The following is a 144,179-nucleotide window of genomic DNA, read 5'->3' as shown; positions in this document are numbered from 1 at the left end:
ATAATTTAGTTGATGGTATCTTGGAGCCAAAAGTGCCTTGTGATTTCAATGCATATCAGAGTGTTGAAGTAGGGCCAACAAAAGATTCAGATACTAAGCAGTTCTGAAAGATCAAGTTATATTTGTTCATTTTGGATACCCAGATAGACATTTGTTAAAAGTACAATGACTACTTTCTGAAGTTGACCTTACATGACTAGAAATAGCATGTATCTACCTCAATATCAGGCCCATGCAAACAGTCTCTGTCACCATTTAAAATTATACTGAAAAGCTTAAAAATTGAGATCTTACAAAGAAGTCAAAATAAAAACTTGACATGAGTATATAGCGATTTCGCTATTCAGCTGATTTGGTTATGGATGCTAGGACAAGAATATGAATCTGAGTAACTAGAAAGACATAGATTTCTTCTTATTAAAATATATTCACAGAGATAGTTCTGCAAGGAGCTCAACCTGCCTGGATACAATCTTGCCTTGGGCACACGTCCAATAATAATTGGGCAAGAAAAGGATCTGCACAAACACTTAACCTTCACAAAACAACCTCTGAAAGCAGAACTTCCACAGCTTCATACTGTAGCACATAAATCCAGAGACCGCTCCTCAGTTATACCTGTATTAACAGTTCTGCTCTACCTTTATCATTAGCAATGACTTCTCTTCTGCAAAGGGCTTTGTTAAGTTTTCTGAGTGGTTGCTTCTGGCAGAGTTCACTGCATAATTAGCAGTATTATCTTCCATAAGAGGGATGGTGTGTATCAGACTGTACGTTATTAACTAATCATTGCCCTCAGAGGACCTGCTCGAACTGTTCAGATTGATGTTACAGCATTGTCTGATTTCTACTAATTACAATGGAATAATTTGCTTTACTGACACTGCAAGAAGTAATTCAGTAAATTCTAGCAAATTGTATCTTCTGAACAAAGTACTTTGGGAGTCATTAAGTATTAAGATATTTTATTACTTTTAATATGTAAATAAAACAGGTTGAGGTTACCATCCTGAGTAGAAATCAAAATTAAGCTTATTTTTGAAGGGAGAAATATTGCATATTCAAACACATGCATGAGAATGTTCTATTTCACATATCACTAACAAATGTACCAAAGGAATATATGTTAATTATGTTTTGAAGATGCTTGAATTATAATCTCATAGCAAATACCTACCAGAAAATTAGTGAACAGCAACATCAACAATACAACAAGAATTGTAAAGAAAAGAGATTTTTCAGGATTGTTTTCTCCTAAGTTAGCATGACAAAAATAGAACCCTGTTTTAAAAAACAAGCCAGGAAAAATGGAGCGTACTGTGTTTTTCGAGATCCAGGGTTCCTCAGAACAATGGCCAGCCAACGAAGGTGTTACAGCACCCTGAGATGCCAGGAAGGTCTGTATTGACCCTTGTTCTCTTTCTGAACGGAAATTTCACACTGGATATGAGTTGCCCTCTTAGCAAATATTTTTCTCAACAAAAATGCATTTTATGGAAATTTTTCTATATTGATAAATTAGTATTTTCCAGTATAAAAGCATTCTACTTACCCCTCAGTAGTTCAGCAAGGTTTTTAACAAGCCATTCCACCACAATGGCAGAAAGCCAGCCAACAGGTGGCCACCACGTCAACATGGCACCAGACGGACATTCCTCAGGCCAAACTTCAGCCGGCAGCTTAGCTGAAATCACCGTGACATCTCATCTTTCTTCTGAAAAATCACCTTTGCTTGGAAAAATAGACAAGGTAATATTCTACCCAATTCTCAACAACTTGACAATGACATTGCTCTTCAATTTTTAATTCTCAAGTTTTTGAATAAGCATCTTCATATCACCAATGCTTTGGGAAACTTTATTTACACGTACTCTATACATTTTCTTATATCACGTGTATTTCTTCCAGAGGTGATGCTGACATAGAGCTACTGCATGTGTGTGAATTGGTCCTGTTTTCTTTGAGCCATTTCTGAAGGCTGAGTTTATTTAGTTGATAGCAGACTGGGCATGTGCAGATGTTCCTGTCTTGTATGAGTAGCAGCTTTGGAGTGTTAAGTCTAAATCCAGTTGTGTGAACGATACAGAGGAGACAAAAGAAAATTTTTTTAATTCACTGCAGGAAAATTGCTATTGACCTTGAGAAACCCATAAGGAAAATTACTTCATGGGAAGTCATTTTTACTTATGCACCATGTATGCTTCTGCTTACACTACTGCAGAACCCTGTGAGGAAGTCAACTTGCACCAACATTTAATACACAATCTGTGAACTATTAACATTTAATTTAGGATTATTCAGTATAAATTCATTTTAAATCAACAGTAATGAGTGCTTTTTTTCAGATTGTGACAGTATTTGTTCTTCACTGTACACTGACTGTAGGCTGATTGACAATTTCAAACTAAATACCAGTAGCCCAAAATAATGTACTCCCACTCTCAGCTTGTGCTTGAATATTCAAATCTGCAGATGTAGGAGTAAAATAGAAGACAGAGAAGTGTGACGGGGGGGAATAAATCTTACTGAGATTCCAGGTGTTGGATATTTGACATTGGCTCACCTCAATGAACGTTCCTTCCTTAGATAATTGGACTCTGCTATCATCCCAGCAGAAAAGTTTCAAATTCAAGACTCTAGTCTGGCAAATTCTTGTTTAATAATAATTCCCATAGAGCAGACCAATGAACTACTGAGATTTTCTTACCCATTTCAGCATTGCTGGATTAAATCCTGAACATGCATTTTGAAAAGAATCTTGTAAAAATAAAAGTTCTGATTCTTAAAATCGGACAGCCCGGTGAGGCTGGTTTCTTCAGTGTGAGCTCTTGAACCAGAACGGTATCAGCAAGCTACTTTGTGCATATGCCTCCACATGTCCAAATGCCTGCAACCACAGAGTTTAGGCCATGTTAGTATGTTAATATTAGGCACTGTATATATGTGCAAAATTAGTTTAAGGGCCTATTATCTCACTTGCATAAACAATTTGCTTGTGAAACAATGAAGCATCTAGCTTTACAGTGAGAATTAATTATTCATGTTCATTACCACATTAGTGCTATGGATAAAAAAAGGAAAACCCACTTCAAAATGAAGACATTTCTTAGTTACATCTTAACCGCCCTACACTGTTTCCTTAGCACAGAAGAATCTGTGATACTTACCACTTCTGTTGTGTAAAAGAGAGGCTACTCAGAATGCAAAAGAAATGTTCCCCCACCCTCTATGTCCAATCAAGGCTGATATCTGGAGAAAAGGCTTAACAGGCTTAAATTTAGTCATTCATGCATGTGGGGCATCAGTCAAAAGCTACAGCCTCCCTCACTGAAAATTAACTAAACCAGATCTTTTTTCGCATATTCAGGCTTTTAGGCTTTGCAGAAGATATTGCCAAAATAGTATCAAGTGGCTTTAGAGATTCTGCAGAGTCCATGGTCATGCAGCAAGTATGGAATATTTGGGTCTTTCCAGTCCTTAGTTAATCTCCTCTTCAGGCAATAAATGCCACTCTGTAAAGAAAGGATAGGATTCAGGAAGTATAGTGAGGTTGCCATGGTTTGCTTCTCTGATTTGTTTTAATTGTGTTACAGAGACAAATAAGGCAATGTGAGCCCCATAAAAATAATTTCCATCAATATATTGTTTCACTGCCATAAAGTATTGCACCTTTAAGATTAATCCCTTCATCACAAAGAAAAAAGATTAAAATGCTGACCTGAAACATGCTCTTAAGATTTACTGGTTTCTTTGACATATCAATATGTGAGTAGAATAAGAATTGTTTTGCACAGTAAGAAAAATGACAGACTCTTTTAATTTCCTTCCCACTTCCTTCCTTCATTCTAGGTGTAGGATGAGTGAACGTTCAGTGTATAGAGAACAAGCAAATTGCAGGTCAGATTATCAATATATGTAGGCTGGCGTTGCCCAGCAGAGTCGAGTTACTCCAGTTTACACTAACTAAAAAAGCTGTCCTACAAGTAGGACTATCGAAACGATTGATATCTCTAGGTCAGTGGCAGAGCAGAAAATAAATAACACATGCAAAATGGATTAAGTGTTTTTCAGACTTTTTCTGACACCTAAAAATTTAGTGAATTAAAAAGAAAAATGTTTCAGGGTAGGGATTTTTTTTTAATTATATTTTGGGGCATCTTTAAGGTAGAACTAAATGTAATTTGGAAACCAGGCTAGAATTACAACAGAATAAAACAGAAACTCAGAACAGGGAGGTGGCAGAACTGTTGATGTTGTGATAACTCCTCTTCTGCAGCCATGATGAAAGCCTAAAAACTGATCAAGCAGGCAGGGGCTAGCGTTCAATGCCCTAGACAGCCCTGTGTAAACCTTACGTAAACCGAGGACTTCTTCTCTTTATAATAAACAGCACTATAGTGTTTCCTTGCTTCACAGGTATGCCATGATTTGGGTGATAGAAGTATGAGTAGTCTGGTTAGAAAAATGAGAGAACAGTCAGGTTGATTTTTCCCAGGAAGAAGCTGTGGGAAACAAGAAGATCTAATAAAAAAGTAATAGTGTTGCCATAGAAAACGCTAAACTGACAGAAAGTTAGGCATGAGTCACAACATGGCACAGAGCGTTTTATGTTTATAGTCAAAGGGATGCATTCCACCCCTTGCAGACACGCCTAGTGTAATTTTAAACTTTATTTCAGGTCCTGATCTCAGTGGTAGAAGAGGCAGCCACAAGCTCAAAGGAGACTGCAAAATCTGCCCCAGAAGTAGATAAATACAAGGGCAGTTAGCTCGAGCTGCCAGGACGATGATGCCAGCAGGTCCTAAATTAGCCAGCTTATAGCAAGATCAGTTGTTTGACCACAACGTAAATTATCTACAGCATGTGAAAAGGCCAACGTAGCTGTCACTCAAAAGACACCAGGCTACAAAACAGTCCCTCTCTTGTGTAAGTAGTTTTATATTTCACTCAGGTGTAGGTTTTTCATAATGATATGTTGGAAGAAGCTTCCAAAAGGGCAAAAAAAGATCAACTCGGGGAACTAATCAATGAGGAAGGATTAAAGACTTGATACTGCAAATTCTTACCAGGGCATACAAGGAGAAGTTCAACAGGTTTACATCTTTGGGTTTCTATGAGTAGCAGTTCCTAGGCACATGAGTTAGCATGTATCTTTGCTTTGTGCATTCCTGTATATCAGTGTCCCCAGGAGAAATGGTAGAACAATAGCGAGACAAATGCTATACAAGTAGTCCATGGATTGTAGCAGGCATGAGAATCAAAAGGAGAATTTGGATGCAATAGGGTATGGCAATGCGAGAACTTCTGCATCTTCCAAGCCCCACACCAGGTCTGGGCCAGTGTGATTTGCAAGGAAAAACAGCTGGAAAATGTGTGCTCTCCTACACTGTTAAATTTAATTCTTAATTCTTTTTTTCCCCAAGACGAACAAATCAAAAAAATCTCCAAAGTGATGAGCTATAGGAAGAGAGCATGCATGTCTTGGGAATGACCAGTTTACAAATAGGAAGAACAAAGAACCATGGAGGCACGCATATATAACTTTAATGAGCAGACTCCTCTTCAATCCTCAACATCAATCTAGCCTTGTCAGTGTACTTTAAATTCTTCATTAGGACTGTGTATCGTCTCTCTTGGAACACACGACTTGACTTAGTGGGTTTGAAAATTAACACTAAAGCACTCAGCTAATTTTTTTTCCTGTTCCTAAGAAATTTTCGGTCGTACATCTCCAGGAAATATGACCAGATGTCTTGAAATAAACATCATTCATCATTATTACAGTGACAGGTTGACTTTTTAAATGAGTTTGTTAATTCATTTCCATGAGTCTGATGTGCCGAGAGAGGATATGTCTCGTCTCTATTTCATAGAACAGGGGTCATCATCCAATCACCGATACGTCCCACACATGGTTAAATAAGACCACCACAGATCTTTCTTCTATAATTATAATGCAAGGTAACTATGGTAACGATAGTTGGCAAATCTTGTCTTTTAAATGGCTTCTGTTGCACAGGTTTTTATATCTTCTCCCCCTCCCCCTTCCCACACATATTTTCTTATTATTATAACAAGAAGATACGGGTAACTGTTACAAGATGTATGGATTCCTGTCCTCAGCACTACTGAAGATTATTGCTTCATCGAGACTGGCAATTGCATTTAGCCCAAAGTCAGCTTGGCATACCTTTGCATATTACATTCTCAAGACTCATACAGTCCAAGACTCCTGCTCCCTCATACCTTTACTATATCAGTTCATATTCCCCTTTTTCATCAAATTCAGCAACTTTCCAGAAGCGTTGCTGAGCTGAATCAGCTTCAAACAAGGTTAAAATCATGACGCTTCATGCATGTTTGGCACCTCCATCTTAGAATTAAAATGCATAGAAATTTCCTTCTTTATGCTGTATATAGTTATTGGTAATCACACTCTATCTGAGCTAAGAATAATGTAAAGAAAAGCTACTCAATTTCTGTAGAGAGTGTTGTCATTTACTACTATTTTGACCTAAAAGGAAGGCTGTGGTAGAAAACTGCTTGATTCAAAGGTTTATGTTGCCTCTGAGCTGACTGACTGGCTGCGTCTCCTCTCTTAACGTCTTTTTTCCATTGACTCACCTTTGATTTTTGGCAGATTCTGAACAACCTGTTCATTATAACACTGGTGATGTGATCATAGTATGTCTGGCACTACTTGTTTTATAGAACAAAACAGTACTGTGTTCCTCTGACTAGTTTAAGATGCATTGTGTTTCTTCTATCCATCAAATCGCTTCATTTTAATCATGAACCAGATGTCAAACTATGTTTAAAAACTTGGGCTGCACGTTATTTGCAGCCAAAAGTACAAAAATTCAAGGGCAGAGTTAAAGGGCTTTCTCTAAGAAAAGAAGCATTGATCTTCTAATTATAATATGTAATGTAATGTTATCTTATCAGTTATCAGTACAATGTTATCAGTTCCTTGACTATTGGAAGAGTAAGGTTTAAAAACAGATAAAAATGAAGCTAGAGTGGCAGTATGCAAAGAGACATGGAAAAAATTAGGTACTCAACTTGATCTGCTAAACCATCTCTATATTTAGGTTTTAAAAATGGCTTAAATCACAGTGATAAAATTCCAGTGGGTTAAAAAACTGAAATCTATGGGCTAAATTCAGCTCTGATATAAATCTAGAGTAATTCAACTGTAAGCAGTGGTGGCATTCCAGATTTACACCAGCGTAATTGAGACCAGAATCAGCATCATTTATTAAACTGTAGAGGCCGTGTTCGTCTCTCAGTATGTTTATTTAAGTCTCATTAGCTACTGAGAAGGAACTGTATACCTAATGGCCTGCAATGGATAGCAAGCATAGGAGCAGAGAAGGCAAAGGGATTTTCAGAGCTCAAGAAATGCAGTCTGTTCCCCAGGAGAGGGACTGTTGTCCCTCTCTTATTCAATTATCTTATTTACAGAGCCATAGAAAAATAGCAATGACCATATACAGGGGGATTATGAAGTTACAATGATTATATCTGTATATCCAGTCCAACCATCACATTAAAGTGTAGCTAAAAAAATTCTAGCTTGTTTTGATAGGACAATGCCAGAGAATGGTGTAGCCTTTTGAGAAGAGGTTGGTCTCTTCTCCTACCTGTTTTGTTCAGGCCTGTAGACACCTGTGGTCAGGTGTGTAAGAGCAAGGCCCTTTGGGAATGGGACAAGAAATGTAATTTAGCAACCGCTTGACAGGCCCCATACTCTTGGGTCATGCCACTGTAATCGTGGCTCTTAATAAAACAAATAGAAACCATTTGAGATCTGTACTAGATACAAATGCAGGTACAATAAAAAGCAGCCTTCCTTCTATTTGGAGAGAACCCAGGAAAATGTAAAATTAACGAACCTGTGTGGCTAAAGAAAGACTTCAATTTGTCATGAAAAACAGTGCATAGCAAGTCCAGAGTTTCTTATTTTACGTAGGACACACACACAGAGACCTGAATTCCTGTATTTGTGACGTAGCTCTCTGTATGCTGAAAATCATTATCTCCAGACTTGGTATATATGCACACATTTTATAACACAAACTTAGCAGTAAATCATGGAGATAGGGAAGCCTTATATACCCATTCTCTTCTTGACCCTGAGATCATCTAGATGTCAGTCAAAGATGAGTTAACCAAAAGATTCCCCAGATGCTGTTACAGAAGATACTTCAGCCCTACTCTTTCTATTACAGAAACCAAAAGATCACCCTGTGCTGAACACCTGGAAATCTCTGGGGAGTAAATTTTTCTTTATCCAAAATTCTTAACTATAACAAAAATAACAAGTTCATTCTCTGTGTGTTTCTCACAAGCAATAGATGTGTCTAAGGAATGCACTTTTCCTTCCTTGGCTCAGATTACTTTCTCCTTCCTGGAGAATGGTACTGCCATTCAAGAAGATTCATAGTTAATTTTATTCCAGGTAATAACTTGCATGACCATACTGAGGATTTAAGTATATATTACTCGTGCACATATAATTCCTTATGCATGAAAGTTACATGTAGTCACAGAAGCCGAAACAAAGTCTTGTGTTGTAAATTCTTTAAGGAGGGCATTTTACTTTGCTTTTTATACAAACACCAAAAAGCAAAGCCCCAGCTCTCCTTTAAACCACTCATACTGGTAAAAATTCTCAAAACAAAGAAACCTGCACATACATAAAAGTGTTTTAAATCCTGTCTTCCCTCCTACTCCCTTTATAAATGATGTTTCTGAGCAGCTAAGGCCTCTCGACGAGAAGTGGTGGAAGAGCTACCTTTTGGATTGTCTTCTAGAAAGACCCAGTGAGCAGAGGAGTCCTGGAAAGACCGTCTTAATTGGCCTAACTCAGGACAGCCTTTGGTCCATTCTAAATCTTGAGTTAGCTGGAAAAAAAGGATAACTTTTTCCTTCTAATTTCGAATTCTAGAAGAAGAACAATTCAGCTAATATGGGAGTCTGGCCAAACAAGAAAAATAAAGGCTTTTTAAAATACAATTCCTCTGCCAAATGGTTTGTCAGAGAAAAATATTTTTGAAAAAAGGCTTTCCTATATTCATAATCAGCATCATGCTTAATCCAAGCTTCTTTTTACACTTTTAAAAGCTGAAATGATATATAATAATGAGAAAGACTATGGATCTCTGTTCGACATATAAAAATGTCAAAGCTGGTATTTTGGTTTTGAAATAACAGCATGGTATCTTAGCATAAAGCTGGTGAGTCATCTACATGCTAAACATTTGGAAAGTCCAGATGCTCTTGGGAAATTTGTTTTTAATAACAAGAAAGATCTGTTTTTCTTTAAATTTTTTAGAAGTGGAGATAAGAATGAGTCCCTTTCCTCCAGGCCTCCAGGTTCCAAACCTCATTCACTGAGTTGCTAAATATTTCCTGAGATATCCTAAACACCTTCCACCATCACTTGAGCAGGAGCTGAAGTCATGCTGAAGTCTGCCTCCTAATTGGATTTTTTCACATTCATTTTGACAAGAATGACATCAGCATCCAAGCTGAACTAAAAAAAAAAAAAAAACCCTCAAATTATTTTGCTGTCCTTCAGACAGTATTTCTGCTTAATAATAGGGGTCATAAAGATACCATCATTCCCAAGGAATGGATCTTCTGGTGTTACCTGCAACACTCTCACTTCAGTAATCAGATTGATGATTTACCACACACCTTTCACATTGCCAAAAATATAATTGGAATATTGCAGGACTCGTAGGTTTTAGATTAAACTTACCCAATTCTTGATTTGGCGGTTTACTCAATTAATGTCAGAGATGCACAGATAATGGATGGCAAGAAATAAGATAAACTTGTTAACCTCAGTACCTACACCGTGCTTCTGTTACATTCATCATTAATTATTTCAGCCCTCATTAATTAGTTACTCGAAACATAACGTACAGTATTTCGGTGCGCAGACTCAATACAAGCAGGTAGGGGCGGCCCCACAGGGCTGCGCTCAAGGCGTTACACAACCAGTGTGCGGCTTCCTCAAGCGACTCCTGTTCTGTTGCTGCTCCGCATGCCGTTATATTATGTTACATGGATGGTCTGTGCCTGGCACCGCCAGGGAAAAAAAAAAATATTTGGAACCTTAACATGTTTTTATTGCATTTATCATGGAAATTGTATTGCCTCTATGGTAAACTATTTCTTAGATTACAAGAAATTAGAAAGTAATCCAGGACAAGATATATTTTTTAATCGAATAGACGCGGGGGACAAGCCACCTAGCTTAAGGAGTTATACTGAGTAGTTATTCAAGCACATTTTTCCCTCACTCATAGCTAAGCCTTGATTAACATTAACTTTTAAAACAGATGCTTTGTAATCATAGCCCCGATAAGTGCTTCAAACAGTATTTCAGGATTTACAGACATTTTATACTATTTGGAGGAATAACATACAGCACAGGAAGAGTTTGTTCCAATCCATTTAAAAAAAAATAATACACAAGTCTTTCAAACAACCTTTAGACTTTCTCAGATTACTAACAACTATTTTGGTTAAGACTCCAGGAGTTAACTCAGCCACCTATTTATTAAGAAGCCAAGCCAACATGTTTTAAACTAACAGTAGACAAAATATACCACGTTCAGAAGCTTACCACCACTCACCTTTTGCATTACTGAATTAACATTCTGGAAATTAACGGAGAAGAGATCACTATTTTTGTACAGTGTCATTACACTTAACATCTTCAAATGCCAAAGATGAAAATGAAACCTTATCTGCCAGAATACACTGTAAGTGATATCAGTATCTCTCCAGCACCCTTAGGATACAGTTAGAGGGAATTGTTTTCCCTGTGAAGTATGAAACACAGTAAAGGTTAAATTGGTTAGTGGCTCAAGGTGACACATTTTTCAGACGTTCTGGATGAGATCGCCCCTGAAATTCTATTCTAGAGGTCAAAGTCCTTCTTTCCTTTTCCTTATGGTAAATAGGCAGTGACTAACTGAAGCACAAGGAGAACACACAAGTTTAAGTGTTTCACAACTATTTGGAAAATGTTTACAGCTTTCCTTCAAGTGAATTTGATGGCGGCTGAAGCCAATGATCAAGCAGAGGGTTTGGTAATGCAGAGTGCGCTGTGAATGAATGCACTGAAGGAAGAACAGCACCGGCTGGAACACAAGTGATCGCTTGTGATTCTAGCAGAGGAACTGCAGTCATCACTTAGTCAATGATGTTTATTATTAACTGTGAAGAATGATCTTTAGGCAGCAGAGTGGGAAATCACTGGGGGTGCAGTGGAAGTAAATGAAGATTTTTGTCCACTCAAGATGATAGGTTCTTACCCATTTGAGATAGATATTGATTTTTGTCCTGAATAGAATAAATTATATTAACTCCACTCTGATTTCCTATAAATAACATAGCTGCTGTGAAGTTCTATTCCTTTCTTCCATCAGCCCATTATTGCTCACAAACTAATATGCAAAAAAGGATTGATACAGGAAGTACAGCAATTATGAAAGAGTGAAAAAAAGATTTTCCTGACTCTTACTGTTAGCATAAGAAAACACAAGATGGTATCTGCTTTTGTGACACTGTCAGCAATTTAATACAATAGAAATAAGTTTGGGGAAGGTATCTTTGTGTTTTTTATCTTTCCTACGCCATATGCTATTTACAACCAGTCCACTCAAGTGCAATTCGTGAGTCTTGGACTGCCCAAACAACTCTGCAGAGTAAAAGCAAACCAACAAAGATGATGTTCCACCCTTTCCTTGAGCCTCTGTCCTTAGGAAGCATGAAAGTCAACTTGTGCCTGTGCCTTGCTCAGAATCATTTTTCTTTTATGCTCCATTGTACTCTGAACAATTTCAGTTATAATATGATGCATTTGCTCAAAGTCAAGGTGACATAAAACAGTAAGCTTGTTTCATAACAGATAAATCCTGTCCACTATAATGTCATATTAAAAGTTTGGTCATCTACCTGAAGTTCAGGGACGTATTTAAATTGAAATGAACCACCTAACAAGATATTAATCAGCAGAGAACAGATATCAGGATCTAATACCATTCCAAAGATTTTATGTTATAGCAGCTTTATTACAGGAGGTATTTTAACTGTAAAGGTGATGCTCTCAGCTAAAGTCTTGTATAAAAGATTTTCTGTTTATGTTTCAAACAAGGAGTGTAAATTTATTTTACAACAAAGGTGATACCATTATAGCTTCACAATAACTAAGCTGCCATAGTGGCAGATATCCTAAAGCCATACAAAAGCCACAGAAATGCAAAAAATTTAAGGATCAGCCTTAATACTTCTCAATTATTCATCAGAAATCCAAAATGACCTGCCACTTTAGGTTTGAGTAAACAAATACTGCACTGACAGGAGGCACAGGGTTGCCACAGGGTGCTATAAGTGTACCTTAAAGCAGATGGCTTCTCTAATTTGCACCCAAAATCATATGAGCTCTCGTGCTGGCATGTGGTTCTCTCATAAAAGAACAAAGCTGGATATTTATACAAAACTTGGGAATTTCTTGTGGTCTACAGTCTCAGGACTTACAAGCCTTAGCAAGTCTCAATCTTTACACCAAACACATGATCAAAATAAAAATATATCAGATGTTTCTTCAGCACGTGGTTGACAGGCACCATATGGGAAGTGGGCTCACCCATGTTTTCATTAGCTTCAATGGGCGTTTTGTCCCTTGGTTTCAAGTGCAGGAGGAGGAGAGCCTGCCCTAACAAGCGTGAGGACCACAGGCACAGCACATGTCCTTGGGACGCTTGTTGGTGCAGTCTGGAAACAGTGACCTGAAAGTGATGTCAAAAGCCTGAGATTTCTTAGTCACTGCAACTGCTGATGAAGAACCATGGAGCAGGTACTGACAATAAGCAGCGTTAGCATTTGGCGCACACATCATGTCTCACACACTGTACAAAATTCTAACTCCTGCCTAGCGATATGAACTGTTCTGCCCCATTGATGGGCCAAAGGTCTCCATTCCACTCCAACACTCTGTGTTACTGCTGATCAGCCTGGTTTGTGGCTTGTTGACCAGCTGCTGGTCTTACGGAGCAGGCGGCCACAGCACTGTGCAATAGCCCAAGGATGTATTAACCAGAAAGGTGCCCATACACATGGTACAGACCCTGAAGTCATATGCCATGCCATGTAGCCTAAAGAAGCCAGGTACACTACATATCACACAACCCAGTCCCATGTTACCTCATGCCTCATTTGATAAGAAATTCAAGAAGTACAGTTCTCTCCTGAAAGAGAAGTATGAAGGCTTGAGAAACTAAAGTCCATGTGTTTCTTGCCTACAAGACCTGTGGGCAAGGACTTCAGTGCAAAAAAGGACAGAGAGTAAAAGGGATCCCTTTTAACTCTAATGGAAACCATGGAAAATCAAAATCTAAATAAAGACACTAGAGAGATCTCCAAAAGTCTATTGGGAGGTATCCTTTCATCTTTAGAATAACAGACCTGCTTCTCCGCCTAGCAAGTACAGCCTCCCTCAGGCATAGGCAGATGCCTTGTACTGTAAAGGGGACACGCTGCCCAGTTTAGTACACACTTGGACATCTGGACAGAGTGTCTGGCAGGTAGCTGTGTGGATGCCACCTTATCTGTGGCCACCCATTAAATACAGCTGAGGTTTTCCATATTATTGAGGCAGAACCATTTTTTTCGCAAGATGCACCAGTGTGCCAAGAACCCTGGATGCAAACATTTGAAATGTGCCTTGAAATGCCAGCTTTCATTCCATCCATCAAAACATTACATATAAACAACTCCATGTTTGTTCAAGATGTATAGCTGCAGTAAGCAGAACTCGTTTGGTTTGCCAGAAACAGCTCAAAGCAATGAGAGCAAATGTGACAAAATATGTTTGGCATGAATAGCAAAGTCAAAGATTAGAGACCCTAACACATCTACTCCTTTTTCTTAAAGTGATGGTAGAACACTTTGCCTTGTTTTATAAATTCATTCAAGTATCGGAAATGTTCTTCCTTTCCAGGAATAATGCTGTTGAGCATGTTTTTACCTTCACTTTAGTTTCTGAGAATTATTGCTCCAAATATGTGGGCTAGACTAGAAAGACTGCCATTCGTATAGGAAACTATTGCTTCCCTCCAAACTTTAAATAGCCTGTTGAAAATATATTGGGCTTTCTTTTGCCTTCATCTTCAGTGCTTAATCATAGAAGAAGGTCAGTTTTTATTGGCCAGCTTCACATAGGAGATATGTTGGTACGACAGAGGCAGAAGGGTTAGTAGAAAATGGACACAGATTTTACAGCATTTTAAGATAACTGAGATAGCCACAGTGATTCTCAGACACTTCCACTGGCAGGTTCATTTCCAGTTTCACCAGCTCAGGTTGCAAAAATTCCTGCTTCTGCAGCTGAACTACCCTCAGTTTTCTGACCTGCCCTTCTAGTACACCCTTATCTCAGTCTTATATGATCCTGATACCTGGTGAGGGAACTTCTGGCCAACAGAGCTAACTTCTGGCTAAGTTCTACTATATCTAACCGGGGTGAGCCAAGGCACATGGGCCAGGCAGGAACCACACCACTCTTCAGCCTGGTCTGTATTATGAGCAGTCTTGGAGTAGCTTACTGAAGGCAAGGCACAGCATACACAGCTTTTGCACATCTACAGTTGTCTGCATGTCGTGTGGCTTCAAGCCTGCAGCAGCAGCAAAGAAACTTAAAGAAATCTTTCTAGTTTTGGATCCCTTCTTAAAGATGCCGATGTAGGCCACTGCATTCCACAGGAGCTGATCTCTTCAGCATAGGGAGATTCCTAGGGAGGCTGACTGCAGCGCGTCTTGCCAACAGGTCTATTTTTCATTCACGTAAGCACTAGCATTTTATCACATACATGCACATGTCATATTTCACTGGCTCAAATGATTTCTATCTTTTTCACCGTTTGGCATTAATATGGAATGGATACCCTCTGAAGTCCTCATAGGGCTGGAAGAAAATCTTTAGCCGGATGGCAAACTCCGTGGGTAGCAGACAAGCAGTTACAGTGCAAAGGAGGTTTCTGAAAGGCTGCCAGCAAAATAACACTGAGGCTTCTTCCTGTGCATGTGCTTAGATTTGCTTCCCACAAGGCAGTACAAGCAGTGGTGGAGTGGGCTGGATTAAGAATGAGCAACAGTGAGTCACTAATCATTGTCAATTCACTGATAATCACCAGAGCACCACTCCACAATGACAACCTGGCACTGCCATTGATGTCTTGCTGCTGATGAGGAGATCCTTCACAGGACTGCAGGCAGCTTTACTGCAAAAATCAGGTAGCTGCATAGTAAGATTAAAAAAAAAAAAAAAAAAAAAAGGTCGGCTGTTTTTCTAGCCAAATACAATTCAATTATAATGGGTTCACTTTGTGTGCCATTGCTAAAGGAAGGAACAGTCTGTAATGTGACACATGCTGTATCCACTACTTAACAGCTCAAGATTTCTGGTTAGACAGTCTTCGTTCTGATATTTTTTTTTTTTTTTTGGTTGTTTACTTTGGCTTGAAAGTATACGCATGATGAAGGTACCCCAATTAAGCACTTTTTAACTGCCCCACAAAAAATTAACCTTTCTTTTCAAACCAGTTTCCTGGGATACTAGCCTTTATCCCCTCTGAATTTAGCACAAACTCTAGTCTCTCTGATGTCATCTACTAAACAGTGTCAGGCTGGGTCAATGCTTTAGTGAGAAACTTCCAAGAAAAATCTAAGAGCTGCAGTGACTCACTCTCTTCCCTCTGACTCAGTACTAAATTGCTCTCCCAAGATGCTCTCCTGGAGGTGTTATCTTTTAGATGAGATATAAAACTCAGGTCCTGACCACATACAGGAATTTTTTAAACAAGGGGAGGAGATGTATGCTGGTTTTTGCTATATAACCCCCAGACCCTGAATGGATATTCACTCAGAAAGTGGCTGGAGCAGATAAGACACTATCACTCCTACCTCAGATGTTTGTTCCCACCCCCTGTCAGAGGGTCAGCAGGGAGAGGGATAGCACAAATGGTCCTTAATCTGCTTCGGCCAGAGCCGGTTTTAAAAAACAGGAGTAGATGGATATTAGCTATCCCAGCTGACTTTGGCTGAGTTAGATATGGAGAGCACTCAAATTCCTCCCACCCAGGGAGCCGAGGGCAGGATGACCCCCAATGCTCCTGAGCACTGATAACGGTGCAGAACAGTGATGTGAGAGAGATCCAGAGAGGAATGTCGCTCTGGAGTCTCCTGGCTACACCCCTGAGAAGAGTTTCTACTATTTTTTATTTGTTTGTGATAGTATGTCACACCGTTCATGTAATTTCTTTCCTCAGGCAATCCGTGAGTGAGGAGTTGCCCCATCAGCTAAATCACAGCAACTAAATAGATCTCATTTTTGCCTTCTTAGCCCATCTGTCTTTCTTCCCTACCATTTCTATTTCTTTTTTCACCTTTTCATCTACTAAGCCCTCATAAAGTGTTTTGCTACAAGCCTAAGGCTTCCAGCCCAGACCTAATGAGCTAGATCACAGAACATCAATGAGCTGGAGTTCAGTGAAGCTTCTACTTCATGTTCCCAGATCTTTTCCTTAAAAAAACCCAAACAACCTTTTCTCCTCCACCATCCCAGAGAAACTCTGGTAAACCTCTGGCCCTCAGAGTTATGGGGAAAAAAAAAAAACCACATCATGGTCATTTCAGAAGTCAACTGATACATTTAATTGCTGCTAATCAGCTGAAAAAACCCCACCCCGAAAACGGAATGAGCTACTGAAGCCATGAAAATAGGTAGTGATGATAATGTTGACTTTTCAACTTTTGTTAGCTAATCATTGTACACCACTGCATGTGGGAAGAAAAAACAAAACAAAACAAAACAAAACAAAACCAAATAGGTGTGCGCAATCTGTAGCACATCCCAGAACTTCTTCTACTTGGGCAAGCATTACCATTCCTTTACCTCCTTAAAATTTCACCCAGAGCAGCAATGCAATGGGAGAGTCCAGTTCACAGAGGCTGCAGCACTCTAGAGGAGACAACAATACCAATGAGTCCCCTTCCTCATCAGTACCTCAGGGGTCAGTCTCTACCCCACTAGAAGAAGTCAGAATACCCATTCACCCTGTCGTGTGAAGCAGAGTTTGGCAGGGTAACCTTACCGTTTGCACCTCACCCGGTTCAAGCTCCGTACCTACGGATGCTGCGTTTCTGCAGTGAGTGATGACGACTGTGTACTGTACACGATGATTCATTCCTTAAGGCTGCCCGCAGCTTTGAAATCTTTCATTAACTAGGTGATATGCATTCAACAGATTAGCTAAATGATCTAAAGATTATGTAATTAATCAGCAGAGTGCAGGATACCCCATCTGACATTTAGCTGGGAACATTTAGGTGCTTGCACTTTATCGTCTTTTACAGGCAACCCAAAGCAAATATTCGCTACGTGAATAAAATATCTTGCCTAATTAAAACAGCTCTGATAAAACTCTTAATGTATCACATTGTATCAGTTTGATGTCAAACACAAGGCTAATGTGATGTAATGGTATGCCACAGAACACTGTAGGTGCAAAATAATTAATTGTATCCAATGCAAAGTAATAGGAACACATTCAGATAAATACAGATATACTGTGTGGGTAGGCAGAGCCTTTTTCCAGCTCTGCATTAAAGCAAGCTACTACCAGCTTCACTGGTCTCCAAGGAGCCTGGGGAAAAAAGTGTTTCTCTCATCTGTCTCCAGTTTTTCTAAATACAATTTTATGAATAATGGCCTTTTCAGTTTGGTGAAAAAGATTGGTTCAGACTTGGTTCAGACTAGTTCAGAAATCAAATATGTTGTTTTCATTTTTGTTTGGGGAATCTCTTTTCTTTCAAAAATATATTTAAAATAAATTAATTGCAAAACAAAAAACCTCTTCAGACTAGAAAGATAGTGTGTGTATATATATATATATAATTCTTTAAATATTGAAACAAATATTTTGGGCCTTTCCATCTCCTCTGAGACTATTCTGTAAATTTGAGCCATCATTTAATTCCCATCAAAATTACCATAGTGTTTTTTGTGTCACAGACACACAAAATAATAATAATAATAATTCCTCTCCTGCATTGGTTTTGTGTGGCCTATGACTACCTACCTAAAAAAAAGAAAGGTATAATACTGAATGTTCATCATTACATTAGGTTCAGTTATCTTTGAGAGAGAGAGAACCATGAAGGATTTACTCTTCACAAGGACCAAGTGGCAGTCAGGAATTAACTGTTCCCATAACCCCCAAGCCACGTCCCACCTCCTGAGATTAGTTATTTAAATGACAGGAAGGCCTGTAAATAGAATTAAGTTTCTGAAGGGAAGCAAATTCCTTCATAATATTTCATCCCTTTCGTTACTAAGGGAGGCAGATGCCTGCCCGTACTATCTTGTACCAATTACCACTTATCACAGTCTTTCAAATGAGTGGCAAATAAAAAATGCAGCTGGACAGATGAATGAGGAGAGGACTTATCCCTGAGAACACCTGGTCTGGAAGCATACTGCTTTTTCTTCTCAGACCAAAGCTAGCTCATGTCAGAGACACCAGAAGCAGCAATCAGCAGAGGTGTCAGAAAGGCCGCGGGCTCAGAGCATCGCTTCCCTGTTCCAGAGGGCTGTAGACCAGGCTGCCTGCTGCAGCCAAGGGAGGTGTCAGAGCATGTGGTGTGGAAACCACAGCTGAGAGGAGTGAGGTGGTGGGACCATTAAGCACAGTCCTCTAGATTTTCCATCCTTGCCCTGTTCCTTCTTGTGCCGGAGACCCTGGTCTGACTATCCTTCCCATTCACAGCAATTTTCAATTTTGCCTCAAATTCAGAAGCCATGACCCAGCTCTGGTCCAAACCTGGGATGCACAGAAGGAGCAACGGGTGCGTGTTGAGTGAAGCATTTCAGAAGATGCATTTTCTCACTCCTTACAGACCCAGCACCAAGAAAAGGACATAGCTGACCAAATGCAAATATCCATGTTGTAAACATCCCCATCTGTGCTTGTTACTAAATGGCCTTTAGAGTCAAGAGGGAGAAACAGGCACTTGCAGGGTGTAATCTATCTCATCTGAAAGGAAATGGCTAAAATAGGGCAGTCCTTTCCAGTGACTGTAAAAGGAGTAGCATGACTTGCTCGAAGGACATATCTTCAGTGTGGGTGCTTAGTTAGGTGAGGTGTCTCATATCTTCATCTAATAAAGGAAGATAGCAGAGTTACATTGATTGCAGTTGTAAAAATCATCCACTCTTACATGTCCTTTCCATGTAAGTGACTACACTAGCATTTCTAAAAGTTTTTTTTTTATTATATTGCCCAAGCTAAAGCTTTCCACAAACAATTTGCAGTCTGGAGAACAGCAGTGCAACTGTTGGTGTAAAGAAGTAGCTTTGCCATCAAGCAATCAAAATCTTCTCTGACATCTTACCACCATATAAAACCCCAACAGAAGTTGATGTTAATGTATGGAAGTAGTGTCCCGTATAAAGACAGAAAACTGGATGCTAACAAGAAAGAAATAAAACAAAACAAAACACAGAAAAAATGAACTGCCTTGTCTCCAGAAAGTTACGTTGTAAGTTTGCAGGATTAAGTTTTTAAACTATTCCTTAATTTGATATGTTATTTTAAACGTTAATCTAATTGCTTGATATTTCTTTTACCATTTGTGTCATCAGTCCTGGAAGGGTACAACTTGCCACATTAAAATAACTTTTTTTGCTCAGTTCATGATAATATTTTAGCCGTTGTCAAACAGGTACATTGTATAAGGAAAAGAAGTGGCTGCTATACTGAAGAAGGCAATGAAATAGCAGGATTTTGCTGAAGTATTATTCTTAATGAGTATTCTGGTCTCTATTTGCTTTTCTTCTATTGGTAGGAGCTAGCAAAGACAATCTCTCATTAAGAACAGGCACAACTTTACAATACTGCACTAAATTGAAATGTCTTTCTTATTATTGTAATGCCTAAGGGCAAACCAAGATTTGGTCTCCATTTTTTGCATAGCACTTAGCTAAAAACAGTGCTCAAAGTTTACAGTCCAAGTAGACAATACAAAAGAGAGGAAAAGCGTGCAGCATGTAAGCAGATTTAGCAGCAGTAGCAAACATTAGGTGGCTTTGTTAGTTTTTTGTGGTGTGGTTTGTTTTTTTTGGTTTTTTTTGGTTTTTGGGGGGGTTTTTTGTGGTAATGATAAACAGAAAGAGAATATGTTCAAGAAGTGAAGGAAAGAGACCAAGGAGATATGGCGGGTCAAGAAGGGAAAAGTGAGGTAAGGACTGCAAAGGCAATAGCAGAAGTTTGGACCATGCCATCATTCCACACAGGGCACAGCCGGACAAGGTCTCAGAAAGTCTTTAGCTTCCTTCTTCAATTGCTTCTAGAGCGTGTTGTTGGTATCTATAGCCCTCTGTCTTCATATTTCCATCAGAGGCTTTAGTGGGAGGGGGACGTTGGGAAGGCACTCCCTGGGACCCTGATGCCCTTGATGCTGAAGTGAGAGATGGACCTGAACTGGGTGACACTTTAACCCTTCCACATTTAATGGAGTGGTTGCTGCTTTAATTGCTTCTGAGCAACTCCAGCAGGTTAAACATACGTATTTAACCAGGTGCCTGTTGGCAGGTTTGAGTACTTTAGCAAGCATAAATTAGCATAGCCTTACTGACATTAACAAGATGGGACTGATTTACAGTCACTAAGGAGCCTCAGCTTTGTATCCAAGTAGCCAGTAGCACTCCTGAACCTTTCACTAGAAAAAGAAAGCTTCTCTGCAGGAACTCCTTCGGACAACATTTGACAGGAAAGAATTGCTTTGAATGTTAACAGGTCTATTTTGCGTTCAGAGCTGCAGGAAGGAGTGATTAAGCAAGTAGATGTATAGCATTTTTTCCATCCTTGATGTTTTATTGGCTCACTTTGTATGAAAGATGTAAGTGATGAGGTTACAATGTCCTCATTGTCGTGCTGGTTTGAATTGAGATTTCAACTTTTACTTGAGCATATGGCTCTTTTTTCCTAATTTTTGGAAACATTCTAAAAACAATAGCAATTTCTTTCCCTCCACTTACCCTCTCACCCTACTTTTAGCACAGAGAGGAGCTGCAGCATCTCTCCACCTGCATGCTTATTCCAACAAACAAAGTGTAATAACAGGCCTATTGCACAGCAAAATTACTATTGCTAGAATAAATGCAATGCTTTCAGAAATGTCAGATGGCGAGCCTCAAAGAGCAGCTAGCCACCTATAAGCACAATATGAGTGGAGCTTCTACAAGCATTCCCATGTTAACCTGCAATATCTGCCCAACATGGACCATGCGGCAATGTCTCTGGAAGGAGGTGAACACTATCAGACAAGGATTCCCGTCTTGTTTTTTGCACAGGTGTGAAAGTGTCTTAACTCTGCATTAGAATAAAAACAAAGGAAGAATAAGGCTTTCTGGATTTAGGGATAAGACTATTAATTTATGGATTCTACTAACACTGGTGGACAACATGTGCCAGTAAATAATGATCTTTGCTCTTTCACAAAAGAATAAAACAAATTTTCAGAGCATATCAATACAGATATTGTGTTGCGTAAACAAACATGGTAACTTACTAAAAAAGACACTTTATCCATTACTGTTGGTACTACACACAAAAAAAGCAACATGTAAAGACACTGAAGAGTAAAACCTCGAACACTCAAGGAGTCAGAAGGCAAAATAATGATCCCCAGGAGCAGATAGCAGAGGAGAGAGAGGAACTAGGGGAGCACACAGCATGTGTTTTCCTACACGCCCTGGGAGTCTGTGTGTCACGCAGTAGTTTGCAAGTCCCAGAGATAAGCTAAGGTCTGGCAACATTAGATTCTGTGTCATTGCTATTTATTTGACAGTCACAGTAGTTTCCTGTCTCTCTGTAAATTATCAGTTAGCATCTGAAAAATTCTTGACCACTGAGTCTGAGTGTCTGTATGAATCTAAAGAGACTGAAAAAAGGATTGTCATTGACTGACTCTAGTTCCTCGTTATTTATTCATGGGAGTCACTGGGTTCCCACACTTATGGAAAAGAAAGGTTAGCATTAAGGTTACGGTGGCCACTGGGTATGTCAGAGCCCACCTTGCACCTCTGCACTGCCAGTTATCAGTCTAGCCCTTAGTCATCTGGCACTTTTATCGCAGCAGACATGAGTTCCTCTCACTTTGGAGTCCGTTCAAGTTATCTAAGGGTGCTCAGTGCTACGGATGTACATGTGTCTCTCGGTCTCACATTGCTCCAGCTTTATCTCTGGTACTTGCAGACACATTCCATATGTGAGCACAAAACGGGTCGGAGCAGCCCCGCAACTGAAGCACTGAATTCAGTGTTTCACACGTACCTCAAGCACTTCACTGCTTAGAGGTCCTGGCAGCCAGCCTGCTCCTTCCATGTCAGTCACACGTCACGCAGCTGCCTACGCTGCTGACACCTGCCATTCAGAAGTTGTCTTATCTCACTTGTGTGAGCTTGGCCAGTCGCTGCAGAGTCTTAGCCAAGACTACTGCTTGAGAAAAGACATGCATGTTAATAGGAAATTCATGCAGGGAGAAGCGAAATTCCTCTACCAGGCCTTCATCATTGACCAGATTCTACGCAAACATGACGTTTCACTGCCTGTAACAAAATAGATGCATAAGCATTTTGGTTTGTGGTCAGTAGCTTACAGCAATGTTGGAAAGCTCAGTCAGTTCACTACATGGCTTTGCAAAATAGTCCTCTATTTATTTACAGAAAAAAGAGAGTTTCCTTTCAACACGTCCTATTATCAGTGCCATTTTTTCAGCCATGCCGAGCATTTTATATATACTTATATATTTTATATATACAATTTCTTGCTTCCTACATTTAGAATAAATCATTCATATACGCTTGCATTTCATAAAGGACATTTTTGCATATTTTAAAACACTTCTGCAATTAAGACTTCTGAACCATATAGAATTTATTGCCAGGGATCTGCAATTGGTGAGTCAGTACTCACTCAACTGCATCTAGTATGCAATGTGTTTGTTTTTTCTTGCTTCGGTCATTGCATTATTTGAAATTTTTACAGCCCACATTAGTCAAAAAACCCTGTGTACCCATAGGGTTTGACATTAGAGGGGAGACTTGTATTTAAGACTGCCATTATTTTTATCTGATTGGGATAAACAACGGAAACTTCTTATCTCTATATATCAACGTTCTCGAAGTACAGTAGACTGCTAACATTATACAGCTACAGCAATAGCTGTATAGCAAGTAGCAATAGAGGATGAGACTGGCAGTTTATATCAGCCTACAACATTTTGCTTCATTAGAGGATCCTGACTACACAGTCCTGAGTGATATATGTTGAAGAATCAGTTTGTCCATCTGCTCATCACGGGGTTTTTTAGGTGTTCATTAAGGGGAAAATAGCTTTCAGTGACCCGAAACATTATAAGGAGAGTTCTCAGCTATCACTTTGCTAAGAGCAAAGGGAAAATAATTATCTCCCAGGCTATCGAGGTGCAGTGTGATTACAGTTCAGACAATTCCATGACATTATCAACAATGATGCCTCTTAATCTAGTAGGCCTAAGACTTTCACATGCGAAGTGATCTACCCCAGTGAAGTGTCAATCCGTGATCTTCCCTGCTCGCCACATCCACCTGGCCTGGCAGAGCGTTAGGGTTCACTGTGCTCCAGATGAGAACCCAGGAAGCAGTTTCCCATAACCTCTTTCACTATAGAAAAATTCTAGCACCACATGGCTAGACCTTGGCCATTTGCTAGTACAAGTGCTTGATGACTGTACATGAAGTCCAGCGTGGGATACAGACTAAAATTTCAGAAAAGTGCCTAGACAATAATAAAATGTCTAAAAACTGCTCTGTTGCCAGCTTTTAGTGTCCCAGGGTGTCACGTAGTCCCAGTAAGGACTAGGAAACGCCTTGTTGCCAAAGCCAAGTTTGATTTGTGCATCCATTTTACAGCAGTGCTGATCAGCTTTTGGAACAAGCCGCACAGCTTTGCAAACCCACAAATCCAGCAAAGATCACTCAGTTCATGCAGGAAGAAAAGCATGGTTTAGAAAGCAACTTAGTCTGAATAAAGTCTAGATGAGCTTGTAATCCTCCATATCCACCATCTTCCTTAATGCTTGGCTTGTCTTTTGACTTGATTACAAATGGATCCATTATCTACAGTTTTTGGCTCCCAGACTGACTGTCAGGGATTACAGTTTTGGTTTGCAGACATTGAGGCAAAAGGTATACTAATAATCTTGGTTTTCAAAGTGTGTGCTTTATCAGAACCATAGTTTGATTAACTGATTTCAATATTTTCATCACATGCAGCTCATGAAAATAAGGTTCCCAAGATTTCACTTCATGTCCCTGGATTTCTTCAGCAGGCTGCTACTGGCCCAAAATCCAAGTCTGTTCTGCATAAATTGGAGTAGACTGAAGACACCTTTCATTCCATTAAAATTACAGAAGGTGTGTTTCTAAATCCAGTAGATGGTCTTGAAAATTTCAGACATCCATCCTTGATGCCGGGGTATGGAGAAGGTTGAGGTACTCAATGACTTTTTTGCCTCAGCCTTCACCAGCAAGTGCTCTGGCCACGCTGCCCAGGTCACAGAAGGCAGGGACTGGGAGAATGCAGAACCACCCACTGTAGGAGAAGATCAGGTTCGAGACCATCTAAGGAACCTGAAGGTGCACAAGTCCATGGGACTTGATGAGATGCATCCACAGGTCCTGAGGGAACTGGTGAATGAAGTTGATAAGTCACCCTCCATCATATATGAGAAGTCCTGGCAGTCCAGTGAAGTTCCCACTGACTGGAACAGGGGAAACATAATGCCCATTTTTAAGAAGGGAAAAAAAGGAAGACCCCAGGAACTACAGGCTGGTCAGTCTCACCTCTGTGAGAGCCCAACAAGAGGAGCAGATCCTCTTGGAAATTATGCCCAGGCACATGAAAAATAAGGATGTGATTGGTGACAGCCAACAAGGCTTCACTAAGGGCAAATTGTGCCTGACAAAGTTGGTGGCCTTCTATGATGGGGTTACAGCACTGGTGGATAAGGGAAGTGCAACTGATGTCATCTACCTAGACTTGTGCAAAGCATTTAACACTGTCATGCACAACATCCTTGTCTCTAAATTGAAGACACATGGATGAATGGACCACTCGGTGGATATGGAATTGGCTGGATGGTCGCACTCAAAGAGTTGCATTCATTGGCTTGATGTCCAAGTGGAAATCAGTGACAAGTGGCATCCCTCAGGGGTTGGTACTGGAACTGATACTGTTTAACATCTTGGTCAGCGACATGGACAGTGGGATGGAGTGCACCCTCAGCAAGTTTGCCGACGACACCAAGCTGTGTGGTGGGTTGACACGCTGGAGGGAAGGGATGTCATCCAGAGGGACCTTGACAGGCTGGAGAGGTGGGCCTGTGCAAACGTCATGAAGTTCAACAAGGCCAAGTGCAAGGTTCTGCACATGGGTCAGGGCAATCCCAAGCACAACTACAGGTTGGGTGGAGAATGGATTGAGAGCAGCCCTGAGGAGAAGGACTTGGGGGTGTTGGTTGATGGAAAGCTCAACATGAGCCGGCAGTGTGCACTTGCAGCCCAAAAACCCAATCGTATGCTGGGCTGCATCAAAAGAATTGTGACCAGCAGGTTGTTAGAATCCCTAGTTGCTCTGGATCAGCACAGATGTTGAAATCCTGGGATGCCATCCAATAACTGTAACATTAATGATACTGTCTTCTATATCTATAGAAAAGGATAATCACACAGACTTCTTTTGTAAAATGCTTAGAGGACAACTTTATGTAAGTATCAGGTATTATGGTTTTACTAATAGACAACTTGTATAACAGGTAACTGTGTTAAACAAAAGAAACAAAATAAATTATTCTTTTCATTAAACCACCTTACTGAAAAACTTGACAAACCACACTTTATTAATATAAGAAAACCATAATTTGACTGCAAAAATAATTGCTTTAGTGATATCAGCCATCTCAAAAAGCACAGGGCTATTTAAATCATCTAATCATCTTGTCATACTTTTCAAACTGAAGCATTAGTAGCTTGATCAAGGGTTCGAATGCAGCTGAGACCTTCAGCCTTGATTTAATCTGACTCCCTGCTGACATTGAATGGAAACACGTAAATCTTATTAGGCTTACAGTGATTTCCTTCAATCATGAATTTAATAAAGCAGGTTGGTTTCTTTCAGTGTGCCAAAATCTGTAAAGTTCCAAAAGCTAAATAGCTTTCTATTAAGTAAACAGAAAGTCAGTATGAAGGAGTATTAAAGTACATTATACGACACCAAGACTGGAACCTGAGGGATCATTTGTGAAACCCTGAACCTGTTATGAAGTTCACTTTTTGAAGGGAAATACTTGTGCATTGACAGTGAAGTCCTGTTATCATAACTGGAAAGACATGGATTTTTTAATAAGTGTGCAAAGTTAGTTTAAGATTAGATTATAGTCCAACCTATGCAATTGTGTGCACCATTAGGAGAGCAGACACACAGATGTCATGTAGCCATCTATGGTGCAGGAAATAGCAGAAGAGGTGATCCCAATTCACTCCAGTATAGTGTGGGATGGGTTTTCCCTTAGCTCTTGGCCCCTGCTATCCATGTCTGCATAGCTTAGAAGGCCTTGTAGAGATGCAAGAAGATACTGGCTCCACTGGAGCTGAAATTTCCTGTGGAAAATCAAAGCCAAACTTCCCACAAGCACTAGTGAGGAGATAGAGAATTACATTTATTTTTTTTTTCCCCTTTAATCTCAGCAGAGAGTTGCTATGCATGTATCTGTGACCACTGCACCAGGTGACAAAAGAGACTGATGCCTTTCTACTGCTTGATCTGCTACTATCAAAGGTTCTGCATTGGGAGTTTTAACTGGAAAAGCACAGGTTAAAGTTAACCTAAAAATCCTTACAATTTATTATTAGAGGACTCATTTAATCGTCAGCTACAACTTCATAAACCCCAGCGAAGTGGGACAAAGCCATATGTGTGTGTCCCAGAGAAGAGCTGGATCCTTAGCTAAATACTGCTTTTATTTTCTGGAAGAGCAGACCTACTGACAGCCACAAGGAACAAATCCTTCAAAGTTCATGACCTGAGAAAAAAATGCCCTAGTCTCATAGATTTGCCATTAAAACCTCCGACCCATTTGAACAGATGCTTTAGCTGAAGTTTTATCAAATCTGACATAAGATGGCCTCTGCAGTTTTCTTCATTGTGAGTTGCTGGATCCACTGTGGATCTAAGTGGGTAAATCCTATGATGTCTAGTCATACTAGAAGATTGCTTCCATGTCCTGGACTGCATCAGAAGAAGCAGGACCAGCAGGTCAAGGGAGGTGATTCTCCCTCTCTACTCTGCTCTTGTAAGACCCCTCCTGGAGTACTGCATCCAGCTCTGGGGTCCCCATTACAAGAAAGAAAGACATGGACCAGTTGGACCGAGTCTGGAGGAGGGCCACAATAATGCTCAGAGGTCTGGAGCACCTCTCCTATGAGGAACAGCTGAGAGAGTTGGAGTTGTTCAGCCTGGAGAAGAAAAGGCTTCAGGGAAACCTTATTGTGACCTTCCAATACTTAAGGGAGAGCTTATAAGAAAGATGGGTACAGACTTTTTAGTAGGCCTGTAGCAATAGGACAAGGTGTAATGGTTTTAAACTAAAAACTGGCAGATTCAGACTAGATCTAAGGAAGACATTTTTTACAATGATGTGGTGAAACACTGGAACAGCTTGCCCAAAAAAAGTTGTAGATGCCCTATCTCTGGAAACATTCAAGATGAGGTTGGACAGGGCTCTGATCAACCTAATCTAGTGATATTCCAGCTCACTGCAGGGGGGTTAGACTAGATGACCTTTAAAGGTCCCTTCCATCCCAAACTATTCCATGATTCTATGATTCTACAATTCTGTGACTTGGAAACCATGAATTGCTTGAACTGCCATACGCCATATACCATATTCTTCAAACATTCACATGTAAATCTCTAATAAGGTACCTGCCTATCCTTTTGCATGAAGTGCTAAAGATGACATTGGATAAATATAGGAGATGGTGTTCAGCTTGCAAAAACAGACCAGAACCTGTCCCACGTTAGAGCTATTTGAGCAGCAAATAAGTTTGTATTCTCACAGAGGGAAACACAACAAGTAGGAAATGAGAAGCCAAGAAGCAGCAATGTAAAGATGGAGATCCAGCCTAAACTTCTGAATTTTTCCTATCAAATATCTTAGAAGACATTTTCATTAGCAAACATAAGTGAAAATAGTTCTGTTATTAACAAAGCACTGCATAAAAATCCCTATAGTGCTATGTGAGAAGACAGATTTGTGAGTGATAAAAGCTTGAATTCAATAAAGAGTGCATTAGAAACATTTAAAATGACTGCATATATTGCACTGGAACATGATTTATGAAACCTGACAGACACTTAGGTGTATATAAAAGTATGACTCCATTGTCAAAATGGGGGTACATGCTTTTGATAATCAGTGAAGTTACTATTATTTTTAATGGCATTTTCAGCGAAGGGAAGGGGCACACATGGCAGAAGCTATCTACAAGTGTAGGTAGGATCTGATGAAAAATGTGTCGTGGTTCAACCTGGCAGGCAGCTAAAATAACCACGTGGTCATTCACTCACTCCTCGCCCCCCCCCCCCCACACACACACACACAGTGGGATGGGGGAAAGAAAAAGAAAAAGAAAAAGAAAAAAGAAGGGAAGGGAAGGGAAGGGAAGGGAAGGGAAGGGAAGGGAAGGGAAGGGAAGGGAAGGGAAGGGAAGGGAAGGGAAGGGAAGGGAAGGGAAGGGAAGGGAAGGGAAGAGAAGAGAAGAGAAGAGAAGAGAAGAGAAGAGAAGAGAAGAGAAGAGAAGAGAAGAGAAGAGAAGAGAAGAGAAGAGAAGAGAAGAGAAGAGAAGAGAAGAGAAGAGAAGAGAAGAGAAGAGAAGAGAAGAGAAGAGAAGAGAAGAGAAGAGAAGAGAAGAGAAGAGAAGAGAAGAGAAGAGAAGAGAGAGGAAGGAAAGGGAAAGGGAAAGGGAAAGGGAAAGGGAAAGGAAAACTTGTGGATTGAGGTAAAAATAGTTTAATAGGGCAGAAAAGGAAGATGATGATGATGATGACAATGATATACAAAACATGTGGTACACAGCACAATTGCTCACCACCCAGAACCGATGCTCAGCCAGTTCCTGAGTTGTGCTGCCTCACAGCCCGCTCCCCCAGTTATATACAGAGCATGACATCATATGGTATGGAATATCCCTTTGGCCAGTTTGGGTCAGCTGTCCTGGCTGTGTCCCCTCCCAGCTTCTTGGGCACCCACCACCTTCTCACTGGCAGGGCAATATGAGAAGCTGAAAAGTCCTTGACTGCTTGGCATCAACTACAGTATTAGTATGTTATCAACATCATCCTCATCCTAAATCCAAAACACAGCACTATACCAGCTGCTAGTGAGAAAATTAACTCTATCTCAACTGAAATATGGTTGAATGTTAGCTGAAAAAATCAAGGGAATTTTTTAAATGTCAAAACATTTTTACAATTTTCATTCTGGAAAGGTCAAAATATTTGCTTTCTATGCTTTCAAAATAAAAAAACATAAATTGTTCATAGTAGATTAAAATAAGGATGGAAGGGTTAAATGTCTTAAATAGCCCACAACTAAATGATATTTTATTTCAGATTAAACTTTTTTTTTGACTGATGTGAAAATTAAGCAGCATGGGATTTCCTTTTTTACTTTGCATAAATCCTGTCTTCTCGTGCAAAATTTGTTTTGACTTGAACTGGCCTAATTTTTCAGTTGGGGGTTGAACAACTATATTTATTCATGACAATAAGTCCTATCACAACATCGGCATTACAAGACAATAACCAAGTAGTAAATACAGTATCTTTTACAGTCTAAAGATTTAAGGAATTGCATATTCTGCTCTCTCTTTTCTACTGAGTGTTTTCCATGGACTACAGAGATTTTATTGTTTTATTTACTGTTTTATAACATAAATGAGAAATAAGTAGCGCAGACACTTCTTCAAACTCTTATCCTTTTTAAAATATATATGCATTAGTTTTCATTATGTCCTAAGCCCACTGTAATCATCCAGAAATAGTTGAATGCTATTCCAAGATGCTCACAATCTAACAGCCAAGAAGACAGAGGGAAGGACGGGAAAAAGAAATGCTGCTTTAAAAGGAAATTTAGCGACATATTAAAAGTGAAAATATATGTAAGTTGCGGTGTATAAAGTCTTTTTCACTTTACATATGAATGTCTCAACATCTAGTGTCAGTAAGCAGGTATCACTGAACACAGACATCAAAGAACTCAAGATGATACATAGGCAAAACTGTACTCAAGTTAGAGAAAAAAAAAAAAGAAAAATCTCATTTATTTTTCTGCTGCGAGGATTCTGTGAGTTGTGCTGTTAGAGAGCTACAGGCAGACTCAGGCCCACAGCTCCTCTGACACAGTGCAGTTTGACAGACTGGGGAAAAAGAGTAACCAGCAACTTAAATGGGAGATGTGATTGTGAACATGAGTAGATACAATGCCTCAGTGATTCACGCTTATATCATATGCACACACACACACACACAGAGCGTGTAAGTCTAAGGCCAGATCCAACTGCAGCAGCCATGTGCACACCATCAGTCACCACACCATTTTATTCCCAAGGCATTTCACAAACTGTGCCCATCAGATCTGTGTGGGTAGTCCATGTGGAGGAGGTTCTTTTTCTTCCTAGTTATTGGTATGGCAACGGTTAGTTACATCTTGGTTGCATTCAGAAAATGATAGAAATTCTTTGGCTGGATCACAAACAGGCAAAAAATGTAACAAATGTTAAAAAGTGTTTTTATCAGACCGTTTTTAATTGGATAATAGCCTACTGCATTATGGCAGGGAACTATGTTTTTTCTTCCCAAATGTGTTTAACTGCTTGTTGAATAGTGTCACCCCTGTGATAGAAAAATGTCAACCATGAGCTCCTGTTTGATAATGAGGTTTACTTCGTATAGATAGTTTCTTTCTAAGATTAACAGAAAAAAGAAAATTAGATAAGTTCTCTCCTTTGAACTTTGGCACCTCTTGGAAACCATGGAAGAGAACATCCAAATAAAGTAAAACCTTGAGCTTCAGTTTTCTCCCGTCCTGAAGCAGTGCTGATGAATTGAGGCAGATCCAAGAGTTCCAATGGTATAAGAGGCTGAGCACTTTTCATAGGCCAGCAGTCACATAAAAATCCTCACAGAATCATAGCAGATATATGGTTTAGTAGTAAGGTCTCAGAAAGAAGTGTATTGTGTATCTCGTTTCCTGCAGATCCCATGTTTCTTAAAGATCTCTGCTCAAGCAGTCTTTCGACCATCCTAGTGTGAGGCAATGAATTGAAATACGTGACTGTCATCAGCTGTGATGGGACTGAAACAAGACATCCATGAGCTCTGTGGAGGGTTGGGTCCAGGTATAAACGCTATCACTGAGAGCCAGCTACACTAATTATTGCCCAGCCGTACACTGACAGCCACAGTGCTGTCAGCTTATGTGAGGCTTCCTTCCCTTGCTCATCGGGGAACTGGGTTTATCCACTTCCATCTTATAACACTTTGGGAAAGATGACTGTTTTCCATTGATTACACCCCGCATCTTGAGACGTATCCAGGATGCATGGGCATGTATGTGTGTGTAAGACATTTAATCTTAATCTCACAAGCTGTTCCCAAAGTCCTTTCTCAAGAGAATGTTCTATTTGCAAGGAACCGTCTTGCTCTCTGATTCATTCTATTAAACACATGTTGGCTAATCAAACTGTTGACTTTTATGATATGATTAAGGAAGCAGTTCCTTGTTATTTATGCCTAATAGCAGTCTATTTAGATGATACTGTAAAGTCTACCCTCAGAATGAATCAGGAAAGAATGAGGAAAATACCACATATCTTCTGCAATGAAAATTCTTGTTCCGAAACAAGCTGTTTATAGCGTTATACTTCTTTTTAACTATATGGCCTGCAGAAACAAAGACAGATTTATTTTCTTCTTCAATAACATCCAGCACTCCACCTCACTGGGTGTATTGCAGGCTTACTGACACTGTTCCTAACATCACTTATGTGCTGTAAGAGATATTTGTTAGATGTTATTTCCTAGACAAAATGGTGCTGATCTACTACCACCATCACAGTCAAAATAATGAACAATAACATAATTAGTGGAATTTCCAAGTTTTTCTGGCTATTCTTCCCAAAATATGTGAGATGGATGTATTACTTTTAGAGGTACATTTTTCAGCATATCTAGATTCTCAAAACATGAGAGACTAAAACTCAAGTGAAAAATAATCCGTATTTCTGGGAGCCAAAGAATGAAGTATAGATAGGAGCAATCAGGTGAAGTAAAAGCTATGTTTAGAGAATACTTTATTTCTTACAGAGCACTTAACCATCTCTAGTTATAATAATAAATTAACTGGTCATCTGCAATGTTCTTCAGGTGTGGTTTACATAGTATTTGTTGAGTAGATATTTGTTCATAAAAGATGACAGGTGGTTGTGAAGGTCTTGTGGTGAACAGAAGCAGCTATTTACTGAGTGGAGTGGAAACCAAAGAGAGGTGATTCCAGATATGATTTTTCAGATTGTCAGATCCTTCAGTACACATGCTAACACATATAATTTCATGAGATAAGAAAAAGCAATTAGACAGAAGAGCACTGATCATGCAGGATGATGTCCTTTTGCGAACATGAAGTGTTGATGAGGTCTTTACACCCTTCTCACGTGGAAAAATTGTTCCCAGGTCTCATGGATTTTAGTGACAGATCTGAGGAAGGTTTCTGAAGTGATTAAAAAAAGATGGTTTCTGAAGCACTTGTGTGCGTAACCCAGTCAAAGGAAAATCTAAAACAGCTTCACATGTGTAATGTTGCTTATAAAGGTACTCTGAGGAGCTCTACATCTGATAATGACATCAGACAGATAACTGTAACTGATATACATATATTCATAAAGTATTTGTCCCTTATTCCTATTGAAAATCTTCACTGATTGGACTCTCGTAGACTTGGTTGGGAAACAAAATTTTATTCCATAGGAAATTAGTTTCTACTTCAAAGCAGAATGAAAAATCGGAGTATCAAAAAAGAAGGACAAAAAACTATGAGAAGTTTCAAAATAAAATTGTCAAAGTGAAAAATTTCCACACCTGTGATAGGAACAAAAGTTCCTACATAACTTGATCTGGTTTGTTTTGTTTGTTTGTTTGTTTTAATTCAAATAATTTTTCTGGAACTGAAAAGTATCTTTGTTTCAAACTGTCACCTTGAAATGTGGGGAGCTTTGTTTTGATTACCCCAATCGTAAAATAAAAAATATGCACTGAAATTGACATTTTCCCCCAGAAAGTTCTTACTTCAGCAAAACCACATTTTCCAAGAGGATTTTTTTTTATGTAAAAATATTTCAACCTGCTTTACTTACTTGCCAGGAAATATGAAGCTGTCTACAACCAGCATCTTACTAAAATTTTTCCAATATGAAAGTTGTTATAATTTTGCAATTGAAACTTTTAAAATGTTCTGTTGATGGAGAGAATTTGGCCATGAAACAGAACAGTGCTTATTATAGCACCAACACGCAGAAGTCAGTTAGCACAATTCATGGCTATCACATGTTCAATCACAGTGGCAAATTCTAAGCATGGGTCAAATACAAATAAACCGAGAACTTAAAATTTCTGCTTCTTTAAACATTCCAGATGTAGAAGTTTTCCATTTACTTCACCTCAGTCAACTGAGTTCAGTGTGGTGGGATATTTAATCCCCTGAAGTGTTCTGCAAATATTTCAGTCTAGATACAGCTTTACCTCTTTGTGAATGTTGATATACTTTCTAACAAAGGTATAAGAACAAAGTCATTTAAATCCAGTTGACAGATTAGAATACAAAATTTTACCAAAAAATCAAGTAAAAAGACTGTAAAAAAGCAGAATGTAAATAACACACTTTAGAATTTTTTTTTTTTTTACTACAACATACAATGCTACACGAACAACATTACACAGTCCTATTCACAATAATTTTCTGGGCACTAATTCTAATCAAGCAGAAACCGATGCTTTCAGATAGCTCAGTGTTTTGATATCCACACTGAGAAGTTTTACATATGTTAGTTTTCTATAAAGTGATTAAGATCTACTCTTAAAAAAAAAAAAAAAAAAAAAAGTCTGTTTAGGTTCTGAAATTAGTTACCTCAAAACTACAAACAGTATCATTCTTCCATTTTTAAAGTCTTGTTCCTTCTTTAGTACTTTAGCTCCATATAGTTGACTGACCAATAATGGCACAAAGGACTTAATTTAAAAAAATAGGCTGGTACTGGAAATTTTGAATTCTGAATTAAACGTCCTAATAATTAGGTACACTGAACTCCTTTAGCCTCCTTTGTATCAAAGCTTATAATTTCACTGCTATTCAGAAGCATATGAATATTTTCATTTGCACATACATTTGCAAACAATTCTGCCAGTATCAATTCCAAATCCAGCACTTGTGACACTAGTACAGGAAAGAAATACCTATTTCAAAACCAAAGTCTGACATGTCTGGATAGAAGATAGAAGTTCAAGTGTCTTCTACGTAAAAAAAAAAAAAAAAAGCTGCCCTTATGCTATGTTTCATGTTAACATACAAAGTTAAACTAGGAACAATATGTGTGATGAAGTGAGGTCCTGCCTTGACATACATCTTAAAACAAGAATCCTATGCAGGATAGGATAGGAGGAATCCTTTTTGTCTCCAACATACTGAGATTTCTCACTCTGAACCAATTCTTCCCACACAGCTACCTAAATTCTCTCTCCTGTGAAGTCATTAGACTAACCTTTACAACATGAATAGAGGAAGGGGTGATCTTTGTTTGACAGTAATAATAAGCAATGACATTTAATGTCAATTATGTGGAGAACACCATAGAAATGGAGGAATGAAGCAACATTAGTCTAGATGATATCAAGGTCCGTAGTATCAAAAGCATTCAATTTCTGCTTTCATAAAATTAAGAACCTCACCAGAAAAAGGCTGGAAAAGCAATAGCAATGGAGTGAGGTGTCCTAGGGTGATGCTGACTGCTTTCTCAACTGGCCTAGAAATACTTAGAGAATTAGAAGAGTCCAGATGGAATATTCAATGGCACTATAGTCAGGGCAAGTTATAGATACAGGTAAAGGAGTCAATTGCCCATGGTAGTAGAGCCAAGGACAGCAAATGCTATTCAAGTCCTAGAAAGTCTCAGCTGCTGCTGAGAAGGAAGTCAGAGTACCCTTGTCAGCTGTGGCTGCAACCATGAAAGGGTGGGAGAACCAGCGATTAGGAGCAGGAGGGTTAGTGGCATCTTTTCCAGGCAGAACCAGACACTGGCAGAACTGACACTTTTTAACACTCCTCGCATTAAAAAAAAAAGGTACACTGATTTCAAAGCTCTCCTCTGATACCTTACCTTCACATGGAAGAACTATCCAAGTTTGGATGTTCCCAGGGGATGCAACTCCAAGTTTTGCACATTTGTTGAAGAACATTGAGTTATCTGTGATTGTGGTTTACACGGGAATGGGCTCTTAAATCTCCTTTTTGATCTTCCTCAACTTGAGACCACCTTGGCATTAACATCTCTGGAATAATTCAGGTTGCTCAAGGCTCCGTAGGCTTTTGGCTACAGCCGATCCAGGAGGACCACTCTGCCAGTCCAGAATGAGGTGAGTCCATAAGGCTGTCGCTCAGCTTTCCTCACGACCCAAATCTCCAATTAAAATAGCTCCCTTAGCTAGAATCATGGGAACAAGTGCTGTAAAAGCTGTCTGTTGCTGATTTAACATTGCATAGCTGTAAGGGGAAGAGACCAGGAGTCTCTAATAACAGGGATTTGATCTTACTAAGAGCAGATTCCTTGTTGCCTTGCGCTGCTTGAGAACCTTAGTGTGATTGGACATGAGGCCAGGGACCTGACCTTTGAGCAAGCTGGAATATCATATAATTACTGCTCTGTGTAAGTCCACTGCTGCTCTCCTCCCAGCTGTTTCACACGCTTGGCTGAATAAGGAGCTACTTTGAGATTTAACGTATTTTTAAAAGTATTGTACTGTACCTTACACAGAAGCAGATTAACTCACTTTGACTAACTCATGTTTAAATTGTCAGTCTGCAGGTCCCATGCTGTCACCTATCTGCCAACCATTTGTCTTCTTAGGGATCACACATTTCCAATAAACTAGTTTACAGCTACTAAATAATTATTATTTTTATAATAAAAATATTTATATAAACAATGGTACAAAATAAATGTTTAAATCACTCAGACTTTGTTTAGCTCTGAGCAGCTAACTGAATGTACTGAGAGCGAGCTTACTCACAACAAACAAGAATCCAAAAAAAAGAGTTCATGCCAAAAAGCAAAGCATGCGAATAACTCCAAAGCATTCAGAAAAACATATGGAATTTAACAACTCAGAAAACTAAATTAAATCTGTATCTCTTCCTATGAATAAAAATTATTTGAAATGTCTTTTAAAAATTTTAAATGTCTTATTTAATATCCAAAGATAATAAAGAGAAAGAAAAAAAGAAAAAACATAATCTAAGATTATTATTGAGTCATACAGCATCAAAATTCAATGTATTTTCACCTCAATGAATTAAGATAAGAAGTATTTTCTCTAACAACAATGGCAAAGGACTAAATAAGGTTCTTGTAGTTCAGTTCTCATCCTTAGTTCATCTTGATTATTAATTAAGCACACATAGACTCCTTAGGTCCCTAACTCAGATGAGGAGCCCACATTCCTAACAACTGGCTTCTTGCTATATTACTAGATATCCTTAGGAAGCCATTGCATTAGCTTATGAGTCCAGGTTGAAGCACAAGAAACAAACAGGCAATGAAAAATTTTGGAACCCAGTCAGACTTAATGAATGTTGTATGTGAGGGGTTTTTGCAAGCCCTAGGTGAAATCAAGAAGGGTGGGAGATTGTGGAAGGAAGCAGGCAGTGCCTGAAGGAATCTATCGCTTCTGTTAGCATCCATCATTTGCCTCCTGCTGTCATTGGCTACTCGTAGCCTCAACATGGTTTAGAACCTCTTGCCTTTTTCTGTAGATGGCAACTGAACGCCTTTCACAGGCATTAAAAAGAAAATGGGAATCTTAGGTTATTTCAGGATTAAACACTACTGCATTGAGCCACAGCAATGTGCTTCTCATCTGATCTGAACTGGGTGGCATCTGCCCTTTTCCACATTCTCCAAAGGTGAAGTTTAGACATACCACCCAGAGTACCCGGATCAGTGTATTACTCAAGTGCGTTAGTGACAGTACTGCCAACCTCAAACATGTAAAATTTATGCATCGCTTCTCTCTCCAAAAATCATGATGTTTTATTTTTTAATTATATATTTGCATGCTTTTATCTCTCACTTTCTGAGCCTTCAGGGTGAAACTGTGCCTTGTCTTGAAGTTTCTCTTTGAAAGGAGATGGCTAGGAAGATATTTTTTTTTCTGTTTTAAGAAAAGTTGAAAATACCAGTCATTGATTTTCAAGAATTACACTTCTAAGAAAAAACATCCAATGTCACTCAGACCCATGATGAAATATTTACACTTGCCATTGCTTTTATAGTAATAGTAATTAACGTCTAATGTCTCTTCTCAATTATTCTTTAGTTTCATCACCCCTGTGAACTGAGATAGAGCTAGGAATAGGATTAATATCCCTTTCTGCCCTCACATTTCTCCTTAATATAATTAGAAGGTATGCAGACTAACGATAGCACATCAGTCAGATAAGTCTAATAAATGATATTTCTGATCTCCACTAGGCTACAGGGCTTCTTCCAAATTGTTCCTGTTTGAACTACAGCATTTGTTTAAAAATACAATAAAAGATAAAATAAAAAAAACAAACAACTCCCCCAGAAATGTGTTATATTTAGGCATTTCTGATTAAGAATGCACCTTGGTAAATGATTCTGATATCTAATTATATTTTCTACAAAAAATAAAAATAAAAATTAAAATAAACCCACCACGTTCCTTAACTAAAGATTGAACATGTTTTACTTCAAATGCAGGCAATGTGTCTGCTGTAGACTGCTTTGTTATCATATTTCTGTTACTCCCAATCACTCTTCTTTTCTCCCATTCTCAGTTTTCAGTACTCCTCTTGAGCTCTGGACACGTGAAATGGACACACTATTCCAGTAGAGGTTGCTTTCACCAGCACAGAGGTGATAGAGTCTCCATGCTTGCAGGTTTTGTTTCTACAGTGCTTTTAGCCACACTGTCACATTGGGAGTTCATCTTCAATCTATATAATTCCACGTAAACAAAGCTTCCCCTTAGCACATCAAAGTAATTTCCGGGGTCATTTTAATAACTTCTCCTACTTTCAGTGGTCTTCAAAACACAAGTATGATTCTATTACATGTTATCTTTAATTTGAATTTCAAGAAAAGTTTTCAGTAACAAAATCAAGACAACAATAGCTCTCCTGTGGTGAAAAAAAGTGCATATATATGAAAAAAGCCTCTAAATTGCAGGTTTTATTTTATTCAAACAGTTGTTTGCATGAGTGGTTAATCTAATCAACCAGTTTTCACATGAAATTGTAACTTCGAACTTATTTTGCACTGAAAGCACATTTAAAAGGACATAGTGAAATTCTTTTGCATAGCTCTTCATAATGACTTTATTCATTTCTAAGACAGAAGCCATGAAGTGTTGTAACAAAAGAAATTGTATTACAGTTTTCTTCAGTTTGGGTAGCAGCCATTCTTCAAATTGGGAAAGAAAAGAAAGATCACATTGGGTATTTTGAGCGTTGAATGACATGACACGTATTAGCAGAGCACCTCTATTGCACCTCTATTGCACTGTAAAAGCCAGCATTAACCTACTACCTAGCTTAGATGCCAATAGTCACCTCAGTAGAGCGACATGAAGCTCAACATGGGCCTCCTGATAAGGTAATTAGATTATTCTGAGCTCTGTGCTTCTGTGATAAGTTTTAAAAGAATAGGAGCACACACCTGATGAGTCAAATAGAAGAAAAGCCATTCTGTGGCAATGTATAGGACAACAAAATAGGAGGTGTTATGTATCAGCTGTAATGAGAAGAATAATAAATTCAACTACGAACTAGGATTGACTTGATCTCAACAGGCCAACCATTTGGGAGGAACAGGATCTCCAGAATCAAGGCAGAATAGAAATGGTCAACACGCTATCAATACTATATGCTGTTTCCCTGATAAAAGTAGAATGGACAGGAATAGTTATCAGGTAATCCGCCCCTAACATGAGGACAGCTGAAAGAGGAAATAAACTACTCCATACTACAACAGGTAAATTACAGGACTAGGTAGGACCTCCACTAGTTAATTCAAAGCTCCCGAAGACATATTGAATAGTACTGAGCCTCCAGTGAAGAGATAGGTGGTTCACATCATAGGAGAGGACTCATCTAATAAACAAGTAACAATTGCATTTCTTTTGTTGCATTCTTTTACATATAGTTTTCAGGTGGTGTGAGGTGAAGAAAGCGTGGGGTTTTTTTCTGTGAGTTTTGAAACAGGACAGAGGTTTGTCTGTGTGAACCCAAAGTCCTCTATGTAGAATCACATCAAAGGAATGTCAGCTAATGTCTTAGTTGAAATATAGCTATCGTGTGTCTCTAATAACCAGACATCTAGTTAATCATGAAAACTCTTCACAGGCAGAACAATCTTTTCTATGTGTTTGTACCTACATAGAATGAGACACCAATTTTGTTTGGAGTGCACATACTATGGTAATACTAACCATAAATAATATGATTCTCACCCAGAGCTAGAGTAAATTGCAAGCAATGTTTTGATGATAGGGCTATCAGAAATGAGAGTACATGAATGATTAGCACAACAAATTAGCCTTTCTCTCTACTCTCTACTTTCTTTCAGTAGAATATGGCTTGATCAGCAGGGAAACTCCTATTGCAGAGTCAGTCTATGTATTTTGACTTTTTAAAAGTGGAATGAAAACCTTTTCTAGTAAAACAAAAGATTTAGTGAAAGATGGTTGTTTTCAGTGGGATATTTTGAGCACAGGTGTTTATATTATAGAATAAGAGAATTCACAACCTGTGAGTCCCATGTCCTCACAGCTAAATTCAAAATAGACTGGGGCCTGAGAGATCTAAGCCAGCTCCCTCTGACACCAATTCACTGTGTAACCTTGATCACTTCATGTCACTCCTACCCTTTTAGCAGTGCAAGTCTGTCGTGGTTCAGCCCCCGCCGGCAGCTGAGCACCACACGGCTGCTCGCTCACCCCTCCCACCCCCAGTGGGATGGGGAAGAGAATGGGAAGACAAAGGTAAAACTTGTGGGTTGGGATAAGGACAGACTACTGGGACAGCAAAGGAAGAGGGAAATAACAGCAACAATATTAATAAAAGAATATACAAAGCAGGTGATACACAATGCAATTTGCTCACCGCCTGGAAGACCGATGCCCAGCCTGTCCCTGAGCAGTGACCCCTCCTCCCTGGCCAGCCCCTTTTATATACTGAGCATGACGTCATATGGTATGGCATAGCCCTTTGGCTAGTTTGGGCCAGCTGTCCCGGCTGTGTCCCCTGTCCCAGCTTCTTGTGAAAATTAACTCTATCCCAGCCAAAACCCAGGATAAAATAGCACATAAATATAGATGTTTGATCAGAGAGAAAAATCCCTCCAAGAAAAAATCTGTAAGTACAAGTTGGTAGGCATAGATTTTTTTTTTCCTGAGAAAATAGGATGCTTAAATAAGCATCCAGAATGCTTATACGCCTTATGTATTCTGTCACCAGAGCGACCTGTGATAGAACGTCAATCAGAATGGTTCTCAGGTACCTCTGGAATCTGGGAGCCATGAAGGAGGTGTACGAACTGCATCTACCATCCTCGTTTCATATCCAGGTCCTGCACAGTCCAGCTCAACCTGGGACACCCAGGCATGTCAGGATTATAGAGAGTAAAAAAGTTCTTATTATCCTGCATTAGATAACGTACCAAACTCTGCAATGGAGCTAGACACTTCGAGAGACGTGTTTTGATCAGGATACTGTTCTGCCACCTTCATTTCAATGACTGCTATGAATTATAGCACCGTTAAACACCTCACTGCTCTTCTGAAATCACTAGCTAAATTACAAGCACTAAAGCTTGTGTTTGTCCTTGGCAAACACTAGACTTCGTCAGCCTATCATTTCAGAGTGCAAAATGCTGCCTGGGATAGAACCAGGCAGATCTCTCATCTGATCGAATTCATTCACTGATGTTAAGAAAATGAATTCTTAGATTTTCATTGGTTTGGAAGGATCTGATATAAATGGTATTTGAATCAGTTTCCTCCCTTACCATAGAAGAGATGTAAAATGTAAAGTAAAATGCTTTGAGCGAATGAAAAGGAAGCAACATTAAACATCTTCTGTGCATTCCTCAGTTCCAGAATAGCACTTTTCACTGCGTCTTGCTTTATTCCAAAATTACATGTACAAGTGGGTCTTAGTCTGCTATTATGAACAGGAGATTCCAGAGCAACTCCAGTGGAATTTAAAAAAAAAAAAAAAAGTAAATGTTCATGTCTGGTAAAGGGAACAGTAACTTTGCTGCTTTCCCTCTATTATGTTACCTCTATTTCTATTATACTATTGTTTATTGACACGGTTCTATTTAAAACTGTAAGAAACATGAAATGCTTATAAAATATTAAAGATGTAGGTCTTGAACATCATTTAATGTACCTGGAGTGAGGCAAAACATGGCATGTGACCATTTTTTCATTCATCAAGGAGAAAAACTAGACAAGGCAGTTATTCTACAGAATACCAGCCTTTGGCTCTCTAGTTTTACATGGTTCTCAACCAACAACAAATATCAGGAAATTTAACACATCACATGTAATACATGAAGTCCTCTGTGCATGCTTATGCAATAAGTCTGGTCTGATATAAAGTCTTCTATGCACATGTGGTAAATCTGCCATATCACATTTACTGTATTCTCAAGAAATTCTTAAGAAATTAAGATCTGGTTTGTAAGGAAGAGGTTTTCCAAAAATAGATTTACTTGAAATGCACTATTTTTGTATTTCATATCTTGACATCTTAGCTTCGCAATCACAACTGTAGCACATATGATAGCAAAATAGTCTTCCATTTTTCTTTTGCTTAAATAGGGCTGAATTTAAAGCTCAAGATAGTAAATGTGTTCATCCACGTAGAATCATGGAATCACAAAATCACAGAATAATTCCAGTTGAACGGGATCTCAGGAAGTCTATAGTTCAAACTCTCACTCAAAGCAGATTCAGCTTTGAGATCAGACTAGAGCCTTATCCAGTCAGTCCTGGAAACCTCTAAGGATGAAGACTGGGTAACCACTGCTTGACTGTCCTCACAGTGAAAAATTTGATTTAGAGCATCCACTGTTTGACTGTCTTCATGGTAAAATTAATTAATTAATTAATTAATTAATTAATTTTCAGGTGTGAACCCCTCTTGTTTTAATTTATCCCTACTGTTTCTTGCCCACCCACCATCCACTGCCATGAAGAGCCTGTTTCTGTCTTCTTCATATCTTGTAGGTACTGGGCATTATGGGGGTGGAGGGCATCTATTAGGTCTCCCTGAAGCCGTCTTTTGTCCAGGCTGAACCAGACTTGGTTCTTTAGTGTCTCTTCACATGGCAGATGCTCCAGTCCAAACCAACTTGGTGATGCTCTGCTGCACTTGCTCAGTTCACTGATGTCTTTCCTGTATTGGGAGGCCCAGTACTGGATGCAACTATCTAGATGAGTAAAGGGGGATAATCAGTTCCATCGATCTGCTGCCTGTGGTCCTGTTAGCATAACCCAGGATGCTGCTAGCCTGCCTTGCAGCCAGGACACACTGCTGGCTCATGCTCAGCCCTTAATGGTTTGATGTTGCTAGATACTTTTTCATCTGTCAGCCTGATGTGTCTTCTTATATATGCCAGAATTTATATGCAAATATGAAAATAAGTGCATATATACAGGTTTAAAGGCACAGGTTTCCATTTTTCTGGTACTTCCAATGTTGCATTAGCATTAGTAGTGCCAGCTGAGGTCCATGGGATTACACAAAGTTAATAGGAAACAGTCTCTGCTTGCATATCTTATCTAGCTGATATAAGACTAGTAAATACAATCAACTGTTCCTAGGTATGGAGAAGGACGAGGATGGAAACTGGAGCAGCAAAACGATCTCACTATTCCATTGGCAGGTATCATGAGCCAAGCTAGAAGCAATTAAAACAAACATGATTTGGTTGAAACAGCATCCATCTTCACACTGTGGTTACAGTTTATTTGAAGAATGGTTTTGTTAGCCTCCACTTAACATCCAGTCACTTGCTGTCAACCCAGTCCAGTGATAACTTGTCACAATATTTCTCTGTTCATCTGGACCCATTCTTTACACATGAGTGGTCAGATTCCCTTTTAGCATAGTTCCAATGAAATTTGCTACTAATTGGGCTTGAGGAATTTTTGTTCACATTTGAGGTTTGTAGACACTTCTGAACAGTTGAAGATGCTGACCACTGCGGGGGTGGGGTGGGGGGTGGGGGAGAAAAAAAGAAGCCAGTAGTGGGAATTACAACTTTATATAAAAATCCAGTGCTCGTGCCTGTCTAGTCCATAGACAATGCTGTTGATGTTAGCAGCAAAAACAAACAAGGAAGTGAAGATGAGAATAAGAGGAAGAGAACGTTGGGTAAGAATGAGACAAGTATTGAACTACTGTGTTTATACATAGGCCATATGGTGCGGACATAAACAGTGTGAGCTTACTTTACCAGCATTATGCAGTCTGTAACCTCCCTTTCAGATAACTCCTGTCTGCCAAATGTTTTTCCTGTCTTTAATACTGCAAATTCTGCAGACGCAAAGCCTGCATGCTTATATATGCCAGAGAGAGATTCAGTAGACAAGCTTTCCTAAACTATGTCCATTTTCTGCTAAAAGTATTGGTAATAGCTGGACTGCCTTTAAAAAGTTTAAATATATATATATATAGCCACTTGTTTGGTTTTTTAAAGAAAATATATACTTTTACTGAACTTTAATGTGTAATGTCTATTAAAGGCATAGATTTTTCAGGGGGAAAAAATTTGCAATTACAAAATAATTATTGCCAGACCTGATGCTTACCATGGACTACAACTGCAGGGACACATTAAGATTTTTATCTGGTATTACTATATCTATGGGCTTGAAAATCCATGCCCAGCTATTTGGCAGCCTATCTTTGATCTCTAGACTTTTGTTGCTAATTTGCTTTAATGGCTTCTGAAGACCCAAGGACTGCAGGGGAATACTTTCAGGAGCAAATTGCATGCAGTCTCAGTCACAATGCTGATAAATGTATAGATGATGATGAAATATCAAGTGCCCTTAATGTAGTGAGCACCTAGTTTTAATTCCATCATCCAATATATCATTTTGTCTTTAGCTCATCTTTTACAACTCATTTTAGCAGTATGTATATTGATATTTAGTAAAATTAATGTAATAGTCTTAAAATGTTGTGGGTTTGGGTTTTTTTTTTCCATTGGCCTGCTTGCATTTTTTTCAAGAGTTTTAGGAGCAGTACAGACTCCTGCAAGAAGTTTTTCCTTTTCACATGACATACCCTGTATAAATAAGCCTATTTCCATTGCAGTCAATGATTGTTATGCAGTTCACACAGTGTCACGCCCTGCTGCAAAAATGCCCTTTTTGGATGCTCTGAGAGAGGTCTTATCCTCCATTTACTATGCTTGTACCTGGTAAGAATGAGAGCATGATTCTAGCAGAGTGCCATGCTATTACTGTCTCTCTACAGACATGTTGAATAGATTCCTCCACCCCAAGCCTGATAACTGTACGGTTGAAGATGTCATGACAACTGGGTTGCAAGTCGGCATTTTCCCTGCTAGCAAGCAAATTTTGAAGATCTAGTGAGGCTTTGTGCATCCCAAACCCCCATAAATCAAAGCTGGTGTAGAAGTAAAGTTCTGCTAAACATGCTCAGTACTTACACGCCCGGATCACTTCTACTCAGCCTTCTGAGAATAACCAGCAAAGTTATCAGTGACTGCAACGGGAGTAAGAACAATCTGTGAATACTATTAGGATTTCCACAACAGTGTCTGTGACATTTTGTCCTGTTGCCTCACTTCCATTTCAGCTCCTGTCCCATTTGTTTCTAAATCAGCAGCATATTGTTTGAAGGATTACTATATCATCTGTTTCCAGGAAACTTTCTGAATTTCACATTACTTTCTACTCCTGCAATATACCGAGCAGAGAGCTGAAGCTGAGTAGCCCCTTCCCCCTCACAGGATATTGTCTTAACCACCAAACTGCCTGCAAGGGACTTTTGCCAGAAAACTTAGGTTCCTCAATAATTTGAGAACCCTGTTTGGGTCATTCAGGTCTATTTTTGTATTATTTATTTTATTTTCATGGAATCACAGAATGGTAGGGGTCAGAAGAGACCTCTGGAGATCATCTAGTTTGTTCTGGTTTGAAGATTGCATGCTTTAGTATAGATACCTAAGCCTACACTGCATTTCAAAAGCCAAGCTTTTACTTCTGATATTGCTCTTTGTGGCTTTTTTTTTTTTTTTTTTTTTTTGAAGGAATTTACTTTATTTTCAGGTTGTGAAATGCTTGTAAGTGGAAGCAGCTGTATCATGCATACTGCATGCTAAGCACATCCAAACCAGGTTAGCCTAAAGCGCAGGTATGCTCTAAAAACATGGTAACTCTTCCCTGTAAACAAGCTCCAAGATACTTACACTATTCAGGGACAGCTCTGCACAATTTATGTTCTGTGGTTGCTATTGTAAGACATCTTTCATGCCCTTTTCCCCTCAGAAATGCAAAGCTGAATCCCATTAATCCCCCAATGAAATTACAGTAAGAAGTAAACATTATTCTCATTTTCAGCATATAGAACTTTACTTATTATTTCAGGCGTTCCTCTTCCTTTTTGACCAAACTCATCAGTTTGTTGTTTAAACAATAATTGCTTAAGTCTCTGTTGATCTACACTACAGCTTCTGGGACTGTACCTAGAAACAACTTCACAAAACATTTGGAGCTGGCAATAAGGTAAATCCATTTACCCTAACAGATATTATATGCTTACAGCCTGTAACCATGCAACCAAATAAGTGTTGTCAGTTTCTAACCACAAGTCCTAGTTTATATTTTTATCTTTTTTTAGAAGACAGGAAAGGTGTGGTCAAAACTGATCAAACAACATTTTGCAGAAAAGGGTTCACACATCTGCAAAATGAATTCTCAGTCAATGCATGTTTTCTCTATTTTCTCTAGCACCAGCACTCAGGACTAAAGAAACCATTAAAGCTCTTGGATTCTTAGTAACTTGATTTTTCTTTTCTTTTTTATTTTTTTCCTATGAGCATGCAGCATGGTCTTATTTTCATCACATTCCTCACACACATGTAGTGAGCTCCCTCTCCCCTCCTCTGTTCTGTCCTGGAGAGGTCATAACCTGCAGACATTATGTCTGATGGTAGAGATCACAGATCTCATTACAATCAAGAAATTATACTAGCTTAAATATGACTTATTGTATACCGTTGTAGACAAAGCCATATTGAACATTAAGAGGCCACTCAAACCCACAATTCTGTATTAGATCAAGTCTTGTTTCTTTCCTCAGAGCTTTTATTATGACATGTAAATCATGCCAGAAAAGAGGAGTGCTCTCCCCAAGTTTAGATCAATTAGAGTTTATGCCAGTCAAATCTAACTGCTATAAATACATTTTTCATAATCTCTTGACTCTGGGACTTCCTTCTGACCTCTCTTTTCTCTCAAGTCTAAACAAAATCATGTGATCTCTTCAGCAATGCACACAGTAATCAAAATTCTCGTTGCCATCACAATACATGGCTTAGGATGCATTTCTGAGAGCAGGGAAATATGCATCAATTAATAAGATAATACAAAAAAACATGTCCTGGCTACAACTTTTGAATGATTGTCTGATGTGTTGGTTTTTATCAAACCTATCTTTATTTTATTTGGCAATATGAAGCAGTGTAAACCCAACTTAATCAGCCAGTTTTGTTGAACCAGTATTGTTGAAGCATAGTGGTCAAACTGGCTTTCTACATTAATTTCCATACCTTGCTGCTGCCAGGGTGGCATAATTCACATGCACGTACAGAAAAATAGTTTAATTCAGTATTAAAAGTGATCAAAAAAAATAGTCAGTTTTTTTCTACTCAGCTGAAAAGAAACTAGAACTGCATCAATACCGAAACTCTCTTTTCAGGCAGATTCCTGCCCTGTCATTGCAGAGATATGAATGCTGCTGCCTGACATTTCAGGAAACCATGAGAAGAAGAAAAGCTGAGCTGCTGAGTCTGCATGTTACATGCAGTCAGAGAAGATTAGCTCACCGCAAAAAATTCAATTTAAGAAACTGATGCAAGATATCTCCCAGAAGCGTTAAACAATATTTTAAAAAGGAAAAAAGAAGAAAAAAAAAATCTCATTAATGAACTCAGAGCCGAAGGCTACCACGCAAACAAACCAGGCACAAATGGATGACAGAAAAACTAGATCTGTCAGCTCAGTGCATGATACCCCAGCTCTCGCCCTGCCTTTCCCTCTCCCCCTCTCAGACACAGACCAAGGAGTGGAAGGGATGGTGGGGGTCCTCAGGGCATTAGCTGTATAGGTTATTTAGTCCAGTGGAAAGACTGACTCAACAATCAATTCCCCCTTTGTTTGGACGCCCAGATTTCTGTGCCTCTTGTGAAGGTTAATTCATTTATTGCCCCTTTTTGCTGGCACAGAAGATCTAGGCTTCGCTCAGCCCATCCTCTTCCTTTCACTGGCTTTTCTCAGATCCGCTGACTGACACTATCCGCATTAAACGTCAGGCTCCAGTTAGCAGCGATTAACAGATTTGGTGCTGGTGCTGGGTCCTAAGGCACAGGCTGGAGCTCGGGGCAGGAGGACCCCCCTGAGAGCAGGGCATCCCGACGTGTGCCCTGGCACGGCAGCCAGCACAGCTCAGCCCTGCGCAGCGGCAGGCGCACCCATTTACCTCCGACCTGAGCCTGCCAGCGGAGTGCAATTTCAGAAACCGTTTTACAGCTCCTCATTACATCTTCGATTGTTATGTGTGGGCATAAAAGACACAATGGAAAAACTTACTCATGGAAAATTATGAAATAATTGCCTCCCTCCATAGCCAGTCATTACTATGATAAACAAAATGAGCTGGTGATAGTAACTCACCTTTACTCTTTAAGATATTAATATTCCATATGCCTTCTTTCCTTTTGAAAGGGTATTTATGACCTGCTTGTGATTCACTGTGAACCTATGCCAGTTTACATCAGAATAGCTCCACTAACTTCAGGGATGCTTTTGATGTTTAGATTTATTTTCTTTAAATTATGTTGATGCCTACCTATTCTTTGCAGCCAGATATAAGCGGATTATTGCATGGACTCTGCTTGCAAAACAAATATATTCACAATGATAATCTAGGTCATGAATCTTAATCCAACTAATTTCTGCATGAAACTCATAACTTCTGATTGAAGTACAGTATCTCTATGAAAGAGAAAATCAGTCTGTAAGGGCTGAACAGAGAATCTACTGTCTCCTTTGATAAATTATTCTAATAGTCCATCCGGCTTGCTTAATATGTATCTGTGGCTTAGAGCTCTCTATCTTGGACAAGCTTGGTTTTGCCCTCTTGAGTTAGTTTATTTTACATTTGTTTTGAGGGTCAAGACCAGCGCCAGGGGGAGGGCCGGTGGGTCCAGTCCAGCAGAGCGCAGAGGGCAGACGATGGCCTCCGTAACCCGAGTGCCGTCTGAAAGGAGGATGGCAGGGAAGCCATGGTTGTATAATCCGGATGTTTCTTGATAACTTGAGACTGCATCAGATTCAACCAGCTTCCTTGTAGCAAGCAGATAATATCTGCCAGGATCTTTCATAGGTAAGAGGTGGTTATATGTGATATGACAGTAATGTAGCATAGGTGTCTGTGGTGCTGCAGACGACACTAGGGTAAGCCAAAATTACAGTATGCAAGGAGTGGAAGCAAGAAGAGCTCTGAGCGGGTGGCCATGGGAAGATGTAAGGCAGAGTTATCCTATGCCTATGCTTTCTAACATGCTTTTTGGTGCATTACATTTTTTTACATTACCCTTGTAGCAGGCATTTGTGGTACAGGTCCATGCTCTCACCTGTTCTGTGTGGCAGTCGGGACCACATAAATCTAGGTTGGTGTAGCAACATGCAGACTTTATCACCATGCCACATCCACCGTCTCCTGAATCGCTGACTTTGCAGATATCTTGAACTTTCCATTCCCATGAACTCACACGGTACTGATATCACTGACAAATGAAAAAGTGCTGATTTAATTCTCTCTCGTGATTTTATTAGAAGACACATGGGGAAGTAAGATGGAGGCAGCCCTTCCCCTTTCTGCTGTAGCCTGAGCAAAATCTGCTTCCAGTCATGTTACAAGTGACTTGTCGGTTGTGCGGTTGTGCAATCCCTGCACATCCATTCCCAAGGCAGCAGTAGCCAACAGCAGCCAACTTACTTACCCTGTTGCAATGACCTCAAGGAAGGATCTGATCCTGATTTGGGATCCTAAACACACAAGTAGGGCCTTGCTTATCTTCTCAAATATCTCAATATCTCAATATTTCAAAGCTGTACTTCTAAGCAGCTTTAAATATTTTCTTCTCAGCCTTCCTTCTGCTTCTCCCTAAACCCTGAGAGAAATACAAAATAAGAGATAACAGTTTATTTAAAACAGGAAAATAAAACTAAAGGTCTGTACACACAAGCAATTTTTTTTCATTTAAATCACCAGAATATGTTTCACTAGAAAGCAAATACAATACAAACAACTAGAACAAGATGGCAAATTAAATTAATTTCAAATGTTGATGTCCTTAAAGTTTACTGTTCACACCCTAGTGCATTGACCAAACCTAACATGACATTTATCCAAATTATTTATTAGACTATGATTGATTTAAGTGAAAGCATTCTGTACAATGACTGGAGTCAAAAACCTAGTGTCACAAAACCCACAGCTTTTAATTCACGGTACCTGAGTATATCCATATTGTTCAATACACACTGATAAACTCCTATCACACATCAATAAGTAAAGTTGTTATGAACTCCTGACTTCAATGCTCTCTGCAAAAAACTCCACCTTGTTTAAAACCTAGAGGAAGCAGCATGCAGTGTAAACAAAGATGATGTTTGAGTATCAATATTTAATGAAAATGTAAAACCTGCCAAGCCAAGTCTCAGATCAATGTATTTTTTTCCACCTAAAAAGGAGTTGCTATTCAGGTGCTGAGTAGGAAGCCTCAGATCTCAATCTTGTTCATTTTGGCCTCACGAACAGATGGAAAAAAGGTCTTTTTAAGTTCTCCTCCACTATCGGAATAGGGAAGAAAGAGAGTAGAATTGGTACTGCCCAGTGACTTTAAACATAAGCATGTTGAAATTAATGTTTAATACATAACATATTCCAAAAGGACAGAAAAGAAGAGAAAGCCACTAAAAAGTGAGATAAATGAAGAGATGGAGATTCTGATGAGGGAAAAAAATAGGAAGTCTAATAGTACTGGAAAACTTCAAGCGACCCTTTGTGTCCCTACACTCAGCTTTGTCTTCTTGCTTAATTTCTTTTATCCTTCTGCCTCTTTCAACTTTTACATTCTTTAATGTTGCTTCCTACGATTGGAAGCCCCCCACTCATTGTCAGCCAAGCATCTTTCCTGGCTTTCAAGCCCTATTTAAAACCCACTACCTCACTGCACCTTTGCTAACCTACCTAGTTTTTGTTCATGCCTTCCTCTTCCTGAACCTTTTTCCATGTTCTGTGTTGTCCAAAGCTGACCTTTGGAACCAGCATGAAAAAACAAAACACTTATTCAACCTTCTGGGGCACTTGAACGTTTCTTGTGGAAGCATTCTGCTACTCACAGCATCTTCCTGAGACGTGCTGTTGTGTCAATAAGGGCAGAAGGGAAGGCAACTGGTGCACATTTTTGACAGGGACAATATTCATTCATTCAGACCATCTAGTGAGCTTTTTTTCCCACTTCTTCTCCATTGTTTTCCAACAAGTCTATTTCAGGATGGGCAAATTGACAGCAGCTACCCTGTGGTCTTACCAAAACCTTTACACAGGCTAAAAAAAAAAAAAAAAAAAAGATGTTATTTGCTCCTTCCACACCCTTGTCTGTCTTCTACAACCATGTAAGGGAGAGCAAGATTTGCCTCTTTCTCCTCTTCCTTCCTCCTACCCATATTAAGTATTTTTACAACACAACTGAGATAATACCTACAATATGTTGCCAGAAATGAAATACTGCTTTAGTATCCCACAAAGCATGCTTAGAACTTTTCTGTTTTCAATCATTCCACTAAATCTAGTCACAACACAAAAATACATAGAATAAGTGAAACAATGACACCATGTATGGTGGTGGGAACTTAGCAACAAATAAAACTTGAAGAAGGAAAAAAAAAAAAAGAAAAAAAGACAAATCTACAACACTTTGAACTTGGCAGAGTAGCAATACAAAAGGTCAGTGACAAATAATTTCTGTGTAGACTAAATCTCCATTTTTAGGAATGTTATCCTAAAACTTGAAAGAGATGCCAGATGAAATGAACTGAGAGTCTACCCAAGAATCTCACTTAACAAGCAAGAATGAAGTCAAATCAAGCTTTTAAAGTTTACACTCTGATAATTCTATGACAAAATATACTTTTAAATACATACAAATAACTTAAAGGAAACTAAAGCTTAAAATAACATTGATAAATATATGAACATTAAAAAAAAAATGAAATATTCAATAAAGGCACGACAAAACCAAAGCAAACATAGCAAAGCAGACAGTCAAGGTGTTACCAAAATAACAAAGCACCTTTCTGTCCTTATCATCCTATATTCAGGTATATTTTTATGTCATTAAGGCACAATGAAAGGCATTGTGAAGTTTTCCAGTCGTGCTTTATATCAACCTTTTTTTCCAATCTCTGACTCCCAAAAAGATGTTTTCTACTTTGCAGTACAATGTATATTGAAAAACCTATGTGATTTACAGTGCAAAGCACCATATGTGAGCATTCACAAGATCAGAATTTGATTTATGTCACAGAAGCTAAGAATTTGACCCACTGAACACAAATAAAAAGTTTTAATAGAGTCATCTACAGTTTAATGTTGTGAAAGTGCGTTCTGATTCAACTGTAGTCCAAAGAACTATATTGATGTAGTCTGGTTCATTATTTAGCTTAAGGTTAGGAAGAAAAGTTAATTTACCAGCTTTTAACTGGAAAAAAAAAAAAAAAAGAAATTCATATCGAATTAATTTTTGTTCTGATATAGAAGATTTTTGTTACATCTTTGATGACAATTGATGGCAATGTTTCTCAAATAGCAGCCTCCTGCCTGGACCAAGATTACAAGCAGGTTTACCTCAGGGCCCACCACAGGACACCTCTTGCATTCCTGCAGAACATCCTGTACTTCTCACCATCGTCCCAGCTCTTAGGAAGTAGCTAAAACGTGTTGCTACACCTCCAGGCTGCAAAGGCGGCTTGCAGAGCGCAGCCAGCCCAGTAGAAGCGGAGTAGACTCTCCGCACTCTGAGAGCAGACTTCAGTAAAAATGAATGATAAGCCTCTAAACTATGGCAAAACTTAAAATCTTGACTGATCCATCTGCCCTACCATCAGTAAAGTTGGGAGCCATAGCATAAACAGAGCACAGACATTTTAAGCAGTGTTGATTAGGCCTGCTTTAAATAGATAACAATGGTGAAAATGCTGCCAGCTTCATTTACCCCAAGGCTCTAAAGGCTGCCAGCACCTGAGGGACAACACAACTGTTAGCAGCACTGGGACAGGTCTCCAGCATTTTCCTGTGCCAATGAGAGTTAGATGTCTAGAAATGTTTGACCCGTCTCCCTCAAGCAACATCCGCTGCCATGCTGGAGAAGAGTTAACAGAGCCTGCAGTCCTTTCCTTTAGATTAGGCTGCGTCTTCTTTCAGCTTTATTTTGGTTTTGAATGAAACAACTGACAACATATTTATATCAATAGCATGGAAACAACCAGCCTATCCCAAATAGTAGTTGTAGACTAGAATACTTAAGAAAAAACCAAACAAAAAAATTTAAAAAAACAAAACAAAACAAAACAAAAACAAAACAAAAAAACCCAACAAAAACCCAAACAGAAAGTCGGTTCCACTTCTGGGAAACATAGAAGGAGGAAAGCCTCACACCATTTATGAAAAGAACAGATGAGTTTAAGAACTGAAGCAGCCCAAGCAGGAGCTCTCCTTAGCCTGGGAGAAGGGTCACATCAGGTGTTCAAGTACCCACCAGAGCTGCTGGCACCCTGGATGTGGCCTCACCTAGGTGAACACTGTGTTTCCACACAACGACTTTTCTTTCTCATCTTTCATCAAAAGAGGCTTCAAGAGCCCAGCCCAGAATATCCTACCCGCTGATCTTCAGACTTTCACCAGGAAGTGGCAGGTTGAAATCCCCTACAGAACGAAACCTGACTCACGTGCCCCATCTACCAGATTTAGCCATCAGGTTAGCGGTTAAAGGGGGTTCTCCCAGCACCACAGTCAGGGTTTGGGGTAGGTTTTCTCCAGCTGGTGTTCTCAGAATACACACAGTGGGTTAGCTGAATACCCACACTTTGGAAGCTGATGTCTAATTTGTGAATTTCAATGACTCTTTCAGCCCCATGAGTTTGTCACTGCCTCTGAGCATCTTCAGGTCAGACCTACGCCCACTTGGAGAACTCTACTGGTAGAAACAGACCTATTTCAACATAGGTGTCAGGCAACGCCAAGTTTGAAGTTCCATGTTTTAGAATTAATTATCTACATTTGCAGCCTATAAATAGCACTTCAGCATGCATTCACTTTCCAAACTCCACAGGAACAGGGGGAGCCTCTGGGGACAATGTTAAAATCTTCCAGGATCGAGCTAAATTCCGCTAGAGTAAAGCTTAGGTATAGGCAATGTAAATGGCTACTAGATCTTGGTAGAAGGTCAATATCAGGGTCAAATGACCTATCAGTGAAGGCACATGTAGATATATGCTTTTCTGGATCTAGGCTCAGGTAATGCAAGGAAAGGAATCTAGTTAAAATAATTATTGCATAAGATGCTCATTACTACAAGCCCATTTCAAGTCTGTCACACTCCATGCTGTTTAATATGTAATATAAGGTAGTGTAACAGTTTCTTAAGTTCAAGGTTTTCAAGCCACAGTCTACATATTCTGCATAAGCTGTTACCAGTACCTTTAAAAGGTAGCAAAAAAACCTGCTTATTGACAGTCAGCTTAAATCGACTGTGCCAGTGCACAAACATATAGAGGTTAAAAACCTTTCACATGGGTGACTGCTCTGGATCACAGGCATGTTGGGTATGTTCAATCTGACATTCCAAAATCCACTTAAAAGGAGTTCTGACTGCAAATGCTGAAGCTCAGGGCATTTATTAAATCCACTGTGCAGAGAGGACTGTCTACTCAAAGCAAGTATTTTTAAACATCATCACTAATGAGATAGATTGCCACAAAACTTCTAAGCACAAAGAAATTATACAGTCATTCAATCAATGCAGTGGTGCCTAATTAAAACATGTTTACATAGTAAAACCTGCATACTAAGATTAGTTTTAAAAGCAATTTGCTCTTCCAACAAAGGCCACTAGTAGAATAAAGGCATTTTTGACAGTCAAGGAGGATGAGTGCTGGCCCTATGTATTTTGTCAGCTGTAAAACCCTGTGCAAAATGCCAATAAGGCTTCATGCTGTCCTTACGTAACCTAGAAATTCCATGTAAGTCAGGTTTCATTTTCTTTGCACTTTTGTACTGGCCCTATTCAGTGATCTCAGCTATTGTGTTCATTCTGCCTCAAAGTTGTAAATATGGAGTATGTCCTCCCCCTCCAATCTGTTCTTTCAGTCAAACCTTGTTTAGGAGTTGTGTCTCAACTTTCTTCTTTAGGATCCAAATTTTAGGCTTCTTCTTTCCCACAAGTACATAAATATGTCACAGATATTCAACTTTAAGCTGCACTGATCTAAAAGTAAAGAAGTCCTACTACATAAGATGGACAAAACATTGAAGAAAAATATACTGATCATTAGCATTCATTTTATCAATGTGACAAAACTGTAATTATTTTGTCATTGTACATATTACATATCACACTATTTTTTTACAGAACTTCTTGTTCTAAAGAGTATTAGATTTGCTTTACTGTTGTATGACTGGAGGAGGCTACACAGTCTTGATGTATTGGCCTTGACCCCCTAAAGTCTTTGTTCATGTTTAAATGTTTACACATTTGAATTGTGATAGTTTCCTTAACTTTCTGTAAGTCATTTCTTAAGGAGCTTAAGCTACTGACATACTTCCTGGGAGTGCATCTTGGTTTGGTCTTGGATAAAGTTAGTTTTCTTTCTAGTAGCTGGTATAGTGCTGTGTTTTGGATTTCGAATGAGAATAAAGTTGAAAACACACTGATGTTTTTAGTTGTTGCCAAGCAGTCAAGGACTTTTCAGCTTCTCACACTGCCCTGCCAGTGAGGAGGTTGGGGGTGCCGAAGAAGCTGGGAGGGGACACAGCCAGGACAGCTGACCCAAACTGGCCAAAGGGATATTCCATATTGTATGACATAATGCTCTGTATGTAGCTGGGGGGTGGGCCAGGAGGCAGTTCGGTTCGAGAACTAGCTGAGTATCGTCTTCGACTGGTGAGAAATTGTGTTTTGTGTTCTGTTGTGGTTGCTTATTATTACTATCATCATCTTCCTTTTCTGTCCTATTGAACTGTCTTTATCTCAATCCACAAATTTTACCTTTTTTTTTTTCTTTTCAATTCTCTCCCCCATCCCACTGGGGGAGGGGGGGAGTGAGTGTACAGCTGTTTAGCCACCTGCCGGGTTAAACCACAACAGAGTGGTTTACAAACAGAAGAGCAGGTCCTTGGCAGAGAAGATATCCCAAGAACATAACCCGTATTGTTCACCATTGTAACACCTAAAAAATCACCTAGTTCTGGAGACTCTCATGTAAGGGAAGAGATTCAGTTACTGACTCCCATGTTGAGACCTCCACCATCTGGACAGAATCCAAGTGCTCCTTTTCAATTTGAGAATATAGACCAACTATCTAACATTTCTCCTAAGAGCCAAACTCACAATCCAACTATGTCTGTGTAGGATGCAGCTCCAACTACCACCATAATTTAGACATACCTTTTCTCAGGAAAAAACAACAACAACAAAAACCCAATAAATATGAGCAACTGCACTTCTGCATGACCTTTTCAAGCATACAGTTTCATTTACTGAAAGGAGAAAACAAAGATAGTCAGAGGTTGCTTTATAAGTAGCAGATCTAAATACAGGACTTCTAAGCCCATTCATCTTGAAAGCCCTGAGGGCCCAGCAGTCAGCAAGAAGACAGGAATATTTCTTCCTTCAGACTGCTATTGCAGACAATTTCTCCTTAAGTAGGCTGTTAAAAATGAAACAAGTATATGTATTTACTTTAGCTCCATCTGTTCTAAACCTTCCAGTCTGTCTGTCAGACAAGACCCATCAGATGACCACAAAGCCTGCTGGACAAATCTGTTGACCAAGTGATCTGTGCAGTTCTACTTCATTTCACAGAAGCTAACTCCTTCCTCTATGACTAAGATGTTTCAGCTAGTTAAACAAACCAACCTATACAGATAATTCCACTGAAATTTTAGTTCACTAAAAAAGTGAAACACCACGGGAAAACAAAGTATGACCATAGAACCATTACAGACAAAACACCTGCAGCCAACTCTCGTGTATACCTTATAACAGTAACCAGTATCAATTAACTATATATATAGCTAAATACACAAATCATCACAGATATGTGCTTATACATTTGTACTTGAAAACCAAATGCAGAAAAAAACTCCAGAACATACATGACTATTGGAGATACTAACATAAAACTGAGATCCCAAAGGGAATTTCATAAGCCAAATGATAGAAGCAGCAGCATGTATGGTACAATGACAGTTCTCACAAAGGAGGACTGCTTATCCAATTTAACTGCTCTATTGTACCTTGTAGAGGAACTGCCAATCAACCTTTCTTTCTTTAAAAATTGTAGGAAAGGTAAAAGAAGACACGGGTTTCTTGCATTAGCAAAGAATGTGCAGATCCAAGCTGCTTGCTTTTTTCCTGGGGAACTGATCTTAGTATTGCTGTAAAATAGCAAAAATGCAGAAGAATTTGGGAAGTGGCAAGCAACCGAGCACACAATGTAGCCCACTTTACTTTGTAATATCCTTATCTAGATGAATAAGACTATATAACTTCAGAATAGGCTTAAAAAAAGCAGGTTGACAAATGCAAAGGTATCCTATTCAAGAATTAGGGATACAGAACTCTGAGTGAGCCATATTATCGTCCGGATGAAAAATACAATGGTTTTGCCTGCCATGTTATTAATAAAAAAATGTCCAATTTTATAAAGTTATTTGTGAAGTTATTTTTAGCATATTGTGGTGAGAAATATTTTTGATTGTCACTGAACTATTGTTTCCATGGAAGTTTTCTCAATAAACTCCTGTTTTATTTGCCCTTACATAGAAGAACAGTTCTTTTAATGTCTAGCTATATTGTTACAACCAATTCAGAAATCTCACTTAATTCCTTAGTGGTTCTATGGACAGGGAAGGAGTGAAGGAGGAAAAGAAGAGAGAGAAAGAGAGGGAAGGAAAGGAGAAAGGGAAAGAAGAAAAGAAGAAGAAAGGGAGGGAGGCCTTCTGCTTCTGAATACAACTGATTAAGCTCCAATTCCCTTCTCTAATCTCCTCCAAAGGAAAAAAAAACCAAAACCCACAGGTGTTACTATAAGTAAGCAGTCTTCTCTGTCCTAAAGTTATACATGGAGAATAATCCAGTTAGAATTAAAAAAGCAAGCAAGTAGGCAGTGGCTGGAAGAAAACATTGAACCAAGTAAGCAATGAGATCCTGAGATTCAAGAAAATGCAGAAATTAAAAGTGAAGCCTTAAAGAGAGGAAGGTCACAGAACTAATATAAGGTGTATCAAGCAGACGTTTACATAAGGGCTCGGACCCTTTCCTCCTTAATCTGGTTTTGTTTGCTGAGGCTGTAAAATCCTGCAGGCTGACAAGTTCCTAAGACTATGGGTTTCAAGAACCTGCTCTGCCTTGAAGCGCTCCAGAGCAGAGAATGATGGTACTGCCGTGGTTCAACAGAGGCTCAGCAGAGGGTTAGGATTCATTTGTCATACTCATTCCAAAACCTGGGAGAAGAAAACTCCTTTATCACGGCCAGAACTATGTGGTAAGCATCCTAAGCACTGGTGTGCATCAGAATAAAAGTGGGGACTAGTCATGCCTATATAGTAAAGTCTGTTCCCTCATACGTACTGATCGGTCAGGCTGCATCTTGTGCAACCGAAATGCTGGGGCAAGGGTGGAAGCTTTTGGCCGGGAACATTTTTACTGCCTTAAAACACAGGCATGTTACATAGAGAAAACAACTGTATCAGGCCAGGGATACATAAGCTCTTACGAGATATATTTCTACATTTCCCTAGCTGCGAGTTCTTAACATTTACTGTGTTGAAGTGCTTCAATTCAGATGTGCTTTCCATATTTCTTTTTTTTTTTGCCCAAGATCACCCATCACACAAGACACTTTTTTTAAAAAAGTGATCTAAAAGGCTTTCCAATAAGACCTATTAGTACTTTGGCAATTCAGAAAAATGACTGACAAAGTATAGATTTTTTTTTCAAATCAGCAAGGAAATGAAACAAGAAATTAAATAAATTGAAGACAATACATCACAAGACAAGTAATTTGAGAAGTGCTATTTAAATTGGAAGTAGTATTTCACAGGTAAATAGTAACTGTCCTAATCTGCATGTAATAAAAGTACTAAAGTCTCCTGAGTGAGACTTTTTTTTTTCTTCTCTATTTTAAATATATGATGAAAAGTGACAGGCCCAGTGTTCGTACGGAAATTATGAAGTGTGCTGATTTGTTAAGCATATAATAATGAGGTTATGAATTCCCAACATGCTGACAGAAATTTAGGTGTCTGAAAAAACATTGCAGAGATGTGGCTATGAGTTTTCCCTTCAGCTTCTTCTTTCGTTTATTTTTTTCCTATGATAACTGAACATATGGAGATTAATTTAAGTGTGGGAGTAACAGTGTGGATGTCTAATTAATTGCCCTAGAAAATAAAAAATGTTTCTGCCTTACTCATCGAGGCCATTTGGCTGAAGTGGTGCCTTATATTATCAAAATCTGGATGTAATATGGAGCATTTGATGTAAAAACTGAACAAAAGGCAGAAAAACTTAGTTAAGAACCTGGCTTAGCCATTCGACAGGATTTCAAGCTGGTGTAGGTAAGCTGTGTTGCCACGTACGTGTGTTGGTTACTGCTTGTCAGCTACTGAAGGACTACAAATATGAATAGGTACAAGTAAAAGAGTGATGAATTTATAAATAAACAAAAAGGTATGGTCAAATAGACATATAGGCCACTTTTCCTTCTTACCTTTAGCAGAGGATGTTTTCAGAAGAGGTAAGGCTGAAGCAGAATGTGGTTTGTTCCCCTCATAAGCCTCAGATAGATAGGGGATTTAGACTGCTAAGATTTTGGGCTTTACACTTTGTTAATTCTGGCCTTATTTTTCCCTACCGTTGGTTTCCCCATAGCATAAAGAATCTGGCAGATAATTTTTAGAAAAGCATTTCCTGAAACCACTTCAGTGCCATGTTTCCTACAAGACGGGGGGGGGGGGGGGGGGGGGCGGTTCTGAAGAAGTGCTGATGGATGCTGTCATTATGCTCTGTGCGAGTCCCCTCTTCTAAGGGGAACACGCTCAAAGGATTTTCAAGCTGTTACGTGAGAGAAAGGTGTTTCATGAATAAAGTAGCTCCAACAACAACAAACCAGGAGAGAGTGTCTCTGAAAAACACATTCAAAATACGCAGCGGTCTCTGTCAGACTGTAATGCTGATGTAAAAACTTGGTTGCGCCACAGCACTTCAGCCCATTACGCAAGTGGTGCCTGATTACAGATTGGATGAGTAGACACTGTACTACAGACAGAACTCTTGAAAGACTACATAACTTAGTAGTGAGAGACTGCATGACTTAGTAGTAAAAGACCATATAACTTATTTTATGAGTCAGGTATGATTAAAGGAAGATAATCATCCATCAAAAATAGAAACTTGACTTCTTCTCCTTTCAAGTGTCTCATTGTTATCCTGCAGAGGCATGGCCCTCATAGGTTTATACTGGCTATGAAAGACAATTTATATCCCATTCAAGTCTTCAGAGGCAACACTATTTTTTCTTCTGTGTTTTCCATTTCCAGAGGACATCACCCAACAAATCAAATGTTTTGAACCTTGCAAGCCTGACATCAAACATCCAGAGTTCAGAGGAACACTTAAATGTGTATTAAATAAGAGGGTAAAAGAGTGTGATGAAAAGGCAAATAGTTTCACCAAAGAACTGGCAGGAATTCGGTGGACAAAAAGAAAAGGATATATCATGGAAATCTTTTGTACAGGTAAAGCAAATTGTTTAATTGCAAGGTAATACTATCATTAAATAGGGAGTAGCAATTATATCAACCTATATTCATAAAAATATTTCCCCCTTATTACCTTGTAAAATGAAATGTAATGAGTGAACAATACATGAAACTTAAAGTGTACCAAAGGATAACAAATATCTCTTTGTAGATTAGATTTTATCTTTAAAAATAAGGATTGCAAACTTTATTAAGGAAATTAGAATTTTAAAATGTAGAGAACAAAATGTTCTTATACACTGTTGATGCATATTTTCTTTCACTATATCATCTGTTTCTCAAAGCAATATTAAACCCATAGTTATGATAAATATTAACTACAGAGGAAACCAAGTATCATAGAAGACAAGAATAAAATGTGGATAACTTTCTCCCAGCTGTTCTTTAGATTGTTAGAAGCCTGACTCTGCCGTGCTCATCTGGGTTAATACTTCTTTATTTATTTACCTACTAAACTGGTACTCTGGAGCTTAGTGAATTCATTTTTCTCAAAGTTGTTGCATTAATAGTCCATTAGAAGGCTGTTCCCTATTTAAGCACAATAAAAAGCTGGCATACTGTCTTATCAGTGCACAGGAACATAACTTTAGCTCATCTGAATCCTCATAAACTTTCAATATGTCTTCCACAGCTTACACCTTTAACTCCTTCTTGCATTTGATTTTGATAACATGAAACTTCTTCAGGGAAGCTTGACTATATTTTAAATTTATTTTTGGCTTTGAAGTCAGCTAAATAATAATTAATGTATAGGATGTATCATAGTATAGGAACACTGTAGAAGAATAAAATGAAAGCACCAAATACTAAAAATTATCTTTCCAAAGACATTTAATACATAGCAAAATATGGCAACTATTCTGTAATGGCTGTATTAACTAAACAGATCCTGCAGTCATCAGCTAAATGTACATAATCTAGAGATAACAATGGAAAAGCAAGCCAAAAATAGAGAACAAATAGGCATTATCAGGAAGGAAGAAGTATTGTATAAGAAGCATAAAGGAACCTCGTGAGTCATGTTTAAAAAGAAAATAAAACAAAAAAAATAACTCGTGAGTAAAGCCAAGCAGAAACACACCATGCCATTGATATTTATATAGATTATGGTATAAAAAATGCCATATCTGTCTTAAACACTGAAAAAAAAAAAATCTTTGAAACATACTTTAGATAAATTTAGGGTTATTACTTCTTATTTCACTGACGGTTCAAAATACAGACTAAAGGAATTGGAATACAGATGAATGCATTTTATATGATTAACAACTTGTATTTTTGTGCTCAATTAGTTTTTAATTCCTGTACACTGATAGAGTACCTCTAAAGACAGCCCTGAAAAATAGGAGATGGCTAGATTTCACCAGTCCACAAATGAGTATCTAAGATACAATGACTCAGAGGCTCATGCTTGAAATCTGTTACCCTTCTGATTTCTCCTTACTCTGAGGAATTAATAAATGTCTTTCAACTGTAATAGGCAACATGTACAAAGTGGTAGCTGAGTAGCGATGTGTGGAATCAGGACTTGATTACTTTTTTTTCCTTCCTCCCTCCCTCCTACCACTTCTTGAAAGAGGTGAACACTCAGCAAAGTCATTCATCCTTTTCACGCAGTAGGAAAACTGGGAAAAAGGTAAAAACTTGGAAAAGTTGAAGTACAAAATAAATTGGACCTGCCCAGCGATTTCTATTTTAAAAATACTTGCTGATCCTTGTAACCCTTCTGAAAATGACACACACTACGAGGCTTCAGATCAGATAGTTCTTTGATGTATTTCAGGAGTGCAATAAAATTGAAATATATTAAGAAAAAAACATACCTTATTCTCTTAACAATGGAAAATAAGTGCACATGTTTAAATTTTCAAAGGAACAGACTGGAGTTCTGGCAAATGTTTTTTAATATTGCAAATGAAAAACAATGACTGTACTGTGAGAGGTACAGAACCTCGCTGATACAACGCAAGCAATATATTTTCATGAGTTCCTTCAGGCAGTTTATGTCCTAAACCTGCAAAGGCATGTACATGTCTAACTTAATCTACATACATGTTTCTGTTTGGAGCTTGCAACAGAATAATAAAACGCCCTCATCTAATACAGATATAAGATATATATTATATCCACTGACTTCTCTCACTTAATTTTATTTACTTTTGTCAACCATAAAACTAAAAATAAAATAAGAATACATTCCAATGAGTGGAACACATTGAAGGAGAAAATAGAAATACTGTAGTAAGCTATTAAAAAAATCCTATCCTTCCACCTAAAACCAAAAAATTTTGAGGCAAGGCAAAAATTTGTCTCTGTTCTTACCTATTATGTCAACAATGAGAAAATCCACACACCAGAAGTACTGCAGTATGGGATAAGAGTAGTGCTGTAGCTTCATCACTGAATTTCCTGGCACTATGGGTTTAAGAAAGGTACCTTATCTTAGCTTTACTTGTCTGCCAATTTAATGTTTCAGGTAATTTTTTATCTAATTTAGAAAAGAAGAAAAGATCAGGGGGAAAAAAAAAAACCTTATCTGTACAACACTATCTGTTTTCTAGCTTTAGAGTTCTTAATTAACTCTTTTTGGTTTCATTTCTCATGGTTAACAGCCATTGTTTACCATAAGAGTTCTGGTTCCTTTTTAAAAAAAGAACAAAGTTTTGCACAGTTCCTATATCAAACCATCAGACCTCCCAACTTTTTTTCTAAAATGGGTATTTTTGCTTGTCTCCTCAGCAAAATTAAAATGGGTGGGGATATGCATGAGGAAAAGATCAGTAATAAGGAAAGGAACAATTTTGCTTTAGGTAACAAGCTGGATTTTCTAATACCAACAGAATATATGGACATTTTATTGTTAGTTTACAATTTTAAATTTTTTATTATTTTTGCTAAATGTAATACTGGGTTAGAGTTTTAGTTGCACATATTTTTAGATTGCAGTTTCCTTCTAAAGTAAGTTCTCTTTATGTATATGTATATTTCTGTATTTATTTATATAGACCAACACTGTATTTTTGAAGGGAATTCTTGATGCTTTTCCAAGTGTTAACATTTCCCTGCACTTCAGCAGAGCATCACGGACTTCAACAGAACCACATAAAGGTGGGAGGCAGACAAACATATACAGTGATTCGAAAGATCAAAGCTTTAGTCTCAGCGTCACTCAAGTCTCAGTGTCATTTTCAAAACAGGCCGTGATAGCGCTGGCAATTTGACACTGCATCTCAAACCCTGTTCTTAAGAAACTCCATGCACTACATCCAGTATGGGACCCACACTCATTTTCTGCCCGTGGCTGGCTGGTCTAGCTGCAGAGTATACAATCTCTTGGGGGTTTAGGCTAAACTGAGTCTATCAGGATCACGACTGACCAGCTCAGTGGAATTCAAGCCAGGAGCCGTGTCCTGCAAGCCTTCCACACGCCAATATCCCTTTCCTTGCAGATCGCTCCACTGGACTCACACCTACTGCATTCATGTCGTTACTTAAGATCATGCCATTTACTCCATAGAGATTATTCACCTCAATTCAAGTTTCCGCGCTTTAATTACTAAAAGTTGTTAGCAAAAGTTGCACTAATTAAACAAGTTGCATTCATCGAAAATCACTGGCGATGGATAGTTTTAAAACCTGGTTCTCCTAGTGCATTTTTCTACTTTTGGCTTCTTGGCATATACATTCTCCAGTTCAGTGGCCACTTAAAATCACAGCTGGTAGATTAAGAGAGTCCAGAAAATCATGCAGTCTGAAAGAGAAGTTCATCTCACATACCCACTGCTAACTTTTTAAGACTTAGACATTTAAATTTAAACCCTTGTTTGCTTCCAGAATTAAAGGAGATATATAGGCAACTGCAGAATTATCTTAAACATTAAACTTAGAATGACATATATGGCTTCTGGAGGCTGCAGCTTCTCACCATTGACTATAAAAGGAGCCTAGGGTTACTCGTACAGGTCTAGTATTGCCCATATGAGGACAAAAGAATCCCATCCTACTGACAAGAGGAGGAACACCACACACCAACAGCATAAACTGCAAATTCATCATCTGATGCATTAGTTCCATGGGGCGTCCTTGGGGTTTGTTTTGGTTTGGTTTGTTTGGCAGGAAGTGTGGGAAAGGTGTTACTTAGGGGGGAAAAAAAAAAAGCTAAACTGATGGAAAAGTGAAGGAGAGAGTACATAAAAGGAAAAGAGGCAAAGGGAGTCATTCAAAGGAACAAAGCGAGTAGGGGAGCGCGGTTCAGCACTTTGGTGCAGGGCTGGGCAACTCTTGACGAAAGGTCTCTAGAGGATCCCAAATGCCTACCTCAGCTGTTTCTGAAACTGCACTGTGGTGTGACTGAATCGCCTCTGCATTTTCCCTGTGTACAGCAGAGAAACATGAACACTTGGGTCATCTTCATTAGAAAACAAAAGTCTCCTCTCTAGTATTTTTAGTCCAGAACAGATGATGGGGAGAGGTGATTGTAGCTGAGCTTGATTTAAACCTCCCACACTCCACTGCCATTACAAGTCCTTCTGCAGTGACCTGTAGAGCAAGTATTCCTGTAGAGACTATTAATTATCAGTAAGTAAATACGTGTTTTCAATGCATATAGCCAAAAACTGCACAAATGCACTCAGATAGTGGGTCTCAGATGTTTTGGACCAGTGGATTATCACCAGCCCTTAACCATTACATACGCTGTCAAGGACATCTCATACATTTACTCCTAACTATAGTCCCGCAGACGGGCTGTGGGCCCTTTCTGATATCCCGGTGGACTGTTCCGAGCGTACGGCTTGCCGTTCAAAAGTCACTGCTGGAGCCTGGGGGCTTGAACGTGAAAGGCGCTGAGAACTGGCTGGAACAGCGAAACGGACCTGATCGTTTTTTACATCAGGCTGAGTGAAACGCAAAAGATAAACGCATTTAAGATTTATTTTAAACCTAAAATGGAATAGATCTAAAAGCCTTTTATGGAGATTTGTTTTTAAATTCCTTTTAGTAATCCAAGATGTTTTTAGTAACATAGGTGTCGGGTTTAGTAATTATTAAGCGTGTGCAGGTCTCACTGAATCCAATCAGAACTGAAGACAGCAAAACTGTCAATGTTTGGACTGCTGTCCTGTACAAAATATTTTTATACCTTTTAATCCACTTGTGTCCTAAACCGAACTGCTTTTACTGCTGCGTAACATGTTGTAGCCTGAAAATAACCTGCAGCAGTCCTGTTACTAGATGTGCCCAGAACATGATATATTAACTCTGGTGGTTCAATACAAGGCTGCCATGTTATCCAATAGACAAAAGGGTCTATTGGCAGAGGAAAATCCTATTGATCTTTTCTACTAGTACATAATAGGAACAGAGTTGAAGTCACAAGAACTCGGTTATTTCCCCTCATTTTTATGAGCTGGTAAGCAACATTCTAAATTATTTTAAAAAGTTTCTTCCTACTCACCTTAATATTTATAGTTGTAGTATTACCTGATAAGAGAGACAATGCCCTAGTCAAGACTTTCCACTTTTCACTGCCCATAATCTACACTTAAGCACTCTAAGCATACTTGATTTTATATATACACAAGTATAAACATTTTATGTAATATTTTCACTATAATTTATACTAATAGGAAGAGTGATTTATTTTAAGGCTATGATACTAGATATTTTATATCCACATCCTTTCATAGATATCCAAATTTTGATCTTGATAGTCTTCAGATCTGTTATTTGTAATCTGGAAATTATTATTCCAGAGTAAGGCTTGCAAGGTTGAGCCCAGAGTTTTAAACTATGCATGTGAAATAGGTCATTATTAATATTTTTAAATGCCATTTTAGGTAGATGGGATATTTTTCTTAATATCTTAAAAACAGCCAAGATGATTTAGAGTTGTATCTGATCAATAAAGAAAACAAATCATTTATTCAAGTATGTTCTGGTCATTGTTTATCATTTGAATGATTAATTCTTGATTAAGGTAGTGGGAATAAGGTAGTGCATTTTTTTCTGATACTCCTCCTTGAAGGAAATGCAGAATGGGAGCTATTAGCTCTAATGACTCTTAAATGTTTCAAGACCATCTTGAACAATCGCCAAGGGGCAGAAATGCTAATGTTTGCTGAAGGAACCTAAGGCTTAACCGAATTATCTATTTTCTTATCCAAAGGACTTCGAAGTAGCATTGCTAAGAGACAATCTATTGTTCTCCTCAAGACAATTACCCAGCGCTGATGAGAGAGAGGAGGGGCTACATTTACTCTTCCTAGAACTAATTTTTGTGAGTCAGGACCGTGACTCAGACTGGTCAGTGATGTTGATGTTAGCCTCAGAGAAAGAGAGTTTGATTACCCGTGTTGCTTCTTATCTTGGGGAGGGAAGGAAAAATAAACAAAACCCTTGTCCTGTGATCACAGAGGAGAGGATCACAGCATTACAATTTATGAACCAGGTATTCAGTCAGCATGAATTGGAACAGATCCACAAAAAAGAGTGAAATCAATGAAGCTTCACAAACTAACAGCTGACAAGAGGCTCTCAGCAATAAGACCACAACTTCATCAGACAAGTTCAGCAGGGAAGCCTTAAAAAGCAACGCATCTAAAAGCACCCACAGTAGCATAAATCAAACGAGCTAACACTTTTTATTTCAATCTAGAATTGTACGTACCATGAACCCCCAAAAGCACTTTTGCACCTCGTAAGTATAATGGATACTCCCACATTTTGAGTCTTGGGGCGCTAGGTGAGCTGCCTGACCAATACATATCCATACCAAGGACAGGCACCCAGAGATGGTGGCCAATAGCAGCTCCGGGGAGATGGCAACAGCAGTGTTATTTTTAACAAACCCTTCTAGTGAACTGGACCGAATTGCTTCCAGGACAGCCTGGCTTGAGACTTTGGCCATCCTTTAGGAATTCAACAATGAAGCAGCAAGGATCTGGCCATGAGGGAGAAGGTATCTGCTCCAAACTGGGGAAGTATTACATACGAAAAGCCACTGCAGCGGAGGTAGCTGTGTGCTTGCTGCATGTATTTTTGAGCAGAGTAATAGCACACATTCATTCACCAGTCATTTCTCACTTTCTAAGAGGCAGCCATAGTCATACTGTCTCCTCACATCCATACTTGTTTTTATTTCTCAATGCCTGATCCAAGTTATTTAATTGGTCAGATTCTCCATTAATTTCAGGATTTTATGCTTTGTTATTTTTTCTCTTTGCATCTAGACATTGCACCTTTGTTCATGAAGTACCTTTCTACTCTTTCATCTGGACTGGGGCTGCAGTGCTTCTGTGCTGTGCTGGCACCTGAAAAGAACATGTAAAGAAGAAACAATTAACATATGAAGTCCAGTGTAATTTTTTCTGATATATTTCATATATAATACATATGGAAAAGTGATTTGTGAAATGTGTTGCTTCTTCCATTTATTTGTTTATTTCTTTTCTATCTTTCACCCTCCTGATCCTGCAGTATGGCAGTAAAGGAAAATAAAACTAAAAGAAAAAAAAAAATTAGTGAGGGCTATGGAATAGAGCAAAAAAAATTCAAGTATTTTAAATTATCATGTGCATTCACAACAGGAAACAAATTATGCACAAATCCCATGCTCCTGAGCAGTCAAGAGAAAGAATTTTGAGCTGATAAAAATGCAAATGTTTGCAGATAGGCCTCTTTCCTAAGGGAAGGGTGGACGATTTCAGGATAAATTGAGTTATATTGTTCTGTTTCACAAGGTCATTGCTAGGGTGCATGGGTGGATGATAGAGCAAGTTGGCCATTGTGACACCTCCAAGATGAGCAAGAGGTCAATTGTTTGCTTATCTAGATGGCTGTCTGGTCTTTTAGGCAACACACTAATCTGGTATGATGCAGGATACTGGAACCATCACGAGATGCAGCCTCCACAGCACTGTAGGCATCAGGGCAGGGATCTGGCCAGGAGCATGGGGAACAGGAATCTTTTCCAGGGTGGAGAGTGGCCAAACAGTAGTACTGGGCTGAGAAAGCTGACTGGGAGAAGTGTAGCTGGTATGGAAAATGTTTGGCTCTGCAAGCCCGGTGGAAGCTTTGGACACTCATCTCTCTGTGCTCATACACAAATATTCTCCTAACTTCTCACACTTTCTCCACTCTCCAGTTCAATCAAATGTAATTAATTGGCTCAGTTTGAACACAATCAGCACTAGCAGGATAGTCAGGAAACCAGTTTCAAAATGAAATAAGGTTTAGATCTATGCACAAACTAGGAAAAGTCTGTTTTCTACTTTCTCTTCTCAGGTCAAGCCCATCATGCAATTTTGCCAAAAGGCCCCTATTTCATACAGGATGGTAAGGTGGTCACTCAGACCTTGGCTTCCTGGCTCATTTTTGACCAAATACTGTAATGATCCAAATACTCTGATTCATACCCTTTATCTTAAAAGTCTTACAGTAAGTAGATCAGATTCAGGCAACCCACTTACATTCCCTGTGACACATTTTCTGCCTCTGTTAAAATGTATGATACTCCTGTTGTTAGAGCGTTGGTCACAGAATGAGTTGAGCTATTGTCACTGATTTGTCAAGTCTGGCCTTTCCAAACTGCCTGCAAACCACACTGAATTTTCCTGAAATGGTAATGTTTTCTCAAAAGTCAAATGAAATATCTCCAGAAATATTCTTTTGTGCATCTTGGTTTTGCTTGCTTTATAGGATTGGTGACCTACATTACATGGAATGTTTTCTGTTAGTCAATTACAAGTCCTAACCTTTAGAAATAGGAGTGCCTATTTTCTCACAAAAATCACAAAGAGTGTTGTAGCTCGAAGATTAATTTGGAAAACATTTTGAAATCCTCAGGGAGAAGATTTTGTAGAGCTAGAAGAAAATTCTTCTTACTTTCAGTCAATGTATTGCATGTTTTTATGCTATCCTCTTGTATCAGTGCAAGCGGAACATTAAATAATAACTATTTTGTGCCTTGAAAAATGTATCCACTTAGAGAATTCTACCGTAACAGTATCACAAAAATTCAATGTTGATATGTATCCCTCCCACCTTGGCTTCCTCCCTGCAAAGAAAATAGGATATTATTCCCATTTCATAGACAAAGAACTGAAGCACAACCTACCTACCTTCCCTCAAGACAAAAGGAAGCAGGTACAGACATGTACCCAAACTGCAATGCGTTAAACACATCATCTCCTTCTTAGCTGTACCAAAGCTAATTTTGTCTGCCTGAGAGCAAGGAGATACGACAGAACCGTGCAGAGCACATCTGCCAGTCTTGTAAAGCTGTATTGAGAAATGCAATCTCCAAGTGCCTGGGGAAGCCTCGCTGAGCTACAGCGATCAGTGCAGAGGAGGGTGCTGAACTGCTGACAGAATGTAAGAGAATTCGGTTTATACGTGTTCAGATAGTTTTGTATTCTCCTTCTGGGAAGAAATGCAAGAAATCTCCTCAACGGAACAGTCTGCAGGATTGCTTACCTCAGTATTTTGATTTTTCAATTGACCTCTAGACACGGAGAGGTAAGATAGTATTTTTAGCAACATCCAAAATGGGCAGGAACCAATTACTGCTCACAGTCTTTTTTTTTGATTGCCTCTCTGGAACAAGGAGAAAAACGTAACAGGCATTCAGGTAAGAAAGAAAGGAGACAATGAAGCTCAGGCAAGCCATGATAATAACGTAGTTAGGATGATTTATTTATTTGCCAGTCCTTGTGGCTGTTTTGTGCTGACTTCATCCTGTCGCTTTAACCCTCTAGGCTCTGCACGATCTCGGTTCTGCAACAGTAGTGACACACGAGCTTCTCCGCTTCGTGTCTTTTGCAGCACCGGCTCTGGCAGCAGCGGGATTTGAACGGTAACAAAGGAGAAGCAGGGTATTCACGGCAGGCTCAAAGGACCCGACAGCCGGTGGCTCAGCTGGCCGCTCGTTCTAGCCAGATGCCCAACAGAGGGGCGGGTAGGATGTCAAAACAAGGCTCGGAAAGCCCCACAAAGGGGCTGTAGAATTACGTATGGTTTATGGACGGGAATTTTTCATTGAGGGTGGTGGTGTCCTACTGCACTGGAAGAGGAGAACTGAAATCAGGGTCTTGTATTTCCAGCTTCACTCCCAGCCCTGTTATTGACGTCTAGCGCATCCCCGCACAACTCGCTCGCGCTCGGCTGTTCACAACCCCAGTAATTTTCCTTCTCCAGCCGAAGAGCCTTCGGGCTGGAGGCGGCGAGGCGCCCAACACCTGCGGCCCCCGCACCTTCCCCCTCCTCCCGCGGGAGCTGCCAGGGCTCCCCGAGAGGCGGGCACGCCTGATGGGAGGCTGGACCCGCCGCTGCCCCGTCCCCACCACCGACAGCGAGCGACACGCTCGTTCCTGCCGCTCCGGACCTCAGCGGCCCCGCGTAAGAGGGGACCCGACACCTCCCGCCGCGGCGCGCCTCGGGGCGCCCGACTCATCCCTGCAGCCGCAGCGGAGCCTCGCCCAGGCTCCGCCGTGCTCCCTGCGCCCGCCGCCGAGGAGCCGCGACCGCGCCGGTGAGGCACCCGCGGCTCCCGCAGGCGCCGGCCCGGCGCTCAGCACCGCCCGTCTAACCCTCGGGCGGGGGGGGGGAGACCGTGAGGCCACGACGGCCCGGGACCGGGCGGGCACGGCACGGCACGGCACGGCACGGCGTCCCCGCGCCCCCTGGGGCAGGGGAGGACCGCGCCCCGTGCGCGCCGGCGGACCGTTAGGGCGGCCCCGCGCGGTCACGCCTTCCCTCACAGCGCCGCCATCGCCCCCGGGACGGCCCCGGCCCCGCGCGCGGCCACCGCCCACCGGGGCGACCGACGCGCCCCGGTCCCACGGACCGGCTCCCGCCCGCCCCACCCCCGCGGGACCGCGGACTCTCCCGCCGCCGGGGGATCCCCCCTTCCCCCCTCCCCCCCCCCCCCGAGGCAATCCCCGGCCCCGCCGGCGGCGGCCCGCGACCCGCGGGCTGGGGGACACGACACGCCGCCCCGCCCCTGCCCCGCCCCGCGGGAGCCGCTCGTGGCAAAGTCACCGACCCCCGAAGCCCGCCGGGCTCCATCAAACGCCGCGGCCCCGCCCACCGACGTCATGGAAACTAGCGCGTCAGCCTCCCGCCCGCCAGTGGCGGCGGAGGGGGGCGGGGCGAGGCGCGGGGCTCCGCCCCCGCAGGCGCCGTGCCTATCGGAGCCCCTCCTCCTCCTCCCCCATTGAAGACGCCGCACGTCGGGACCCCCCTTCCTCGGCCGCGCGAGGGGCCCCGTCACGTGACCGACGCTCCGCAGGCGGTGAGGGGGGCGGCGGGGACCGGCGGCTGCGGCGCCGGGAGGGGAGGGGGGCGGCGGCGGGAGCGAACAAGTGAGTGACCGCGGCGGGCGGGAGGGCGGAGGAGGGAGGCGGGCGGATCGCTGCGCTCCGCCCCGCCCTGCCCGGTGGCGCCCGGCTCCTGTAGCGGTTGCTCTGCGGTGCTGGGGCTCGGCGGCGCGCTCGGCGCTGCCCGCTGCCTGCGGGGGGAAGGAGGCGGGCGGGCCCCGGGGAGCGGCGGCGGCGGCCGCGAGGAGGGCGAATCGCTGGTTCCTGCCGGTGAGGCGACGGGGGCGGGGCGGGCGGTCCGCGCCCCCCCCCCCCTCCTCCTTCCTCCTCCCCCGGCTCTCCCCGCGCCGGTGCCCCCTCCCTCCCTCCTTCCCTCCCCAATTCGGTCGCCGCTTCCCCTCCGCCCTCTCTCCCGCCCTCCCTCCTCCCTCTCCCCCCCCCCCCCGCGGCCGCAGGGCGGGGGCAGCGCGGCGGGGCCGGCCGGCCGTGGGCAGGGCGGGGAGCGCGGGGACCTTGTGCGCTCGGCGAGCGGGCGGCGGCAGGTTCACGGGCGCCTCGTCCCGGCCCCCGGCTGGCGGCTGGGTGGCGGCGGCGGCGGCGGGGTCGGCCGCGCGGCGCGGAGGTAAGCACGGCGGCGGCGGCTCCGGGCGGATCTCCTCCCGGCCAGCTGGGGCGGGCAGCGGTGCGGCGGCAGGTGCAGCGTTGCTCCGTTCCCGCCGCGGGCCGTGGTCGGGCTCGCACCGGGAGGCGGCGGGCGGCGCGGCTGGTGCGGCGGGGTGGCCGCGGCAGCGGAGCCGCCGGCGGGGCCGGGTGCCGCGATCCCCGGCTTTCGCTGGTTTTCCCCGCAGGTAACCGGAGCGCGCACCTGGCCGTTGCCGTGCAGCCGGGGTGCGGCGTGACCTTGAGGGCAGCGGATGCGGGGCTGAGCCTCCGAGGGAGCGCAGCCGCCGGGCGAGGCGCCGCCACACCGCCACGGCCCCCGCGGCCGGGCAGGGCCGGCACGGCACGCCGCGGCCCCGTAGCCCCCGACGAGCGGGCGGGCGCGCACACGCCGCGGATTAAGGTGGTGCTCAGCCCACGCCGCCCGCCGGGTTAAGTAGCCGGGATTAGCCCGCTGCGGCTGCACGACACCGACATCCCGGGCGCCTCCCCGCCGCCCCGCGGGGGCCGGGAGCCCGGCATCCGCACCCGCGCAGCCTCCCCCGCCGCCTCCGCCTCCTCCCTCGCCCGCCCGCCGCGCCCCCGGGGCGGTGTTTTTGGCCGCGGTTGGGTCGTACGCCGCTCTCCGTCGGAGCGGGCGGGCTGTTTTGATTTATCGATGCCTGGCCGGGCTGCTCATCGACCGGCGCGGGCGGGGAAGGGATGCGGTGCCCTTTGGGCAGCCGGGAGCGCGAAGCCCCCGCGGTTGTCGCGCCGCGGGTGAGCGTGGACCCGCGGTGGGAAGCGCCTCTGACGGCGGCGGTGTCGGCGGTGTCATCCTCGTCCCGGCGGTGCGTGTAACCTTTGGATGTGGCACCACGTGAGTTTGGGAGCGGGCCGGAGCCTCCGCCGGGGGCTGGTTGGCCGCTGACCGGGCGCGGGAGGGAGCGCTCGCCGCTCACGGCGGAGCGGAGCGGGGCAGCAGGAGGGTGGGTGTCCGCACCGCCGCCTGCCCGGGCTTCTCGCCGAGCCCCTCTGCTGTCGGAAAAGGCTGAGGTGGGAAAGATTTAGGATTTAAGCTGACGGGTAGAGGTGGTCGTGGGGTCTTCGGGAGCGTTTCTCCCAGCGCGGCGTCCGGCGGTGCGAGCGGTGGTTGCCGGAGGGGTGGCGGTGTCAGCCGGAGCCGCGACGAGCGTTTGGAGATGGGGAGCCGTGGGTGAGTCTGCCCCAGGTTTTTCAACCTGAGGGGCAACCTATTCGCACAGCTGTAATAGGAATCTCTGCACTGCTGTGCATGTTCCGCGCTCGACATAAATCCTTACTAATATTTAGATGTTTTTTTCTTTTCATATTTTAAAATGTATGAGAAGGGAGGGGTGAAAGAAAGATGCACAGTAACAGAATTTCGGGGGCTTTATTTCTTGTAATTTTAAAATCCCCATTACAGAAATCCTTAAATAACTTACAGCATTCTTAAATTTGTAACCTCAGGTGCTGAGGCTTTCTTCTCAAGGTCTGTTCAAAAGGAACTGGTGATAATACCTTATTCCTTGTCTTAAACCCTCATTCTGAGCATTTGTTTGCACTGGTATCTGGCTCAACAGTGTTTGAGGGGTGACTAGCTAGGTGAATATTCAAATCGTGTGCCTTAATGTGTCCCTTCTTGGAAGTGAAATCCAAAGCCAAATGTACCCGTGAAACATGTTTTGCATCATTAGTGACTGGCAATCTTGACTTGCTGGGGGAGAAGTAGAACGAACCTTTGGAAAACCACCGCCTGTCCAAAACCTGCTGCATCTTTAAAACACTCATGGGTCCTAATGAATTTGAGTTGAAATAGCGTTTTTAGGTGCTTGAAAAGATCTTTGCTAGGTAACTTGCCAACTCCTTGGTTCGTCATACAGTGTATTCAGAAGGTGGCAACTGTAGCTATAGTCAGTGCCATTTTTTTTCCCCATTTGTTGGAGCTTTTCAAGGATTTGTTCCAAACACCACAAATTGTGAATTCCAACAGAAGTAAACTTGTGTATCTTTAAACTATTGGCTCTTTTGGCAGGAATAGCTTCCAATGTACTAGGACTTTAATACTTATGGCATAATGAATGGAAACTCTCTCGGTGTCAGTGGAAAAAGTGGTCACTGAATTCAGCAAGGGGAAAAAAACCTCTTAGGCTTCAATGTGAAATTTTCAGTCTGGAACAGCATTGTTCGGTCATTTGGTGTATTGCTGCTCTTTTGGTTCATTATGGTAACCCGCCCAGGTTGGGTTATCTGAAGAAAATGGGGACCCTGTGATATGTACAGACACTTGCAGGTTTTTCCAGTCAATATTACTATCTCGGTGCTGAACTGCAACATTACTACTTCAATTCATTCAAAGAAAAATGCTACTTATGATGTGGGTAACAGAAAGGATACAAGTCAAAACTAATTTTAAAGTGAATTGTGGCTGTACTCAGTGTATGCACACATACAGTGACTCACTATTGCATATTAAACAGACATGTTTGGGAACTTAAAGCAGAAAACAGACTAGGGTCGCATTAGCATTGGATAAACCGTGTATTTTTTTTTATAAAGTTGCATTGCATACAGGTAATGATATAAGCAAAGGATCCCCATTTGTGTAATATACAATCAGCTAATAATCTGTGAGTGATCCTACCAATTAAAATGCTCTTTTCAGTCTAACATTAGAATCTCATTTAGAAAGTGACTCTTTTGTGGACCATGATATAGAGAACTTCTGTCAGCTGTTAAAATTGAGAACCTTTAAACCATGTTGTGGAAGCTTAACAGGAAGCTGAGAGGCTTGTATATGTCCTGCAGTTCAGTCATGAAGGTCTAGTAATTACTTTTTTTACTGCGTGAGCTTATTCAGAAAAGAAGAGTATGATAAACTGGAGACAGTCATAAGATGAAGATATTAAGAAGGAAGAAATGTAGGTTGGATCCGCTGAAGCCACCTCAAAAATGGATGCTTCGGAAGAATTAACTTTGCCAACATTCAAGATTTTAGAGCTGGGAACTCAGTATTAACTGACAAGTTCAAAATGGACTGGGCAAAGCAATCAATAACGTGCCATAGCAAGCAAGTCTCCCTTGACATAAGGGTGGACAAGATAACCTAAAGTATCTTCTAACTCAAATTTCTTCCATTAAGGTGGACTAAATATTAATGGCACTGAGCATTCTTTACCGCTGAAATGTGACCTCAGTGATGTCTTTCAGTGTTTGAACTGTTTATTTTAGTATATGTTCTCTACTGTTTTTTAAAGGTAAAATAACACTAGTGCAGCAAGGATGCGCATTTTGCTCAGAGTTGAAGTCGGGTTTCAGTTAGCAAAATTTAATCTAATGCAGAATAACGAACAGCCATGATCAGCCCAGGGCTTTTAAAAGTAAATACCTTTTGAGAAATAAGGAAGACTCCTTGAATTTATAGCAGATTTTGTTATAGACATGCATGCTTACTTTCCTCCAAAAGGATCAATAAATTTGCAATAATATTCCTAAATTTGTACTCTTTAGTGTTCTCAACTTGTCTTAAAATTAATAATAATAAAAGTTGTTAAAAGCAGCTGTTAGAGATAATGATCTTTCTCTGTAGAGTATTTTAATTAAAAATTAGATAAAATCTAGAGGTTGCAGTATTATGTCTAAAAAGCTAAGATTAGCTCTGCCTACTGGCTTGCTCTAGTGTGTACAATGGTCTCAAGTAGGGTTGTTTTTTTATTCAAACCTCTTGAGTTTTCTTCTTGAACGCATCATTTTTATTTCTCCTCACAAAATTAACTGACTGAAGAACAAGGAGGGCAGTGGACATGAGGTGATGCTGTTGCCTGTTTGAAAAAAAAAAAAAAAGTGAAGCTATGATGATTTATGTAGAGGATGGGTATTTCTCACAAACATTAAAAATTAATCTACCTCAAAATGGCTTGTCTTTAGATTTGGATTTCTTCACTTTTAAATAGCTGTCATTAATGTTAGTTTTCCCCTAGCTTTGGCTTCAATAGTTGAAAAGGCAATGTTTGCTAACTGCACAGCAGAGTGATTAAAAAATAAGGATTTTTTTGTGTCTGAAGCCCCCCAAATATTTGTATCCACATGTAAAAACTAAAAATGTGTCTGCATCTCTGAAAAAGGGCGGTTGCCTGCAGAATATGGAAGCAATGATAATGAGCAATATATAAGGAGGATTTCTGGAAGGTAACATGTACATGAAATCAACAGGCAAAATATTAGACTAACCCATATTGGAACAGTCGCACCTTTTCACACCAAATGTAATTTCAACACGATTACATGTTATCGTCCAGTTTGTCTTTTATTTCCAAGTTATCAGGCTTTCAAATACAGTTCATAAAATTGAGTTTCTAGTTTTCACGACAGGTTTCATTTGATATGAACAGTAAATTTGAGGGATCTGCCTGTTTAGGCTATTCATATTCCAGTAAACATTATGAAAGTGATTTCTGCTGCCATTTATAAATCTTATTCTAACTGACAGATGACAGCAGGAGGTGTTATTAGTTTAATTTTGGTGAATTGCAAAGTAGGCATGAGGTTTTCTCAGTTGGTAGTTCAAAGGTCTGGTGGGAGAAGAAATGTAAAGAGAATGTAGGAGGCATTAGAAAAAAAAAAAGCCAGAAATAGCTCTGAAAATATATCCAAATTCTTTTTGTCCAGTAAGAGATAAGATGCAACATGCTGTTACAAGAAAGACAAAGAACATCTGCCTTGCCTTTGGAGGGGAATAGACTGAGGAAGAGGGTATACCCTCCCCTTACTGGTGTTTGCAGCTGTGCTGTGCGGTTGAGGAGTGCATGGATGCATTCTGAGGATGACAGAGTAGATAAGCTTTGGTGCTGGCCACTGGGTCTGGCTGGTCTTGCCACGTAAAACACGACTGGTCTCGGCACTAGGGGTAGTGTTGGCTTACTATTGCTGGCTAGTTTCTGATACTGCTTTGGAGGAGAGAGCTAGGTAAATTTCTGCATGGCCTCTTACTTGTGGTGAACTTCAGTGGTCTGCATGTCTCAGTGTTTTTAATATTGCTTATGAGCTGGATGCTGCCTTAATTCCCAGTGAGCACAGGAAACACCGTGTTCTTAAAACACTTCTGTGGAGCCTATCACTTGTAATCTGCTACCCTTACTTGTACCCTTATATTCACAGAAAGATAAGGTGGCAACTGGGAATACAACACTGTTGGGTTCTGACCACTTGGTGTACAGTGTCTGGTCTATGAAGAGGAGCCCCGGGATGTACCGTACTCTGCATAGTCGATAGCGACAAACCCCATCTCAAGGCAGAAAAGATGATTCAGCCACTCTTGCTTTAAGCAGCTGTCTAACTTCCTGGGACTCAACCCAAGGCTCACGGTGGTGCGCTCTTTTTCTGCTTGTCTTATGTCTTCAGTGAAACTCAAACTGTGGTATTTGTTTCAAGATTTTGAATCAGAGATGATCTTAATCAATACATGCACCAGTGGAAGAAAAATCAAGTGCTCTTTTCATTGGAATGTTACAGATGTGCCTTACATAGAGATCACATAACCTTTTTTACACTCGTTATTTGAAAAGTGACTGACGACTCATCCGTGTGGCTCTTTCAGGATTGCTTCTGTGTCTATGCAAATACAAGGATGTGTTGCTTGCGGTGTGTACTTTGGCTTCCTGAACTACTGCATTTCTAATGAAATCAAGACATCTTGGATCTTATGTGATAACAGATTTATTAAAAAACAGAAAAGAAATTGCTGTATGATAGAATAAACTTCATCTATGAATCAGAACAGAATATCTATCTGGATTTTAAAACAAATAAAAAACAGCTGATGGTTCCATATGGGGAAAGGAGGAAGAGCAGACATTAGGTTAGCTGTATTTGATGGAGTTTTTCCACTATAGAAGGAAATAGCCTTAGTGTTATGCTCTTTGTTGAAATAAGGAGCTCAGCCACTAGCAGTAAAGAAGTCTTGTAGCTACTGCAAACATTTTTTAGGAATACTTGTAGAGTATTATAGAAAGTTAAGAGGATGGCCACTGTGACTTTCCAAAAGCTTGGAAAACACTTGAGTTTGTGTGGTGGGAGTTTCAAGAGATGGAAGTCTTAAGTTCTGATTGAAAGACTTGCTAGTCACTTCTGTTAATAGAAGATGTTTGATTACTTTAATATTCCAAAATTATGTAACATTTTTATCGTGGCCTTCTGAAGCTGCCGTGTTGATCAGTGTAATCCAAGAGACTGAGAACAGTGAGGCAGCTTAATTTGTGTTGGTTTATTTGGTTTGCCACTGTGAGTGGAAAGTTTCATAGGGTGGCTGGGGTGGCCTGGTAGCTACTTTCATTTCCACCCTGTCCTGGTCTGCTCGATAACTCCTCACTCCTTTGTGCCATCTCTGCTCCTTTGGACCTATTCGCTGCACCAGTAGATGATTTGTTTTGCACAGTCCCGGTGCACAGACTGGGCTCTCTGAGGAGAGGCTTGTGCGAGGAAAGCAGCACGAGTCATTGGATTGGTGGTGTGGGAACGTTCCTCCTTGCATGGTCATCACGTGAAACCATTCCCTAGAGAGTATAAACCTTTTCATGTAGAAGAACTTGAAGTTACTGTTCTGACAATAACTGACAATCACTCTGATGGAGAGTAGTTTGAGTGCCAGCCCTCAACTAATGGCTTTCCAGAAAAGATTATTTGGATCTATCCATAAAGATCTTTGCACTAAGTAAAAGATTAAAGAATATTACAACGCATTAGCTATATGCCTAGGTGGTTTCTGATACTGCAGTGGAGGAAATGAAAAAGTGCTTGTCATATTCTGCATCCATACTTACTTTCTAAGGTTTTTACTCAGATAAGACTGAAGAGATAGTAACAAGAAGTGGGTAGAAAAGATGACAGGTATGGTTAGCCCTTAAATTATCTGGGAAAGGTTGGTATTTTTTAACCTCTCTGGCTATTTAGATATAGTAGAGACTAAAGCAGGATCTTAATATGCATATTGAGCAGGAGTTTTTTCACTTCCTTCTAGGTGCTACTGCTATCACTGTTGATAAAGCAATTTAAAGTGCAATATGTCACTTGGGTCTGCCAATTTTTCTTCATTTGGGAATGAAGCTGGTGCAAAACTTGATGAAGCCTATGGAATACAATGCAAATCAATACCTAAATTAGAACAGTGTCTAGCAGCCTCACTTCAGTGAGATTTTATGAAACATGAAATGATTTAAACTGGCTGGCAGGATCTGTGCCAGATGGCTTTCAAATATATGTAGTTGAGACTGACAGCTGGGGAGGGTAGGGAAGGTATTCTACCACTGCTAGCACAACTGCTTTACTTCTGCTTTATTAACAACTCAGATCACTTCAGCTTGTGTTCACCTACTTCAGTTCTGAAATTCATGTAGTTTAACAGTGTCAGCAGTTTTCACATTCTGCAGTGAGCTTGCTTTGCATAGTGAAATGTCTTAACATCTTCAGAAAGTCTGATTTCAGACGTGTTTTGGTAATAGGTAGATCTGGTAGATCTGGCTGTGGTGACTGCAGATGTAGGGGTTTGTTTCTAAACTAAAGCTGTATTTCTAAAGTGAGTTGAAGGAGATTTTGTAATAAAGTACTAAATTATCTGGGATTTGAGAAAAGCATGGCCTCTTGGCCTTTTGGAGATTTTTTTTTTTTTTTTACATGGTTTCTGTTAGCGGAGGCACTCATAGTGGAGCTATCCTTCAGAAGGAGATGGCTGCTCACAGTGCATACCAGGATACAGGAACTTTTTGAAAGAGCTTTAGTACAAACACACACTTCCAAAAATGAAATACCAGCATATAAAGCAGTAGTATGTACTAAGAATATCATCTGCTTGTGAGTGAACAATTCACACATGGCTTGCTTTTTTCCTTGTTCATCCTGGCATTGCTGGGCACTGCACAGTAGCAGCTCAAACTGTTAGAAAAGGTTGTCTTGGTTATGCAAAGTCTGACACCCTAAAGCTGCAGTGTGAACTTAAGCTACCTCAAAGCACAGGAAATCAGTTTACCAGATGGAAAAATAGAAGGGGTGGATGCGTTAGGGGAGTACTTTATATCTTCTGGGAAGGTACTCTAGTAACGTTTTTAGTAAGTGGACTACTCACTCCAAAACTGAAACGTTGAATTTGCATAGGTTCGAAGCTTTATGTTTTCATTCTATTGTAAAATCTAAAGCTCAAGAAAAGAATATGGAGAATAAAGCTATATATATAACCATGGGCAAAATAGTTTGAACTGGACAAAGTAAATATATGTTACTTTGAAGCACTGATCATAAACCAGGCCTGTTTCAGTCTCCTTTTGGGAGTTGCCAAAGGTCCCCTCTGAGCATTACTGAGCCGGCAAAGTAAAAACACTACTGAAGGGCTTTCCTCTTCGTTGTGATGGTTGGGACTAGCTGAAAATAGTGATGTGTGTCTGGTGCTGGATTGTGGTGGTCTATATCCCTGAGGGTGTACGGGAAAGCCGGGGCTGCTTCCGCTGCCTGGTGCCTGTGCCCCTGCGGTGGGGCTGGAGGAGGCGGCGGTCTCTAGGAAAGGTCTCGCCCACCCCTCTGGACAGAGGAGCCTGAGTCAGCAGCGGGGTTCTCCTGTGCTGGCGATGACGAGGACTAGCCCACGATGGGCGGTGTTAGCAAGAGCGTGGCCAGAAGGTTGTTGCCCTCCATGTGCTCATGAGGCCGCATCCAAAATGGTGTCCTGTTTTGCACCTCGCCTGTCAGGCAGGCTGGCAGAGGATGACTAAGCTGCTTAGGGGCTGTCCTGTGGCATCTGGGGAGAGGTTGAGCGAGGTGGCTTTGCTTGACCTGGAAGGGAGAAGGCTAAGGAGGGGGACGCTGGCGATGGTCTTCAGTGGGGTCTCGCAGAGAAGGTGCAGCCAGGCTCTTCTTTTTCCCAGGATGAACATGGGGGTGAGTAGAAGAGCTTCTGTGATCGACTTGAGCTGGTGAGGCCTGTGCTGCACTGGAAGGGGACATTCCCCATCACCTGTGTGACCTTCAGGAGGAACCACCAGCGTTGCCGCTGTCTTCCTTGTCACCAGTTCTCATCTAGGGCTGTCCCCTGACCTCGAGGTCAGGTGAGTGTGCGTGCTGGTGCAAGACTGTTGTACCCGCTGGCTGTAGCGTGGGCTCAGGTGTTCCTAAACTGACAGTGAAACCATAGCCTTCCTCTTGCATGTGCCTGCGCTGACACGATAATGCAACCACTTGATGTGCGAGTTCAGCCCAGCCGGCTGTGCTTACCTTCAGCAGAGCAATCCTGGCCACTGGCATAAGCGTCTTAACCTGAAACTTGTCACTGTGGGCTTCTGCTGTTGTTAAAGAGACACAAGCACATCTAAGAGGAGATTCATGTCACTATTTCAGAACATGTCCCAGGTGGCTAAATTTAATATTTTGGCAGAGAAGTTATAAATTATCCATTGCCCATTAAAAAAAAAAAAAAAAAAAAGCCTGATGTGCCTACCTTTGATATAGGTGTTACTGTTTGGTCAGGTGAATCTCCCACGTGGTAGGAGGAATGTAAACGTTTAACCCATGGAATGCAAACAGGCTTCAGAATTTCAGATTGGACCTTCAGGTGACGAAGGGAATGAGAAGAGCACAACTTCAGCATTGGCTTCTAAAAAAGCTCTTGCATCTGCTGCATGCTGTTCATCACTAATTATTGAAGTACTAAATCTCAGGGAGTGATTAATACTGGAATCAGTAATTGTTCAACTGTGTACTAAATGTAAGGTCTTCAGCTTTTCAGGTTAAAAACTGAGATAACAAACCTCTGTAGATCCTTAAAGGCAGCTGTAGTAATTTTGAAGTGTAAAATTCTGTGGAATTTGCTGTAGAAACCTATCCGAGAGGAAAAGTGCTCCAAACATACTCATGTTTCAAGGGGCTTTTAGTGCTTCCCTCCACCCTACCGATTTCATATAAATGGATCACATGCTTTAACTTGCTGATTAGAAGCCTAATGTCAATCTCAAATGTAAAGGCTATTATAAACATAATTGTTTGGGAGTTTAATGAGGCTACAGCAGCAGGGTGAATTGGAGTTGTTGTGTCATAACCAATAAATTACTATTGAATTTTTGGCATTTACCTTGCTTATACCACCTGTTTACAACTTCGTAGTCATAAATACAGTCATGTGTTTTGAAAAATGCATCTTTCCTGCAAGTATGGTTTCACATTTGCTTCGTTCAAGCAGGTTCAGTGTAGTTCTGTGCCCTGTTCTGTGTTGGCACCAGTATTGGATTATCGGTGTGGTGAGCCTGGTTAGATAACCAGTCTGCCCAGAAGACAGCATTTTTCCTAACTGGATCAGCTTCTCATGTATCTGCAGAAACTTCACTGTTGTCAAAAGAGACAGCAACAACTTGGGGAAGGGCAGGATGATCAGAGTGGCTGGGACACATGCTGATACTTGGGCATCATAGAATGGTTTGGGTTGGAAGGGACCTCAAAGATCACCTAGTTCCAACCCCCCCACTGAACATGGGCAGGGACACCCTCCACTAGACCACATTGCCCAAAGGCCCACCCAACCTGGCCTTGAACACTTCCAGGGAGGGGGCATCCACAGCTTCTCTGGGCAACCTGTTCCAGTGCCTCACCACCCTCACAGTGAAGAATTTCTTTCTCATATCTAATCTAAGTCTACCCTCCTGCAGTTTAAAGCCATTAGCCCTCGCCCTGTCAGTACATGCCCTTGTAAACAGTCCCTTTCCAGCTTTCCTGCAGGCCCCCTTCAGGTACTGGAAGGCTGCTCTAAGATCTCCCCGGAGCCTTCTCTTCTCCAGGCTGAACAACCCCACCTCTCCCAGCTGGTCTTCATAGGAGAGGGGCTTCAGCCCTCTGACCATCTTCGTGGCCCTCCTCTGGACTCTCTCCAACAGCTCCATGTCCTTCTTATGTTGAGGCCCCCAGAGCTGGACGCAGTACTCCAGGTGGGGTCTCATGAGAGTGGAGTAGAATCACCATGTTTGTGATGGAAGAGGCAGGGCTTTTCCTGCCGTGGTTGCCCTATGTAAAGCGTACTGAGCAGCCCGGCCAGAGTCCTGGGAACCAACCAGGCGCAGCACACAAGTAGCAAATGCTGCTGGAGCCCTGAATTTCAACAGCGAAACTGTGAGGTGGCCTTGTCCTGTGCTAGAGGAGAAACTTTAGTCAGCTATATCATATTCAACCGTAAGCTCTATAAGATGGGAACTGGTTTGATCCACTTTGACTTATTCATTTAGTGAATTTACTATGTGAAAGTGAAGCTGAGAAGTGAACACCACTTTCCTGTAGAAACTGGGAAGCAGAAACAGCCATCTAACTTGCCGAAGGGTGGTTCTTCTATTATCAAAACTTGAAACAAGTGAAGGCTAAATTCCATAGCTACAGGCACATTCTTCATCTTGGGTAGGTAGTAATAAAAATCTAATGATTCAAGGTGTCAAAGCTTTTTAAAGTTCATGTGAAGTTTAAGATGATGGAAATTTATCTTTTCTTTGGGAGGAGGAGAGTGTTTTGCTGCTTTTCTAGAGGAAGTTTTGAGACTAAGGAGCTCATCACATTTGTGTAAGCTTTTCATATGTAAACTTTTAAATAGTGAAACTTAGAAATAGCTACTCAATAAAATAATTTGATAAATTGGCAAGAATTTTATATTAGCTTAGCCTCTTACAAACAAGTTAGGAAATACTGACTTTATTAAAAAAAAAAATTGCCCAAATTTTGCAGTCTAAACAAGCAAGGAGTGTCTGTGGAGTTTTTTGCCAGGAAGGTATGTTGTCTCGTGTTGGCCTAGAACTTAGTGTTCACCTCCATGAGATGGCAAAAAGCTACCCATCTGTCTGCTTAAAGCCTGTTCCTCTTTCGAACTGTTTCCACAGCCGCCGCTGTGTCAACACCGTTCAGTCGTGATTGCCAACTCCAAAGCAGGCTGATCAATGGAAATGCTAAATAAAGCAGTGGAGCTCTTGCCTCAGAGGATGCGTAAAACCAGATTTGCCAGTAGGTGCATGCCTCTGCGAACACCAGCAGAAAGGTTAGCTGTTTGTTACCTTCCAGTCCAATGCCGCACCGCCGTACCTTCCTGTCTCCTTTGCTAGCGGATCGTCTTGTACTCAGAGTTTCTCAACTTTCTGAACTCCAGGTGAAGCTGCTTTTTTAAGAAGTGAACAACCAAAAGAGTTTAGCTTTTCTGAAACTGAGAAACAGCAGAATCCATAGGAATAAAAACTGTTGACTAGCTTGAACTGTAGCTATATAAAGGTTTGGGGTTTTTTTTTTTGTTTGGTTGGTTGGGTTTTTTTGACACATGAAGCATCAGGCTTATGGTACTTATTAGTGCTGTTAAAGCGTATCCTGCCTTTTACGAGACTTTGAGATGTGACTGCTGGCTGGGGATCAGAAACAAAACACCAACTCTATTGGCCATTGACATACATGTCTGTGAAAGCCCAAGGAAGTTCTTGGTGTGCTTTAAACTAGCTGCATTAGGTTTGCAGGCGCAACTCTTTTAGTGCTTTCTTCAAGGTATCTTTTCCACAGCTGATAAGTAAAATGATGTCTGTACTCCCTCTGCTGGCTCTGCAAAAATAGCTTTCCTGAGCTTAAATAGTCGAGTAGCACCTCTTACAAATATGCCTGTGTGAAATTCTGAGTTAAGAACAGTTTAATGAATAGAAGAGGGATTTTCCTGAAAAATGGGTCAACAAATAGTTACTGAAAGCTAATCAGGTGTCTCAGATGCTATCTCCTGCTATAATGGTAAACACTGGTGTTGTATATACCTTTGTAATTGTAGTCTGGTCTGTTTTTGTGTATCAACGATTGGCTGGGGCTATCCAAATTAAGATACCAAATACTTGTACATCTAGTCATACATGAGAGCCCTATAAGTATTGTGTGCTATATGTACATGAAGAGGTATGATATCTGGAAGCCTCCCATGGGGGAGAGACCTTATACCCTTCCATAAGTTACAGTGCTCTATACATTTAATTGATTATTCTGAGACTACTGGTTTCTTCGTATATGAAGAGATACGTAAAAATTCTCAGCCAGAATAGAAGACTTCAGGCCTTGAATGAGGTCTTGGTATAGATAGGTGTTATGTCCATAATCAAAGCAATTGCTCTTGGAAATCAACAGACATCTTTACATGCCAATGCAGTTCATTCTGTTTTCTTGTTTTCTGATTTACTCTGTTATACTGCTATTCTAGTTATTTTGCCTTTCTGGAATTTAGGGATGGTTTAACAGTTTCAGAGGACTGAGAGAATAGCCTACCCTGCTATACTGGTCAGTAACTGGTCTGAAGCTGGATAAGTAGAATTACAAGCCAAACTGCCCTTTTAGCATTTGCTAATTCAGAATGTCTCTGAAAAAGAACCCCTGAGCTTTCTGATGTGGAGAGCCTGATTTCTGGTTGCTAAGTCTGAGGATGTTTTCTGGCTTTTCATGCCCGCGAGGTCCATTTCCTGGAAAGCGTGGTCTTTTGTCCAGGTATTTGCTTGTATAATTCATGACTGTCAAATATTTCAGAATGGTAAGACTACTGTGCAAACCCGGTTTAAGAATTTGATGCAGCCAAACACACTGTGGTTCCTCCTGTTAGATTTCTCTTTGGGTTTACCTGTGGCTGTCTGCAGATGTCTTTAGGCATTGCTGTACTGAGAAGAGACTGCTTGGCTGTATAAAACCAGGCAGTTGCCCAGGAGTTCACACAAAGTTTAGAACAAGTCTTCCTCTCACAGCGAATGTGTTCACCCTACCAAATATCGTGCTCTTCCAGTTTTTTCCCTTTGGGTATGCTATTGTGGATTAAGGTCTTGAAGTTTAGCCCTGTGACTTGGATATCCCCTACTTATGATCAGAATTTAGAGTTTTACTGCCATGCTCAATAATTTTTGTCTTAATGTCCAAAGTTGTATTTTTAATAATGTTTATGTTAGTTGACAAATAAACCAAAACTTGCAGATCTGCATAATATAGGCCATAAAATTTAGCTTAGCCATGCCTGCCTTGAACCCTTGTCAAGCAAGAACAGCTGAGGATTCTCAGCGCATAGGGAAATGTTTCCATTTTCTAGGAAAACCTAGTGTATTTTAGAAACCTCCAAGTTAAGGAGTCAGAGATTCCTATCTTAAAATAGCTTAAAATAATAAAGTAGCTTAGAATAGCTTGGTTTAGACTTTCTTTGAGCAATTTTGCTGTGAGGCAATTGTTTAAATACTTTAAAATATTTGCTCCGTGAAAAATACTTTTTGACAGCTAATGGCTTATTTTAATAATAATTGCTCAGCAATAAGGTAATGTTTTAGTAAGCACCTATTTTTTGGGTTTTAAGAAAGAAGGCTGTCTTGAAAGCTGTTTAGTCTTAATTAAGTGCATAAAGCATCATGCCTCAAACTAGATTGTGGTTTTGACAGATAGCTGTGTAACTGCCTAAAATTGTTTGTTCCTTTATACTTAGTTTGATTCTGCATTCTGACCATATACTGTTTAATCTCATTGCCAAGTTCTTCTAATTGGGTAACTGCTCTAAACTGTGTTCAAATAAGATATTCCATCCCCTACCCCCCAAAAAAACCCCCCAACAAACCCAAACCAAAAAACCCACCACAAACCAACCATCACCTCAATTTCATGCTGTTTTGGTTAGAAAGAAAGATTTCACTAGGAATGGACACATTTGCAAAAATCTGACTCCTGTAGTAGGAGTGTAGCACACCAAGAATCAACTTGCTATTAATAGTCTAGAAAAAGCTACTAGCTTCTGGTATCAAGTCTACAAGTGCAAAATACAAAACTACACATAAATGTTCAGTGTAAATGGGTGTTTGTTCTGAAGGTGGAGTGGAAGCACTGTTTATAAGCTGTGCTGCTATACCTGTGAATGTTAAACATATGAAGGATATTCAGGATTCTGTTGGCATAAATTTGTTTCCTCCAGAAAAGGAGGAAACAGAAAGCAATGTTGTAAAATATTGGAAGTAGAATCAGACTAAGAATTTAAGTAAACATAGATTAGAGACCACAGGAAAACTTGGCTTTCAACCTGCTTGACACAATGTAGAGACTTGAATATGCATGTAACTTAAATGAGCCAAATTCGTAACATCACTTTGAAATGAGACGTATAGTTGTTTGTCAATGTGTAGGGCTCCTCCGTAAGAAGTTTCAGTTCTTCCTAACCAGTGTTTGCTAGCCTCCCTGAAGAGAACTTAAAAAGTCTGAAACTTGTTACTGTGAAGGCTATCAGACTTCATACTTCACTGTTTTTTTTTTTCTAAATCTTGTCTACCTCAGGTTTTTGGAAATGCTGCTAAAGTGTTCCTTAGCTACAAAGGTTTTCATATGGCTTCTGTTCTTCCCTTGACAAAATAATTAAAATAGGTCCTTCCTAATAGGACTGAAATAATAAATGGGTTTTTGGAGAACCGTCTTAGCACAGCTGCTTTCTAGCAGTCTACTTTCTATTCTCCGTTAGAAATGGAGACAGACTGCTATGTGTCCTTCAAGCTAAAGAGTCTTTTGAAGGTGCTAAGAAACCAGGTGATGGTATCCTGGGAGGAAGACAGGGATACAGGAGGCTGCTTAGGAAACTTAATGGAGCACTAGAAGGCAGAGGGGGGAAGACTTCTATGCATCTTTCAAAATTACCTCTAGAAAGACTGAGTCCCTAACTGGGAGCCTTGGTAATTCATGTTATCTTCTGTTTCACAATGCTATGTCACTCTTGTTTCATGATACTCTGATGCTTTTCTCAGTCACTTCCCTCCAGTGGGGAAATACTAATTTTCCTGGGTCTTGCTAACCACAGGCTGGAGGAAATGCTCTGCTTTTCTATTCTGCTTTACCTGTTTGCTGCCGTAAGGGAAACTTGTGAGCTGCAGGGGTTAAATATGTAATTAGCTTCTTACTTATCAGGGCTGGTCTGTGAGTCCCTACTTGGCTGTATGGGGACAGAAACTCACACTAAGCTGAGGTGTGCTACAGTCAGATGAGTAATTGCAATGGCCCTTTGAGGGAGTTTGTTGGAAACTGAGCTGGACATACGAGTCTTGGTTCTTAAGAATTTGTGCCTTCAGCAGTGGCCAGATGGAATTAGTCTAACATGCACAAATTAAACAGCTTAGCAAGTTGTGTGAAGTTTGTCACTTGAGTGGAAGAGCTGATGCTGCCCTTCCCAATTTCTTTTCTTCAGAGATACTGTATGCTATTACTAAAATCAACCTGATTGCAGAAGTTGCAGACATTACCGTGCACCACTGTAAAATAAACAAACACTTGCAGGAAGTAGCTCTGTGTAGAAGGAGCAAAATAGGTCTGACTTGGCTGAGTCAGAATGACGATCTGTAGTCTTCATGGGTGGTTCATGGATGGGTAGACTCTTGGCCCTGAGGGTCAGCTGCAGCTGAACAAAAGGCAGTAGGCTCCCAATTCAGATGCTGTCTTTTGGAAGGAGGAATATTGCCCTTATTGAAGTAGCCACTAGGAACTGCTGCTGAGGATTCAGAGCTGCCTTAGCAGGAGACTGACACCTCGCTATGTATGCCCATGGTAGTTATGCTCGAGGCACCTGAGTGCCTGCTGCTTCACTGTGTTATTTCTGATAGCCTTGTGCTCCAATTTGGCAGGGGAGTGAAGGAAACAAATATCTGATCCTTGGCACTGAATAGGTCCAGCTGGTTGCTGTGAAGTTTTTCAAGGCATGGGCTTTCACTGCCTAGAGGAATAGGCATTGTGCTGGAGCTAAATAGACACCTGGTTCACCTAATTTAAATGTTTGCTGTTTAGACTGGAAGTACAACCACCTACAAATTGCATTAGGATTTACTGACACTACTGAGGAGTTAAGACCTTTGGTTTAGGGGAAATTGAGGGAGAGATTTCCTTTACTGAGTGGAATAGAACTTTTAAATGTCATCATGGAGCATGGCACCATTTGTGTTCTTTTCCCCAGTCACTTTTTTCTAGTGACTTAGTCATGCAACTGATGTGTTTTTGCTCTAAGAAACTTTCTAAAGTTATTGCACAGTGTATATCTTCACACCTGAAGACTTTAGAAATGAAGCTGCAATTGTTAATTGTGCATAGCCAGATTGTACAGCAATTATTAAATAGCCTACTAAAACTGAGAAATTAATTAAGTTTACTAAATCTGTTTGAGCTGCCATTTGACGGTCTGGTGAATTTGCTATTCAGTTCAAATGATGTCTGGCCTTGGCAATAAAGTGATGTATCATGCGATTTGTTTAATGGCATATCACTTTACCTGAAATAAGAGGGAAGATGAAACTTTCCTCGAATGGAGATTAATGTTATTTTAAAGGTGGCAGCAACATAGTTCCATGATGAAGATGCTCCCAGCATTAACTGAATGTGTATCCCTTAAGTTGGCATATCCACATTGACTTTGACTGCTACAAATAAATCAGCAATTCTGGCAACTTGTGGAAAAACTTCTGGGGAATCTGCTGTGGTAACTTGTTCAGCCAGTAAAAACCCTGATATTTAAATCTTTTGGCTTTATTTTGTGGCTGGGGGTGGGGAATGCTTTTTGGATGACTGCGTTTTACACCAGACTCCTGTGAATAGCCCACACTTGGACTGTAGAGAAGTGAAATGCATGGCTACAGTCACAGCTCTTGGGAGGGTGGAGTCTTGGGAACATGCGTGGTGCTTCCTATCTCCTTGGATTCGGAGGGGCAGATTGCATTGCTGTCAAAAAATTCTCTGTTCTTAAAGATCATGGAAGTGGTGCACAAGTGCAGGGGGAAGGCAAGAGCAGTGGAAAAAGGATTAGTAAAGGAATGGGTGCTAAAACTGGTTGGAGTGCTGTGTGTCCCATGAGACAGACTTGGAGCAGGACCCAAGACAAAGCGCTGTCTCAGTGACAGAGGTGCTGTGAAATAAGAGTAAAAAGTCACATAAGAAGTTACTGTTCTGAGCCCTGGCTTGCCTGTGTGACTGTTGTGACAGCAGGCTTTCACATAGTCTTATTACTTCATTAACACAGTTGCCAATTAACGTAGGTGGATTTTCCTGATGCAAAAGGATAGGGGTGGCAGGTGTGAGTTGCAGTGGTATTAGCGTCAAATAACGAGAGCTGCTTCAGGACCTCTGAGTGGAAGCCTTATGCCTCGACACTAGCACAGTCATTCCTTTGGTCACCTGAGGATGTGACAGGCTTGCTGCTTGCATTGTTAGACCTTACGAAGTGGTACGATGGGAATCTCAACTTTGTCCATCCTGTTTACTAGCAATGCTTACACACTCGCTGTCTATGTTAAGGAGCAAACTGCCAAGGGAAGAAGTCATTACCTTGTATCGAAGGTGCACCAGGGGTTATTGTGTAACTTGTACTGATCACAAAGCATTTAATTCAACATTATTCCATGGACAGGTACCAAGAGCTCTATTGCAGTAATGCTTAAACGTATGCAAAAAAACCCAACCCAAATACCCCAAAGCAGCAACCAACCTTGCACAAATGAGAAAGTCCTTTAAAAGGAGCAGTTAAGAGAACAGGACAGCACAGGCAGCATGAGAACTTAGCCTTTAAGTGGGTGTCAGACTTGAGAAACACCGAAAGGTGTAATCATGAGGAAGGACCACTTTTGAAACTGGAGATGTGCCTGAAGTATAAAGCAGTATGTAGCCTCACTAAATGGTAAAAACATATCAGGTGATACTATGAGGCTTAGTTTACTGAAAATGTACCAGAAAGAGGAAGCCCACTAGAATGGATTAGTGAGCTAAACTCTCAAAATTTATCAAAGAGCTAAAGGGATGCTCAGTATAGTCATAATGAAGAAGTTTGCAAGAAACACAGGTGTGGAATCTCTTGCAAAGCCATACAGTGGATTTTCAATTTCAAGTATAGAGGGTTAAAAAAAAAAAAAAGAACCAACAAAACCCCCTTAACCTCCTCTTCCTGCTACCACCAGGAACAGCAAATATGTGCAGTAATTCTGAAAGAGCTACTCAAGTGTAGACTACTTATAACATTTGAATTAAAAAAAAACTTGGCTCCTTAAGAATGGATGGCAAATGTAACTGCAGTTTTTGAAAGAGGTTCTCTCAGAATGACTCTTTAGCCAGCTTACTTGGTGTATCTTCTGGCAGGCAAGGATTAATATGGCATGCAGAGGAAGCTCGCAGAGCTTTCAAGTTACATATTTTTCAAGAAGGAAGGCTTTTTTAAGGGTTTGAGGATAAGGATAAACTGTGTTCTTGTCTTTCCAAAAGGCCTTTGAAAAATCTGAAGATGAAAGCTCTTAAACTGACATGTTACAGGACGAGAGGGAAGCTTCTTAAATGTTGGCCACAAGGGAAAAAAAAACAGATATCCACTTAGCATCATAGTGTGCTCACTGAGGTGGGTGACCAGAGCTGGGGATTTTATTTTTTTTTATGTTCCAAACCATTGCTTGGCAGGGATGATTTGGAGAATCATATATGGATGACTTACAACACAAATATTACAATTTATATATTATGTGTTTATAGTTCAATGAGCATATAGACTATTTCCTAGTACTGTTTCTACATAGCAGTAAGCTAGTCCAAGGTAGCAAAAAACCCCCATTAAAATTTACCATACTAAGCTAATTTTACTGTCCTAATAGAAGGGAGGCAGTCATATGCAGAGTGACTTTATGGAGGTAATTAGGCTTAATCTCATTAAGCTTAAATATTTCCTAGTAGTTTTAAGACTAATTTAAAGTTAATCTTGAGGTTTCCCGACTACAAAAAGAATCAGGTAGGGATGGACTTCTGCCCTTTGCCTGAAGGCTCAGAGGTCTAAAGAGCTTTTGGCACCTCTTTGGTACCAGGAAGCATGGTTACAGTCAAAAGCATACCGCTCTGCTTAAATGGATATTAATATGAAAGAATGCTTTCTAGAAGAAAAGGGAGAGTGCTCAAATCAGGATGAGATGGTAAATGTCTGGTTCTGGCTGAAGCATTACATGCAATTTGACTGGAGCATGTTTTTATTTAAATGGGTGCAACATGAAATAAAGTTTCTGGTGTTAAGAACTCCTGAAGTTGACTTGGAGCTTCAGAACAAAGACATTTCCACTAGTGCTAGCTACTGTCTAATGACCTTTTAAGGGAAGAAAATAATTGCTCAAACTGAGTAAAGCAATTTTAATGTGATAGTATTGTGGGAATTGAAAGATGGAAGTAAAAATAGAGATAACATCTGAAATGTGTGTTTAGCTCAAAAGGTATCGGAAGCAGGGTTAAGGAGAAGCAGCAAAGAAGCAGCAGAAGTTAGAGGCTTTGTGAAAAAAGGTAAAAAGAATTCTCAAGACAAGTAATACACCTGTGGGAATAACTGTTATGAGGAAGTCAGCTGCTGTTTTGCTCTGAGTCATACTTAGTGTCAGAACTGATGAGCTGGATGAATTGCTTACAGGCATGCACTACGCTTTAAGTGCAACAAATGACTAAAATCCAGGAATCCAATTCCAGCTCTGTTGGATGAAATTTGGTACCATCTTACTTGAAACTTGGCTGCATATAATGATGTCATATGCCTCATTTAACACATGCCTGACAGGTTTTGTGACTGGAATGCATCTTGTAATTTGGGAATGCAAGGAAACTGTTGTAGTCTAATAATGCATAATTTTAACAAGTAGGATGTCATGCTACCATCTCCTTCTGAATAAGTTCAGCTTTTTATATTATAATTTTTGCCAATACTGTTTTGACAAATATTGATGTGGAAAGTGTATTAAGTTGTTCCTCAACTTATAAATACAAATATTTGTCAATGGATGACTTGACTTTACTGCACCCCCCAAAAAAAAAAAAACCACAACCAACCTACTTTGAGTTAATATATATTAAGTTATGAATATGACAGACCTGTTAATAGAACTTACTTTACAGCATAATTATCCTGAATAAACAGGATAAAAGCCTGAACCGTACAGGATTAAGAGACTTGAAGTTCTTGGTCATCTATTTAGGACCCAATGCATCTGAAGTGAAGAAAAAGATTGGGCGTGAGGCAAAAAATTTTTTTCTTGCATTTTAAACATCAGTTGGTGGAGCTTTGTGAAGTCCCAGGTTTGCCTTCAGCCATCAAGTGCCTTAGTCCAAATTTTGGCAGCTCCACTCATCTCAAGTTATCTGAGGAAGCTGACGCACATAGTAAATGTATCTTAGGTACTTGAACATGCTAGAAATAATGCCAAATGGGACAGAGTCATATCTAGAGGTTAAAACTTTTTTTTTTTGTCTGGGATTATAGTCTTAACTCAGAATTACCTGGTATTATAAACAGTCCTGTCAAATTTAGCCTTTTTGTTTTAGTTTACGATGTCATCGCAGAACAAAAAGTAGATGAGCCTAGTAAAATGAAGTACTGAGAAGGAAGCTTCAGGACGTGCAGGTGGAGAAGGGAGAAGCTGTCAGAGTGTTATCAAAGCTGTGAACTGTAGGAGACCCTTCAAGACATTGTTCCGTTAATGGATATCTGGAATGAGTAACTCCTGCTTCCAGAAAAGTGTTTTAAGTAGTTAAAAACTCAACTCTTCTGCATGGGTTTGTGTCTTGAAGTGTTTGGCTTCTTGTGGACAACTCAGCATTGTAATATGAGATAGGAGAGTATGAAAGCCTAGTATTTTAAATACATGGGACACTTGATGCTTCCTGTAATCATGATCATATTGGTTTTATTCTCTAGGACTTTCCAGTATATCTCAAAGTCTGATGTTCCTTGGAAGTGTTCACAGGTTTTTCTGAAGCCCTGCTTGTTGGATCAGTCTCTTGTATCTATTTAGTTCTCTCATATTCAAGTTTAAATACCTTAAATTCAGAAATCTAATGATTAGTTTAAGCTTTCGATAAAATAGTTTTTCTACTCAGACTATTCATACAACACTTTCTGATCTTGTTCCTTAATCCAGCTGTCACTTCGGTTGGAGCTGACTTGCTTCATGAGTGTGGAAAGGCCATGGCTTGGAAAGGGCAGGGCAGTACAGGCCTGCGCGGTTGGCTGATGGCGTAAGACAATGTCTCCTTGTGCGACGGGCTCCTTGCAGAGGCTGTGGAGTGAGCAGCTTCATAAGAGAAGGTCATTTTCTTCATGTCGTAATAACTCACCTTCAAGACTGTTATAGTTTTCCCTTGCTGCTACCAAAATAGGAAGGAAATGATGTGGGAATCCTTTGCGTGAACATTGATAATTTGTACTGTTGAATTGACTTCAGGCTGCTGAAATCCTAATTTGTTAGCCATCATTTCAATAAGAAATGATTTGGGGTCTTAAAGCAAAGAAACTACCACTGGATGAAACTGCTACTACAGAAGTGTCAATCACAGTAGGCAGTAGCAATCCTTTAGATTAAGTGTGATAAATACCAGTGTTTACATCCACTGCAGAGTCTAGGAACAGCAGCCAGTTTTTATTTCAGTTAGGCGACTACCTCAGCCTCTGAAGAGATTAAGTTTCAGAATGAAGTCAGATTTGTCTTTTAAAAACTCAGCAAAATTTGTGACCTTTGAATTTACCGTTTATAATACAAGAGGTGAAGAGTTGTAATAAGGGAAACTTGTCATTACAACACTGCTGGGCACATTTAAGGCTGAAGGTGAGGTATTAAAAACTTTCTGTTGCAGAGGGTCTTCTACGATTGTGCTCTCTCCTTAGCTGTTCAGTCTACTTGTAATTGTCTCTTCATAAGCCAGGCTCTCTGAGATGCTTGCACTAAAAAGACAGCATACCACTGAAATGATTTAACTCCTAGTTGTTCAGTTAGGCACATTTTAACATATGGGATAGTGAGCTGTAAATGCATACTGTTCTATATGAACTTTTTGTTTTATTAGCATTCATTCACATTTCTTGAGAAACAGCTAGTGAGTTTCTGTAGCCTTTCAAGTAGGTATGAGGGTCTGTCTCTTACAGTAAGAAAACTGACCCTCTAGAGCAGATGATCTCGCACTTTTTCAGTGTGATTTCCAGGTCACTGTCTCAGTTACAGTTACTTTCCATTATAATAATATTACAGCCAACTTCCCCCCCCCCCCCCCCCCCCCCAAGGAAAAATGTCATGTGATGTGTTGCAGCTGTGGAACTTACCCAGTGCTGTGGGTTTCAAACAAAAGTATGCAAAGTCATATTATATTTTTCAGTATCTTAAAAAGCTGGCCTTTTGGAATGGATTAAAATGGCATGACAACTGAAACACATGGGAACAGTTTTTATCACTGCAGCCTCTTGGTATGTAGATCTGTCCGGTCTTCATTAAACTAATTAGATTAAACAAAGGCTTTCCTGAGATAATCACTTTGCAAGCCTTTTCCTATATTACAGCAACCGGCTTTAGTGTGTTGTTGAAGGTCAAATGCTAGTACCAGCCAATGCTTAATATCTGCATGCATAGTGTTCAAGCAGATGTATAAACTAAATTGAATGACGCAGGATATATAATTGCTGGAGCTTTGACTCTTGAGGTATGAGTTTGCTTAAGTGTTTTAAGATTTAATTTTCTTAAAATGCATTTCCTGTAGGTTGGTGAAGCAAGTATTAAATGTAAATTCAATAATAGGAAAGGCTTGCGTAGGAGTCTAAGGTGTGCTAGGTCCTGTGCATCTGGGCAATAGTAATTATGCCACTCTTAAACTCTGCTGTTCATATTTGATTGTCAGTGTGTGGTCACTGCAAATTCTCACTTCAAGGTAGCCTTAATTAATGAATGTAGAGCACAGATTATAGCTTTCTTCCAAATAGACGGAATTACTAAGTACTAAATTGCTAATTACTAAATACTAAATTGCTAATTACTAAATACTTTCACCTAAGAAGAACTATTTCTGATGTCCTTTCTGAAACATACTTAATGTTCAGGGCAGCCCCAAAAAGCAGCTACTATTGAGGCAGGGGATTAACATGGGTTTATATTTAAAGTGTTGTTAGAAGAACACTTCAAGAAACATGTTACAGCTTCTTCTGGCTTGGTCAACACAGTGTGTTTTGGTGGCACTAAATAAAGTTGCAGTCTATAATGTTTTCATGCTTTGGTAAACGTCTCGACACGTAGACTTCTGTTCAGAGCTTGCCCTTTTTGCAGTCCAACTACAGAGGCTCATGAGTTTATTGAACTTCTAACGCTGGTAAAATTATCTAACCTTTGTTTCATGGGTTATGGTTTTGAATTATTGTCTTTGGTAACAAAGAGCTCTCATTTAGTGAAGAGTATTAATGTGATTTGGGTAAGGAATTTAAGATGCGGTACTCCTCATAGGCAGCCTCAATGACATGATGTGTCAGTGAAGCTGTTAGTCATGGAGCAGCAAAGTCTTTTCAGAGAGATTTGCACAACTATCAGATTCCTGCCTGTGAGAGTATGTGCTGCTACCGTAAGGTGCCTCTGCAGTGCAGGATTTTTAGGCACTTTGAGTGTGAAAGGCAACAGCTTTAAAGTTGCTCCTAGTCTCAGTGATATGTAAACAAAGGATTATCCAAAAGTTGATGTGCCTAATGAAAGACAGACTTCTCTTAATCATCTTGTGTGCAGCTTGTTTAAGCTGGACACTAACATAACTTCAACTGAATTAAGCTTAAAATAAGCTGGAACTTCAGCAATGGTGTATAAGTGACTTTGATAACTTTCTTGAATTTAAAGTTTGAGATATTAGCAGATTGAAAGTTTGAGGTGAATTGCTTTTAACTATAGTGCTTCAGAGCTCATGCTGCTCAAATAACTTATCTCAAATGGGTGCTGCAGGAATTGGGTTGAGAACTGGAACACTGGTCAAAACAAAATATTCCACTAGTTGAAGAGATAAATATTATTAGATGATCTATATAGGTTAAAAATATGCTTTCTTTTATGATACTTGACTTTCACTGTTTATAGTTGCCTTATGCATTGCCACTTTGTTACAAAAGTGGACTGTTGGAACTTGCTGTAACAGGAAACAATTGAATGTTGCAATGTTTGACATCAAAACTGCATTAAGGATATTTCTTAAAGAAACTTGTAGCAAGATTTTTCTGTAGGAATCAGTAGAGAAACTATGTTAAGGTAAGTCCATTCCGTACCCTGTGCCGAGAGGCTTTTGTACTGTCCATTGAAATGCCTGGTGAAAATGGGCTACTGGAGCAGATTCTTTCTAGTCTGATTTGGTGTAACAATTGCTCATGTTTAACCAACTTTTTATGATTTGGAGAAAACCTGCAGTTGATCAGTATTCAGAATTTCAAGAGTCTTCACACTGTTCCTCTCAATTTTCCTCAGCTATTTCCTAACATGGATGTGGCAAATAATCTGTAACATTACTAGAGCTGATCTGCAGAACCCCACCGCTTTTGTCATGTAAATCTAAGCTTATTGCGCTTGTCTGTGAACCCTAAGGGTCCCTTGGTGGTTAGGCCACTGTTGAGTTAGAACATCTGAGAACCCCTTTCAGCATAAACTGGTAGTAATAGCTAATCACTGGACTACTATTATAACAAAAATGGATCTAGATGCATAGAGATGATAGAACCAGAGTGCAAAGCACACACAGTATGACCTATAATTAAGCAATGTTATTGCTCGGAAGATTACTTGCACATGAAAGCAAGTCTTGCCCTGGCCCAGCATTCAAAGCTTTTCAATGGCAAGTGAGCAGTGACTAGAGCTGTAGCTTTTCCCAACCTCGTGTCTGTACTTGGATTTGGGTGTATTTGGGCCTCAGGTGCCAGACTCCTGCTAGAGGCTTGAACAGAGCTTTTCTTAATTAAAATTGAATCAAGTTGGATGTAATTAGTTGTGGGGCATTCTGCTTGATCTATTTGTGCCTCATTAGCAGCTGCAGCATCTTCTCCATAGCTATACAAACTTATTTGCCTGATCTGCTGCTTGTTATATTGTCATAGCTTATGATCAGATGCCAATTGGTAAATCCTCCTAGGCTACTGGTTGGCCAACAGCATCCAGCTTTTGGTCATTAGATAAAGATGTGGCGTGTCTTTCAAGAGCACTCTTTCATGCATGATTTGCATGAATTTCTTCACCTACAGGATACTTCAGCAGAACATGTTACAGTCAGCTGAAGAACATATGTTAATCAAAACTGCATCCTAGCATGCAGGTTAACACCATCATCATGGACTCGTCAACTGTTGTAATATTTTTTTGCAAGTGACAAAAACAATGAAGATTTAAAAAAACATTTTAAATTAGGTACCTTGTTGATGTTATCGTATTCTGAAGTTTTAAGCATATGAATATTGATTGCTTTGTGCTTTTTGTTGCTCTCAGAAAACAGCCATAGACAGTGCTTGTCTCAGAATCTCCTAATGATAGGAAGAGCGGTTGTAGTTCTGCTGGAGATTGGACTGTCTCTTGTGGTCAGGTGACATCACTTCAGTCTTTCAGCATCAGTGGTTGTCTTCAGTACAAATGCAGTACTGTGACACGGTGCTTAAAACATAGATTGACTATAGCTGAGGCTGATTGTTTACAGCACAGAGAGCTAAGACTTTCCTGGAACTAAGACCTTTAAATTTCTGGTAATCAGGTGCTTGTATCTGGACTTCAACATAGACAGGGGTTCAGCTGAACAGTCCTCTAATCGGGTAGGGCAAGAGCCAGAAGTCTTTTCTTTGCTATTTGATGGCTCTTTGCCTTCATAAAGCAATGCAGTGAGTGGTAACTGTTTGCCTTTGCTAGGCATATGACACCTGAGGGTCTTGTTGACCTGGAAGTATCCAAGTTATTGTTCGTCTGAGCCTGGCAGTCATAATGTTTCATGGGGAGTATATTGTTACTTGTGCTTACCATTCCCTCTTATGTCAATAAAACTGGCTTATGCAATCAGACTTCTGTCTTCTGCACACAGCAGATCTTCATATAGGTGTGAAGTGTTTGTGCATTCACTATACTGTTGTGTAGATACATGTGTACATGCAAGATGTGTCAGCCAAGTGGGAATTAAACATAGAGTGCCTGTGCAGGTTAAGAATCCTCTGGGTAGATATTAATTTCTCAGCTACAGTGCAGGTAATCAGACGGAAGAGCTGCTCTTAGTCTCCCTATCCCTTCTGTGAGAAGGTGGTATTGTGCTATTTTCCCCTCTGTTCAAAGAAATAAACGCAGATACTGTAGGAGGCTTGAGTTGTGATGAAATGGGCTGGAGGGGGAGCTAAAACTGTTTGGACATGAAAATACATTAAGACCTAGGTCTGCCTGAAGATATACTCCTACTTACACAACGAAAGTACTTCATGCATGGGCTAACCTAGTGTTGAAACTGTTTTCCTTGAGGTTTGCACAAATGAATTCATGAGAACAAACAAAAGCTTGCTCATCCTAATCTCTGAAGTGAAAGCTTCAGTGAAAAGTCAGGATTTTTAACTTGGGCATGTTCTTACCCCATGTAACATCAGTGGTGGATGCTCCAAACTCCATTTCCTTGGGATCAGATTTACTTCCAGGTGTTTTTAAAGGTTTCCTCTTGATGGTGAACCATATGGATATAACAAGCAAAATACAAGACTTAAAAGCAACAGTTGTTCTAAGAAGTTAATGATTTAAGAAAGTATAATAATGCAAGGTTGTTTTGGAATGGGAAACATCCATTTTATGCCTTGTCACTCTTGCCAGCTGAATACTAACTAAAAATATTATAGGAAATATGAAGAAAGTGTCCTTAATCAGAAGTTGGTTCTGTAACCTCAGTACAAAGAGTAGGGTTGTCTTGCAATGTGTTTCAGTATAGCTGTTGTGTAACTGAATGTATATTTATTCTTTCCCTAGACTGTACATGCCATTTGGCTTGGGGAACAGAACACGCCATGGGACAACCTCAAAGATATCTCTCCAGACGGGGTCTCTTACTTGGGTGATGTGTCTGCTCTCCTGACTGTCTTCATACCCAAAGGATTTATTTTCCTTTTGGAAATATTTTAAGCTGAAATCTTGTTCCTTACTGGAAACTGTCTACACTAAAGACTGCACACATCATGGGTGACATGGCAAACAACTCGGTTGCATATAGTGGCGTAAAAAATGCTGTAAAAGAAGCTAATCATGGAGATTTTGGAGTTACTCTTGCAGAGCTCCGTTCTCTTATGGAACTTCGAGCTACAGATGCACTGCATAAAATACAGGAATGCTATGGAGATGTACATGGCATCTGTACAAAATTGAAAACTTCACCAAATGAAGGTAAGTCAATTTTAACACTATTTTTGGGGAAACTCCATTTAGGAAAAGCCTTAATCAAACTACTTCTTTTTTAATATAACAAAGTTTGTAGAAGTATTTCAGTTACCGTAATAAAATATTGCTTCCTCTCTAAGGCAGAGGTATTGAATGGTAAGAAGTAAGCAAGAGGGTTTTTTTCAATTGGTCAAACTGCATGTGAGATGTTGGATTAGTGGTGAGGTTGCACTTTGGAATAAAGTTCATTGATGTAGGCATCCACATATGAAATAGCAATGCAACATAGCAATGTTTAATTTGCTGCTTAAGTGTAAGTTTTGTGAATAGCTCAGCCAATAGTTCACAATTCAGACCATGTTGTCATAGAACACAAGGATTTAATAATTTAATGCAGGGTTTATTAATGCTTCTGTGTTGCTACCTAGGTCTTGTATTCCCTAATGAAACAATTTTTAAAGCTGGTGACATCTGTTTTCTATTTGTACTACGTTGAATTCTTAATAGCAGGATCTAGTTTTTAAATCTGTGATATTTCTGTGGATTTCATTTGATCTGTACAAAATAACTTATCAATACAGCTTTAGGCACTAAGAGGTACTGTCACTATTAGTAGTAGGTTTGCAAAGTGATCACACAATCTTATTCTGTAGAAATAAGCATCTTTGAAGATGTCTTTGCCATGTTGGACTTGATGACATTCTGTGAAGTATGGCTACCTGACGCTTTTGCTCTCTGGAGTTATTACTCCAAGATAGACTGTACAAATGTGAAGAAGGAAATGTATCAAGTCTCCTTCCTGAGAGCTTTCCAGAAGTTTTCCTTAAGGTCCGGCCCTCTCTTCCAATGTAAATGAAAGCTATAAGCTTTAATTTGTGAAAGAAAGATGCAAGTGATATCGCTTAGCTATCTAAACTGTAGTATCTTGTACAAATGTTTGTATGTATTTTTATCTAACATTAATTCAAAGTGAAGTCCTGCTGTTGGTCGTGAATGAGAAGTGCCAAGACCAGGATTTTGGCAAATTGTGATGCCTTGGCATTTAAGCACTCACATAACTTTTAACCAATGTGGTCTCGTGTCAGTGGCAGTGAAGTACTTGCTGGCTTAATCCCAGAAAGGTGTTGCTTTCTGTTCTTCAGAAATACTATTGAAAGGTTTGCCTCCTTGGATCAAGAACAAGTAATGCTGTAAAGTATCTCCGAGTACATCTGCATTTAACATGTTTTGGCTTGATCTGCTTTTGAAGCCAGACTCCTGATTTCCAGACTCCTGAAATTATTTCAGTACATGAACTGGGTTCCTCTTACCAAACTGAAAGTAGCCAGCTCTCATGCCTGACCTGCCAGTGGATGGGAGCAGACCAATTTTAGGCTGCAGAAGAAAATTGTAAAACATGAGGACTGCAAACTTCTGTTCCTCAGCATCGATGGAGTTGTAAAGTTTAGTGCATGTGTGTGAAGCGCTGCTGTGTACCGGCAGCGTAACACCTCTCAGACAGGAGCAGCGGTCTATTGCTACCCTGTTGATCTGTTGCATAGAAAGGCAGTTTACTTTCTGAAAAGGGCTGTAGTTTTCTACAGTCAGGAACTGAACTCAGAGTTGAATCCTATCTTACAGTAATCACCAAGGTTTAAGGCCCATATATCTGCAAGCTAGATGGGTGCACGTTTGCAGACGGCCATGATGCACTAAGTACCAAATACCTGCTATACACTTTGAGTCCCATAATGTAACAAGCAGGTTAACACATGGGAATGATAAGTGTCAGCGTGCTAAAACTGGAAAGGGATAGATTGCCCTTTCCTGCAGATTGATTCTGCTGTACTGAGGACTGTTATGAGGGCCTTTCCTTTTCAAAATGATTTGACATTTAGATGTACTGTCCTGCAATCAGTTAAATACAATTGCTCACTTGATAAAAGGGCGCCATCTTTTTTTTTTTTTTTAAAGTGAGAGAGCAGCTCATAAAAACAGCAAGGCGTCAACAGTCAAATGTGATAATTAGCTCAGAAAAGGTTAAGTAAGATGAGTTAGAGCAGTGTCCTCTACAAAGGTGTCGTTTCGGCTCTGAATCACTGCATGAACCTTTAGAGAACCAGCCTCTCTGTCAGGTAAGCTGCTATAAATTTCTCAGAGGTAGTACTACAGAGCTCTTGTAAAAGTAGAACTAAGCCTCTTCTTTTGTCAAATTCAAGTTGTAAGTAGTTGTAATGGAGACATTTCTATTGGAGAAAATCTAGGCAAGATCTATGCAGAAAAGTGCATGTGTTATACTAGTTCTAGCTCTTTAAAACCTTGTGTGCACACCTGCAAGGCCCTGTGACACTTCTTCCTATTCAAAAGCTTTCTTTATGATGTGAAATTCTGACTTGGCATAATTACCAGTGGCTTCACAGCAAAAGTACGTGTAGTTCCAAAATGCCACACAGTGGATGAGTTCAGCTTGTATAATTTCTTGCTTTGAAGTTGTTGACAATGTAAGGCAATGTCTGTTTTCAGGCAAAATGTGAATCAGACCTACCTGATTTGAAATGAGAAATGGGAACTGCCCTTTACCAGTATTACTAAAAAAAGACACTGAGCAGACTTTACTGCTTAGTATTTAATATTTATGATGTCCTTTACATATGTACAAATGTACACAGATATGAATAAATGAATGTTTGACATATCTGTAGTAGCAGAAGTTCTTCCTATGTTCTGGAGAGATGGACCACCATTGATATTTCCACAGGTCTACACAATTTTGATTGTCTAGTAACTTCTAGATTTCTAATAAAATTTGTATATGAAGCTTTAACTAGTTCCTTGCCTAATATTTTTCAAACTTAACCCCAAATAACATAAATTACCCTACTGAGATACATAACTAACAATATAATGGCAGTAGTTTCGACCTCAGGACTGTAGACTGTGAACTATGAAACTGCCAGCTGTGTGGTAAATGTAGTGAGTTCAGTAATGGTGCCTGGTGTATTATGGCAAATACTAGAAATATAAATGCGTTTTGTCTTTGCTAGGTTTATTTACTAGTCTTTGTTAAGTGGTTCTGATAGTAGCTTGACTTTATATAGTCTTGTTGGAAAACACTTTTCATTCTTCAAAGACCATTCTGTATACTTCTGATGTTCTGCATCCTGGTACCCTGTGAAGGAAGGAGGAAACTGGTGCTGCTGACGTTATGTAAATAATCTTCCAAACTCTGCCATGCTAAAAAGAAGAGAGAAATGGTATCTCTTGCAGAATAGTGATATGGTCCAGCCTTTTGGAATGGCCAAGTTGTCTTGAGTTTCTATAGATCCTCTTGTAAAGCTTGATTTTCAAAAAGGTCTTGCAGTGCTCTTTGAGTTGAGAGTGAAAGTAGGCACTTCAAAGCTTGAACTTCAAGAAGTGTAGTGCTATGGCTAACCAGTAAAATTACTCCTTTGTATTAAACATCCAAAGCAATGAATTCAAGGTGAATCTAAGAGTGTTAGAATAAATCTAATTTATTATGTACTCTGAGAGTATGTTTAATTCGTTTCACTTTTGAAAAGTGCACATAATATTTTGCTTTTCATTTAAGTGATTATATAGCAGTTAGCATTTAAAACTGAGCTTTGCAATTCAGTAGTCTTTGCAAAGCGTCTTGAAATATGTGATGGTTCTAGGAAATGTCTGTTAGAGGTGTTAAATCACTTATTATGAAAGGCAGTTGCAGTGGTTGCTGTTCTTGCTGATTGCCTACCGTGTTTGCAATGTCTTTATCACTAAGTGGTTTGATTAACTACTGTAAAAACCTGCTACTAAGAAAATTGTTGTCTTTAAGCAGGTGCTGATTATAACCTTGGGGCAATATGGTTGAACTCTCCACACCTTTGCTATGAACATGGCTGTATGTTTCGCCATTTTGCTTTGAAAAATGAGCTAGTGGCTTAAATTCTGAATGGCATGTTAGGCAACTGGAAGTAAACAGGAGATGCTCTTATGGAAGACCTTGAAGATGTTCTTATGGAAGACCTTGAGTGCATGACTTTACATTGAATATACTTGGTATTCCTTTATTTTTAAGGACTTGGCTAATTCTTGAAGCATGCTAATGTCCCTTAAGGATGGTACAAGAGTTGAAACAGAAGAGGACTCTGAAAGAAATATGCCATATAATAAAGATGATAGGTACAAAACTGAGGTGACAGACCCTGCACAGTACTAAATATGGGCTCTCTCTATGTGAGAGGAGATAAAGAAAGTGAAGCTTCAGAAGAGGAAACAACTGCTGTCCTGGCAGAAGCAGCATTAAGTGGCTGCCTCTTTCCACGTGATGCCTGGAGAGCTTCACCAGCTTTTTATATTCTTTTATATCATAAGTAAATAATATACAAATATAATATTTATAGTATTTTATATTATTAATTATTACATATTTTATTATAAATTTTACATTAATTGTAGGATCCTAGGATGTTATCTGTGAATATAGAATCACTACAGTGGGAACCAGATCTGGCTTTGCAAGCTGCGGTCTTGCTCAATCTGCATGGTGCTACTCAGTCTCGATAGTAGTAACTTTGTTAATGATCTTGTCTTGGGAACTTGTTTATTTTGTACAAAGGCATGTTTATTACTATTATTCTGTTGCTATGTCGTATTAAGTGCAAGTAGGTAGACCATCAGCTTATTTTATAATTCATGCTTTGCCAATATAAAGTATAGCTGGTTTTCTGTAGTGACTCTGATTTAAGGGTAACACTTATGTAACTATGTCTGAGATATGGCTTTTCAGTATTGTCACTGAAATACGGAGTGGGACTTGACTCCGTGAATGGGAAACCTCAATCACTTCTAATGTGAGGGTGAAATGCAAATAAGTGTCACTAACTTTGTCTTATTATTAAACAGGTCTAAGTGGAAATCCAGCAGATATAGAAAGGAGAGAAGCAGTTTTTGGGAAGAACTTTATACCTCCTAAAAAGCCAAAAACATTTCTTCAGTTAGTATGGGAAGCACTACAGGACGTTACACTAATTATATTAGAAATTGCAGCCGTAGTATCCTTGGGCCTTTCTTTTTACCAGCCTCCAGGAGGAAATGAATCATGTAAGTAAACTTTTTAAAAAGTAGGCATCTACTTTTATTTTATCAGTATTATACTACTGACTTTCCTGGTCCAACATGCCTGTACTGTGAATCTGATGGGAGACAGTAAGTCAGTGGAAAAACAGCTTGTTCGTTATTGAGAGAATGCTACTAAAACTCTAGCTTGCCTTAAAAGGGCAACATGAGATTTCCCTGATCATGATCTGGTATCATTCTGACCAAGATAATGCCAAAGGTAAAGTGCAAGCAGCAGAAACAAGAACTTGTCTTAGATACAGTCATGTTTTTGTGCAAGTGGTTTTTTAGCTTTGCTTCAAATATTTAAGTAACTTATAATTTGCAGTCATGTGCTTTCTTTGGGGAGTCAGCAAGCCTTAAATTTTCCTTGATTTGCAATATGACACCAGTAACTTTTCTAATTTAAGAAATGAAGCTGTATTTATACTTCTAAATGGAAGATGAAGGGATCTGGCCTTCATTGAACTGAATTTTTGCAATGATATCTGGCTTGTTGAGGTAAAGGTGAAGTGGGAAATGTTGAGAAAGCAGAATGTAGCTAACTAATTGTCTAGTCTGGCATTCTTGTGCCATCATTTAACAAGATAATAAGGACAGGTAACTTTTTATATCAACTTCTCTTATGTTCAGGTAAGCAGGGATGTAAATTCTAGGTGGTTTAACTTCCTTGAGCTGTTCTAGCTTTCAGGTTCTTTAGCTTCTTTATGTGTTACTCTTACTGAAAATAAATGTAAAACTGCAAAGATGACTACCACAGAAAATGTTTAGCAACTATTAATGGTTTCTTCTGTTTGGCAAAACTTTTTGTTGTTGGAATAACTATCTGCGTGAACTCTCTTAAATCTAAAACCTGTTTTCTACAGTATGTGGATCAGTAAATGTTGGTGAAGAAGAGGAGGAATCTGAAGCAGGTTGGATTGAAGGAGCAGCAATCCTCCTATCTGTAGTTTGTGTGGTATTAGTAACAGCTTTCAATGACTGGAGTAAAGAGAAACAATTTCGGGGATTGCAGAGCCGTATTGAACAAGAACAGAAATTCACAGTCATCAGAGGTGGCCAAGTCATCCAAATACCAGTAGCTGACATAATTGTTGGAGATATTGCTCAAGTGAAATATGGTAAACATATTTTTAAAGTTGAACTTTCTTTTATTTTTAAAAAAGGAACTGCAGTCAACATACCCAGTGATCTCTCGTAGGTGATCTTTTACCGGCTGATGGTGTACTCATTCAAGGAAATGACCTCAAAATTGATGAAAGCTCACTGACTGGAGAATCTGATCATGTTAAGAAATCTCTGGACAGAGATCCTATGCTGCTGTCAGGTGTGTAACATTTGACAATTCTTGAAGAAAGTGGGTTGTTTCTGGGGGTAAAATGTTTATTTACATTTTTGAGGTTAAAATCTGGCAAACTGGACCATATCTAGGCTGTGTCCTAAAAGTATCCAAAACCAGTGCAACTAGCACAAAACTCCGTCAAGTGAGTAGACTCTTAAAACTGAAAACATTTTGTCTAGTTGCTTATGGTTTTATTTTTCCAGATAGTTTTGGCAATTAAAACTGTAGGGGAACACAGTGGTATACATACACATCTTATAGTTTCATCAACGTGAAGTTTGAGAACTCATTTCCTTTGTGCTCTGTCATCTGCTCAAGTCTCAGTGGAAAACCTGATTCAATCTTTCAGGTACACATGTGATGGAAGGCTCTGGGAGAATGGTAGTTACTGCTGTAGGTGTGAACTCTCAGACTGGAATCATCTTTACCTTACTTGGGGCTGGAGGAGATGAAGAGGAGAAGGAGAAGGAAAAAGAGAAGAAAGACAAGAAAAGTAGGTGTAATAATCTTAAATCCCGAGGGAGGGAGGGGTGAACTCCTGACTGTTACTGGATAAAAACATGTTCTAGTCATCTGGAGCCAGAAATCTTTTTTAAACCTCATTTTCAGTAGGTTTCACAGGAAAAAAACCCCACAGGTCCAGTGACCTGAGAATACACTACTACTACTAACTCTTGTCATGTGGATTTAATTAATCCATTAATTAATTTGAGGTTGGAAAGTTTACAACTCCTAACCAGCTATACCGTGTATAAATCGTTAAACTGCCATCTTGTGTAACTTCAAAGTACATTCATGTTTAATAGCAAGTATTTGTTTATGGCAAACAGGTTATTACCAATAACTCAACCTAATAAGTATCTAGTTCTGCTTTTGACAGATAGAAAATGTCCTGTATAGGGAGTTCTATGACGCATGAAGGGGAAAGCTTGTGTTGTTGATACTGTGGAGTTTATGGATATCTTAAGGATATATAAGTCTGATTTTGTTAAAGATGAGCAGACAACTGCTTCTGCCATTCTTTTTCTTCCAGAGTTGAAACTTTGCTCAGAGATACACACAAGGCAAATCCCTAGCAGCATTTTTCTGTAAACTATTTTTGGAGGGATGAATGGCTTGTAACCCAGAGCATTTTGGAGCCCTTCTGTGAAGTGTGAAATGGGTTATCTTCCTTTTTCTGAAGGACTTGTTCGGTAGCACGAATTATAAGGTCACTTATCTAAGCCGTAGCCTTTATCCTGAGAATCAAAGCTTAGAAATGTTAACCGGTAATGTTTTGATACTAGTTCTTACAAGGCATGTTCAGGACTGAGCTTCACCGCAGCAAAAATTTTTCTTGAAACTGTTGTGAGATCTACTGGATGGGGCTGAGTCTGAGGATTCTTGGCAGAAAAATGTACTTTTTCATCAGAGGAATATGAAACAGTAATGGAAACCCATAAATAGAAAGCCATACAGAAATTTGCTCAGGAATCTCGGTGGCCTTCAAACTAAAGAGGCAATTGTTGAAATGTATGCTCTGAACTGTGCTTTTTGTCTTGTCCTAATCCACAAATACATTACTTTTTTGGCCCTTCTTGAAACTTAAAGTAGTAATTTTCTTCAGAAGTTACAAGAATTGTTACAAGAAGATTTGGAATTTCAAAATTAGTTTCAAGCTCAAGCTGGTAGTGAAGTGTAAAAGTTGACCTGCAGCTCTTCCAGGGATTAGTGTGGAACAGTTTCTATACTTTGCTTTTTCCCTTGTAGAGGAAGAAGGAAGCAAGCAACAGTACCGACTGCCACAGGAGATATGGAGAAGATTATAGCTTTTATTAATATCCTGACAGTGGTTATTATTCTATAAGAAGTCATCTTTTTGACAAGTAGTGTTTTGGTGTGTTCTAGGGCCTGAACACTTGTGGGGGTTTTTTGTCTCCCAAGATAGACAACTTCCTCTTTCCCTTAAGTTAGGTGCCTGATAAGATTCTCCTTGGTAAAATTCAGGATAAACTAAATTAGCTTCTCTGTGAATGTTAAGGAGATTAAAGTGGCTATTTTTAGTTGGCTGTGTATGGCTTGGTTCAGAGTGAAAGGAAACATATGTACAAGGAGTTAGAAATAACTGAAGTGTAGAACTTTGCTCTTGTAAGAAGGAAAGGGGAACTAGGAAAGAACAAATACTAAATTAGTACTAAATGAGGATACAATGATGAGTTCTTAAGTCTGAAGTGGCATCTTCCATCTTCTGGAGAAGGTGAACATGCTTGCTCTCCCCCCGCCCCCGGCTGGTCTGAGGATGCTCGGAGGGAAATCAGACTGTGTCTACAGTAATAATGTAGTGGAGGTATTAAATGTCATGCCAGACAGGCTGCTTGATAATTTTATTTTCTTCTACCTGAGTATTCTCATGGACTTCAGTCTACGTAACCTAAGGCTAAAGACTTAATGAATTACCAATGATACAAAAAAACCCAGGATTTTTCAGTAAGTTTGTCAATTTTGTGCTTTCATTTCAGGTTATTGCAAATAGGAACTATAACTCTTGCTCTCTTTACTTAGGAGAAAAGTTTGTCATTTGCCAAGGTAGTATCTAAACCGTTTTACCTGAAAACCCAAACAAAAAAAAGATAGTGTGTCCCCTAGCACCACCCCAAGAAGCTACACATGATGTGTCAGTCTTCTAGTTACCTTTAATGTTTCACTCATAAATTTATTTCATTATTTCACTGTCCTTCTTTATGATCTCTTGTTGAACTCCATTTCTGAAGAGAGGTAGGAGCAATATTTTATTATGAATTTGAACTATTCCTGTAGTGGTATAATATTGGTATCTTGCCAACAGATTATGTTCATGCTTGCGTAAATAGGGTTAGCATAGATCCAGTAATCCAGCGCTATACCTCCATTAAGCTTTCGTGTGGATTTATAAATATTTTATACTACAGTAGCTTCTGCAGTGTTGTACAAAAGCACTCATTCTGAAAGTGAGATCCTACAGTTCATTTGCAGCAGTAGTCAGATACAGTTGCCAAGTGTTGGAAGAACAGGGAGTAAGACTGAGGCCACCAGAATTACTTTAATGTCGCAAACTTCTTTCCTAGAAAAACATTTAGGCAAGCCTTTTAAAAGCTTTCTTCACAAGTAATAAATGTCTAGATCAGTAATTTGTACAAACTTAACTATGATAGCGTAGCACTGCAGCAGTCTTGTATGGGGGAAAAAAAAGTCCATAAAACTGATGTCAGCTGTTTCTGTGAGTTGACCTATACTTTTAAAGCCTTGGTTATGTCAGCCCTCTGTATCCAGTTTGTTCTACACTTTTAAAAATGCAGTTGCTTGTTTCATCATGTGGTAATGGATGCATTAAATATAAACATAAACTGAAATGAACTTTGCATTGCCAATTTAAAACACAACTTGTTACCCTCTCCGACAGGTAAAAAGCAAGATGGAGCTGTTGAAAACCGTAACAAAGGTAAATGCAGGTTCTCTGATCCTGTCTTGCAAGTCCTTATTTTCTGAGAGTGCATGTAATGAATGCATACTTTCCTATGAATATGCATGTTGAATACTTAAATCCAAAGTGCTTATGCTAAAGATGGTATAAGTGAATCTGCCCAAAACAAATGCTTAAATGAACTTGGTAGTCTCAACATAGCTAGATACTACAAAAGTAACCTTTACCAATGATTTTCAAGCTGTCTTGTTGGGGTGAGTTAACCTTGGCTGGCTGCCATATGCCCACCCAGCTGCTCTCTCACTCCCACTCCTCAGCAGGACGAGGCAGAAAATAGGGTGAAAAGACAGTCCTTCATGAACTTCTCCAATGTGGGCCCTTCCCACAGGGTGCAGTCATTCAGGAACAGACTGCACAAGCGTGCATCTCCCACGGACTGCAGCTGCTGCCAAGAGTTTGCTCCAGCATGGGCCCTTCACAGGCTGCAGCATGGGGTCCTCCATAGGCTGCAGTGTGGAAATCTGCTCCACTGTGGTCCTCCGTGGGCTGCAGGAGGACAGTCTGCCTCACCATGGTCCTATCCACAGGCTGCAGCTCCCCTGCTGCCAGCACCTGGGCATCTACACTCAGTATGCTTGTTTAAACATTCACGTGTAGTATGGCATCACAAGGGACTACACAGTACTGGTGTTTAGTGGAGCCTAGTGGTGTTAAGCTTTTTAAGCATCATTGATTTTGGGGACTCCCCAGTGGCTAAACTTTATTTGATCTTAACTTCTAGCTAAAGCTCAGGATGGTGCAGCCATGGAAATGCAACCACTGAAGAGTGAGGATGGTGGGGATGGAGATGAGAAAGACAAGAAGAGATCAAATTTGCCAAAGAAAGAAAAGTCGGTTCTTCAAGGCAAACTCACAAAACTTGCAGTTCAGATTGGCAAAGCAGGTATGACATATCAGTACCCTCCTTATGTTGATGTCACATGTTTGAATAAAGTTGGAATATGCATGGTATGTGAGAGGATAAAATAATCAAACGAGTCAAGGCTAGCTGCTTAAGTGCAAAATTCCAATGCATACAAGTATGCCATTGTGCCTGAGTGTGCTGATGGCTTCTCAGACTGTCATGTGAATGGCTTTTAAAGATTCAGGCTTTAGTGTGTCAGCTTCTGGGAGAGAAAATTCCAACTTCGTAACATTGGCCAACTGTTATGAAAGATCTTTTTAGATAAGATATGGCATTTAGTGATATACCTAGGGAACTATAAATTGAGTGAAGTCTGGAAAATGTGGTAGGGTTGACCAGGTCATCTCTCGTACTTTCAGAGGCTTAGGAATTTCCGCTTAACATATGCCTTGCTGATATGTAACATTTTTATTGACTTTCTACTATTCTGTAGCTTCTGTTGCTCTTCTATCAGCTAATATTCAGCTGTCTTGTCAAAACATCTGATAAACTGTTGCTTATGAAGTTCAGTGTAAATTTTAGGCTATATTATCTAGTATGTAGAGATTTAATTCAAATATTTCAGGATTTATTTTGGTCCATGTAGAATTGTTGAAAGACTTAGGCTAGAAGGAACTTCTAGAAGTCTTGTAGCCCAGCCCATAGCTCAAAAAGCGCTGACTTCAGGTTCTATGTCATAAGACAGTTACGGTGTGAGAACAAAATAATTAAACTTTTAGCTGTAGCACTCCATAGTTATGTATAACAATGTTAATTTTTCAGAGAAACGTATACTAACAAATGTTGAATAAAGCTTCTGTGGTGTGTTTAGTGTAAAATACTGTTCTTATCAAACATTTTTTTTCATAACTCTCATAAATAAGAACTCTTGTTTTCCTTTATGCACCTTTTGACCTATTGTAATTCTTCACACACCCTTAATGCTCATCTACTTCATGCATGTATTTTTCTGTCCTGCTGCTTTGGGACAGTGCACACACTGAAGCATCTTTCTATAAAGAGCTGACACTTCAGTGATTTCTGTTCCTTTATTCCGGCCAGGTCCATTTTCCTCCACTGTTTTCATGTGGTGACTTAAGTGTGCTGCTCTGCTTGCTAACGGCAGTTCTGATTTGTCTTCCCATTTACTCCTAGTTCATTGAACACCGTGCTTAGCTGCCATATTTAATCCCACCTTCAGCAGGAAGCAGGGCACAGACTGTCAGCAGCTTTCTCTCCTGAATAAGTCAGCAGTACAATCGTTGAAGGCCTGCTGAACTATTTCAGTTCTTCTTCTGCTTAGTCAATTGACTTTACATATTGATGTCTCCTGTTCATAATGAGATCTACATTTTTCAATTAAATGGGAAGGAAAAAAAAAAGATTTTAGAAGTTTCTAGGTGAAATGCATGAGGAAATTCTTACATTGGAATTTGGAACACCTCTGAGAACTACCTCAATGCTCCCTGACTTGCCTGATTAAAAACTGAGTTATAAACTAGCTTCTGTAAAGGCAGAAATATTTGCACTTATCCACAATCTATTGCCAAATATTTGAGATAATTTCTAAAAACTGTTTATTCTCTTTTTAACAAGGTTTGTTGATGTCTGCAATCACAGTCATTATCCTTGTGTTATATTTTGTAATTGATACCTTCTGGGTTCAGAAGAGACCTTGGCTTGCTGAATGTACACCAATTTATATTCAGTATTTTGTGAAGTTCTTCATTATTGGAGTTACGGTCTTGGTGGTGGCAGTACCAGAAGGTCTTCCACTTGCAGTCACTATATCTCTGGCTTACTCTGTTAAGGTAAGTTGATAGAGGGGGAACAGATTTTAAAGGTAGGTGGGTGTATTCATTAGCTGTAAAATCTCAGTTGAGGTATGCTGTATGACATACATACGAAACAGTCTGGGGAGAAGCTTTTCATGTTTCCATGACCTGCGTAAGAAATCCAACACTGTTTTTCTTAATCTCTGAATACACACTAACATGAACAGTGAGCAGTGACAGCCTGTTATCACCAACCAAAAATGGGTTTAGCTCCTAACATTGGAGCATTTGCTTATAATAGATAGATGTGTTAGAGTTTGTGAATAACAAACTCTTCTGTAAACCTGAATGTCTACCTAACTGATGTGTTAAGCAACTACTACAAAAGTTTCCAGATTGATTCTCCTTGAGGATCGAACATCTAGCTTTCTATTTATTATGCAGGATGTTTTTTAATTCATGCTCTTTGTTCTCTTAATTTTCTTACCGCTTCAGCATGCGGAGACTGGTTATTGATCTGAAAATCTAATTGTAAAGGCAATGGCTGTTTAAGCTGTGTTCTTACAGCACTAACTAGTAGTGGCCTTCATATTCTATCATTTGAAGTTACTCTGCCTCTTCAAGGTTAAAATGCTATCCAAACCTGTTAAGTAAAGAATTTAAAGTGGTATTTGACCTATGAAACCTGTGTAGTCCTCACTACCTCAGCTGAAACATTAGGCTCCCAGTTTGTATTTGAATAGTATCAGTAGTCAGTGTGACATGCAGATACAGGAGATTAAGACTGTATTTATGAACCTTGTTCAAAATGAAGTTTACTGTGACATAACAGACTTAAAGAAATCCTTACAGAATGTGGCAGCTACAAATTCTTCCTCTGTAAGATGCCAGATAACTTAAAGGCTGAGTGTCTTCTAAATCTACTGTGTAAGACTAGACACCCCAAATGAGAATTTCTGAAATGTGAAGTATTGGCCATGGATAGCTGTTGACTGCTTTTATTTCCTTAGAAAATGATGAAAGATAATAACTTGGTGAGACATCTGGATGCATGTGAAACAATGGGCAATGCAACAGCTATTTGCTCAGATAAAACGGGAACATTGACCATGAATAGAATGACAGTGGTCCAAGCCTACATCAATGAAAAACATTATAAAAAAATTCCAGAACCAGAAGCTATTCCAGAGAAAACTATGGCTTACCTTGTGACAGGAATTTCTGTTAATTGTGCTTATACTTCCAAAATACTGGTAAGTGGATTTTTTCATTCTAATCAAGGTAACTAAACAACTTCCTCAAAAGATGCAAATTGTCTGGTGGCTGCATGGTAGGCAGTTAAGCGTAAGTGTGTGACAAAATGCAGCATAAAGTATTTTGTACCTGCTGTAAATTGCTCAACCGTTCATTTGAGACTAAACTTCAAAAATAGCTTATTCAGTTAAAACTGGTAATTCAAAGATACAATTGCAGGAAGATAACTTCCTTTAAGTTCACAGTTGTGTCTAAATTTGTTTTAATAAGTGGGGCTGTTTACCTTACTTGAAGAGCATCTTGGCTCAATTTGAGTGCTCCTTCAAAGTAAAGATGCAAGACTAGCATAACATTAGCTAGAATATAATGAGAAAATGCAAGTACAGATGAGGATTTTGATGGATTTTTATTCCAGATACTGTTTTATGAGTTTGTAGGCTTTAGAATTGTAATATCTTTGCTCATACTTTGAGACTTCCAAAATATTTTGAAATAAAAGGAATAACGGACTGTTACACACTTTAAATACTGACCTATTTAGCACTTTTGTGTGCATCATTTTCTGCAACTCCAAATATAACTTCTTTGCTGTAGTTATTCCAACGTGTTGCATAACTTGTTCTTTAAGGTAGTAAAAATAATACTTAAATTTTAGCTTTAAAAAATAAATATAGTAGCACTTCAAGATTTAGTAGAAGCTTCCACCATGAATGCTTTATACAGGAATAACAGTAAAACCCCAGTCCGAAAGCTACTTTTCAGCCAATAAAGATGTTGCCTCTGCAAGATTGTCCTCAATAGCAGTACTTGAGGCAGCACATCAAGATCACCAGCACCAATTTCTCTGAAGCGAGACTGAAATACTACTAATGAGTTATAGCATGTGAGGAGTTTCACAGTCTATTTTCTAAAGATCTTTTTATAGAAAGACAAAAAAGTAGCCCCGTGTAAACTGACCCTTACTACTACATTTTTAATCAAATTACATCCAGTGTAGTCAGAGTTGATCTGTTTTACTGAATCACAGAGGACTGATGGGGAGCTCTTGAGATCTTCTGGTCCAACCCCGTGTTCAAAGCGGGGTCAGCCAGAGCATGTTGCTCAGAGCTATATCCAGTCAGGTTTTAAGGATCTCAGAGGGTGGAGACTCTGCAACGTCTGGGCAACCTGGTCAAGTATTTTACCAGGTCCCTTAGAGTAAAAAGGTGTTTCTTTATGTTCAAATGGCATTTCACGAGTTTCAGTTTGTACCCATTGCCTGTTACCCTCTCACTGGGCACCACTAAGTCTGGCTTGGCAGTGTTTACCTTACTGTTGCTCCACCTGCCTGCCCTATTCAGGTATTTAGTATATACAAGTTTCTGCTCCAGAGCCTTCTCTTCTCCAGGCTAAACAATCCGAGGTGTCTCAGCATCTCCTCGTATGTCAGGTGCTCCAGTTCTTGATCATATTTGTGGCCCATGGCTGGACTTGCTCCTGCATGTCCATGCTTCTTGTACTGAGGAGCCTGGAACTGGACATCTTAAACTTCACATTAAAGTGAACACTTTAAAAGTGTGAATATTCAGTGCAACCAAATCCAAAATCTTGCACTTCTGAACAACAAAATGGATCACTGACTTGTGATTAATATAGTTCAGCTCTAGCTGCTTGAGGTATGTCAGGCTGAGTAAGTGCTTCTGCCTTTTTTGCTACAAACTACACTGCAATGTTATAGATACATAAGCTCAGAAATATCTTGAGATAAATACTCCTTTACTTATAGCACTAGTACGTTCATATTCCAAATTGCTGAGATAAGAAACTTGTTCTGGTATTAAAGGGTTGCAAACTTGTTTCTGAACTCTTTCCAGTTAAATAGGCCATGGCCTGGAAAACGGAACTTGTAGTGAGACTTAAGAAGCTTAAAGACTTAGTTTGTTCAGTAGAAGGCTAACAGGTGATGGGATCGTAGTCTAAGTCATTGAGGAAGAGTTATTACAGGAGAGAATACTTTAATTTAGCAGAAATAATGCCATTTAGCTTTCTTAAGTCAGTTTATCTGTCCTTTTAAAATGCAAAATAATTATTCAGGGACTACACTCAATTGATCAGATAGATATTTCAATCAATGGAAAATGCCTTTTAGAAAGGTCGTGTTGGGATTTGATACAAACTTAATGGGTGATTTTTGAGTCTGAGAAAGGGACTGAAAGATCCTAAACAGGTACAGAAGAAGCTACTTACAAAAGTCAGCAGTATGACTTTGGCTCATGACTCATAGAAATTTATAGAGTAATCATTGCAAAAGTGAAACTTCCTGATCGCAGAGCTAAGCTTGGCCTTAGCTTCCTTGTTTTCTAAACGTTGTACTTCAGTGGTTCATAAGTTAACATCCTAATCAACAAAGGTTCTTGTTCTTCCCACAGCCTCCTGAAAAAGAAGGTGGCCTACCACGTCACGTTGGAAATAAAACTGAATGTGCCTTGCTGGGATTGCTCTTGGATTTAAAACGTGATTATCAGGACGTAAGAAATGAGATACCAGAAGAGGATTTGTACAAAGTGTACACCTTCAACTCTGTTAGAAAATCTATGAGTACTGTGTTAAAAAACTCTGATGGCAGTTTCCGGATATTCAGTAAAGGTGCCTCTGAGATAGTTCTTAAAAAGTAAGAACAACCACTATTGTAATTCAGCACTTAAATTTGGCTAAATGTTGTGGTAGGTGAGGACACTGAAGTGCTAAACAACATTGTGCCATAGTCTGCGAAATATTTGTCTCCTTCACAAACAAGTGCCGCAGTCCTTTACTCTTGTGATTGCAGCCAGTTCCCCAGCTTGTCTCCCTCAGTTGTTTGACTTTCCACAGCAAGATGGGCAATTAGCATTTCAGTTACTTTAATTCTCACACCCCAGGCCGGCCCCCCCCCAAAAGAGCTGGTTGCAATTAATTCTAACTTGTGAACTCTGCTCTGATACAGGAAAGCATCTATGAATTGATCTATTCTCTAGCTAAACTATTTTAATTTTAGGTGTGGTTGGTCAAAATGCTTAACCATCTTCCAGTAAAGTCCCAACAGCTGATATGTCTAAATTCCAGGAAGGACTTGTGCCTTTGAAAAGCGATTACTTTTGACTTTAAAAGACTGTGCAATTTGGTGTCCCAGTTGATCATTTTAAACAAGAGGTTGAACTTGGCCAATGGAGAAATTTGAGGGGTTTTTAATGTGACAAAGTGAATTGCTTCCTTATCCATCTGCCCATCTATAGAGGATTTATTAGAATGAGATTAGACTATTAGTGAGAGATTAGTCACCAGTGGGACAAACCTTTAGGTGTGAAGAAAGCTGTGGTAACTCCTAACTAGGTGAGGAGAGAAGTCAAGCATGTGTGCATCATGTTCTCTAGGAACAGCAGTTGTAGTCAGTCTGGTTTTGGTTCTAATGTCAAACTATTTCTAGTCTGAGTAGCACAGAGATTATGTTAATCAATTCAATTTACCTTTTTGCTTGCTACTAGCCCCCCATATCATTATCTAGGAAAGTACTAATGCACTAAAGAAAAAACAATGAAATCGTCCTTCTCTTCAACTTAGTGCTGACAACAAAAGGTCAATCCTTAAAGGACTCCTGTTCCTTTTGATACAGAACTTAGATTTAGATGTGAGTTTTTTTTCATAGCTAGATTAAGCTACATCTCATCAGTGAACAAGTATTTTGTACTCTATTATCTTATTGAGCAATTGAACTGTAGAAGTTACTAGAACTCCTTCAACCCAGACACATGTGGTCCACTTGGCTTCATAACTGAGATAAGAAAATAAATAAGGGCATTTAGCAAAGAACAAGAAAACCTAGACTGCTTTGGATGCTATTAGAATAGTTGTAATTCCAAAACTATTTGAGAGTATGCACCGACTAGGAAAAAGTCTTGGCACCATAAGCCACTGCATTTACCTCTGCAGTGCCAGAAATCAATCTCAGAGCTTGTAACCTGGTTTGTCAATTGTGCTGCTCGTTCTTTATTATAACATGTATGACTACTGAGCATTGAAAGCTTAAACATGAATATTTATAAGACACAAATGAGTCACTAACAAGTGTAGAAGAAATACAGCAAACTTCTTCAAGCAGAGCAGTTTTATTCTTCTTTACTTACCATCAAGTCAAATATTTTAAGTGAGTTTCAATGAAATCTTTGCATAAAGCTTATTGGCTTATTGCCATTTAGTCATCTTGGAATGTTTTTAATTTATCACAAGCCCTGTGCTTGCAGGTAACACAAGATATCCTTAGTGGTTGCTGACATTTGAACAGATAACCAAAATGAGGAAATACAGATAGACTTCAAATTTCAGTTATGATGAATACTATGAAGCTTTAAGGGACTGCTTCATTTTCATTTCCTGGCTGAGGCAGAAACCTTTTTCTATGTATAGCACCTGGGAATGCCCTAAACCCTTGGACTAAATACTTAAATGTAACAATAGTCATCCTGGCAGATCTGCCAGGTCTGAACTTGATATTTTTAAAAAAGTAATAATTTTTTTTAATTTTTTTTTGTGCCACATTAGTACTAATTTGTAAAACAAATGCTTATCCCATTGCTTTATGATAAATCTTTTCTAAGGATGTAGATGAACAAGATTAAATGTCTTGTTCAAAATATTTGGTAGTGTTATATTCATGGCATCAATATTGGTAAAGTATGTGTGCTGTCTATGAAAGCAGCGGTATCTTTGGCACGAAGAAACATAACTGAAAGAGCATGTGTTGAAATGCTAGAGTACATAGTGTTGAATCTAGTATCTTAAACACGTAAATCAGATATATAAGTATTTGGTTTTAACTTAATACTTCACATTAAGAACTCTGTGCCAGATGCTCTGTGAATTCTCTGCACTTTGCTTGTGAGGGGGCCAAACCTTACTACTCTTAAGGATAGTAGTACCGGAGTTTGGTTTTAGTGCTGTAAGTTTAGTGCTTACAGCTGTTTCAGCACCACATGGATGTTCTGGAAGCGTACTGTACTTCTGAGACTTGTATAACTGTTAACAAGGTGGGATTATTTTATTGAACTTGAAACTGGATTGACTGACTCAACCAGCACAGACATCAGTCTGTTTACGTACAATGGAGAAATGGATACTTCTGGGAGGTACCTAACCAATGTTTGTGTCTTAAATTCATTGGGCATTATTTTCATCTTATGATGACTGGCTCAGTTAACTTTCTACAGCTAGTATGTTTCACAATTGGGAAGAGATTAAGTGCGTATGGAGAAGATTACCTTAGAGATGCTGCTACTGTTTTTTCTCTGTGTGTGAGTCTAGTGGGAAAAAAACCCAACTTGTAGAAACTTATTGGAGTTGACTAAGCCATTGAATAGGCTGAACTTCTGGTTAAAATTTGATAACTCTTTAAACTTCTTTTCAGGTGCTTCAAAATACTGAGTGCTAATGGAGAACCAAAGGTATTTAGACCTAGGGACCGCGATGATATCGTGAAAACCGTAATTGAGCCAATGGCTTCTGAAGGGCTCAGAACCATCTGCCTGGCATTCAGAGACTTCCCAGCAGGGGAACCTGAGCCAGAATGGGACAATGAAAATGATATTGTTACTGGTCTGACGTGCATTGCTGTGGTTGGGATTGAAGATCCTGTGAGGCCTGAGGTAGGGTCACTGACTAAACTGCAGTGATTCTGTGACAACAGATCTTGATTCATGTTATTGTTCATCATGCAGAGAGTACAAGAAACTGAATTGCTATTGTATGCCTTAAGCATAGTTGATAAATGAAAATTAATTTCTTGGGGGAAAAGTTAATGGAGCTATAAAAGCAGATTAAAACTTCTTAATGTCACTTATGCTGTGTTACTAAAGCTCTGTACAAACTAATGACTTAAGGCGCTTACTGTGCAGGGTCTCAGTAGATGGAACAACTTGTCATTTTTTTGCCACTTGAAATATTAGGAGCATTGTTTTGGATAATATTAGCCATTGTGCTTGTTGCCAGCTTCTCATGGGGAATAATGGAGTGGAGGGGTTTGTCACCTGAGAACTGAGGTAAGGGAGTCTGGCTTGTCGTTGAGGTCTAAGGAGGCCAGTGTTTTTCAATAGTGAAAGCTTTTATGCCACATGTAAGTGGAGCTCCAGTCTGATCTGCACTATCACCCCTTCACACTACAAGTCATGGGTGAAGTAGTGCAGTGTGAGCTATAGTTTATTTCACGTAAGCATAAATGACAAACCAATACTTGGTACCTTTGAGTACTACAGCCTTATATGTAGTGAGGATTTTTGTGGTATTTTTGAATACCAGGGTATTTGAAAATGAAGGGGGGAAAGGATGTGCCATAACAGTAGTCTTGATCTTAAAATAAGAGTTATCCTGGATTGAGCCAAAAACATTCCTTTCACTCACATGTCTAGATTTACTCAGCTACTGTACAGTCTCTGAGCCTGTGGGTGGTTTTTTTGTTACAGGTACCTGATGCAATAAAAAAGTGTCAACGTGCAGGCATAACTGTACGTATGGTGACTGGTGATAACATTAACACTGCTCGTGCTATTGCATTAAAATGTGGTATTCTGAATCCTGGTGAAGACTTCCTGTGTTTAGAGGGCAAAGACTTTAACAGGAGAATACGCAATGAAAAAGGAGAGGTAAGCATACTGACTATGTAAAGTAGATCAGCAGATATTCTAAGTCTCCTAACTGTAAGATATAGCTAATGCTCTCTTTGCAGATAGAGCAAGAGCGAATAGATAAAATTTGGCCAAAGCTTCGTGTTCTTGCAAGATCTTCTCCCACTGACAAACACACTCTAGTAAAAGGTAAGTAAAAACTATCTGAGCTTCTAAGTAAAGCTGGGGGTGTGGGGGGGTGGGGGTGGTTCTGTATCTAGAAAAAAAATAATCTAGGACCAAGCAGTGGGAAATGCCTATGAGGGTGTCTTCATTTGCCAACTTTTTTTTTTTTTTTCCCCTGCTCGAGAAATGGAGCCAAGTACAAGTATCTGTTGTGGGGTTTTGGGGTTTTTTGGGGGTTTTTTTTATGACTCTGAGGAAGACAAAAACTGGGTTTCTCTTTCAGGTTTAATCTGTGCTCTGTTGTCAATTTTGAACTGTAACACTAAGATGTCATTTTATTGTAGGTATAATTGACAGCACTGTCTTTGAACAGAGGCAAGTTGTAGCAGTAACTGGTGATGGTACCAATGATGGTCCAGCTCTGAAGAAGGCAGATGTTGGATTTGCTATGGTATGATTCTTATTTTTAAAAAATCTTTGGTATTTTGGAGACCTATTCTGATAAAATAACTTGTCAAATCACTTAAAAGATTAAAAACCCGTGCTTGTTTCATGAGTCTACTGTACAACTTAAGTTAATGAAGTCAACATCACTCACACTTCATACTACTTTTTTTCTCCTTCCTCAGTCTTCCAACTTAACCATGTTTTTATTGATGGAAAATGTGGTATTTGCCATTGAATAAAACTTAAATGCAGATCTGCGGTCACTTGCAAATCAAAACTTTTTTACGCAGAGGTTTGTTGCAAAATGCAGGAACAGAATTACTGATATTGAAGATTTCAGAAATGAGATCTGTTCAACATAAGGCAAAATGACTTTAGGTGCTAAATAGCATACTGTGTTGACTTTGAATAAAGCTTCTATGCAGTATGGAATGAGCTTGCTTATGTATCTGTTTTCCATGAAATAAGGCACAGGAACAGGCAGACTATAATGAGAGAGACTGCCAGTTGATGTTTAAAATGGCTTTGGAGGCTATACTAAGAGACATCTCTAGTACAACTGAAGTAACAGCGTTTTATGACAATCTAGGATCTGCATTTTCTGGATGGTTCCTTAGATTATTTGGCTTTCTCAATTTAAATTCCCAGCTACCCTTTCAAGTGGTAGCCAAAGCAAGTGTTGGCTTTAAATGCTAACACTAGACGAACTCATGCCTTAAGTACATGGGCTTCAGCTTTTTTCTGTGTCTTTCAAAACACTGTAAGATCGATTCCCAAAGCTTCCTCTTGCCTCAAGATTCTTCCTCAGTCTTAAGCTGAAACGGTACAGTTTGATGCTAGTAGGTCACTTTAGTCTTTAAAACTCATTATGAAGCATTCGAAGGGGGGAAAAAAGACAACCACACTCCTTCTACACTACGAGCAGAGGCACTGACTCAGATGCTAATCTTGAAGGAAAAAATGGGAAGAGGAAGAGCTTTCGTGTCATTCTCAAGGAGCATTTTTCAAAAGCATAACTTATAAATTTGACAGCTATACATGAAATGTTCTCTAGACTGTAACAGTCTTGTTTTAACGAGTATCTGCTTTCTGCTATTGTATAGCTGCTGTAGTTGGCACTGTCAGGGGCAGATTTATTTTTATCTTCCAGAACTGAAATGTTTCCTGCAGTTTCTATGTTCACCTATGTAAGAAACTAATTTCTCTAATTGCTTATCTAAATAGCGCTTTAAATATCATATAGTAGATGGTATATTTTAAGGTATCTTTGAAGGTGTACATGTAGCTGTGCAGGTGACTCATTTCCTTGGCAAAATAACATATCAAAAGTAAGGATCATAAATTTGCTATTAAGTTAGTGTTTTTGAAATGCCGAAAACAAAATAAGTATCCTTGAAGTAGGTATTACACAGAAGTCAGCTTAACTGTTTGGATACCATAGGAGAGACTACAGGTGCTTAAAACTTAAGAATGTGCAATGACATTGCATGTTCTACTGTTTAATGCCAATTCTCTTCTGCAAAAGGTTTTTGGTAATGTGTATCATTCTACTGTGTTATGAACACATGCATTGCCCTACTGCTGGAATCCATATAGTAAACTCATTAGGACATAGATGAAACTTTAGTACTGCACCATCTGGTGGCCTTTAACTTGAACAGGGTTCAGTAACATTTCTTTGGGAGAGCTTACACAGTGTCTTTATGGTCAAGTTGAGGATTTTTATTAAGGTCTTTCTTCTAAAGACAACATTACCTTTTATTGTTTGTTTACATTTTCCCATGCTTGAATAGAACTCATAAGCAGAACTTGATTCAGTAGAACTTTAGGTGCTTACATTAAAATAGTCCTTCAGACATGGTGCATGAAAGTGAATGCTGACCAAGGATATAGTAGCAGCTTCTATTACATAAGTCAGTGAATCCTGTTATATTTCATAGTGTTTTTCTTTTTCTACCAGGGTATTGCTGGAACAGATGTAGCTAAAGAAGCTTCTGATATTATCCTTACAGACGACAACTTCACAAGTATTGTTAAAGCAGTTATGTGGGGACGAAACGTGTATGACAGCATCTCCAAATTTCTTCAGTTCCAGCTTACTGTCAATGTAGTAGCAGTAATTGTTGCTTTTACAGGAGCATGCATAACACAAGTACGTACTGGTGGTGGATTGTTTCAGCTAATAAAGGTTGAAAATGTCATGACTGATTAACTCTTGAATTCAAACTTCCACTTAAATACTAGTACAAAGAACATAACGCTCTGCCTTTAATACCTGCAATTTGTTCACTTCTATTGGAGGGTTTATGTGTCTATCTTTATAGGATTCTCCACTTAAAGCCGTGCAGATGCTGTGGGTAAATCTCATAATGGACACATTAGCTTCTCTTGCCCTGGCAACAGAACCACCCACTGAAGCTCTTCTCTTGCGAAAGCCTTATGGTAGAAACAAACCTTTGATTTCTCGTACAATGATGAAGAACATTTTGGGTCATGCATTCTACCAACTCGTAGTGGTCTTCACACTCCTGTTTGCTGGTAAGAATACAGAGGCGTTACAAAGTTATTCTAAAAGTTGTATAGAGATGTCATCTTAAAACTAGTTTTTTGTTGTACTGTGTGTGTGTAAAGACACCAATTAAGCTGCTGATAAAATACTGCCTTTTATACACAGGTGAGAAAATTTTTGATATCGATAGTGGAAGAAATGCACCTCTGCATGCTCCTCCTTCAGAGCATTATACTATTGTATTTAATACGTTTGTGATGATGCAGCTTTTTAATGAAATTAATGCCCGAAAAATTCATGGTGAAAGAAACGTTTTTGAAGGAATCTTTAACAACGCTATCTTCTGTTCTATTGTTCTGGGGACGTTTGTTGTGCAGGTAAGTAAATTGTTGAAGATTGGGGGCAAAATGCACTTAGTACACTGGTGGTCTTGCTTACCTTGGAAATGCTAATCAACTAGTGCCAGCATTTCATTTCTGCAATGTGAAAAACCTTCAGTGTCAAACATGCTATAAATTACTTGGAAGTGCTGCTTGACAGAGTTTTCAGGTAAGGCCTCTTTGAAATTGGTAAAATTGGAATGTAGAAGTACTCGTATTTACCTTTTGAATTTTCTAGTCCTTCAATTTGATCTTAATGTTCTAGTCTCTTGACAAAATGTGAAGAAGTTGTATGCCCCTGCATCCAGTCAGAACTCTTCCTTATAGTATCTGCCTGTGCACCTGAATGAGAGCCCATTTAAATAATTATAGAAAAGTTACAACTTCTTGTATCTTCTTAATTAGATTAGGTAATGAATAAACTTCAAAAACTTAAGTATCAAGTTTTATCTTCCTGGTGCAGGGATCAGTTATCTGTATTGGTATATATTTTAGTTATCTGTATAGAAGCTGCTGGTTTAGGTGAAAAAACGTTGATGTCTACAGACCTTCTGTTGGTGCACCTAGGCAGATTTGTAAAAGCTAGTTAGTCAACTCAGTATATGCTAACAAATTAAATGAAATTATCTGAAACTAATTGGGTTAACACACCGGTGTTGAGAAACAAGTAAAAATTGTATCTAAAGAAAATAGTTTACAAGAATAGTTTCACACTTTAAATGGCCTTAACTTTTAGTCTATCAGAAGAAATAACAAACAAATCAGTATACTATTTTTTTTTTCAGAACTCTTTCATTTTGACTTAAGTTATTTCAGACTTAAGATATAATCTATGCCTTAAAGTTCTCCTTAGACTTGAGATTCTGTGAAGTTGACCAAATTCATAGCAGTTCAAGCAATGCAAATGTATGCACCTCTGCTTCACATAAAGTTAGTTCACTTATTCTCCCAGGTTTAGGTTTTATTAGGTGACACTTCTTCAGAAGCTACTCTTATTTTTAGGGTTGCATATGCAGCAGACTGTTGTTGTGCAACTACGCCAAACTTGTAGAAATTACTCCTGACTGCAACCGTGTTCCCTTTACAAACTTGGCAGACTGAATGCCTTCCCAAATAAAACTCCTGAGTTGTTGTCTCAGTGTTTTATTCCGTGTTAATAAAAGAAGATACTCTTGGGTTTTTCAGCTGACAGGTGTCCTACTTAATGATCAATACTGTCTCCTTTTCATGCCTGCCCTGCTACTTGAATTGTTGATTCTCCAGGGCAGACTTTCATGCATATAATTCCTATGCAGAGGGATACCTTGCTCATTAGGGCCTATACAGCTTGTTGTAATAGTTAAGTCAGTAGGAGCTCATTTAATTTAGCTTTTGAGAACTGCCTCCTCCCTCTAAGACTTACTGCATAGATGTCACACCGTGATGATTTAAAGTCTGACACTTAACACTGATGAGATTAGTAATATTCTGAAATGTTTCATGTCTTATGGATCTACGAATTGTATTAATAGAAGTTTATTAATCAACTTGGTTCTAAAATGGGTGTTCATATGATAAATAATCACCGTAAATTTGTAGCATCAAATGCATGCTGTAATTGTGAAGTGAAGGGAAAGAACGGCAAGCAAAATGAAGTAGTCAACAAGGTTTTGGGAGTGTGACATCTGAAGAATAAACAGAACTGCTGAGACAGTGGAAGTGTATGCTCAGAAGATAGGAAATCTGTGTTCTAATGCAGAGTTGTCTGTAGTGATCTTGAAGCATTAGGGAATTTTCTGGTAACAGGTCACTGATACATGTTGTTTAATGATGTTGCTCTTCACAGATAATTATTGTGCAGTTTGGTGGGAAGCCTTTCAGTTGCTCAGAACTCTCGATTGAACAGTGGCTGTGGTCCATTTTCCTGGGCATGGGAACACTACTCTGGGGCCAGGTAAACTACCTTTTTCAAAATGCCGAGTATCTACTTGCATTAGAATACTTTACATGGAAAATACAAATATAGTACCTTTGGCATTCAGATCTTTCAAGTGGACTATATGAATATATGGAGATTAACAGTAAATACTGATGAAAATTTAGTAGTTCAACAGCTAGAAAGTCCTTAGTTGGATATTTCTTACTCTCACTTGGTCAATTAGTTACATTTCATAACTAGATGCTATGGCTGGTTTATGTTTAGTAACTTTTAACCAGAAGCAGCTGTAGTTACCTTTTAAATATGAAATTATACCTTTAGCCAGATAAGTGCTAGAAAAAGTTCTGTAAGAATACAAATGCAATGAACATGTTAATGTTGAAATTTATTTAACCTAGTGTTGAATGGTTTTCTTGAAAAATCAGAATTGTTAAACTTGCTAGTATTTTCTTGATTTAAAATATTCCTGGAGTAGCAAGAAATGCAGCAAACCTCAAAAGCAACTTTCTTTTTAATCTTTATTTGCATAATTATGAAATAATTGGAAAGGTCTCCCACCTATGAAACTATTGCATTTTGATTTTTATCCCCCCTCCCTCCCTTGGGTTTCATTACTATTGCATGCACAACAGTGCTTGTAAGCAGCAAGCTTATTTACATGAAACTTTAGAGCTATGGAGTTTTCCATTATTTAATGGCATAGTTGTCTAAACTTTTCATACCACACGAAGAGTTTTCCATTACAGTTTCCTTCCGTTTTGTAAAGGACACTTCAGGTTTCGGTATAAAATTCGTAGGGTGAATTTTAGTTGTAAATACATACATAGACGCCTATTCTAAAAGTGGGTAAGCTTTTTAATAAAGTCTCTGGAAAATTAATTATTTAAAAAAATCAAATAGAGTCACTCTGAGGTTTAAAAGTAGCCTAGAAGAGAATCGAGATGGCTTGAAATACCTTTGACCCAAAGTGTCTTGCAAGGGCAAAGCTTCCCTGCTGCAGTTCATGCTGCTCTAGCATATAATTAAAGTCAAAGAGCTTTTGACTTTCTGAGAATAGGAGAAACTGAAGTGTGATCTGGGAATATTCGTAGTAGCAATTTCAGCACAAAGGGCTGTTTATCTTGCTTTTGGAGCAGTCTTTTTCCTCTGCAGTTGCTGAAATGGTCTTCTAGGTTTGTGATGATCAAGGAAAGCAGTCTTGGAACTGATCTGGATCTGCTAGATGGGACATATCAAAAGATGACTCCCCTTAACTGCATAGTTCACCAGAATAGCCCTGAAGGTGGGGATGAAAAGGAAAGCTGGAAAACCCATATGTAGCATTTGTTTATTTTTGTATGGTTGATGGACTAGCGTACACCAAGTAGCAAAGTAACAGTTTGGGATAAGGGTTTTGGAAACATTACTCACCTTGCAAACGGATTGGTACCTTCCAGGTTACAAAAGAATGCATGTCTGTTCTGTCTGTATTTCTGAATTAACTGTGGCTACTTTAAATGATGTAGTTTTCTCTTGAGGTAACACATCATGCTCATCAAAGTGATGGAGCTCTGAAAGCTGTAGATACAAGCACAATCTACAGAATTAATGGCTCTTGTAGATTTGGTACTGCTCCTTCTTGGTACAGTCAAGTGATGTTAAAGTGGTATTCTTTGTCCCTAGCCCAGGATGTTTTGTTTTCTAGGTTTGTAGTCCAAGTTTAATTTCACACCTCAGTAAGGATATTCACAGCTATTCAGCTGGAGTGATCACTCTACATTGACGCACTCGTTCCATTTACATAATTTGTTTTTTCAACTTTGCTAATTGTATGCAGGATATTATGTTAAGCCTTAAGTCTGGTATTACATTTATTATTTCTTTAAAAAAAGGAATAATCCCAACTCCATATTTTTCATTCACTGTTAGTTGATTTCAACAATTCCAACCAGCCGTCTGAAATTCCTTAAAGAAGCTGGTCATGGAACACAAAAGGAAGAGATTCCTGAAGAAGAACTAGCAGAAGATGTAGAGGAGATTGATCATGCCGAGAGAGAATTACGTCGTGGTCAGATCTTGTGGTTTAGGGGCCTAAACAGGATACAAACTCAGGTATGGTCTTGAAAAAGGTAGGACGCAGTGGGTGTTATGAGGGAAATCTCTCCATCTCCAGTCCTTTGACTAAGGTGGCAGTTCTAAGTGGTGTGACTGAGACTGTCAAAAGGGGGTATGGATGGATGTGTAATCCCTCAGGGTCCTCTGTTTTCTTCAGCTCTAAATACAACTCTTGCCTGTGTATCTGCTCTATTAAAAAAAAAGTGCCTTTTTTCTTTACTTTTTGTGTGTTATAGATGGGATGGTCCTTTCTCTTGTTCTCTCTCTCTCTTGCTGAGCAAGCTGTCACAATCTCTGATTCCTTGCAGATGGATGTAGTGAATGCTTTCCAGAGTGGAAGTACCATTCAGGGGGCTCTAAGGCGGCAACCCTCCATCGCCAGCCAGCACCATGATGTAACAAATATTTCTACCCCTACACATGTAGTGTTTTCCTCTACTACTGCTTCTACTACTGTGGGGTGTGAGTGTGTGTTCCTAAAGTGCATGAAATTAACATTTCCTAATTCACGTACCTAACGTTTCTCATTTTCTCCTTAGTACTTAAAATCATCGTTCAGGCTTTTATAGAGCTCTTCCACAAAGTGGAGTCCTCAAGACTTTTTTTTCTTAGAGGGCTGAGAACAGGTGGAACAGTTTCAGCAAAAGACTTTAATGTGAAAGCTGTGAGCCTGCACATCCTGTGCCTTCATCCATTCGTGTACAGAGGGATGTTTAAGATAAAACAGGAAAACTGTTGTAAATTTTCGAGTATATGCCTCTTAGGGTGACTTACACTGAATAAGTGAATTAACTGTGTAATCATGGACCCAGGTTAACAAAAATAGATGTCTTGCACTGCAGCACAAATGATACTTAAGGTAAAGAAGCTGATGGTAAAGCAAATGGTATGTTAAAAATATGAATGTAGTTAGAACATGGAGCACTAAATGCGTTTTCTTTGTAGCCTGTAAGGAACTTCTGAATCTCTGCTTTTGTTGGACCTTCTTTTACTGAATAACACAACTTTCTCAATATCAGGATTCAGGTGGCGAAACAAAGCTTCTAAAATGCCTACAAGTCAGAAGAAACATTTAATTAGCTGATATAAAAAGGAAAAAAAGGTTTAAGCATTCAATGGTGAAACTTTCATTCAAATCCAAAGGGGTTTTTTTTTTTTTCCTCTCTAGGTTCTTCTGGCAGCAGTTGATAAGCCATCAGTGAAAGTAAAGTTTGTCTCACCTCAATTCTGCCCTCTTTATATTGTGCTCTAAGTGGCATTTCAGTTTCAGCCTTCCTCCCTGTAGAGGCTAGAGATTTAATTACTGGTGTATGTAGGCTTAAACTGTGGAGCCTGAAGATGCATAACAGTTGTAGTTGAATACTGATGGCTAAATATCTATTGTTGAGTTTTCCATCTTAATTCTATATAACGTGTTTTACTTCCTTCTCTAACTTCCTAGAGACTGGTTAAATTTTTTTAAAATAACTCTTGAGAGGGCTTCTTTTTCCCCCCACTTTTTAAACTTTCAGATTACCAGATGGATGAAGACGCTTAATTTCAGGAGCTGTCTTAAATGAAATGTTCTTTTCTGTTTACCTCTGTACTTGTTCTCCATTGGTGAGACAGGTATTTCCCTACTTTGCAGTAGTATTGAGAAGCTCAGCTCACAAATTCACATGCCTCAAGAACACGAAACGAAAAGTAGATTTAACAGTAAGGATGCACAGGATTGCATCTCCTAGTTAAAATGCTAATTAGTAACCTGTATCCCTAACTACACTCCAAGAGCATTAATTAGACATTCAGAATTCTCTAGAGAGCAACTTCATGCCATGCTGCCATTTGAGCAGAATCTAACAGGCACTGCAGCATCTCATTGCATTGAATGACCAATGCAGATATGGAGCTACAATAGCAGAGAACTAGTTTTTAATCCTCACTATAGTAGTACAACCTTCTGCTACACCCTCCAGGAGAACAACTTTTGATAACTAATATGTAATAATGGGAAGCAGATGTGTTATTTCATTGTGTCTCTTTCGGAGCTGTTTGTTGGAAAATAGTTCAGCTGTTCCTATGAAGTGAGGTTGCAACTCTTAAGCAGCCATCTGGCTAGAAGGATTTGGAGTGCTTACTGCATTCCTTGCTATTCTGGTACTAATATGAGGAAGGCCTGATGACAGTATAAATTACACACAACAAATTGTCTTGTTTGCTCCTCACTTATGCCATTTATTTATAGTTATCTCTCTTGTCTAATTATCTTGAGTAGTTGAAAATAAAGCCTTCAAAACATGAGATTTTTCCCTTTTTAAGTATAACATAAAATGCTGATAGTCTGATTTCTGCCTTCATGGCTGGACTCTTTGAGAGTCCTGGGTTCATAGGAGTGTCTAGACCACTTGTTTAGTATGCATTCTGCATGGGAAACAAGCCTTTATTGTGGGTATGTTTATATTCCTATGATAATTACAGCTGTCCTGTTAAGCCAAAAATTGTTTTCCATTACTGCTTATGTTCTAACTTACCATCTGTAAGCAATGAAAAACCAGTCCCACAAGGGAGTCATATTTCATTTTGCCACATAAATCAGTGGCACAGCGGGATGCAACATGCCAAATAAAGGCATTGCAAACTTTCAGTCTGGCATTGTCACCGCTGATTTTCTTGGTAAGTGCCAAGACAGTTTATGCAGCTTGCTGGACTTGTTTAAAGCTCATGTAACGCACCAACTCCTTAACAGCACACTCAGTTTTTTCATGTGAACAGTAAAGTACTAGCTGCTGTTGTAATCTTACTTCTCAAGCACATTCACGCTATTGAGAACTGGCTGAATGATAGGGCTCAGAGGGTTGTGATAAGCAGCGCAGGGTCTAGTTGGAGGCCTGTAGCTAGTGGTGTGCCCCAGGACAGTACTGGGTCTGATCTTATTCAAAATATTCATCAGTGACCTGGATGAGGGGACAGGGTGTACCCTCAGCAAGTTTGCTAATGATAAAAAACTGGGAGGAGTGGCTGACACACCAGAAGGCTGCGCTGCCATTCAGCGAGACCTGGACAGGCTAGAGAGTTGGGTGGAGAGGAACCTAATGAAATTCACCAAGGGCAAGCATAGGTCCTGCACCTAGGGAGGAATAACCCCAAGCATCAGTACAGATTAGAGGCTGACCTGTTGGGAAGCAGCTCTGCAGAGAAGGACCTGGGAGTCCTGGTGGACAACAAGCTCTCCATGAGCCAGCAATGTGCCCTTGTGGCCAAGAAGGCCGATGGTATCCAGGGGTGCCTTAAGAAGAGTGTGGCCAGCAGGTCGAGGGAGGTTATCCTCTCCCTCTAGTCTGCCCTGGTGAGGCCCCATCTTCTGGGGGTTCTGCCCTGGTGAGGCCCCAGTTCTGGGGTCCTCAGGTCAAGAAAGACAGGGAACTACTGGAGAAAGTCCAGTGGAGGGCTACGAGGATGATTAGGAGACTAGAGCATCCCTCTTGTGAGGGCTGAGAGCACTGGGTCTGTTTAGCCTGGAGAAGAGAAGACTGAGAGGATCTTATCAACACTTATAAATATCTGAAGGGTGAGAGTCAAGAGGAATGGGCCAGACTCTCTTCAGTGATGACCAGCACAAGACAAGGGGCAACAGGCACGAACTGGAACACAGGAAGTTCCATCTGCACATGAGAAAAAACTTTTGGAACAGGCTGCCCAGAGAGGTTGTGGAGTCTCCTTCTCTGGAGACATTCAAAACCCTCCTGGACACAATTCTGTGCAACCTGCTCTAGGAGATCCTGTTTTAGCAGGGGGGTGGACTAGCTGATCTCCAGTGGTCCCTTCCAACCCCTACCAATCTGTGAATCTGTGATTCCCTGTCCTCCCCTTGTATGCATGTCTTCCTTCTTCCTCCCCCCTGCTCTGATTTCCTTGGTTAATGGGGCTCAGCTGTGTACCTGCAGCATAAAAATGGGGACGTGATAGCTTTTGAGTGGAATTCTTTGTGCAAGTCCTCTGACAAGTTAGGGGTGGAAGAACAACACTATTTCTAGAGGTCAAAGAATGCAGTCAGGACCTAAGACTTTATCATGTGCAGTGATTCTGTGGTAACAAATTTGATAATGCATTGTTTTTAGGGAGCCCTCTCTCTGTGTTTATAGTGAGGTTGTTTGATGTATCTTTTGAAGTCTCTGCTCTTGATATGCTTGACCTTCTAGCTTCATTCCTTCACCTGGAAGTCACTTTATTTTTATTATCAAGGAACTCTACGGAACCTCTAGTCATGATGTATTTCCTGGCTTGAAACAAGTCATCTTGGATGTCCTAAAAAAAATTTAAAAAATCTTTAAATTAGACTTGCTGTTTGTAACAGTAAGTTCTTGTTTACTACAGAGTTGCTCTGCTGCTTACTCTACAACAGAGGAGCTTTGGGATTGAAACTGTGCTTTGCTGAAGACTTGCTCAGAGTAGAGATGTTGAGAATTGAATAGAGAGCGAACAGGAGAGAGAAACTATCTTGACGGAAGTGTTGGACAAAGGAGTCACTGACTTCTGCCTAACCTTACTTGTTTTATCAGTTCAAGAATAAATCCTGAATTCCTGTAGTTGGTCAGGGAAACGCATGGGGCATGGGAAGAGAACGGGGTGCAGGCAGGTAGTTTCATCATGAAACTACATGAAACTACAATTTGGAAAGCTTAAATTCAGGTCAACCTGGGCATGCACAGTTTGCAAAATGAAGCTGTACTTTGTTCTAATTTTGCTCAAAATGTTTGTTTATGAATTCTGTAGACTTAGCTTTCTGATTTGAAAAATGTTAGTTAAATAATGAAAGGACTGGAAATAATACTCAGCCTGGGAATTTTGTCCATGAATTCAATGTAAATTGAAGACTCAAGCAAAGGCTGATCACCTGCTTTTCTCATACTTTGTGCTACTTGAATAATCTCTTCAAAGTTACAGCCTGTCGTGGCTACTTAATTGTACAATAGAGTATTCAATTTCCTAGTTCTGGTCTTAAGTTTCCAAAGCACTATTCAGTAAGGAACTTTCTCTAGTGTGGTAAATGGGTATATACTCGAATATTTACAGCTGTTAGTGGTATCCTTTTTTGCATGACTTTTTGTAAATGTCTGATCATTGTGACATTGGCTTACACTTGCTTGGCTTTTTCATAGTCAGTTGACATCCTAATTCCTAGCATGAGAATTAGTGACCCTCTTATCCTCTAACTTATTTTCAGCCTCTCCCCTCCCTTCCCCCTCTCCCACCTCCCCCAAGTATTCAATAAAACACTCATTGAGATTAAATTTGTGAATAAGTAAATAATTGTTGGCCTCCCTTCTGAAAAATGCCTATACCATGTTAAATAATTGAACAATTCTAGTGCCATGTCTGAATTTTTAGGCCCTTCAGCTTTTTGCAGTACTCTTTTTATTCCTACTGTGTAGACTGGCAGTGCTCTACTGAAACGCTCTTCATTTTTTACAGTTTATTGCAAGTTCCACTGCATCACATACAAATTCGATTCACTCATGTCTAGCTGTTTGTGGATTCAAACTCATAAGAACCATGCCATTACTGGTAACTCTGCAGCATTTTAACAACCTTTTTCCTTTGTTTACAGATCCGAGTGGTGAATGCATTTCGTAGCTCCTTGTACGAGGGGTTAGAGAAACCTGAGACACGAAGTTCGATTCACAATTTTATGACGCATCCTGAGTTTAGAATAGAAGACTCCGAGCCTCATATTCCCCTTATTGATGATACTGATGCTGAAGATGATGCTCCAACAAAACGCAACTCTACTCCCCCACCCTCTCCCAATAAAAATAACAATGCGGTTGACAGTGGAATTCACCTTACAACAGACATGAACAAGTCTGCTACCTCTTCATCCCCAGGGAGCCCGCTACATAGTTTGGAAACATCACTCTGATTGTAAGCTGAATGTTAACACACTAGCTGCATTGTAAAGAAATTGAAACTGGGTCTCTTCACACATTATGATGGACAAGATGACATTCTTGTCTTGGACTTCAACAGAAGACACACTTGTACGAATGTAGATTTATTTTTTTAAAAAAAAAAGCTTTCTGCCAGACTGGAGGGTGCTTTTCTGGGGGTGGGAGTAATAATGAACTCTGACAGATAAACAGTAACTCAGCATAAGTGACCTGTGGATCATCTGTTGTATGTAAGGAATGGTCCTGAACAGTGTGTTAGCAGAGCTTTAGTTTATCATGATCCTTTTCTGAGGGGAAGGCTGGGAAGGGCAAGGAGGCCCTGGATTGTTGAATTGATACTTTAATTTCTGCTGTTGGCTGTTAATAATTTGGAATTATTTATGTTTATAAATGATACAGATCTGTTTACAAGGTTTGTAGATACTTTTTTTGTTCCTGTTCATAGATGGGAAGCTTCCTTATAAATGATGCAGAGAAAAAAAAAAAAAAAAGACAAAAAAAACCAAAAAAAAATAGTCCTTCAAATACTGCTGTATTTTCAGGAAAAGGGTGTTTCTATTGAAACTGTACTAAATTTTGCCTGCAATTTACCTTGTTAAATATTGTAGATAAATTGCTAATACTAATAGCCAAATAGATAACACTAATGCTTTGTAAAAACATGAGCAGTGGTGTTCTAATGAAGTTATGGCCTCTGTCCTAATTAGTTTCTTAAATACATTTACTACTTAATGGTTTTGAAACAACTGTTTAATTTTTAAAAATTTTGAGAAACTTACTGAATAACTTTTGTTCAGAACTTAGTAGGATTGTTTAATGCAGGACATCAATATGTGATGGCACTTGCTTGAAATATTTCTGTTATCTCGGGCAAAATGGATTAAATCAAAATACATCAGAATCTTAGTCCTTTGTTTTTGTCTAAACATGTTAGTTTAGTGCTGTCTTGGTGAACTGTGAGTGGAACTGTGATTTTTTTCTAATCTATAGAATCCTTCATGCAGCATGAGGGCTGTTGGCATTTTGAAAGGTTGTTAGTGGGTAGCATACATGTTCTCCTTTTTGTTTTTGAAACTTGTTTGTAAACATGAATAAATCTGCCCTTTTGTTAAAATAAAATTGCAGCAATGGTTTCTTACAGATCTTTTTTTTCTCAGCTCCTTCACTGGAAACACTGAAAAGTACTCTTTTGTATTACTGGTTAACTTTAAACTGCAATTTCAAGATGGTAACAGCCCCATTAAAAATAGTACTTTGGGTAAATGCAATCATGGTGGCTGCCTCCAGAATGAATGTAAGCTAAGGTACTGAAAAGTCTTCACTTGGGCCAAAAGGATACTCCTTGGGAATGAATAGGTCTGCCTGAAATTCCAAGACTTACTGTGAGTACTGCATAATAAATTATCCCTGACCACTTAAGTGAGGGGAAACTGAGAACTGACATACATACAGCATGGGTGAAAATACATTTTTTTCAATTAATTAATATCTTATGCACCAAAACTGACCTGCTAGTGATTGACTAAAGGTTATGGGCTGCTTCAACTATATTGTTTAAACAGCGATGGATGATGGAACAGTACTTCATCTGGTACTTCCCCATGTTTTCTAGGTCCAATATTGCTTAGAAGAGCAACCGAAGAGATGAGTTTTCCCCCAGCTTTCTGTTCTTTAAAATAGCAAATGAATTTTTTGTCCAAATAATCCAGAATTTTGGAGATTTTTAAATGAGTCCCTTCAAAGCAATGCAGGAATGAAGTTGGTAATGGGGTAGAAGATGATACTACAGCAAACTGCAGAAATGAGCAGGTCAGGAAGCTCAAGTGTATCTTTCCCTTGTGGCAAGATACATGTGTGCTTGGGCTTGTCCTGTAGTGGCTAATGTTCAACTTGTAGCACTGTATCCCACTGTCAACCACTGCTGAATTCAGTCTTTTCTATTGTACTTAAGTAAATACACTGAATTCTAGGCAAGGGGAGTTTGCACTTGACACTTTGTATAGTAATTTCTCCCATATGTTTCTAGCACTTCCCTTACGTCATAGGTCTCACGTAGAAAGCTTGGTAGGGAGATCAGTTTTTATGTAAACTCTTTTCTCCCTATTACCAAAGTCAGATAAGCTTTGGCTTAAAATGAGGAGAGTTTCTTTATCCATGAAGTACACTGCCGTGTGAGAAAGTATCTTAATTTAACTTCATAACGCATCATAATTTGACTTTATTTGAAAACAGACTTTAATTTTTCCCTCTCTAGCTGTGATCATGACTGCGTGTTATCTTTTTTGGAATAAAGTCTACACTTAAGCCTTTTGAGGGGGGCTGGGAAGGTGAATGTCGGCATTTTACATCAGTGGTCCTCCTTGATTCTGTTAACATCAGTGTGCTGTTCTTACAGGAAGTTTCCTTACAGAAATAAGGAAAAGTTGTTTGAGGGGGGTATGCGTTCTTTGTGATCTCAAGAAATCATAACATGTTGCCTGGATTATGAAGTGGTTATCACTAAGCTGATGAGGCCTTCATTGCCTTTCTGGTTGTAAGGTTTACTTGTCATCTTGTAACTGAAATAAATAAAAGTGCTGTTCATCTCAGTCTGTATGGGGACTGAAATTCTTGAATGTCAGTACAGTACTGATTTAAACCTGAAATGCATGCCAATTCTATAAAATAGCTCTTGCTATGACTTTTAAGCTCGTTCCCTTTCAAGCGGTCATGGTATCATGATCAAGCAATAGTAACTTTTAACATAAATGCAGTTCTAAACTGACTGCTGTTTGAAGTGGCTTAAAATTCAGTGTCCTGGGTAGGGTATCTACTGTACTTGTGTATAAGAGAAATCTTAGGACGCCTGATCTTGGCTGTGAGGGAAGGGTGAAAATTGTTGTATAAGGGCACTCATTTTTTCTGTATTGGTCTTAACAGGAAGAGGAAAATGCTGTGTCACGGAGTAGTCTGGAGAGAATAATGGAAACAAATGCCTTAATGCTAAACCAATGGGTAAATGCAGTGGTTTGTAGAAAGTGGTCAGCAGCCAAAAAAATAGGAACTAATGCTCTCAGAAACTTTCATAGAATAACGGGCAGTTTTCCAATGTGTTTTGAAGTAAGCAATCAAACATAATATTCATGGAAGGATAACTCGTGTATGGGTGACTATTGGGAAGTTATTCCAAAAGCCTGATAAGTCCAGTTTCCACTGCCAGTAGTGCCAGCCTCTGCAGAGCCCTAGAAGAATCCAGATCGTATTAAGCCTTGCATAAATTACAGTAGAATGTGTTAATGTCTGTACTGCTTTTCTGATGCAAATACTTGGTTCTAAAGAGCTCCTGCTTTTTTCCACCTCCACCCTCTCCCCAAGCAGCGCATATCTTCTCATCTTGCAGATTTCAAGCCCTCACTGAAATACCTTAACTTTGTTGGATGAGCCTGGCCAACATGGAGGGTCCAGCTCTGACTTCTCTCCAGACTGAACTGGCCTGCTTATTCAGGGCCACGTCATGAGAAATTCTGGGCCAGAATCAAGAGCCTTAGAGTTGTTCCTGCTTATCTTCTCCCCTGGACTGTATACAGAACGACCTAACCACGTTCAAGAGACTGCAGCATCCATCAAGGAGGTATGGCTCACACGGTGTCTAAACCAAAAGCCTCCTACAGGCACTACTTGTCCTTTTTGCTCAAAGTGAAGTCTAGGACGAGGATTTGCTTAGAAAACTATGAGATGGGCTTAAACACCTGAAGGAAGACAACATGAAAAAGGCAGCAGAAAAGACATCATGAATGGCCAGTGCCATTCTAGTTGCAGAGCATAAAGATGGAGTTGGTGTTTACACTGCAAATCTGACAAAGCAAGGAGTATTCCTCATAGGGGAAAACAAATTGTATGTGGCTCTTAGGCTTTCATAGGAACTCAACAGAATTAACAGGAGATTATATATAAAAGGAGAAGAGATTGACATAGTTTATGTCCAAAACAGGAACAGCTGCAAGGAAGCAAGTAGGTTTCTCCTGCCCTGTATGGAGCAGGCAGAGGATTTTGTTCTGTGTTCACATACAACTTTATGACCACTTCAGATCTTGTTCTGGGTATATTCCTTTAAAAGATAGATAAGGATGCCTAGCATTGCAGAAGATGGACAGTAGCTTGCTTCAGCCATATCTGATCTTCAAGGTTGAGTGAATTCCTCTGTAACTACAGTTACGTGCACCTGACATCTCCTAGTTTTCTAAAAATCTATAAAATTGCTAGGCTGAAAAGTGTTCCTTGGCTTGCTCCTACCGGAAGATGGTGGGAATTCAAGCTTGGAAAAAAATGACTAGCAAGTGGATTTCTGGGAATTAAGAGCTTTTGGTTGATGGAAGTGTACCTTCCGGAATACTGGAACATTACCTGGCATCTCAAGTTCTGGTGTAGTGACAAGTGTCAATCCAACCATGAAGCAGCAGTTGCTCACTGAAATGCAAGTATGCGTTCTGTATCCCTTTGGTTCCTTGCCAAGCTAGCAGTATCTAACAGTGTTCTAAACATCTTCATGTGCTTTCCTAGGCTGCCTCGCTTACAGGGCATGAAGCTGAAGTATGCTGGAAGGAAGACTGTAAGTACGATCATACAGAAAACTTCCTGTGGCTTCCTCCTTAGCAAAGGCACAATCTTGGCTTTGCTCTATGGCAATTGCTAAAGCACAAAGTGAGTACTAGCTTTTCCTGTTCAAAAGCTTTCAGAATCTCCTGTAGAGAATGAAAGTGTACAGTTCAAATGCTTCTAAACTTTGTGTGAATAGCCTCCCAAAACTTCTGATTTAAGGTATTACAATAAAAAAAAAAAAACCAAACCACTCTACAAATAACCCTAGAATATACACCTGTTATCTTTGACAATTTCAGTTTTATAAGTACAGGATTTAATTTGACATTTTCCCTCTTCCACGAGTTGGTTGCTCTGATGGCTGTAGATACAAAGCATCTTCGGTTATGATCTAAGCTAGTCTCAAGATGTCCTGAAGGTAAGCCACTATTTGGCTGATGTTTGTGGGGAAATACAGAGCGTATTTTGAATACTGTGTTGGCAACTACTGCATAGTGGTTTGTGTTATGTATTTTAGGATAGAACCTGCAAAACTATCAATTTAGAACATTCAGATCATTGTCATAGGACCTGCCAAAGGATACATGGGTCAGGCATAGATTACATGAAACAGGGAGCTCTTGGAATTGATATTTTGGTACGAAGCAATAGGATATGCTTTCTGACAACACTACTTTTAAAGATGGGAAGGTATGTCTTTACTTACTTGCTATGTATTGGTCATTAATATTCTGATCAGTGTAACAGACTAATTCATTGAGGCCCATCATCCACAAAGCACTCTAAACTAGTGTTTTTAAATAAAAAAAAATACTCTGGAAAAGGTACTCTGTCATATTTTAATTTCCAAAAAGATGGGTCATTCCAAGCTTTTTTCCTTTTAGCAAATCAACTGGGGTCTGTTCTAATAAATCTAGCAGTAGCATGGGCATGACCTCCCTTTCTCCTCTTCCCCTTTCCAGTCTGCCAAGGACTATCAGGGAATCAGTGAAGGGACGGATGGAGTAAGAGGTGCAATTGTGGATTTGTCTCCTTTATCATCCTTCTACCTTGCCTTATGATCTTCTCTTCTGCCTTCTGCTTCAAGATCTCACGAACTATCTGTAAGCACACCGGAAAACTGCTGTGCAACGTGACTGGTGATGTTTCCAGTGAAAGGTCCTTCATGTGCTCCTTCAACTTTTGAATTGGTGTGAAGGCTTGAAGAATTAGATTTTAGACTAAGAATGAACATTTAAGACCCAATGTTTCTCCCAGGTAGTTCATAAAACCCCCTTACCTAGCTGAGCCCTTGATGGTCAATTGTACCTCTGTTCCTACTTACATGAAAGCACCTTGGTATATAGACAAGGTTCCAGCTCTACATATAGTGGGACTTTGGCCATACTTGCAGATGTACAGGTGCTGAGAATTAGGATAACACTTTTAAATTTAAGCCTTCGACAGGAAACTTCAAAAGCCCTATGCCTTACAGCAGACTTCTGTCAGGTACGTCTTGAAGACCCACTTCTAGTAAAAAGTCCTAAGGGCAGGGCTTTGAAAATATGCATAAAAGGCCTATGAGGACTCAGTAAGGAAAATACATGCAAAGGCAATGTAAGGTAATTATATAATAAAACATCTACTTGAACAAGCATAGCGATCCTGACGGGCAGATCCCTGTGCATGGAGGAGTGAATGACCCACAACACATTACATTAACGCCAGCAGGCACAGGCTGTGCTGTTCTGCACGTACAATGTGTCCTTCGGGCCCGTGTTGTGCTGCACAGATCCCTTGGCTGCAGGTAACAAACACCTGCTTAACAGCCCCTCCTGCCACATTAAGCACCCCAAAGCATTAAGCTATTCAGATGTATAGGGTCTAATTTGCATTAGGCACGAGTTTCAACATGTGAAATTCTATCTGAACACAGGAGAACACTGTTTTTACTGTGCTGGTGCTCAGATTCTGGACCAGGTTGCCCATAGAGGTTATGGAGTCTCTCCATCCTTGGAGATACTCAAAACCCAGCTAGACACAGCTCTGAGCAACCAGCTGTAGCTGACCCTGCTTGCTTTTTTTCTTTTTTTTAAAAGATAGGGACATTAAGTGCAGAAGAAAGGGGATCGCATATATGCATTGAAGAAAATTCCTCTGTAGAAGCATCTTTTAGTAAATAGAAGCATGCATTTTCCACTTCTTTATTCTAGCAGCTCTTCCTCATATCACCTTCTTACAAGTTGGAAGTGAATATAAAGAATTAAAAGTTTGTCCTATGGCTAATGTAGGTAACGTGAAGCTTGGTGCAAATAATGTTACTTAAGTGTTTTTACAGTTCTTAGAGCTATTCTCTAGTGAGCAGAACTTAAGCTAACATCTATCCTGAAGTCTTCAGTAGTGATATTTTTACAATTCGGACATGGTCAGTAATTAAGTTTCTGGTTATGAATGAAAAGCTCCTGGTAAGAAGCTTCAGATACCTTGGCCTTTTTTTTGCTTCCAGTGAATCTTAGTAAAGGTCAGTGAAGCTTAAACTGGACTTGAAGTTTTTTGGTTTTTTTTTCGTCTCCTGTTAGGAGAGAAACCTGCAGGAGAAATAACACAGAACTTAGTTGCTACTGTTCAGAGCTGAACCACAGAGGTTTTGTGTACCTTCCCTGCCCCTTTGCCTCCTTCCTGAGCTTCTCCCGTCACGGTGCCATGCAGTTCTGTGGACAGCTGTCTGGGAAAATATTCTGAGCTGTGAAGAGGGATACCGGGTTAAATCAGTAGTCAAATGTTCAAAATAAAAGCTTATGCAGTTATTCTTTTGTGGAGATGGAAGACTATTCAGCAGAAAATAACTCTTTAAGGAGGAAAATTCACAGCCTTTTTTGTCTTTGCAGGCATTAAAGGAATGATGCTTCATGAAATAACCTGAATGAAACTTCATGAAGTTCTATTGCTTTGAGCAGGAGTTTGCATTAGATGACTTCCCCAGGCCCCTTCTAACCTGAATTACCCCGTGATCCTATTTTTAAACTGTCTTCAACGGATATCTGTTAAATTTTGCTTATGCCTTCTAATGTTTTAGAGCAATCTATGTTTGTGGTTTATACTACGAGCCAGACATGCTGAGCCACTTACGGCGTCTGTAACACATAGGAAAGCCCACAGATTTTTAGCATGATCTCCAGAAAGCTCTGCTGCAGACCTGTGGAAAACAGCTGCTCCTCAAGGAAGAAGAGGATTTCTCACTCCATTATTTGGCTTTTTCCAATCTTTCCAGTGTATAGAGAACAAAGAATCATAGCTATTTCTAAGGAAAATGAAAAGCTGACTTATTTGCAGATTTGTGTGGTTTCACTGCCCTGCCCTCTACTTAAGACTTTTGCAAAAACCTGCTCCTTTTTCTCAAAGATGCTGTGCATTTTTTCTAGTTTTATGTGCTTAAGATCAGTTTCTGAAAAAGAAAGTTCTCTTGCAGTCCTATAAAGTTAATGAAATCTATATTATTGTTCTAACCAAGAATAAAAAGCACTGAAAAATATATTTTCAATCACAGAGGCCTATAATTTAAATGGAATTGAGAAGCTGGCTTTTCTCCTTACCTTGGTTCATAGAGTGGTGGCGTTACAGGCTTTTATCTAATTGAGCAAAATACAGGTGAAATGAAATTAAATGCAGTATTGGTTCTGCTGTTACACACAAATGCTCCCTCTTTTGCCTTGAGTTACAGAAAGACTTCTGGAGTTGGAGAACTTAGTGTTATGTCAAATTTGGAGTCTCTTTTTACTGGTTCTCAGATAATTGCATATAAAAACTTTAAATGCTAATGTAGGAAGCCTGATATTACAAAACTGCCATTCTAATCTTAAAAAGGATGTAATAGGAAAAAGCTTCTGTCAAAAATTCCATGTATAAGCCGTATAGTAAAACTAGCTGGCTGGCTGACCAAATGTTAAAAGTACTGTGAGATGATTCAAATAGAAATTTGACATTCTAACTATTGGAAAAAATAGCTGGGTTTCTGCAAAACAGTTGTCATAGCCCTTTTTTTGTTAGAAATAACACATTGCTTTTGAAACTAAAACAGATTTAAAATAAGTATGTTTAGAAGATGTGGGGGAGTGCCTACACCACTAAATCTTAATATGTTGTGTTCCGGCTCTCTACCTTAAGGTGCAGAAATAATTTGAATTTTCTTCTGTAGGGCCAATATGTTGCAGCATGTTTCATTTCAAAGGTATTAATGTTTCAATAAAAGATGAACTAAACTCTAGAGAAGGAGGTTAAAAGTATTCTGAACTGCCATTTTTAAGGAGTTTGGGATAGCAGGGATCCCAGCCATTCTGCAGGCGTGTCAGTACTTGAGTGCGGTTATTACAGCTTTAAATCTCACCAACTTAGCTCTTTTTCAGAAAGGCTACAAAGAGTGCAAGCTGTTTGTCAACTAAATGATCATGTGTCAGCTTGATACCAATCAACACGATCAGCATTTTATATGTTTGAATGAAGAAGTGCTACAGGCTTTTTGATCACTGGATGAGGAGTTTGACCTGATAAAATATCACTTGAGACTACTACTTTACATCAGCTTGCTTCATTACCGTCCCTGAAGGCAATCAGCACAACCAATAGACCCCTCAGTGTTTGTTTCCTGAA

General features: G+C 39.8%; 1 protein-coding gene across 11 annotated transcripts; it reads left to right on the top strand.

Moving 5' to 3' along the window:
* Positions 1-70,174: 70,174 nt before the first annotated feature.
* ATP2B1 (ATPase plasma membrane Ca2+ transporting 1) lies at positions 70,175-136,094 on the top strand. Of its 11 annotated transcripts, none has more exons than XM_075748434.1 (22): positions 70,175-70,278; positions 100,655-101,065; positions 105,941-106,138; positions 107,020-107,274; positions 107,355-107,480; positions 107,845-107,988; positions 110,914-110,952; positions 111,716-111,877; positions 113,474-113,688; positions 114,663-114,905; positions 117,315-117,556; positions 120,323-120,560; positions 121,374-121,553; positions 121,637-121,724; positions 122,045-122,151; positions 124,108-124,299; positions 124,472-124,685; positions 124,822-125,033; positions 126,862-126,969; positions 128,863-129,045; positions 129,357-129,510; positions 134,636-136,094. In XM_075748434.1, the coding sequence occupies exons 2-22, from the start codon at positions 100,861-100,863 to the stop codon at positions 134,659-134,661; spliced, it is 3,531 nt and encodes a 1,176-aa protein (XP_075604549.1). In that variant the 5' UTR covers positions 70,175-70,278; positions 100,655-100,860; the 3' UTR covers positions 134,662-136,094. The 11 variants fall into 11 exon arrangements, with proteins under 11 accessions (XP_075604549.1, XP_075604514.1, XP_075604533.1 ...); XM_075748418.1 differs by lacking the exon at positions 70,175-70,278 and adding an exon at positions 72,064-72,196; XM_075748408.1 differs by lacking the exon at positions 70,175-70,278 and adding an exon at positions 72,340-72,491.
* The last annotated feature ends 8,085 nt before the right edge of the window (positions 136,095-144,179 follow it).

Source organism: Balearica regulorum, chromosome 1, assembly GCF_011004875.1.
Source record: "Balearica regulorum gibbericeps isolate bBalReg1 chromosome 1, bBalReg1.pri, whole genome shotgun sequence".
Taxonomy (NCBI): domain Eukaryota; kingdom Metazoa; phylum Chordata; class Aves; order Gruiformes; family Gruidae; genus Balearica; species Balearica regulorum.
The sequence above is the reverse complement of the archived record's forward strand: the minus strand, read 5'-3'. Positions and strand labels throughout refer to the sequence as shown.

Excerpts from the sequence above, each read along its gene's own strand:
- ATP2B1 (XM_075748453.1), top strand. The coding sequence starts at position 100,861 with ATGGGTGACATGGCAAACAACTCGGTTGCATATAGTGGCGTAAAAAAT. Across the intron at positions 117,557-120,322 it reads TCTGAGATAGTTCTTAAAAA|GTGCTTCAAAATACTGAGTG; the intron begins GTAAGAACAACC and ends ACTTCTTTTCAG. Across the intron at positions 120,561-121,373 it reads AAGATCCTGTGAGGCCTGAG|GTACCTGATGCAATAAAAAA; the intron begins GTAGGGTCACTG and ends TTTTTGTTACAG.